The sequence below is a fragment of the Hylobates moloch genome, unplaced genomic scaffold (genome assembly GCF_009828535.3).
Source record: "Hylobates moloch isolate HMO894 unplaced genomic scaffold, HMol_V3 SCAFFOLD_21, whole genome shotgun sequence".
NCBI classification, from domain to species: Eukaryota; Metazoa; Chordata; class Mammalia; order Primates; family Hylobatidae; genus Hylobates; species Hylobates moloch.
Genome location: NW_026652296.1, coordinates 33602441 through 33717513, shown reverse-complemented (window position 1 = coordinate 33717513; position 115073 = coordinate 33602441). Strand labels below are relative to the sequence as shown.

The 115073-nt window shown below is 48.1% G+C and overlaps 1 protein-coding gene and 1 long non-coding RNA gene across 5 annotated transcripts; both read right to left on the bottom strand.

The window, feature by feature from the left end:
- Positions 1-28769: 28769 nt before the first annotated feature.
- Positions 28770-31615, bottom strand: LOC116461441 (uncharacterized). The gene is made up of 3 exons (XR_004246057.1): positions 31462-31615; positions 29345-29441; positions 28770-29197 (listed from the first exon to the last, which is right to left on the bottom strand). It is a non-coding gene; the product is annotated as an uncharacterized LOC116461441 (long non-coding RNA).
- Positions 31616-36965: 5350 nt separating this feature from the next.
- Positions 36966-75199, bottom strand: SMOX (spermine oxidase). Of its 4 annotated transcripts, XM_032143152.2 has the most exons (8): positions 75041-75199; positions 48870-49103; positions 46593-46819; positions 42461-42634; positions 41589-42348; positions 40782-40942; positions 37859-37948; positions 36975-37421 (listed from the first exon to the last, which is right to left on the bottom strand). In XM_032143152.2, exons 2-8 carry the CDS (start codon positions 49075-49077, stop codon positions 37284-37286), a joined length of 1758 nt encoding a protein of 585 aa, XP_031999043.1. In that variant the 5' UTR covers positions 49078-49103; positions 75041-75199; the 3' UTR covers positions 36975-37283. The 4 variants fall into 4 exon arrangements, with proteins under 4 accessions (XP_031999041.1, XP_031999043.1, XP_031999042.1 ...); XM_032143150.2 differs by lacking the exon at positions 37859-37948 and having other exon boundaries at positions 36966-37421; XM_032143151.2 differs by lacking the exons at positions 37859-37948; positions 75041-75199 and adding an exon at positions 55853-55941.
- Positions 75200-115073: the final 39874 nt, after the last annotated feature.

The following is a 115073-nucleotide window of genomic DNA, read 5'->3' as shown; positions in this document are numbered from 1 at the left end:
GCATTTCAGTCTTCAGCTGGATAGTATCAACCACATACTTCCAACCAGCATGGGGGTGATGGCTGTGGTCCAGTGGACCCTTGGGAGGAGAGTGGGTTAGACAATACACTGGGGTGTCTCGGGGTGCTCTGAACTGATGACCCAGCTGCTGGGGCCACATAGACCAGTATTTTGAGCCCGAAGTTTCCATTCTTTCTAGGCAGGTAGTCTATCTAAAAGGTCACCCACAATTTCAGGCATCTCACCCAAGTTTTACAGAGTTAAAAAGGCAGCCAGTAAAAAGGCAGGGCTTGGAGCAGACATTTCACACCGTGAGTCTACAGCAGGTTCTGGGCTTTCAGGCCTGGCCTCCCTGGAGGCACAGGAAGGGAAGTTTATGGCTGAGAGCATGTTGGGTGCTGACAGAATGTTGCATACTCCAAAGAGGGCTCCACTTTGCAGCACATTGGCTGCCTCAAAGCTGGGGACACCAGGGGACAGCCCTCACTGTCTTCTGGCAGAGGTAGGGGCCATCTGTCAAATCAGTGGTCAGTAACGGGGCAGACTGCAGTGTCAAAGAATTGAACATTGGAGTCTGGGACAGGGGTGAGCAAGACCTGTTTCAACAGCAGCCTTGGATTTGCAGAGGGTCTCTAAGCAGAGTGAAAGTTGGTCCCTATCGAGACCCCAAGAGAGGGTTCTTGGGTCTTGCACAAGAAAGAATTCAGGGCAAGTCCATACAGTAAAGTGAAGGCAAGTTTATTAAGAAAGTAAAGGAATAGGCTGGGCACAGTGGCTCATACCTGTAATCCCAGCACTTTGGGAGGCCGAGGCAGGTGAATCACCTGAGGTCAGGAGTTCAAGACCAGCCTAGCCAACATTTTGAAACCCTGTCTCTACTAAAAATATAAAAAATTAGCCAGGTGTGGTGGCAGGCGCCTGTAATCCCAGCTACTCAGGAGGCTGAGGCAGAAGAATCACTTGAACCTGGGAGGCAGAAGCTGCAGTGAGCCAAGATCATGCCATCACACTCCAGCCTGGGCAACTCCATCTCAGAAAAAAAAACAAAAAAAGTAAAGGAATAAAAGTGGCTACTCCATAGGCAGAGCAGCAGCATGGGCTGCTCAGCTGCTCATATTTATTTTTACTTCTTGATTATATGCTAAACAAGTGGTGGACTATTCATGAGTTTTCCAGGAAAGAGGTGGGTAATTCCCAGAACTGACGGTTCCTCCCCTTTATAGACCGTATAGGGTAACTTCCTTGGGTTGCCATGGCATTTATAAACTGTCGTGGTGCTGGTGGGAGTGTATTTTAACCGGCTAATACATTATAATTAGCATGTAATGAGCAGTGAGGACAATCAGAGGTCACTTTCTTCGCCATCGTGGTTTTGGTGAGTTTTGTTCGGATTCTTTCCTGCAAACTGTTTTATCAGCAAGGTCTTTATGACTTGTATTTTGTGTCGACCTCCTGTCTCATCCTGTGACTAAGAATGCCTAATCTCCTGGGAATGCAGCCAGTAGGTCTCAGCCTCATTTTACCCAGCCCCTATTTAAGATGGAGTCACTCTGGTTCCAGCACCTCTGACAGTCCCACATGCCAGGGCAGCTGATCCTACAGAAAGTCAACAGTGGGGGCAAAAGGGGAGGGTGGGAAGGAAGCCTTCATTAGGAGGATTTGTGGGCCTCCCTGCCCCAGTTAACCCAGTGGGAGTGGAGGCAGGAAGGCCAGCGGCTTGTCCTGTACTTGCTCCAGGCATGGTAATCAATCTGGAAAATATGTCTGATGTTTGAGCCTCAGCCTGTCTCTGGGACACAGGGCCCCCTGCACACAGCTACCTCCTCCTTCTGTATCCCTTCACCAGGTTGTGAGCCTACAGGAGGTGCAGGAGGGCTTCAGAGCCCCTAGATAGATCATGCCACAGCAAGGGCATCCAGGTACCTTGTTCTAATCATCAATAAAGCACTGTGCTGCTGACCTTGGTTCTGGGACATGGCAAAGGGTCATAGAGTGGCCAAGAGGGTGGGAGAAAACAGCAACAGACCTTCTGGAGGAGGCAGCCTCTTGCTACTGATTTGGGGACCACCTGAAAGAAGTGCATTCGCTGTACCATTTCCTGGGTCCTCAGGTGCTCAGATCCCCAGCCCGGCCCACACATCTGATTAGAGAGACTATCCCTGAGATGCATGTAAAAAAAAAAAAAAAAAAAAAAAAATGGGCCAATTGTCTCCAGCAAGTAGGAATTTCTTTACATGATCCTCAAGGGATGGGGTGAGGCCTGAGGGAGTTTGTGAATGAGAAAGAGATGGTCCTGTGAGATGTGACAGGGACAGAAGCAAGCCTCCGAGGACACTAGCATTCACCCAAGTGCCCACTCCCCATCCTTAAAGAGCCTCATTCCTGCTTCCCACTCAAGGACGCCATCTCCAGTCTGCCCTCCCTCTCCAGCTGGGCTCTCACTGCCCACCTTGCTTTCTTCCCACACTCTTCCCGGGACCTCTGTCCCCAGCATCCCCAGGGCTGCTTTTGCAAGTCACCTGGGACCTTCCATTTTCCTGGTCTCCTCCCCGCCTTCTCTGCTCCAGTCCACACTGGTGGCCACCCCCTGATTCCTGGAATGTTCCCTCCCTGCCTCTGAGCTGTGCCTCTGGGATCTCTTCTGACCTGCTGACCCTACTCTCTCTCTGCCTCCTCCACAGGCTTCTCTCTCCACTCTTAAATGCTCTCTAGGGTTTTATTCCTTTTTTTCTCAACTCTTCACACAATTTTATCCACTCCATGTCATCTCAATGACCACTTGTACAGAAATGACTCCCAAGAGGCTGTCTCTAGCTCCAGATGTTAGTGTTCACCCTTCCAGATGTTAGTGTTCACACCCCAAATACAAGCCCCAAGGCCACTCGCCTACTGCAGTATCTCCTATCTCCTCTGCTCTCTTTGGGCATGATGACGCCCCTGACCCTGCTGGCCCTCTCCCTTCCCTATCTTCCAGAGTCTTCATCTTCCTTCTGCCATACACAGATCCCCTGCCAAGCCCTGCACTTTTTGCAGCCTCCCTCGTAGCTCACACCCAGTCATCCTCGGTTGCGATAGAATCTGCACCTGCATCCTCCACAGGGGAGAGGGCTCTGTCCCCAGGGCTGCTTAGGGCTGGGCTTAAGTGTTTACTGAATACTGGATCTTGGGAGTTGGCCCACAGACCCTTCTCTGGGACACTGCCCGGTTGCCGTCTGGCGGCTGGCTCACCATCACCAACCTTGCAAGGCCCTCACCCCTGCTGGTCCCACCAGTCCTCTGGGGGCTAGAGGCTGCAAGGAACCAGCTGCGCCCTGGACTTTGGCAGGAACACAGGCTCCATGCGCCCTCCAGGTCACCTAACCCTCCCATCTGGAGCCCCACCCGGCCCCGAAAGGCTCCTGACTGTCATGCTGCAAGCCAGCCCCTTGATCCCTCCTCCAACAGGTGCCAACAGGTCCTGGAGAAAGTTTTGGGACCTCAGTCACCCTCCCTCAGTGACCTGTCAGAGCCTTAACTCCTCAGAGCACCCCTCACCCTGTTTCTATTCCCACCCTACTACACCCCCGGGGATTGCACATTCACCATCCACTTGGAAAAACTTTTTTTTTTTTTTTTTTTTTTTTGTAGCTTCAGGAAAGCGTAAAACCAGATGCTTGTAAAGGGTAAACTAGTCCCGTAGCCTCTGTGCTCAGAATGGCTCTCGGGAGCCCAGTGGACCCGTGCTCCCTTGGCCCAAGTGGTGCTGGGGCCTTTGGGCAGGGGGCATTGCACTGCTGTCAAGGGTCTGGCCAGGACTTTCTTCCCTTCCCCAATCCCCAGCCCTTTTGGGAAGCAGTGAAACAAAGGGAATGCTGAGCAGGACGCCGGCCTACATTCTAAAATTGCCATGGTCTGGGGAGGGACTAAGTGGAACTTGCAAGGTATGCTTGGAATCAAGAAGAAATCCAGGAGCTAGGGCCACAACAGGCTGAGCTTTCAGAGCTGGGAGTTGGAGGTAAGGATGCATCAGAAGCATTTGCAGACACCTCAGCCATGACATTTGTGGATGTTTCTTCCAGGATTCACCACTCACATGACTCCACCATATTGTTTTGGTCTACCTCCTTCTGACCTGCCAGAACCCGAAAAAGGAATCTCAGTTCCTTTTCCTGAGAGAGGGAATCAGCTTGGTCACATTCATCCACTGAGCCAAGCCACAAAGGTCATTGGTCACTGGCCAACTTATGGATTGGCTAACTTTGGGTCAGGTCTGAACAGTGAGGGCGGGCACATGGGAGTGAGCGAGATGGATCATGTGGGGCAAAACACAGCCATCTGGGCACCAGCATCTGAGGGTGGGGGTGGGGCAGATAATGTTGACATCCCTAGCACACCGGATCAGCTAAAAGCACAGCTGCAGGCAATAAGGAAGTGGATCAATAGCTGCATAAACCTTGGGCATTATTTTTCTCACTTGGCAAGTTATAGGACAGGTGGTTGCTGGTATTGCCAGTCAAGAACCCAAGCTCTTTCTTTTTATTATGTATTTTTTGAGACAAGATTCTCGCTCTGTTGCCCAGGCTGGAGTGCAGTGGTGCCATCTCAGTTCACTGCAACCTCTGCCTCCCCGATTCAAGCGATTCTCTTGCCTCAGCCTTCCAAGTAGCTGGGATTACAGGCATGAACCACCATGCCTGGGTACTTTTTTTTTTTTTTTGAGACAGAGTCTGGCTCTGTTGCCCAGGCTGGAGTGCAGTGGTACTATCTTGGCTCACTGCAAGCTCCACCTCCCGGGTTCATGCCATTCTCCTGCCTCAGCGGCGTCCCAAGTAGCTGGGACGACAGGCGCCCGCCACCATGCCCGGCTAATTTTTTGTATTTTTAGTAGAGACGGGGTTTCACCGTCTTAGCTAGGATGGTCTCAATCTCCTGACTTTGTGATCTGCCCTCCTCAGCCTCCCAAAGTGCTGGGATTACAGGCATGAGCCACTGCGCCCAGCCAATTTTGTATTTTTAGTAGAGATGGGGTTTCACCAGGTTGGCCAGGCTGGTCTCAAACTCCTGACCTCAAGTGATCCACCCACCTTGGCCTCCCAAAGTTCTGGGATCACAGGCGTAAGCCACTGCGCCTGGCCTGAATTTTACATTTTTAAATGATTGGAGGGGAAAGTCAAAAGAATAATATTTCATGACACACAAAAATTATATGAACATTGCTACATAATATTCTCAAATTTGCCTCTTGGCTCACAAAGCCTAAATTTTACTCTCTTGCCCTTTACAGAAAACGTTTGTCAACCCTCACTTTAGGATGGTTGAGGATCATTGCCAAAATCAGGATTCTGGCAGCAAGAAGAAACAGAATAGATTTCAGGTGGGCATTCCTGGTGTCTGCTACACATGCCATCAACACATTTCAAGCCTGTATCCAGTTATCTAATTTGCAAGCAACATAAGCTAAGAGGTCCCCCTCTCACCAAGAACCTAGCAAAAACAAGTTATCCCAGAAGCTGTCTGCTTCAAGGATATCTTCCCAGATTGACCAAATGTTTAGGTTTTTGGGTTTGGGTTTTTATTTTCTTTTTTTGAGACGGAGTCTCACTCTGTCTCCCAGACTGAAGTGCAGTGGCCCAATCTCGGCTCACTGCAACCTCCCCCTCTAGGGTTCAAGCAATTCTTCTGCCTCAGCCTCCCAAGTAGCTGGGACTATAGGCACATGCCACCAAACCTGGCTAATTTTGTATTTTTAATAGAGACAGGGTTTCACCATGTTGGCCAGGCTGGTCTCGAACTCCTGACCTCAGGTGATCCACCTGCCTCATCCTCCCAAAGTGCTGAGATTACAGGCATGAGCCACGGCCCTGGCCAAATGTTTAGGATTTTGAAAGACAGCTAGCCAGTCACGGTGGCTCACGCCTGTAATCTCAGCACTTTGGGAGGCCGAGGCAGGCAGATCACAAGGTCAGGAGATCAAGAGCATCCTGGCTAACATGGTGAAACCTCATCTCCACTTAAAAAAAATCAGCCGGGTGTGGTGGCACGTGCTTGTAGTCCTAGCTACTTGGGAGGGCGAGACAAGAGAATCGCTTGAAGCCAGGAGGTGGAGGTTGCAGTGAGCCGAGATCGCGCTGCTGCACTCTAGCTTGGGCAACAGAGCGAGACTCGGTCTCAAAAAAAAAAAAAAAAGAAAGAAAGAAAGAAAAAGACAGCTGTGAAAAGGAAAGTGGGACACCAGGAAATCCCTGGCTAGCTGCATCCCAAAAGACTCTGTGCAGTATTATTTGCTCAGTGAACTTGCCCCCAGCCAGTCATTTATCTATTCTTCAGTATTATAGGTCCAGAAAGTGGATCTGGTGACCAGTCTCATATAAGCTGACATGGACTTCCTAACTCATTAGGAAGTAAAATTTGTAAGCCCAAGGCCAATGTGGTAATTTTTAGCGGGATATATAACTTAACCATCCACAGGCCAATGTATTTATGACAACAAATGAGCTTGATGGGAAGCCAGTCCATGGTCTGAAAGCTGCTTTGTGAGCTCACAGGCAAAGCTGAGGAGTTAGTGAACAGTTATTTATTTAGTGTACCAAGCACAGGACTTGATCCCTGGGCCAGGGTTCCACCTCCTGGTGCCTCCTGCCTCTGTTTCCAATACATCCCTCTCCATCCTCCCATCTGACTCACGCTTCATTCATAGCCTTCAATTTTGCTCTGTGCCTTTAAGTTCACATTGCTTGTCTCTAATCCCCTCCATTGTGGGTCCATTTCAGAGTAGAACTCTCAGAAGACAATCTTAACAACTTTTCTTTCCAAGCTCTTAGGGGGCATCTTACCGTCACCCTAGTGGACAAGCCTACGATGCCTACTGCATGGACTTCATACAGGTTAGGTATTCGGTGTCCCCCTGACTCCAGCTATGAACTGCACCTTCACAGGTGGGGCACAGGGGCCCTCTGACACCCTTCAACCAGCCAGTACTCTCCAACCATCAACAAATGGCCAGGTGAGGTCATCAAATGCATGCATTTGGTAGTATTTACTGAACACCTACTATCTGCGCAGTAGATGGGGATACATCAGTGTGCAAAAGAAAAAAAGAAAAGAAAAGAAACCTGCCACCATGGAGTTCTTGTTCTAGGACAGAGTGATAGGTAATAAACAACATATACGGTAGGTTAGATGGTGATAAGCAAAAGAAATATAACAGGAAATGTTGGGGATGGGGAAATTGTGCTTTTAGATCCAACACTCAGGGAAGTTCTCAGCTAGGTGATGTGTGAAGATGGTAAGGGAGTGAGCCACGCAGATCCCTGAGGAGAGCATCCAAGGCAGAGGAGACAGCAAGTGCAAAAGTCCTGCCATAAGAGAATAACCGGCATAGTCAAAAATTAGCAAGGATGCCATTTACTGTGGCAACTGCAACAGTCCAGGCAAGAGATGATGGTGGCTTTGTCAGAGGAATGGGGGTGGGAGTGAAGAGAACAGGTAGAGAGATTCTGGAAATGAAGATTTTGGAGCTAAGCTAGCATTCCCATGCGCTCAACCCATACTTAGCACACCCTTCCCAAGCTACCCTCTAGAACTGCCTGCCTTATTAGGAACCCTCAGGAAAGATTTTTTTTTTTTTTTTTCTGAGATGAAGTTTCACTCTTGTTACCCAGGCTGGAGTGCAATGGCATGATCTCACCACAACCTCCACCTCCTGGGTTCAAGCAATTCTCCTGCCTCAGCTTCCCAGGTAGCTGGGATTACAAGTGCCTGCCACCATGCCCAGTTAATTTTTTTGTATTTTTAGTAGAAACGGGGTTTCTACATGTTGGTCAGGCTGGTCTCAAACTCCCAACCTCAGGTGATCTACCCACCTTGGCCTCCCAAAGTACTGGGATTACGGGCGTGAGGCACTGCACCCAGCCAATTTTTTTTTAATCAAAGACAGACACTACCAACTCAACTTGGTATTTAAGTCCTTTATAAGATCCCTCCCCTTAAAATACCAATGAAGAGCTAAAAAGAGGACAAAAATTCAAAACAGGTCTTTAAAAATGAGGATATCAGCCAGCCATCTGCAAACAGTTGGGACTCCAGAGCTAAGGAAGCTGAATTAAAAGACTCAGAGCCCTTGCCAGAGTGTTACCCTGTGCATCAAAGGCACCCCTGGCCAGAGGTGGGGAAGGAAAAGGCTCAGCCCTCTCCACTGTATATACCCCACCCTTAACTCCAAGAAGAGTCCATCCAATCATCAAACCTCCAGCCACTGTCCTGCTGCCCACGCATTGCTTTCTGAGTAGCTGAGGACTGAGTCGTGATCCTCCATTCTCCTGATCCCCTTCAGGAACTTTCTTTTTTGTTGTTTATTTTTTTGTGGGAGATAGGGTCTTGCTCTCTTGCCCAAGCTAGAGTGCAGTGGTGTGATCATAGCTCACAGCAGCCTTGAACTCCTGGGCTCAAGCAATTCTCTCACTTCAGGCTCCCGAGTAGCTGGGACTACAGGTGCATGCCACCATGCCCTGCTCATTTTTAAATTTTTGTAGAGACAGGGCCTCACTATGTTTCCCAGGCTGGTCTCGAACTCCTGGCCTCAAGTGATCCTCTCATGTCAGCCTCCCAAAGTGCTGGGATTGCAGGTGCGAGCCACCAAACCGAGCCCCTTTCAGGAACTTTCTACATCCACTGAAGACTTCATGCCCACTGGACTGTACCAGTTTGTGGGTTAGGAATCAGAAGGGATCTTGAGAGCAGGGCAAGACACCACAGTTTTTCAGGTCTTCATCTGATGGAAGAGAAGTAGCTAGCAGCTCTGAATTATTTTTAATTTTTTTATTTATCTATTTTTTAGAGACGGTGTCTATGTTGCCAGGCTGGACTCCTGGGTTCAAGCAATCCTCTTGCTTCAGCCTCCTGAGTAGCTGGGACTACAGGTGTGTGCTACTGCACCCAGCTAGCTCTGAATATTTAGAATAAAGTTCTTCCTCATCAGCCAATAATTGGGCAGTGGGGACAGAAGATCTTTCCTCAATCTCATAGATTAGAACTAAAAGAATGCCCACTGGCTTCTATTCCCTACAGCCCCTTGGGCTAGAATCAAGCCATGAAATGCATCCTCCCCAGGTCCCTGAAGCCCTTGACCTACTCCTGCCAGGCCCCTTTGCTAGACCTGAGTCACAATAAGGGTAGCTTCCCATTCTGTGGATCCATGTCTCACTCCATCACCAGTGCCCAAAAAGCTCCCTCTTGGCCTGGATGACTCCCTCAAAGAAAGGTGTATTAGTCAGCTATAGCCACAGTAATGCTACAAAACAAGCCACCCCTTAATTCACATGTTACAATAGCAAGCATTTATTTTTCTTGCTTAGGTGTCTGTCTACAGATTCTAGGTTTGGTTCTCGGCTTTTATGGCTCAAATCCATTCCCCTTTTCTCTGTATTCTCCTTGAACCATCCACTGTCTGGGGCACATTCTTCCCATGACTAATGACAAATACGTGAAGCTTTAAAGCTTCTGTTCCTAACACATCATATCTATCCACATTTCACTGGCCAAAGCAAGTCATATGGCCAAGCCCAGAGCCAATGGGGCAGGAAAATATACTCTGCTCCAAGGAGAGAAAAGTGACTGAATATTTGCTAAAAATTTTTCCAATGTATCACAAGAGGACTAGCTCTTCTGGCAGAATTGCCTTCTACCCTTCTCTAGCCACCAACCAGGAGACCCCAGGGTGCAACTTATGACCAGCCCAGGAATATCCTAAGGGACCTGGACTCTACAACTGATGAGTGTTGGCCTCCTTTCAGCAAGCAAGGGTTCCTAAATTAAGGTGGACCACAGGCAGGGACAGTTGCTATAATATCTGGGATAATTTCCCCATGTAGACAAGCAAGGTATAACTGGGAGGGCGGGATTCTTATTCTAAGGGTGGATACACTTCTGGCAGGCAGTCTGGACATCACATTTCTGAGTCTCTGAACCTCTTTTTTTTTTTTTTTTTTTTTTTTTTTGACACGGAGTCTCGTTCTGTCGCCCAGGCTGGAGTGCAGAGGCACGATCTCGGCTCACTGCAACCTCCACCTCCCCGGTTCAAGCAATTCTCCTGCCTCAGTCTCCCGAGTAGCTGGGACTACAGGTGCACGCCACCACACCCAGCTATTTTGTTGTATTTTTAGTAGTGATGGTGTTTCACCATGTTGGCCAGGCTGGTCTCAAATTCCTGACCTCAGGTGACCCACCTGCCTCAGCCTCCCAAAGGGCTGGGATTACAGGCATAAGCCACCGCACCCGGCCCTGAACCTCTTCTCTTCAGTCTATATACTTCTCTGGGCCTGGGCCCCTTGGCTTTCACTCTAGGCTCCACCTTCTTCAACTACTCCTTCGACTCAACCGTTTAGGCAGCAACTGGGTCCCTGCAACCTCAGCCCAGGCCCCAGTACCCGTTTCACATCATCTGAGGCTGGCCAGGCAGGCACAGGGAAGTGCAACTCCATTCTGTTACCACAATGATGCTGCATAACCACCAACCACAAAATCTCAGTGTCCAGCAAAAATAACATATACTGCTCACATATCTAGGGTCATCTGGGCTTGGTTAGGCAGCTCTGCTGGTCTCGGCTGGGCTCACCTACACATCTAAAGGCTGGCTGGCTGCTTGCTGATCTAGACTGGGCTTGGATAGGAAGCCTGGTATGACTGGAGTGAATCAGCTCAGCTCCACATGCCTCTCATGCTCCAGCAGCCTAACCCAAGCGTGTTGTCATGGTGATGACAGAAGTGCAAGCGCACAGTTGAACAGGCAAGGCCTACAGGCACACACATTGCTTCTGCTTGCTTCTTGACTGGAGCAAGTCACATGGCCAAGCCCAGATTCAAGAAGTGGGGGAATAGACTCCAGCTCTGGGTTAGTTTGCTAGGGCTGCCATAACACAGTATCACAGACTGGGTGGTTAAACAACAGATTTATTTTTTCACAATTCTAGAGGCAGGAAGTCCAAGATCAAAGAGTCGGCAGGGTTGGTTTCTCCTGAGGTCTCTTTCCTTGGCTTGTAAGTATCCATCTTCTCCCTGTGTCTCACATGGCTTTCCCTCTGTATGTGTCTGTGTCTTAATCTCCTCTTCTTATAAAGGCACCAGTCACACTGAATTAGGGCCCACCCTAATGACCTCATTTTCACTTAACTCCCTCTTTAAAGACCCTGTCTCCAATACAGTCACATTCTGAGGTACTGGGAGTTAGGACTTCAGTGAATTGGGCAGGGGTTGTAGGGGATGCAGTCCAGTCTACAGCAATCTTACAATCTCTTTAGCGGGAGCAGATACAAAGTCACATGGAGAAGCAGGCAGACACAGGGAGGAGAGAGACATGAGGTCACTTTTGCCATCTACCTTCCACAAGTGACAATAGCAATCTAGCTCTATCTCCGAGCTAAGACAGTGCAGATTTGGCCACCCTCTCCCATGGCCTGGATCAGGACCCTGCCCTGCCAAGTCCTGGGTTTTCACCTTTTTTTGTGAGAAACGAATGAGATGCTGTTGTACACATGCTTTGCAAAGCAGAGAAGGCTATAAGGAAAGACCGTGATTTTCCTAACTAAACTAAATACGGTAATTCAGGAAGAAAGGCAAGACACAGATATTCTCAAACGTGAATGAATCTTTCTTCTAAAAAAGTACCCTAGAGCAAACAGCATACTTATTAGAAGCATTCCCGGCCAGACACGGTGGCTCACGCCTATAATCCCAGCACTTTGGGAGTCCGAGTGGGTGGATCACAAGGTCAGGAGATCAAGACCGGCCTGGCCAACATGGTGAAACCCTGTCTCTACTACAAAATACAAAAATTAGCCGGGCATGGTGGCGGGTGCCTGTAGTCCCAGCTACTCGTGAGGCTGAGGCAGGAGAATCGCTTGAACCTGGGAGGCGGAGGTTGCAGTGAGCTGAGATCACGCCACTGCACTCCAGCCTGGGTGACAGAGTGAGACTCCGTCTCAAAAAAAAAAAAAAGCATTCCCATGAAAGTCAGGAATGGGCTATGATCTCATTTCACTCTTACTCAACACTGTACCAGTAGCCATAGTTAATGAAATAAGAAATGGGGTAAAGAAACAATAGGTTTATTGAAAGTAAAGAAATATGACCATCAAAATGTGCAGATAATATGTATAAAATAAAGCTGTAAGAACTATTTAAAAATGTAGAATAATATCTTTATTACCTGGTATATAAATGCATATTCTTAAACAGGAAACAATAAGCACAAACCATTAAAGGAAAAGATTGGTTAATTTGTTAATTTCAGAATTTAAAACTTCTATATATCAAAAGACCCCATAAACAAAGCAGCTGACTGGGGGAAACTTTGCAATTCATATAACATACAAAAAGATCACTATCCTTAATTTTTTTTTTTAATGCCTACAAATCACTAAGAAAACGACAGCACAAAAATATGGGCCAAAGGAGAAAACAGACAATCCACAAGGGAAGAAAAAAAAACCAAACGGCTAATAATCATCAGAAAAAAATACTAGTTGGGAAATGCAAATTAAAACAAAAATGAGACATCCTGTTCCACCTAGCTGGTGACCAAAGAAACGATTTTTTTTTTTTTTTTTTTTGAGACAGAGTATCACTCCATCACCCAGGCTGGAGTGCAGTGGCGCAATCTCGGCTCACTGCAACCTCTGCCTTCTAGGTTCAAGTGATTCTCCTGTCTCAGCCTCCCAAGTAGCTGGAATTATAGGCGCATGCCACCACGCCTGGCTAATTTTTGTATTTTTAGTAGAGATGGGGTTTCACTGTGTTGGTCAGGCTGGTCTCGAACTCTTGACCTCAGGTGATCCACCTGCCTTGGCCTCCCAAAGTACTGGGATTACAGGTGTGAGCCACCATGCCCAGCCAGAAACAACGATTTTCTTTTTTTTTTTTTTAGACGGAGTCTTACTCTGTTGCCCAGGCTGGAGTGCAGTGGTGTGATCTCGGCTCACTGCAACCTCTGCCTCCTGGGTTCAAGCGATTCTCCTGCCTCAGCCTCCTGAGTAGCTGGGATTACAGGCACTCGCCACCACGCCCAGCTAATTTTTGTATTTTTAGTAGAGACAGGGTTTCACCATGTTGGCCAGGCTGGTCTCGAACTCCTGATCTCGTGATCCGCCCGCCTTGGCCTCCCAAAGTGCTGGGATTTCAGGTGTGAGCCACGGCACCTGGCCAAAAAAACAACGATTTTTTTATTACACTGAGGAATGGCAAAGTTGTACAGATGCCAGTGCTCTCATATCCTAACGGTGGGCATGTAAATAGGTAAACCTCTTCCCAAGGTAATTTGAGTGTCACCACGTGTCTTAGGTGGCTCACACTGATTTTAGGTTGTGTCTTATATCCCTGAGGAGTTTACAGATATAATAGGGGGACAAAAAAATGTTTATTAAATGAAAGACAATAGTATAATTGCTGGAAAATGCAAGTTTTTTAAAATTAATATTTACTGACACAAATAGGCTTAAAAACATTCCTTGGGGGAAAAACAGAAAGTTTAAGGCCGGGCATGGTGGCTCACGCCTGTAATCCCAGCACTTTCAGAGGACGAGGCACGCGGATCACTTGAGGTCAGCAGTTTGAGACCAGCCTGGCCAACATGGCGAAACCTTATCTCTACTAAAAATACAAAAATTAGCCAGGTGCAGAACACACCTGTAATCCCAGCTACTCGGGAGGCAGAAGCAGGAGAATCGCTTGAACCTGGGAGGCAGAGGTTTGTTGTGTGACCATACTTCATATAAGTAACCACTGAGTATAGTATGGAAAGGAAGGAAAAAAGAATAACTTTACAGGGGAAAAACTTGATAAACACTACTTTAGCCAGTTGACCAAGTTCAACATCAACAGTCATGAATCACATCAACAGTATGTACCCTTGATATAAGATGAAAATGGCACTTTACCTCTGTGACTTTCCTTCCAAAAAACCTCATTACCCAAGTCTAATTATGAGAAAAACACAGAAAAGGCGGGGTGCAGTGGCTCACACCTGTAATCCCAGCACTTTGAGAGGCCAAGGTGAATGGATCACCTGAGGTCAAGAGTTCAAGACCAGCCTGGCCAACATGGTGAAACCTCATCTCTACTAAAAATACAAAATTAGCCAGGCATGGTGGCGCATGCCTCTAATCCCAGCTATTTGGGAGGCTGAGGCAGGAGAATTGCTTGAACCTGGGAGGCAGAGGTTGCTATGAGCCGAGATCATGCCATTGCACTCCAGCCTGGGCAAGAAGAGTGAAACTTCGTCTCAAAAAAAAAAAAAATTCAGTAGCAGGAGATCCTATAGTATACCTGACTACCACTCCTCAAAAATTTCAAGGTCATCAAAAACAAGGAAAGCCTAAGAAAAGTCATAGCCAAGAGAAACAAAAACTGTTTCTGTGATCAGATATGGTGGGCTTCCCTCCACATCAAGCAATTCTTCAGCAGACACCAACTGGTGTCTGTAATTCAGTTCCACTCTGGCACTACCTACCTGAGATGGTGTCACATCCTACAGGTCAAGGGCTCAGTCCTGCAAGATGCCTCCACTTCAGACGCCAATTGCAAGTCCCAGGCTGAAACCCATGTTTCTGGCTGACCAGCTATAAATCAAGGTTCCCACAACCTCGCGCCTCAGGTTCAATACTTTTATTTATTTATTTATTTATTTTGAGATGGAATCTTGCTCTGTTGCCCTGGCGAGAATGCAGTGGTGCAATCTCAACTCACTGCAACCTCTACCTCCCAGGTTCAAGTGATTCTCCTGACTCAGCCTTCAGAGTAGCTGAGACTACAGGCATGTGCCTCCACACCCAGCAAATTTTTGTATTTTTAGTAGAGACAGGGTTTCACCATGTTGACCAGGCTGGTCTTGAACTCCTGACCTCAGGTGATCCGCCCACCTCAGCCTCCCAATGTGCTGGGATTACAAGTGTGAGCCACCGCAACTGGCCTCAATAATTTCTTAAAATGGCACACAGGACTCAGGGAAACACTTTACTTAAGTTTACCAGTTTATTATAAACGATACAGATGAACAGACAGATAAAGAGATGGATGGACAGGGCAAGGTGTGGGTGGACGCAGAGCTTCCACGCCTCCTCTGGGTGTGCCACCCTCCCAGCACCTCCACATGTTCAGCAACCCAGAAGCTCATGAGAGCTTGTTGTTCAAGAGGGGGTTTTCTGGTTTTTGTTTTGAGACCATGGTCTAACTCCGTCACCCAGGTTGGAGTATAATGGCACGAACATGGCTCAGTGCATCCTCGACCTCCCAGGCTCAGGTGATCCTCCCACCTCAGCTTCAGCCTCCTGGGTAGCAGGGACTGCAGGCACACACCACTATGCCCAGCTAATTTTTTCTATTTTTTGTAAACATGAAAGTCTTGCTATATTGCCCAGGCTGGTCTCAAACTCGTAGATTCAAGCAGTCCTCCAACCTGAGCCTGCCAAAGTGCTGGGATCACAGATGCAAGCCACCATGCCCAACCCAAGAGTTGTAATAGAGCTTAATCTCTAGCCTCCCTGCTTCCCAAAAATTGGTGGGTGGGGATAAAAATTTCAACCCTCGAATCCTCTAATTATTTGGTCTTTCTGGTGACTGTCCCCATTCTGAGGTTATCTAGGGGACCAACCCTAAGTCACCTCATTAGCCTTAACTCAGGTATGATCAAAAGGGGCTCATTATGAATAACACAGGACACTGCAATCATTCAGGAAATTCCAAGGGTTTTAGGAGCTCTGTGACAGGAACCAGGGACAAAGACAAAATACTGTGTATATTTCCTATTATACCACAGAACCTAAGGAGACAAGACAATTGAATATAATGTGGTATTCTAGAAGAGAAAAAGGACATTAGGGAAAATATAAGGAAAGCGACATAAATGATGGAGTTTAGTTAATAATAAGGTATCAATATTGGTTCCTTAATTATGACAAATGTATTATACTACTGTAAAGTGTTCATAATAAGGGAAACTGGGGGGATGGGAGACTATGTTCTCGCTTCTTCAAGTCTAAAACTGTTCTAAAAATAAAGTTTATTAATATAAGAAACAGAACTGAAAGACAAAAATAAACAAATACACAGTTATAGCTGGAGACTTCAACACTATTCTCTCAACAACTAAGAGAACTAAACTGAAAATCAGCAAGGATATAGAAGAATTCAACACCATCATCAGTCAACAGTATCTAATCAACATCTATAAAACACTCCACCCAGCAAAAACAGAAGACATATTATTCTTTTCAAGCACCTATGGCTTGTGTACCAAGATCATGTAAACCAAAAAGTTTCTGAGACAGGCATCGATCAATTTAGAAGTTTATTTTGCCAAGGTTAAGGACATGCCCAGAAGAAGTAAACTCAGAATCACAGAAACAGTCTGTGGTCTGTGCCTTTCTCTAAAGATGAATTTAAGGGCGTCAGTATTTAAAGGGGAAAAGTGGGCTGGAGAGAAACAGTCATCCACATGTCGCAAGAGAAAAGGAGCAAGTAGAGAAAGAGTCAATTACATATTCGTCTCATGCTCAGCAAATCGTTAAGATAAGGGGAACACGGAGTAGCTACCTTTGGAGATAATTTAACCTGTTATCTGTAACTGTCTGCTTAGGAACAAAATGAAAGGCAGCTTCTTTCATGATTCGGCTCTCAGCTTAATTTTTTTCTTTTGGCCTGGTGAATTGGGGTCCTGAGTTTTTATTTTCCTTTGATAATCATATACCATATCCTGGGCCATAAAACAAACCTGAACGAATTTAAAGGAATTGAAATCATGTCAAGTGTGTTCCCCAACCCCAGTGGAATCGAACTAGAAATCAGTCAGAAAGATCACAAGAAAATCTCCAAAAACTAGGAAACTAAAAAACACACTTCTAAATAATCCTTGAATCACAGAGAAGTCTCAAGAGAAATCAAAACATATATTGAACTGAGTGAAAATGAAAACACATCAAAATTTGTGGGACGCAGCTTAAACAGTGGTGAGAGGGAAATTTAGGACACTAAGTGCTTACATCAGAAAAGAGGAAATGTCCCAAATCAATAATCTGAACTCACATCCGTGAAACTGATATAGGAGTTAAAAAAGGAATTATTTAGCAGATAGTAAAGGTAAGGAAGTCCTCGGTAAGGTTTCCCTTTTAATACAAAGCAGCCCCCAAATCATTCCTTTTTTTTTTTTTTTTGAAACGGAGTTTCACTCTTGTTGCCCAGGCTGGAGTGCAATGGCGTGATCTCGGCTCATTGCAACCTCTGCCTCCCAGGTTCAAGGGATTCTCCTGCCTCACCCTCCCAAGTAGCTGGAATTACAGGCGCCCGCCACCACACCAGGCTAATTTTATGTTTTTAATAGAGACAAAGTTTCGCCATGTTGGTCAGGCTAGTCTCGAACTCCTGACCTCAGGTGATCCACCAGCCTCGGCCTCCCAAAGTGCTGGGATTACAGTTGTGAGCCACCGCGCCCAGTCAATCATTTTCTTTTCTAACAAATGACAGCCTGTAAAATCGAGCTGCAGACATAAAAAGGTGCACGAGTGAATGCTGGCAGCTGTGCCAATAGGAAAGGGGCTACCTGAGGGCTAGGCATGTTCAACATGGTGGCTCCATCTTCCTTTTCTTTGCCAACCACGTGTATAGTGAGGAGAAGACAACATGGCGCCGGCCAGGTAACGACTCTATTTGCATAATAGAAGATTAGGATGGGATCACCAGCTTCCTCGCATGCTATGTAGATGTCAAACCCGGTCCAACCAATCTTTGGGTCCTATAAATCAGACAGCGCCTCCTCAAGCCAGTCTATAAAATCCAGAGCACTTTGCTGCAGGCTGGAAGTCCCACTCAGGAGCCCCTCTCTCTGGCAGGAGAGAGTGCTATTCTAGTCTCCCTTCTCTTTCTTTTGCCCGTTAAACCTCAACTCCTAAACCCACTTCTTGTGTGTCCACATACTCAATTTTCCTTGTTGTGAGACAACAAACCTCAGGTATTTACCCCAGACAACAACACTGCTTCAAAACTAGAAAATAGAAGAGCAAATTAAACTCAAAGCAAACAGAAGGCAGGAAATACTAAAGATAATAGTAGAAATCAATGAAAAACTGGAGAAAAATAAGTGAAACATAAAGCTGGTTCTTTGAAAAAAAAATCATAAAAGTAATGAACCTCTAGTAAGGTGAACAAAAGGAAAGAGAAGGCCCAAATTACCAATATCAAGACTGAAACAGGACATCACTACAGATTCTGGAGACACTAAAATTTATGGGAGGGAGTCAAGGCCATGATTAAAGGAAAATTCATAGCTTTAAAGGCACCTGTTAGAAAGGAGGAAAGCCAAAATTAATAAGCACCCGCCTCAGAAAAAGAACAGTACGTTAAGCCTAAACAAAGTAGAAAAAAAGAAAGTAATAAAGATAAGAACAGAAGTTAATAAAATTAAGAATATACTTACAAACGAGAGGATCGTGAAGCCAAAAGTTGTTTCTTTTAAGACAATATACAATTATTTCCTGGTGAGCTTGAACAAGAAGAAAAGAGAAAGCATCAATAGTCAATAGCAAGATTTAAAAGACAGAAGTCCAGGGAGGGAGGGGAGCAAGGGTTGAAAAACTGACTATTGGGTACTATGCTCAGTACCTCAGCACTTGTGTGCCAGGATTATTCATATCCCAAACCTCAGCATCACACAATATACCACGAACCCCCAGTATCTGAGACAGCTCTCAGTCAATTTTGGAAGTTTATTTTGACAAAGTTAAGGACACGCACCCATGACACAGCTTCAGGATGTCCTGAGGACATGTGCCTAAGGTAGCCGGGGCACAGCTTGGTTTTATACATTTTAGGGAGACATGAGACATCAATCAACATATGTAAGATGTACATTGGCTCCATCTGGAAAGGCAGGACAACTCAAATTGGGGAGGGGGATTCCAGGTCATAGGTAGGTAAGAGACAGTTGCATTCTTTTGAGTTTCTGATGAGCTTCTCCAAAGGAGGCAATCAGATATGCATTTATCTCAGTGAGCTGAGGGATGACTTTGACATCTGTCTGTTCTTTGTCCACAAGGAAATTCCTTGTGGGGAAGTAGCTTTATTATCTAAGTAGTTATCTTTCTTAGGAAGAGAATGGGAGGCAGTTTTGCCCTAAGCAGTTTCCAGCTTGACTTTTCCCTTTGGCTTAGTCATTTGGGAGTCCCAAGCTTTATTTTCCTTTTACAATACCCAGGTAACAAACCTGCACAGGTACCCCCCAAATCTAAAATAAAACTTGAGGCCAAGTGTGGTGGCTCAAGCCTGTAATCCCAGCACTTTGGGAGGCTGAAGCGGGCGGATCACTTGAGGTCAGGAGTTCGAGACCAGCTTGGCCAACATGGTGGAACCCCCATCTCTACTAAAAATACAAAAATTAGCTGGGCATGGTGGCAGGCGCTGGTAATCCCAACTACTCAGGAGGCTGAGGCAGGAGAATTGCTTGAACCCGGGAGGCAACAGTTGCAGTGAGCCAAGACTGTGCCGCTGCACTCCATCCTGGAGGACAGGGCGAGACTCCATCTCAAAAAATAAATAAAGAAAATAAAATAAAAGATGGAAAAAAAAAAGAAAAGAATGGGTTATATAAAAAAATGTAAAGATTTGGCACTCAGCTTGGAGAAAGGAAGTTAAAGACATGATAATGATTTCAAAGCATCTGTTGACATTAAGACCTAAAGAAGACTGAACAAAATAATATGAATTAAGATGCAACTGGCCAGGCACAGTGGCTCACGCCTGTAATTCCAGCACTCTGGGAGGCTGAGGCAGGTGGATCACCTGAGGTTAGGAGTTCGAGACCAGCCTGGCCAACATGGTGAAACCCTGTCTTTACTAAAAATATAAAAATTAGCTGGGTGTGGCAGTGGGTGCCCCTAATCCCAGCTACTTGAGAGGCTGAGGCAGGAGAATTGCTTGAACCCAGGAGACGGAGGTTGCAGTGAGCCAACACAGTGCCACTGCACTCCTGCCTGGGTGACAGAGTAAGACTCTGTCTCAAAAAAAAAAAAAAAGATGCATCACAGACTTTTTGATTTTATATGAAATAACATAATTTGGAGAACTGCTTATGATGGAAGAAAATAAAAGAAAAGGATTTTACTATGAATTGAACTTTAAAATTTTAAGTGATTAATCAAGTTATGTTTATAATGAATAATTTACATAATATTTTGTTTGACTCAAATCTGTGGCTGAGGCAAACACAGTTTATTATAGAGAATAGTTAGAAGACAGGAGAAACAATTTCACTGACACTAGATAGATCTAGCTCACATTTTACAGATATACAGTAAACTGCAACTGCAAAATTCTTCTAATTTAAGTCAGAGTGGTGATTAATTACACTGGGAATTTGTCTGTATAGAAGATTACCTTGGACTGAAATAATGGAGCTCCTATTCTAAGAAATATTCTCCCTAAAGCAATCTTACTCTTGCTAGAACTAGATAAGAAAATTTTGATGGTATTCCCTTTGGATTCTCAAAGAATCATGAACTCATATGAAAATCAAGAAATTTCAGTTTTAAACTATTAAATACGGAAGAGATGAGACCGAAGGGCTAAAGATAAAATCCAAACCCATCAACTGCACCTTAGATTTTATTTTACTAAAGTGAGCAGAAAGATTTATCACCTATGTCTTAATAAGAGAATTAAGCAAATTGAATCAATTGTTTAAGTCATATTTACTTATAAGCCCATTTTTAGGTCACAGTTTAGCTTAATTGCCATTTGGCAGATTATCTGCTTTTCTTTTTAAAATTTTATTTCTCTGTGTAATTAAAAATTAGATATAGTGAAAATAGTCATTTGTTTAAAAAATAAAAATAAAAAATAGAAATCATTCATGAACATAAAACAATAATAAATGGATATGATGAAGTTAAGCCAATAAATTTGAAAACCTAGTGAAATAAACAAATTCCTTTAAAAACACAATGTACAAAATCTCTCCTAAAAAAGATAATATAGGCCAGGCGCGGTGGCTCACGCCTATAAACCCAGCACTTTGGGAGGTGGAGGCAGGTGGATCACCTGAGGTCAGGAGTTCCAGACCAACCTGACCAACATGGAGAAACCCCGCCTCTACTAAAAATACAAAATTAGCCGGGCATAGTGGCACATGCCTATAATCCCAGCTACTCGGGAGGCTGAGGCAGGACAATCGCTTGAACCTGGGAGGCGGATGTTGCAGTGAGCCAAGATTTTGCCATTGCACTCCAGCCTGGGCAACAAGAGCGAAACTCTGCCTCAGGAAAAAAAAAAAAAAAAAGGAATAATCCTATAATAAAGAAATAAATCAAATCTGCAACTTAAAAAACTTTCCAAGACTAAATGGCTTCACCTGTGAATGCCATCCACACATCTAAGGATGCAAGAACACCGATTTTATTTTATTTTATTTTATTTTTATTTTTATTTTATTTTTTATTTTTATTTATTTGAGATGGAGTTTTGCTCTTCTCACCCAGGCTGGAGTGCAATGGCGTGATCTCAGCTCACTGCAACCTCTGCCTCCCGGGAGGAACACCAATTTTAAACAAACTCTTTCAAAGACTAAGAAAAGAGCAAACACTTCCAAATTCATTTTATGAGGCCAGAAAAATTTTGATACTAAAATCAGACAAGGATATTCCAAGAAAGGATGGGGAACAACTGGAAGTCTCATACCTGCTCCATTTGCCCCAGGCAGCTTTCCTGAGCCTTGGATGACCGACTCACAATTCTCATACCCCAGGTAAGTTTTATATTGCAGAGCCACGTGACTCACTGGACTAATGTATTGAAGGACATCCTGTTTCTGGGTCCTGAGAGTCCAGACAGTTTTATACCTGCTGGAGGGTATGTCCATTGGTACAACCACTTTGGGAAGCTGGTTCATATTATCACCTGAAGTTGATGTGACTTTATGAGCCATCAGTTCCACCTCCAGGCACATACCAATCGAAATGTGTTCACATGTGCACCATGTGACAAGCATGCTCATTGCAATATTTATTCATAATAGCCATAAACTAGAAACAACCCAAATGTCACCGTGGCTCACGCCTGTAATCCCAGCACTTTGGGAGGCCGAGGCGGGCGGATCACTTGAGGCCAGGAGCTCGAGACCAGCCTGGCCAACATGGGGAAACTCTGTCTCTACTCAAAATACAAAAAAATTAGCTGGGCATGGTGGCAGGTGCCCGTATTCCCAGCTACTCGGGAGGCTGAGGCAGGAGAATCGCATGAAACCAGGAGGCGGAGGTTGCAGTAAGCCAAGATCGGGCCGTTGCAATCCAGCCTTGGCAACAAGAGCAAAACTCCGTCTCAAAAAAAAAAAAAATTAAAATTAAAATTTAAAAAAAATCAGATAAGAAAAATGTATTATATATAAAAATGCATGAGCTACTACTGCACCCAACAACATAATGCATCTTATGAATATAATGCTTCACAAAAGAAGCCAAGCTTCAAAGAACACATTCTGTGAGATTCCAAATATGGAAAGTTCATGATAGGCAAATAAATTAAAAATGATAGTGTTAGAAATCAAGTCCTTTTGAAAGTGGGAGGAACTTATGTTTCCTGAAAGGGGCTTTGATAGTGCTGGCCATGTCTCATTTCTTTACCTGCCTCATGGCACAAAACTGTTCACTCTGATAATTCATCACACATTTATATTTTGAGCAATTATCTCTGTGAAGCAGGTTCACTGCACTTAGTTACCAACTTGTCTGAGTCCAGTGAGACAAAACACCCACATATGCAACAAGTTACATAAAGGGGATCTATTACTTACAGATAGGCACCAAGGGATAACAGAAGCCTAGGGTTCATTGTGAGCTGGTCACCTAAAGCTCAGGAAAGCAGCCTGGGGCAGATGGAGTCTCAACTGTGCATGCCCCACTTGCACTGCAACTGAGGGCCCCCAAGAAGCAGCCCACCTGGGCTTTATACCCCGGGAATACATGATTCACTGGACTAAAGTGTTGAAGGACATCCTGTTTCTTTTTTTTTTTCTTGAGACGGAGTCTCGTTCTGTCATCAAGACTGGAGTGCAGTGGCACGATCTCGGCTCACTGCAACCTCCGCCTCCCAGGTTCAAGCAGTTTCCCTGCCTGGCCTCCCAAGTAGCTGGGATTACACGCATCCAACATCACGCCAGGCTAATTTTTTGTATTTTAGTAGAGACGGGGTTTCACCATGTTGACCAGGTTGGTCTTGAACTCCTGACCTCAGGTGATCCACCCACCTCGGCCTCCCAAAGTGCTGGGATTACAGGTGTGAGCCACCGAGCCCGGCCAGGACATCCTGTTTCTAACGAGGACTGGAACAGAGCACAGGTAGTTGCAGCCAATCCCTCCTTATCACAGGATGTTGCATTCCCAGCACATTCTACAGTTATTTGGAGAGCTACATGCAAGAAAGGGGGAAGAGCTGGGTTGGTCCAAGGCCACCAGGAGAACGGTCCTGCACTCTGTATGCTATGTTTCAGTATACAAAGTTGAAGAAAGGCCAGGGGCAGTGTCTCATGCCTGTAATCCTAACACTTTGGGAGGCCAAGTCAGGAGGACTGCTTGAGCCCAGGAGTTCAAAGTGGAAGCCTGGGCAACATAGTGAGACCTTCACTCTAGAAATAATTTTAAAAATTAGCTAGGTGTGGTGGTGCCTGCCTGTGGCCCCAGCTACTCAGGAGGCTGAGGTGGGAGGATGGCTTGAGCCCAGAAGATTGAGGCTGCAGTGAGCCATGATCACGCCACTGCACTCCAGACTGGGGGACAAAGCAAGAGCCTGTCTGAAAAAAAAAAAAAAAAGTTGACGTAAAAAGGAGAAAGAATCATAGACCAAAGAGACTTAGGATATAGCAATGGTTCCTAATCAAATCTCTCTATGACGATTCAGGCTGAGCACGGTGGCTCACATCTATAATCCCATCACTTTGGGAGGCAGAGGGGGGTGGACAACTTGAGGTCAGGAGTTCGAGACCAGCCTGGCCAACATGATGAAACCCTATCCCTACTAAAAATACAAAAAAAAAAAAAAAAAAAAAGCCAGGCGTAGTGCCGCATGCCTGTAATCCCAGCTGCTCCTGAGGCTAAGGCAGGAGAATCACTTGAACCCAGGAGGCGGAGGTTGCAGTGAGCCAAAATAGGCCACTGCACTCCAGCCTGGGTGACAGAGTGAGACTCCATCTCAAAAAAAAAAAAAAAGAAAGAAAAAAAAATCTCTCTTTGACGATTCAGAAGGTAATCTTCATGCCTCACAGGCATTGCTAAGCCTTTTTATTGAATCCTGGCAGTGTGAAAATTTGATAGTGTAGAATATATTGTAACATAATAACTGTGCAAGGACATAAAATGGCAAGTTTAAGGAAATAGACATGCGGACAAATTGTCCAAAAAGTTATTCCTAGAATATGGCATACCCCGTGAAATTGATTAATCTGGGTAAGTTCACTGTCCCAGAACCTCTTGAATAAAAGGAAGCCTGGGTACACTTGCCCCACATGCTTTGTTTTGTAAACATCTTTGTTCTACAAAAGTATCTGTGTGTTTGTTCACTAGGTGGGAAAAAAAAACCTTTCAGAGATTAAAAAACACTGATCACAGTGGGGGCCATGTAGGTAGTAAGTTAATGGAGCTTTGACCGAATTCTGTCTTGCAGTAGCCCGAGAAATCTGAACCCCTGCAGGGTTAGTTCCCCAGTTCCTGCCTGAAGAGCAAAGGCAGATATCCTTGGCAACAGTCAAGCTCATCTCTTTGGCCCCCTGACTTGTGAAATGAAAGCCATTATGGAAGGAAAAGGTGGCCCCTGATGGAATTAGAGGCAGCAGTTGCTGCCTACATTGAAGAACACAGGGGAAAGACCAATTCAAACCAGTTCTAGGGGTGGCCCTGGGCGTCCATGGCTTTTCTTTTTTGAGATGGAGTTTCTCACTTGTTGCCCAGGCTGGAGTGCAATGGCGCAACCTCGGCTCACTGCAACCTCCACCCCACGGGTTCAAGCAATTATCCTCCCTCAGTCTCCTGAGTAGCTGGGATTACAGGCTCCCACTGCCACGCCCAGCTAATTTTTTGTATTTTTGTAGTAGAGACGGGGTTTCACCATGTTGGCCAGGCTGGTCTTGAACCCCAAACCTCAGGAGATCCACCCACTTGGGCCTCCCAAAGTACTGGGATTACAGGCGTGAGCCACTGCACCTGGCCTAATTTTTACATTTTTAGTAGAGACGGGGTTTCACCATGTTGGCCAGGCTAGTCTTGAACTCCTGACCTCAGGTGGTTTGTCCGCCTCAGCCTCCCAAAGTGCTGGGATTACAGGCGTGAGCCACCATGCCTGGTCACCCATGGCTTTTAAAGCTCCCAGGTGATTCAATGTGCAGTCAAGGGCAGGAACCACAATTCTAAGTTAAGCCAGGAACACTGAGTTGTTGGTTTTTTAAATCTCCCCAAATGATCCTTATGCCAAGATGAGGAACCAGTGGTGTAAACAGCACATCTCAGACTTTACTGTGCAATCAACTCACCTGGAGCTCGTGTTGGAAAAACTCAGGCTCTGATTGAGGTAGGAGGTGGGACTTGACTCCAGAGGTGGGACTAGGACACCACACCAAACTGAGAACTAGCTGAAACAGGAAGAGACAAAAGCATCCCTCCATAAGACATGTCCATCAGTGTGCCATGTCAGTTTACCATTGCCATGGCAACACCTGAACGTTACCACCCCTTTCCATGGCAACCACCCAACGATCCAGAAGTTACCACCTTTTTCCTAAAAATGTCTGCAAAATCCACCCCCTTAATTTGTATGTAGTTAAAAGTAGGTATAAATATGACTGCAGGCCGGGCGTGGTGGCTCACGCTTGTAATCCCAGCACTTTGGGAGGCCGAGGCAGGTGGATCAGGAGGTCAGGAGATTGAGACCATCCTGGCTAACATCGTGAAACCCCGTCTCTACTAAAAATACAAAAAATTAGCTGAGCGTGGTGGCAGGCGCCTGTAGTCCCAGCGCCACTGCACTCCAGCCCGGGCGACAGAGCGAGACTCCATCTCAAAACAAAACAAAACAAAAATATATGACTGCAGAACTGCCTCTGAGCTGCTCCTCTGGGCACACTGCCTGTGGGGTAGCCCTGCCCCACAAGGAACTGTGCCTTTGCTGCTGCTGTGCACTGCCACTTCAGTAAAAGTCGCTGTCTAACACCACCAGCTCACCCTTGAATTCTTTCCTGGGCAAAGCCAAAAACTCATAATGCAGGGCAGCTAAGCCCCGGTTTGGGGGCTCACCTGCCCTGCTTTATGATCCAGCAGGTCTGAGGATGGAGCCTGGGATTCTGACACTCTAAAAAGCTCCCAGGTGAGGCCAATGCTGCTGATCCGTTGAACACACTTAAAAGAGCAAGGCTCTAGACAGGCAAAAGAAATGGAAGGCCACCGCAGCACTGGAAGACTCACAGGCCGTGGGGAAGCCCTAACACCTGCCTGCAAAATAACTTAAAGATGGGCAAACTCTCCCTGGGAGGTGAGCTCTAGAAATGTATGACAAGGGGCATGAGGGAGGGAGGGATGTAAGGAGATTATTAACCCCTGCTGTCTGAAAAGCATGAGGCACAGCTGAGCCTCACTATTAGTGCGGTATTATAATTAGCACAAATTGACCCAAATGTGCACACAAATCACCTGGAGACCTTGTTAAAATGCAGATTCTGATTCAGGTCAGAAGAGGGGCCTGATATTCTGCATTTCTACTGAGTTCCCGGGAGATGCTGATGCTGCTGGTCAGGGGACCACACTTGGAAAAACAACAGTGTAGACAAAAAGCAAGGAGGACCAGACTGGAGGACAGAAAGTCAACTTAACCCAACTGGGAATGGACAGGGTCTGGCAGCCAGCCCTGGAATAGCCCAGGTCCTCTGCTCACTGAGCCTTGGCAACTGAGACTTGTGCTGGCTGCCCTGGTGTCTGTGGTGGCCCCAAGAACCTTCCAAAGATGCTTTGATAGAAATGAGGGCTGCAGAACCCCCAGACACCAGCTGTGGTGAGATTAACTAGAAGGAGGCTCAGGTGAATTTTCTCAGGGAGAAGAGAACTAAGATGCATAATAACTCAGTGTCAACATCCTTGGAGGAGAACCAGGGAGAAATCTACACTTCCTGCTAGTGTGGAATGTGGGAGCTTGGAGCCATTATACCTTGAACTTGAACTCCCAAAGCTAAACCACTCCTACTCTGTGACCAGTCTGTTCTTCTCCTAGGTATAGATCCAATAGAAATGTATATATAGGCCGATATATACCTATTGGTATATATATAGGCCGATATATACCTATTGGATCTAGGTATAGATCCAATAGAAATGTATATATAGATATAGTGTCTCACGCCTGTAATCCCAGCACTTTGAGAGGCCGAGGCAGGCAGATCACTTGAGGTCAGGAGTTCGAGACCAGCCTGGCCATCATGGTGAAACCCAGTCTCTACTAAAAATACAAAAATTAGCTGGGCATGGTGGTGGGCACCCATAATCCCAGCTACTCGGGAGGCTGTGGCAGGAGAATCGCTTGAACCCGGGAGGCAGAGGTTGCAGTGAGCCAAGATTGCACCACTGCAGTCCAGCCTGGGCGACAGAGCAAGACTCCATCTCAAAAAAAGAAAAGAAAAAAAAAAAGAAATGCACATATATACACACATATACGTATTTTCACCAGAAGACTAATACTAGAATGTCGGTAGCTGCACTGTTTTTTGTTTTGTTTTGTTTTTTGTTTTTTTAGACAGAGTCTCCCTCTGTCACCCAGGCTGGAGTGCAGTGGCGTGATCTCTGCTTACTGCAATCTCCACCTCCAGGGTTCAATCAATTATTCTGCCTCAGCCTCCTGAGTAGCTGGGACTACAGGCACATGCCACCACACCCAGCTAATTTTTGTATTTTTAGTAGAGATGGGGTTTCACCATATTGGCCAGGCTGGTCTTGAACTCCTGACCTCGTGATCGGCCCACCTCAGCCTCCCAAAGTGCTGGGATTACAGGCATGAGCCACTGCACTCAGCTAGCTACACTGCTTTTAATAGCCAAAAACTTGAAACAATTCCAATGCCCATCACCAAGAGAAAGGATACACAAATCATGGCATATCACACAATGGAATATGATCCAGCAGTAAGCATGAACAAATGCTTGATACATGAAACAATATGAATGGACCTCACAGACACAAGCTAAAGAAACCAAATAAAGAAACCAAGTAAGATAAAGAAACCAAATGGGTCATGTTTACATGAAGTACAAAAATGGGCACAAGTTAAACTAAAGCATTAGAAGTCAACATAATGGTAGCCTTTGGGAGGAGAGGGCTTGTGGCTGGAGGAACAAAGGGATACTTCTGTTTCCTGATCTGGGTGCCAGTTACATAGGTAGGTTCAAAATTTATAAAGTTGTACACTCATGATCTGTGTATTTTTATTTATTTATCTATTTGACACGGAATGGCACAATCTCGGCTCACTGCAACCTCTGCCTCTCGGATTCAATCCATTCTCCTGCCTCAGCCTCCCAAGTAGCTGGGATTACAGGCATGCGCCACCATGCCTGGCTAATTTTGTATTTTTAGTAGAGACGAGGTTTCTCCATCTTGGTTAGGCTGGCCTCGAGCTCCCGACCTCAGGTGATCTGCCTGCCTCAGCCTCCCAAAGCGCTGGGATTACAGGCGTAAGCCACTGCACCCAGCCAACAAGCCCTCTTTATAATGTTAAGAATGAAAAATAAATGATACTGTAGAATATTATAATCTTATTTTATTCACTTACTCAACATTAATTAAAGGCACTCCCATGATTTTATGTTGTTTGTTTTAATTCAGAAAAGCTCACGGAGAATCCAGGACACACATTTTCTCGGTGGAGCAAGAGGGCTGTGTCCCCATCTGGGCAGCAGATGGCGCCAGAGGATGTGGATCAGCCCTTGAGGTTGTCCTTGTTTCCCGAGATCCTGGAAGCCAGGGTACCCCCTACCCTGCGCAGCCACAGTGAGAAGGGGAGCCAGTCCAGCCCTTCCTATGTCTCCATCTGCAACCTGAAGAACCTCACCAACAGCTGGTAGTGCAGGATAGTGAGGACGCAGCCAGAGCAAGTGTAGAAAATGCTGCTGTGCAACTTGACTAAAGGAGAGGCCCAGGAAGGTTGTTCCAGAGGAAGGTGGCTGATGGGAAAGACGTGAGCATACTGAAATGTGGGTAGAAAGGATGAAGTAGAGAGATAGGGGACAGAAAGGACGAGGCGACATCCCTGCACTTGAGGCATGGGAAGCACAGGTGGAGGGTCAGCCTAGGAGAGGCAGAAGCCTTACCTGCCACTGTCTGCAGGGAAGCTCCGAAGGACAGGCATGAAGGCTGGTGAGCTTGTCGATGGGTGAGGAAGTTGCCTCCAGGTGGCTTCTATTTTGTCTATGAAGCAAGAGACCAAGTTGCCTATTGACAAATGATGGTGGAGAGGAGTGTCCTCCAGATTTCCACCATTTATCTTGGCTTCCTCAATCCCTTGCTTATTCATTCTGCAAATATTTATTGATAACCTATTATGCTAGGCACTATTTTGGACTCATTGGACATGCAGAAGTGAACATAGAACTTACATTCAGGGGTTGAGGGAAAATGGATAAACACATAAACATCAAAACCAAAAACATCGGGGAAAGAGAAGGACTATGAAGAAACAGGCAGGATGAGAGAGCAGAGAGTGCGGGAGGCTGTGGAAACAAGGTGCTCAAGGAAGTCTTTTGCTCAGGAAGTCTTCCCAAAGAAGTGACATCTGAGTAGAGATCTGAAGGCAGCAGCAAAGAGCCTTGCAAATATCTGGGGGACGGGGAGCATTTCAGTTAAAGAGGACAGCCAGGGTAAAGGGAAGGAGAGGGTGGAGAGGAGGTGCAACCCAGGGAGACAGATCACATAGGATGTTGGAAATCACCTTTGATCGTTAGCATGATGGTTGTTACTAAGAACCAGGGAAGTGGCGTGGCTGGATTCATATTTTGAAAGGATCACGCTGCTGCTGTGTAGAGGACAGGCTAAAAGGGGCAGGCGTGGAAAAAGGAACCCCACTTAGGAGGCTGTTGCAGCCATACACAGCAGAGATGTGAGGAGCAGTGAAGGAGGCTCAAAGTCGTCAGACTCAGAATGTGTTTTGTAGGGAGAGCCAACAAGATTTGCTGATGGCAAATCTGATGATCAGATGTGGAATATGAAAGAAAAAGGAGTTGATGATGACCCAGGTGTTTGCCCTGGGCCGAATGGTGGTACCACTTACTCAAATGCAGAAGACCAAGGGTAGATTAGATTTAGGAAGAAGCAGAATTTCTGCTTTAAATATGTTAAGTCCCTGGAAAGATTCTGCAGGCAGTGTTATTATTTGCTTTGCTTTGGCCAGCAGGTGTGGCTCTGTTTTTTTCCAGCAGCAACTGATTGTGGCCCAGCCATAGCTGTAGACTGATCCCTGATTGGAATTATGTCAATTGACTTTAACAAACAAGGAGTAAAAGAGTTGAGGGTATTAGAAAGAGACCCAGTGAAATGATAGACCAAATGTAAAACTCCAGTCCTGGAACCAATTTTAATTAGTTTGAACTGATCACAAGTGACAGAAGCCTAACCCAAACTAATTTAAGCAAAAGAGGAGGAACCAATGGCTCAAGTAACAGAAAGCACACCCAAGTAGCTCATAAAAGAGAAGAAAGAGCTTCAAGGCGTAATAAAGTGGCCACATGACCTTGAACTGGGTATGAAAGACAGCTGTGTAACCCCATGTGCCCCCCCCACGTATGGGAGTGGGAGGGTAGCAGATCTAAGACAAAAGGGAGTGGCTGGGACTACAGTGAATTGGAGAGGGAATACCCAATCCAACACATTGAAATTGCACAAACACAGAGTTTGCAGAAATAAAATATGCCTAACACTTTGCATTCCCTGAGAGAGATCCAGGCTTTGAACGTTCTGGCAAAATCAGTGTTAAACAACCACCGCTAGAATCATGTACGTATCAGTCTCAGGCTGAACAATATGAAACAGGGCAGTGAACGACCCCCTTTTTTAATATTAAATACATAACACAAGATTAGATGTCCTGGCTGCCACCTTAGTAGAGCAACAACTCTGCCTGCGTGTTGATGGCTTGATTGTCCTACACGAATAAGGAGTCTCAACAAACAGCCCAGCCAGTCATTATAAAGAATACAGCCGTCTGTAACTCTACCATTAAGTTTGGCAGACCACTAATTAGACAGGCAATTCTCAAGAACTGAACCAGCAGCCTAACTCACTCTGCACCTTGGAGTTACCCTTGAGCTCACCCCAACAGGACCTAGTAAGTTCAGGTGACTCAAACTAGAGGTGCTTCACTCCTACATTTGTTTGCAGGAGGGGCAGACACTCCAGGCAGCTCCCAAGAAATAGGATATAACATATTACTCACCTGTCATACAGCAGCAAAGGCAGCAAGAGACAGTGCCTGCCAAATACCCCAGGCCCTTGGAGGACACAGTTCTGAGGTTTGCTCAAAGCCACAACTAAACACCTTGACCCTGAAGTCCCTGATGCCCACAGCACGAGAATGCAACCAATTCTCCATAGAACCTGGTGCAGGAAAGAGCTTTCCTCTCCTGTGAACTTCTACCAGGCAATGGGAATTTTATAGGAATCATTGGCATAGGTGCTGGCCTGAGCATGCCACATTTGCCACTCCTGATAGGGCCCTTTGGGTTTCAATCTATGCCAAGTCTATTTTGAAACTTCATCACAACATGAAACATATCCTGTGTTCCTTGTATGTCATACCTCCTCACTTCTGAATGGCTCTTGCTCTTCCTTGCTCATCTGTAGTGAGTGAGTTTGGTTTTTGGAACTGTCAATCATAAATGGTATCCACATTATGCAATTATTGATGTGGAGGCAGCGCACTGGACGAGGTGCCCCCTCTGGCGCCTGTCCCTGCCTGTGTGTGCGAAGGCTCCCCTTCAGCTTCCTCCCAGGGTTGCTCCCTTCCCCACGAGGTCATGTCCTCTCCAAGCCAAGTAGCCTTGGCGTGGCCTCCCCAAGGTCCTTCCGAGAACCTCCATTTCCTCTGCTGTGGAACAATCCCAACCCCCCTTTCGTGGTTGCAGATGCAGAGAGGATAAGGGGATACAGGCAATGGAGCTGGTAAACAGTGACATCCTATATGAATTTCAGGTCACTCCTTATCACCAGGCAGCCAGTGGGGCCTAAGAGGGCCCCTCCTCCCTTTATCTGCTCTCAGATGTGTCATCTCTGCTGCAAGGAGGAAATTAGCTAGGCCAATATGACCATGTTTTGGAATGGGAGAATGGAGGGAGGGCATTCTCAGACTCTTGAAACTTTCTTCCATGTATAACTTGATGCATTTTTACCAATGTGTATGCCCACGCAACCACCACCCACATCAAGATGTGGAACACTTCCGTAACCCAAGGAAGTGCCCCCATCCCACTCCTGCCCAGTCACCACCCCCAGACCCTCATTTCCAACTCAGTAGATTAGTTTTGCAAGTTCTTGAACATCACGTAAAAGAAATCATACAGTACATAGCCTTTTGTCTGGCTTCTTTAACTCAACATAATGTTTTGGGGGTTTTTGTTGTGTTGTTGTTGTTGCTGTTTTGAGATGGAATCTTGCTCTGTTGCTCAGGCTGGAGTGCAGTGGCATGATCACAGCTCACTGCGGACTCAACCTTCGGGGTTCAAGCATTCCTCCCACCTCAGCCTCCCCAGTAGCTGAGACTATAGGCACGCACCACCATGCCCAGCTAATTTCTGTATTTTTTGTGGAGACGGGGTTTCACCATGTTGCCCAGGCTGGTCTTGAACTCCTGAGCTCAAGCAATCCACCTGCCTTGGCCTCTCAAAGTGCTGGGGGTACATGAGCCATCATACCCTGCCAACATAACATTTCTGAGATTAATCCATGTTGTTGCAAATATCCATTCCTTTTATTTATTGCTATATAGTATTCCATTGTATGAGTGCAAAGCAGTTTATCCATTCTACTGTTGCTGGACATCTGGGCAGTTTCCAGGTTTTAGCTATTAGGAACCACAATGCTGTGGACACGTTGGTATCTATGTTTGGTGAGCATCTGCATGCCTTTCTCTTGGGTGTATACCCAGGGTGGGAATGCTGGCAAGCACATGGCCAGTTTTAGCTGACTCTGCCACAGTCCCCCAGTGCGGTCGTACCACACCCACTCTCTCCAGCAATGGCCTTAAGCTTTTTTGGTGGCACCAGCCTCTTCTTTTCATCATACAATAGAACGAGCCTGCACCACACAGTCAGACAGACTTCAGCTCATGTCTCGGCACCTCTGAGCAACCCTGGGCAAGTAACTTAACTTCTCTGAGGTTTCATTTGCCCACAGGAATAAATAAAGCCTGAGTTGGCATCACTGTCAAATCAGTATCACATTCACATGGCATAGTGCTAGGCAACTGGCACTAAGTGAATATTCTCTCCCTTCCTCTTACCCACCCATGAAGCTCCCCGAAGTGCAGTCACCAAGTAAACATTTCCAGACCTTTCACCCCCACATGGGGTCCTTTAAAATTCCTCTGCCTGTACACTGAGAACCTATTTATCACTTTCTTCCCCGATACTTATGTGATGGGGCTGCTTGTCTCCATCCCACTGCAGTGGATGGGGAAATCAACAACTGAGGAGTCAGAAGCAGACAGCAGACTGTGAGTCATGGAAGGTAACAGGTAATAGAAGGTGGCTTCCCATAAAGTGACCCTGGGCCAGCGAGGAGACAGACATGCTTTGACCAAAGTAAGGTCCAAATTTACATTGTCTGTTTATGTACTGTTGCGGAAAGATGTCCAAGACATATTGTGGGGTTTTTTGGTTTTTTATTTGTCTGTTTTTGAGACAGAGTTTCGCTCTTGTTGCCCAGGCTGGAGTGCAATGGCGCGATCTCGGCTCACTGCAACCTCCGCCTCCTGGGTTCAAGCAATTCTCCTGCCTCAGCCTCCCAAGTAGCTGGGATTACAGATATGCACCACCACACCTGGCTAATTTTTTGTACTTTTAGTAGAGACAGAGTTTCACCATGTTGGCCAGGCTTGTCTTGAACTCCTGACCTCAGGTGATCCACCTGCCTTGGGCTCCCAAAGTGCTGGGACTACAGGCGTGAGCCACCGCGCCCAGCCTACAGGACATATTGTTAACTAAAACAAGCAAAATCAGGACAAGATGAATACTTTGGTGCTTTTGTATAAAAAGGAGGGAGAAGAGTGTTTTTATATTGACTTACACATAGGAATGGATACCCATAGGGCTGTGGGAGAGGCAACAGTGACTGGGGACACTGTGAGAGGGAACATTTCAGTGTATTGTATCCACATGGACAGCTTTTGGGCTTAAACTACATGAACAGATCCTCTATTCAGACAATTTTTCATATATAGGCCGGGCACAGTGGCTACGCCTGTAATCCCAACACCTTGGGAGTCTGAGGCGGGTGGATCACCTGAGGTCAGGAGTTTGAGACCAGTCTGGCCAATATAGCAAAACCCCAACTCTATTTAAAATAGAAAAATTAGCTGGGCATGGTGGTTCGTGCCTTAATCCCAGCTACTCGGGAAGCTGAGGCAGGAGAATCGCTTGAGCCTGGGAGGTGGAGGTTGCAGTGAGCCAGCATCGTGTCACTGCACTCCAGCCTAAGCAACTGAGTGAAACTCCGTAAAAAAAAAAAAAAAAAAAAAAAAAAAAAACCATATATATATTTAGAATATTTAGACATTTTTCAGCTATGCCAGCAGGTGGGTATGAATCCCTTGATATAAGCTCCACGAAGATTTCTGGCAGATCAACCCTGGCAAAGCAAAATGTCTGTGAGGTTTGTGCACGTAGGCGTGTGCACGTAAGTGGATGCAGGTAAGTATATGTGTACGTGTGTCTGTGTGTTAGACATCTCCATCACAACCTACCAGCCTGGGCAATATAATGAGACACTCTCTCTACAAAAAAAATAAAAATAAAAATTAGCCAGGCATGGTGGCACATGCCTGTAGTCCCAGCTACTCCTCAGGAAGGAGGATCATTTAAGCCCAGGAGTCTGAGGCTGCAGTGAGCCATGATCGCACCACTGTACTCCAGCCTGGGCAACAGAATGAGATGCTATCTCAGTCAATCAATCAAACACCTGGGAGGAGGAAGGGGCTGTCATGTCCTGCCAAGGGCAGGGCCCTAAATGTCCATGAAGGGGACCTGAGCTAAGCTCTTCATAACTTCTCCCCATCACCCCACCCCTTCAACTCTATAGAATTCAAATTTCATCACTAGGATAACAAAATGACTAACTGTTCTTTAAGATGACTGGGGACAGTGTGAATGGGGACATTTTAGTGTATTCTTATATAGCTTTTGGGCTTAAACCACATGGACAGATCCATGTGGATCTGAATTCAAATTTCATCATTAGAAATGTGGAGTAACAAAATGACTGTTCTTTAAGGTTCTGTGTGTGTGTGTGTATGTAGGTAGGTATATGTGTAGGGTGTAGAGGTGAGTGTATGTAGGTGTGTGTACCTGTATATGTCATGTGGGTTATGTGTAAGGTGTAGTGGTGAGTATATGTAGGTATGTGTTCCTATATATGTGGGTGAGTATACATAAGGGGGTAGGTGTGTCTTTTTACTCAGCAAAAAGAGAAGAAGTTTTTCTTTTTTTTAGAGACAACTGTAGAGATGGGGTCTCACTGTGTTGCCCAGGCTGGTTTCAAGCTCCCAGGCTCAAGCAATCCTCCTGCCTCAGCCTCCCAAAGTGGTGGGATCACAGGCATGAGCCACCATGTCCAGCCTAGGACCCTTTTCTAGATGCCTAGTATGTGAAGGAAAGTATTGATTGCTTTATATTTGGTGTGTGAACTATTCCTTAATACTGAGACGCTTGACAGCTTACATGTAAAGGATTACAAATAACACCTTCTTTTATTTTTCTGAGACAGGGTCTCACTCTGTCACCCAAGCTGGAGTGCAGTGGTGCAATCATGGCTCACTGCAGCCTCAGACTCCTGGGCTCAAGCGATCCTCCCACCTTGGCCTCCCAAAGTGTTGGGAGCACTGAACCCAGCTGAAGAGAAGAAAAATCTATCCCCCAATAAATGGCAGGCCTTAGGATATTCCCCCTGCCAAAAAATAAAGCCCAGAATGACCATCTGCCCAGAGGTTCAAAAGGAGGCCACCCCAGGGGCCAGACCCACAGCCCAGTGGCCAGGTGACACTAATTAACCATGAACAGGCTAGGCACGGTGGCTCATGCCTGTAATCCCAGCACTTTGGGAGGCCAAGGAGGGTGGATCACCTGAGGTCAGGAGTTCAAGACCAGCCTGGCCAAGATGGTGAAACTACAAAAATACTAAAAATACAAAAATTATCCAGGCGTGGTGGTGGGCACCTGTAATCGCAGCTACTCAGGAGGCTGAGGCAGAGAATTGCTTGAACCCAGGAGGCAGAGGTTGCAGTGAGCCGAGATTGTGCCATTGCACTCCAGCCTGGGCGACAGAGCGAGACTCCGTCTCAAAAAAAAAAAAACAATGAACATACCTAGGCTTGGCATGGAGCCACCACCACTGGGGTCCCCCCCACAGAACTCCTTTACTCCAGGCAGCATGTCACTCAGTTAAACTCAGAGAAGTCCAGCAAAAAAAAGGGCCAGCAGGCAGACTCAGGCCAGACCTGAAGGAGCAGGTGTACAGTGAGAGGCCCGTATTCCTGAGTGGCCTCACTGGCAGGAAGGTAAACACCCCAACAGATGGGGGGAGGGGACACCCCTTCCAGTAAAAGCAGCACCTTCCCTCTGGGGACACAGCCAGGCCAGGGCTCCCCAACCTTCTCCCTCTCACTCAAAGGCGGTGTGACAGAAATAAACACACACACATACACAGAGGCTGAGAAAACCAGAGAGAAGCTGAGGGGCAGGGGAGGGAGCCTTTTTTATTATCCCAAAATGCAAAGTATTGAAGGCACTTACAATAACAAGGTGGGACAGAGGGTAGGCAAGGGGGGCGTGGGATCCAGCACAGAGTAACTCAACGGCCCACCTGCTCACCGCCCAGCCTGGAGAAAAAGAAAAGCTACAGGGCCAGGTCCGAAGGCAGTCAGGGCGGCTAGCTCTACAGAAGATAAAAATCCTTTCTACAGAGGATCAGGAAGGCAGGAGCACACGGCAGCAAGGGGCAGGCTGGAGGTCACGAGTTAGTGGCTCTTCTCAGCAGCGAGGACAGCTCTCAGGTCCCCTGCTGGAAGAGGTCTCGGTACATCTCGATGAGGCGGGCAGCCTCACGCTGGCCGGAGAGCAGAGCACCGTGGGTGGTGGAATAGTACTTGCGGTGGGTGGCCTCACCAGAAAACAGCACCTGCATGGGCTGGGGGACAGGGATGGGGAGGTCAGGGTGGAGGAGCAGCAAAGGCCAGAAGGCCACAAGGCCACCCCTCTCCACCAGAACCTCCCATCCCAATGACAAATTAGAGAGGCTCTGAGACACAGGTGCTGTTGCTTCCACAGGATGAAGAGCTGCCCATCCTATCTGGCCACTTTCCTCTGCTTCTTCCCTCAGCTCTTTCTGTCTTGAGGCCATTAGGAGTCCCGGCTCTGTGGTCTCAAAGGCTCTTTGTGCCTCTTACTTGTGAACTTGAGGCACGTGGTTTAACCTCCCTAAGCCTTGCTTTTCTCATCTTCCAAATGGGTTTACATCACCTACTTCGGAGGGTGGTTGTAAGGATTAAGGGAAATCATGTATCTAAAGCACTTAGAACCTGGAAGAACAAAGCACTCAATAAAGTCGGTGGTAATTTGACAAACCTTTACGGCGCCCCTGTTAGCATCCAGGGGCTGTTCTGGGCACTTGGAAGAGAAAAGGTGACCAGGCTGCTGCTTTGTGGAGCTTCCATGCTGGTGAGGAAGCCAGACATGAAACCCAATTACTAAACAGCGTCATAGGTGATGGAATGGGTGTTTGCACAAGGCACCAAAAGCCCAGAAAAGAGGCCCAGTGTCGGGGGATCCCACAAAGCTTCCCAGAGGACAGGACCTTTGAACTGGTTCTCGGAAGATGCTGAGTGAACGGACAGGCAAAGGACATTTCAGACAGAGGGAAAGGTGGGGGCAAAAATGTACCAAAGCAGGCCTTGCTCGGGGGACAGTGAGAATTTTGGTACAGCCAGGGCTCGGCCTTGAGAAAGCAGGCTGTCTAGGTGAGGTCTAGGCAAGGTACAAATTCTTGCACCCCAAATTTGCATTTGGACTTTATCCTAGTTCCTCTCAAATTCAATGTGCAAGGCACCAGCTGTGGATCCTGATAAAATGCAGTTTTTATTTATTATTTTTGAGACAGTGTCTCACTCTACTGCCCCAGTTGGAGTGCAGTAACACGATCACAGCTCCACTGCAGCCTCAACCTCCTGGGCTCAAGCAATCCTCCCATCTAAGCCTCCTAAGTAGTTGGGACTACAGGCACACACCACCGCACCTGGCTAATTTTTTTTTAATTTTTTGTTGAGATGGGGGGGTCTTACTTTGTTGCCCAGGCTAGTCTTGAACTCCTGAGCTCAAGTTCAGAGTTTGGCCTCCCATAGTGCTGGGATTATGGGCAGGAGCCTGCATCCCTGGCCAGAATGCAGAGTTTTTAATCCAGCAGGTCTCGGGTGGGCCGAGAGTCTGCATTTCTTTTTATTTATTTATTTATTTGTGTGTGTGTGTGTGTGTGTGTGTGTGTGTGTGTGTTTAGGGCTGGAGGGGTTGTTGCTTTTTGGTTTTTGTTTTGAGACAGGGTCTCGCTCTGTCACCCAGGCTGGAGTGCAATGGCATGATCTCAGCTCACTGCAACCTCCGCCTCCCGGGTTCAAGCAATTCTCATGCCTCAGCCTCCCAAGTAGCTAGAACTACAGGTGTGCACCACCATGCCTGACTAATTTTGTAGTTTTAGTAGAGACAGGTTTTCACCATGTTGGCCAGGCTGAGAATCTGCATTTCTGATTAGCTCCCAGGTGAGGCTGGTACTGATCTACCTACCCTGAGTAGTGAGGCTGTATCCCACCACCAAGGAGCCCACAGAGGCTGTTACACTGAAAGGGGTGTTGTATACTGTGTCAGCCTTGACCTCCTGGGCTCAAGTGATCCTCCCACCTCAGCCTCCCAAGTAGCTGGGACCACTCCCACATCCACCCATTCTCCTCTTTCTCCTCAATAACGAAGTCCTGATTTTTAACTACGTCCATTGCCATCCAGAATAAAAATGATACTGCCCAGCCTCTCTAGCAGCTAGGTGCAGTCATCTGTCTATGTTCTGGCCAATAAGCATTAAAGTGCACTGCTACTTAGAGACACAGCTGACTCAGCTCCAAGGGTTCCCTTCTTGCGATCTGCCTTTCCTCTTCCTTCCAGCTTAAGATGCAGATGTGAGAACTGGAGCTTCTGCAGCGCTCTTGGACCACAAGATGGTCTTGAAGATGAGAGCCAGGTGCTAATGATACAGGATCCTGCTGCCTGCCTCCAGATTTCCTTTTGATTTTCCTTGTTTAAGTCACAGTTGTGTTTGCTTTGCTTTGCTTTGCTTTTTGTTACATGCACTAGTCCTAACTGATGCAAGTGAAAAGAGAAGATTTGCTTTTTAGGAGGATGGCTGTGGCAGCAGAAAGGGCCTTTCTGAGGACCTCTCTCTCTCTTTAAACACCAGCCCTTTTCTCTCTCCTCTGAGCACAGTGGGGCAGGCACAGTAGATGCTGGTTGACTGAACTCTTCTTCACCAATTATACCAAATAATTGTTTTAAATACAACTCTGTTGAGTTTTAACATTTACTGTGTGTGTCTACTTGATGGGGGAAACTCAAAATCCACTTTATGGGAGCAAAAATATATATTTCAGATTTTTTTTTTTTTTAGCATACGGTTGGCATAATTGTGGAGCATCAGTAATCTAAACTTTATTTTCTAAAATATATTGGGAAAACATTTCCATTGAATCAGTGCTGTCCAATAAGACATTCCTATCACTATATAATTTACTATGGTAACCTCTAGCCACATGTGGCTATTGAACTTGAAATGTGACTAGCGCAACCAAGGAACAAAAACTTTACTATATTGGCCAAGTTTGGTGGCTCATTCCTATAATCCTAGCACTTCAGGAGGTTGAGGCGGGAGGATAGCTTGAGCCCAGGAGTTCAAGACCAGCCTAGCAGTATGATGAAACCCCATCTCTACCAAAAAAAATAAATAAATACAAAAATTAGCTGGACATGGTGGCATGCCGGCATGCCCGTGGTCCCGCTACTTGGGAGGCTGAGGTGGGAGGATCACTTGCGCCCAGGAGGTCAAGGCTGCAGTGAGCTGTGATCGCACCACTACACCCCAGCCTGAAGTGTAGACAGAGCAAGACTCTGTCTCAAAAAAGAAAAAAAAAATACTGTATTAATTTAAATTTTTAATAAATTAATTTAAATTGAAAGCGGCTGATAGCTAGCATATTGGCCAGCCCAGCACGGAATAGCTCAGTTTTCATAACATCAAGAAAACATTTTAAGTTTCAATTTGATTCCATTTTTTCTTCCAGATATTAAGTGCACACTTTTCTCCTTGTGTTCTCTCTCATTACAGAAGCTACTCCAACCCTGCCTCACCTGATCACCCCTTAGTGAACACTACCCTAGCCCTCCTCACCCTGGACCAGACACACATACAAAATACACCCACAACTCCCCTCCTCACCCCAAACGCCCCGCTTACCGCTGTCTTTGAGCTCTCCGTGTACGGCAGGGGCTTGGCCAGCTTCTCCACATCTGCCCCGCTGGAGCCCACCTGCGTGTATGAATAGGAGCCACGGAAGTAGGGGTTGCTGCCCCAGGCCGAGCGCAAGATTCGCCGAGGCTTTGGAATGTTGGGGTTCCCTGATGGGGGAGTCAGAAAAGCCAAGAGGAGGGAGGATAAGAAATGGCTGCATATGGAAGATGACCCCAAAGGGACAACCCCCCACCCCACCTCCAGGGCTCCGGGAGGACCAGACTGCCAGGGGTAGGCACGGAGGATAGAAGAGGAAGGAGGGAGGCTGGGGCTCGAGCTGTGTACCCACTCAGCACCTTCTGTGACCCCCAGCAAAACACTCCACCTTACTTTTCCTATCTATCTGAAAACACATGACACATAATCATGTTTCCCCGCCTAATGCTGGGGGTTCTTGTGAGGCCCTCCTGGAATAGTGGGTGAAAAATGTTGAGCTGAAAGACTCAGAGAGTAAAATGCAAATCCAGCTCTTAGCAACAGAGCACAATGGGCGGTGATCTCTGAGTGTTTTACCATCAGCCCTTAGAAAGAGGGAAGAGACACAGCGCCCATAATTCTGAGTGTTTCAAATTCTAAACTGTCAGCAATTGAAGAGCCTTTGGCTGAATGTGGCACCCTGTAGTGGCTCTCTCATGGGGCACAGCATCCGAGCTTCACAGTCTGGGGAGGAGAGAGCTGCCATGGGTCCACCAGAGGAGGGCAGGTGAGGAAGAAGCAGGGTGGGGGAAGCGGGTCGTGGGGCACGTGGTGCACCTGTGAACTGACGCAGCATCTCCGTGCAGATCTCGGCCACTGCCTCGTCATCACACTTCTCCATGACGAGGGCCTCCTCCCCGCAGATCCAGCCGCTCAGCACATGGCCGTAGCGCTCAGGCGGGTAGAGGACATCAAAGCCGCAGATCTTGCGGTACCAGAGCTCAGGTGGGTAGGTGAGGGTGTGGCTCTCCGCTTCGTCCTCCCACACAAACTGTAGGCTGTTGCACTCAGGGCCCCAGAAGGGCTCCTCGAATTCCAGAAAGATCTTGTCGGTGGTGCCAATGCCCAGGCGGTGGATGGCAGCCACCTTCTCTGTGGGCAGGCCTGGCCGGAAGAAACTGGTGTACTGCCTCTTCAGCACACCCAGCGACACGGTCACAATCACATGGTCCGCCGGGATCAGCTCACAGTCCTCGCACTCCACCACCACCGGCCACTGCTCATCCTCATCCCACCTGCCCCCCCGGGGATCCTCTCCACCCTGGCCACCCTCCCCAGTGTCGTGATTGTGGTCGCCCTCACCCCGGGGCTCAATCTCAGGGCCTCTGGGGCGGGCTGAGGCCTGGTCCCAGTGAATGCAGCGGACAGGTTTCCCTAGCTGGATGACGTGGGCAGGGATGCCCTCCGCCAGCAGCTCCACAACCCGCATGAAGCCCGAGGGGATGATGTGGTGAGCGCCGGGGATCTCGGTCCACTCCCCGAAGGCGCTCAGGGACACCTCGTCCATGCTGTGTGAGCTGCTCTCACAGCTCTCCACCTGCGGGAAGACCCAAGGAGAAGCCAGGTGACCGCCAGGGTTGGGCAGGGGTAGGAGCAGCGCAGCCCTCCTCAGACCCAGACGCACCCAGAATCCGTCTTCCTCAAGATACCTTCAGGTACTGCTGGATCATGGCGAGCTTCAGGCGCTTGGTAGCCTCTGGGTCGTCAGGGTCATTCCTGATGCGGTTACGCACCTCCTCTCGGGTGAACACCCCCACGCTATTTTGACTTTCAGCATTGACTGGTTTATCATGCCGGAAGAACTCCTGGGTCAAGTTATAGACCTGCCAGAGAGACCCCATGAGACTGAAAACACCTCATCACACCTCCATCACACCTCCATCTCAAACAGAAGCCCCCAACTCAGACCCACCAGTTCCCAGGTGTCCCCTGGATGCACTGAGCCCCTGGTCTCTGTCCCTTAGGGATCCGATGTTGCACTCAACGCTGCACCAACAGCCAAGGCCCTGGGCAGCCACCTCCTCGCCTCCGGCCTGTCAGGGAGGTGGGACGGGCCCCAGAGGCTTTCTTGCTGGGCCCTCGCTTAGGACAATGTGAAGCACTTCAGGCAGAATGAACAGCAACCTCAAAGACGGAGAAGCAGTCAGGAATCCTGAAGGGGTTTGGTTTTGCTGGAGGGGGCAGCAAGGAGAGAGGATCTGAGAGCCAACTTTGGAAAGGCAGGCAGGGTCCAGGGCATAAAGGACTGAGAGTTATTCCAAGGACTCTGGACTTGATCCAAGGCCCTGGCATCGCTGGAGGGCTGTGAGCAAAAAGGCGGCAGGATCACATGCCCACAGCTGTCATTCCCAGGACACCAGCTAATGGAGGCTCCTTGGCCGAGCCCTCTGTGGCTGAGCTGATGAATGGTTTGTTTCCCTTCCTAAAGTAAGTGTGGTCAGCACACATGTCTGAGAATTGTGTCTGCCCTGTTCCCCAGTCCTGGGCTAGGCCCTGAGGCCACAGGGTGAAGGAAGATGGCAAAGCACAGTGATGTCCACCACCCGCCGCCACCACCACCTCACTCGAGGGGAAGGCCTCCACCTGAGACACAAACATGAATTAAACTTATCTCTGGAGACTAAATTATAAAGAAGAAAGTGAGGGAAATTGTTTTGTCTTGCCTCCCTGCAATCAGGAGATGCTGAGTGGTGAGCCTTAGCTGGAGTCCTCAGCAAATTCTTTACCCAGGACCACTGCCAAGGGTCAGGCTTTCAATTTGCCTCCTCCCTGGGTTTTTCCCTTGGGTGATAACCAACGTGGTAGCCAGTCCTTAGCTTATGTTAACCAGAGGCCAAAATGCCCAGCCGAGGAGTAACAAATTTAGTCCATCGACATGACTCTTTGTATCAGCCACCAACTAGGGCAGCCTTCACCGAACACGGGTGTATCATATGGCACAGTCTCCTCTCCTGGGTTATTCGACACCTTCTCAATGTGACCCAAGGAAAATGGGACAGGTCTGTGACAGCTAATAATACTCACCCCAATTCTCATTAAGCACTTATCATTGGCTCTCATTCAATCCTCATAATACTATGAGGTAGGTACAACCATGACCATTTTACAGAAGAGGAAAGTAAGGCTCAGAGAGGCTCAATAACCTGCTCAAGATTCCACAGCTAATAAATGGTAGAACTGGTATTTGGTCAAGGCAGTCTTATTCCAGAAACTAAGCTCTAGATGATACTATTGCACAAACTCATTTATTTGTTAATAAATAAAATACATTCAAATGAATGGCTCTTCAAAGTCATCATCTTTGGGGGCTGCATATTTATTAGGAAGCCACACTGAGGCAAGGTTTCACATGCGTAGAGCACACCTCCGCAGAATGGCCTCTAGGATTGGTTAAAAGCCACACAGAGAAATCTTGACATCATGGTTATGCCTTATCCTTTTGACTCAAAACATCACCACCCAGATAATCCACCATATCCACTCCATATCCACAATGCACACTCTTGACTTTCAAAAATTAAACCCCCTAGCAGAATTTGATGATGATCTACTTTTAAAGACATTTAAAAGAACAAACCATGGGTCCTGAAAGTCATTTTCAAGAGGCATCTATGTTTGAATCACTCACAATAACCTGGGAATCAGGCTGGGGCTGATTTCCGGCAGAACAGAAAGGTCTACTTTGAAGAATACTAGTTCTTATTTGACCCATTAACAATTCAGTCTCTTTGCACATGAGTGAGAATGCACAATACAATGGACTGCACACAACGTACCTTGTTGGTGCACACACACCACACCGAGTGTGCCTGTCCTCCATAGGGCAGGGACCACCCCAAAGCAAGGGTCATGTCTCCTTTCTCATGCCCAAGAGATTAGAAAATGCACAATAGGCTGGGCGCGGTGGCTCATGGTTGTAATCCCAGCACTTTGGGAGGCCAAGGTGGGCAGATCACCTGAGGTCAGGAGTTCGAGACCAGCCTGACCAACATGGAGAAACCCCGTTTCTACTAAAAATACAAAATTAGCTGGGCATGGTGGTACATGCCTGTAATCCCAGCTACTCAGGAGGCTGAGGCAGGAGAATCGCTTGACCCCGGGAGGCGGAGGTTGCAGTGAGCTGAGATTGTGCCATTGTACTCTAGCCTGGACAACAAGAGTGAAACTCCGTCTCAAAAAAAAAAGAAAGAAAAGAAAATGCACAATAGATGTTTGCTGGCCAAATTACTGAGCTGGAGTGAAGGATCATTACACCATAAATGACAAGCTATCAGATGACAGGGCCTACACATTACTTTGCTTGTTCAGTGCAGTTCACACAGCTAAAGAATGCTAACAATATTAATAATTTTTTAAAAATCTGAATAAAACAAGGATGTGTGCCATTGCCACTTCTATCCAACACTGCACTGAGATACTAACCAGTGCAATAAGGCAAGAAAAAAATAAAACTGTCTACAGCTGTGCTATCCAACACAGTAGCTACTAGACACCTGTAGCAATTTAAAATTAAGAAATTAGGCCAGGCGCGGTAGCTCACACCTGTAATCCCAGCACTTTGGCAGGCCAAGGTGGGCTGATCATGAAGTCAGGAGTTTGAGACCAACCTGAACAACATGGTGAAACCCCATCTCTACTAAAAATACAAAAATTAGCTAGGCATGTCGCATGCCTGTAATCACAGCTACTCAGGAGGCTGAGGCAGAGAATCGCTTGAACCAGAGAGGTAAAGCTTGCAGTGAGCTGAGATCACACCACTGCACTCCAGCCTGGACGACAGAGCGAGACTCCATCTCAAAAACAAACAACAACAACAAAAAATTAAATATTCAGTTCCTCGGTTTTACTTGCATCATTTCAAGTGCTCAAGAGCCAAATGTGGCTAGTGACTACCACACTGCAGAGCACAGGTCTCAAACATCACCATCACTGTGGAAAGTTCTATTGGATAAATGCTGGTCTAATGACTAGAAAGGAAAAAAAGACAAAATTCTCATCTTTTCTGTAGAGTTATATACATAAATTCCAAAATATTATTAGAATATAAATTAATATAATTAACATAATAGATATATTATTAGAATTAAAAATAATTTAGCAAGGTAAATCAATATATAAAAATCAATTCTATTTCTATATATCAGAAACAATTAGAAAATAAAGTTTTTAAAAATTACTATTTATGGCCAGGTGTGGTGGCTCACACCTGTAATCCCAGCACTTTAGGAGGCCGAGGCAGGCAGATCACGAGGTCAGGAGTTCAAAACCAGTCTGGCCAACACAGTGAAACCCTGTCTCTATTAAAAATACAAAAATTAACCAGGCGTGGTGGCGCGTGCCTGTAATCTCAGCTACTTGCTTGGGAGGTGGAGGCAGGAGAATTGCTTGAACCCAGGAGGCGGAGGTTGCAGTGCGCTGAGATCGCACCACTGCACTCCAGCCTGGGTGACAGATCTAGACTCCGTCTCAAAAAAAAAAAAAAACAAAAACTACTACTTATAAGAGTATCCAAAAACAACAGCAACAACCATCACCACCACCCCCACATACCTAGTAATAAATCTAACAAAAGATGTTTAAGGACTTTTTAAAGGAATATTTAATCACATGTATCAATAATCTCTGGCCTAGTACTTTCCCACTGAGTATCTTCATTTTACCCTCACATTATCCTGGTTTTCCAAATGCAGGGCCCAGGGAGTGTGCAGAGACACAACCAGAATCACAGACCTCCCAGGTCTCCCCATGCCCTTATGCCCAGCTACTCTGCTCACACCTCACCTCGTTGTATAAATCGCTGAATTCCTCAACCACGTCCTTGGGGATCCTGCGGCCGTGGTTGGTAAGGTAGCAGGCCACGCCATTCTTGGAATAGAGGCTGATGCGGCCCACACTGCGTTCCCCATCGGTTGTCTCTTCCAGGAGGCCGTTGGCTTCTGCTAGATGATAGATAGGGTTCCCATGGGAGCCATGGATCCAGGTGGCTCCCAGCTCAAAGGTGGCGTGTCCTGAGGGTGACAACAGCAGGCCCTTAGAGGCTTAGGGACTTCTCCAGAGAGGGCCAGCACTGCTTCCCCCTCCTTCCTCCAAGAGGGTCTTTCTACCCCTACAAGAGGGCAGGGAAGAGCTTGAACTTCCACCGCTGGCAACCAACGAAGGTCCTCAGTGAAAAGTTCCCACTGAAAACCACCTTATAGCTAAGATAACTGCCACCTTGGATGACTCTGTGATTTGTCCCAGAGTCACCTTACTGGACCAGTTAGAAGGCTCTTCTTTTTCAGTCCCACCTTTTTCTCAGGTAACACCAGATATCAGACCCCACTTCCTCACTGGTGCCTCCTCACCTGGGAGAAGCACTGTGGGTACCTGAGGGTCCCCACCTGGCCTTTTTTCAATTCTTCAACATCCCCAGTGGCTCCAAGATCTAAAGCATTTCCCAGACAGAAAATGGCTCCCTCCAAATTCAGCATAGGGCAGGAGAGAAGTGCGAACATCCCAGTTTGCAAGATTCCCCCAAAAAGCAATCTAAAGCACACTTCCAGGGAAAGTGAAGCCTTCTACATCCTTGGACACAGTACAAAAAACCCTGAGAGCCAGACTGGGGCAGGGGGCATCTCGTGGGTCCAAGTTGGGATGGCCTGGGAACTAGGTCTACTACCCCATCCCCAGCCAAGGTATCATATGCTCTGAGGCAAGTTGCCTCTGTGCCTGGGCCTCAGTTCCTTCTTCTAATGCTGCAGAAACTGTCTCCTTCTCCCATTCCTCTCCATCCCTACCTAGCTCCCAGGGAAGCTGAAACAATGAAAGGAAAATAGAAATTTTGGGGGGTGTTTTGTTTTGTTTTTGCAGGCCTGCTTCAAGATATATGTGGTACATTTTTTGCCAAGATAGTCACAGTGATTCCTCCTATCTTTGTACACACACCCCTTTGCAACGTGACTTTGCCATTCCTCCCATGAGAAGGTGGAGTCTGTTTCCCTGCAGACACTCTTGTGTGTGCCAGGGGAAAAGGGACAACTTTAGGTATGCCTTGCAGGAAATGCTGTAGGGGAAGACACTTAAGGCGATCAAAGTTTCTACAAGAGGCCCAGGCAGGCGGATCACCTGAGGTCAGGAGTTCAAGACCAGCCTGGCCAACGTGGTGAAACGCTCATCTCTACTAAAAATACAAAAATTAGCCAGGCGTGGTGGCACACACCTGTAATCCCAGCTACTTGGGAAGCTGAGGCAGGAGAATCTCTTGAATCCCAGAAGCGGAGGTTGCAGTGAACCAAGATCATGTCACTGCACTCCAGCCTGGGTGACAGAGCGAGACTCTGTCTCAAAAAAAAAAAAAAAATTCCTCTAGAGGATCAATGTAGCCACACATTCCAGGCCATGTGTGGTCTTACTGGGTCATTTTCATGGTTTCTACCCACCCAACCCCTCAATGGTCAGACCCCGCACCCCCACCCCAGTTGGGAAGCCCTCACCTAGGGATTTCGGGCAATTTCCCCACTCTCTGAGATCCCTGGCAAAGTCTGCCCACCCCTAGGGCAAGTCTCTTACCTGGCTGCTTTCTCCAGGGTCCTCGTTGCTCTGCAACCTAGACAGATCCACTTCCCAGATAATCCCAAGACCTGCCCATCACACACGGAGGCCCAAAATCCCCTTTCATCTCTGCTAACCCAGGGTCCTACTGCTCCAGGGCTAGCTCTTAGTCATGTTATACTAATTCACAATCAAAAGTTAACAACTACTAGGACCTTGCAGAAGAATTTCACTTCTTGTGAAATAGAAACTTGCCCACTCAGTACCAAGAGAGCTTGGGTGTCCACTCACTCCTAAACACTGTGAACACTAGGTCAGAAGCAAGCCAGCATTCTCCACAAGTGAAAGTCAGCCCACCTCAGAGGGCTGCCACGAGGAGCAAAGGAAGCTTCTGGAAAACGCCCAGGCAGGATGCATGATGGAACATTTATCCCAGAAGCTAAAATAATGAGATTTCAGGCAGAGCCGAGAATTAGGAGACTAAAGGTGACCTGGGGAGGTGGCTGGGCTGGATTGGGTGGCACTTACCAAGTTTCACACTCTGCACACGGCCTCCGATGTGGCTGGAAGCCTCAAGCACAGTGACATCCGTGAAGCCCTGCTCAAGAAGTGCTTTGGCTGCAGCCAGGCCAGCCAAGCCAGCACCGATCACCACCACACGAGGCTGTCCCCTTCTCCGTAGGCCACGACTGAGAGGGTCATCCGCACTGTCGCCACTGGATTCACAACTTTGCATACCGTCCGCGCTCACCTTCTAGGAACCTGCAGGGGGAGGAGGTATCACAGCTTAGTGGCTCTGCTTTCACTTCCCACCTGCCCCAAGGGACACTCAGGGTTTCATCACACTCTGCCCTCTGTTGTGGGTGGGGAGCCCTGGAGTCCTCTCCCTCCCTCTCTGAGGACCTGGACAAGAAGAGCCACCTTCAAAGGGGCAGGGAGGGAGGGAAGAATAAATAAGGGAAGGTGGCAGAAAGGGAGGAAAAAAGGAAGAAAGGGAGGGAAGGAGAAAGAAAGGGAGGGATGCATTTTGGGTCCCCACCAGCAGGCAGGAGACCTGGGAGCCCATCTTAAGCCCCTGAAATTCTCAATCCCACCCCCAAACTTGTTAGGCACTGCTTCTTCCCTGACCACAGGCCCCAAAGTGGAGATGAGAGGCAGCCAGTGAGAAGATGACCAAGAAGGCCACAGTCAGGAGAGACTGGGGCTTGGGGCTGCTGATTCTGGACCAGCTCAGCATGGCATAGCTGCTGTGGTCCACCTGGTGCCAATACCAGGATGCTCACACAGACCCCAGATACTTGCCTGGACCCCAAGATACTCACACAGACCCCCCCCAGGATACTCACACAGACCCCAGGATACTTGCCTGGACCCCAAGATACTTGCATGGAACCCAGATACTTGCCTGGACCTGAAGATACTTGCATGGACCCCAAGATACTCACACAAACCTCAGGATACTCACACAGATCCCAGGATACTTGCACACACAACTCTGGACCCTCTGCTCTCCCTCCTTTGCCTAGCTTTTCCCTGGCACTCTTTCTCTCTTTCCCTTGCCCCTTCTCTTGTCTCTGGCTTTCTGTTGGTCTTTCACAGCCTCAACGAAGTGGCAATTTGGTGGGCAGGACATAGTCCCGCCCTCCCCCAAGAAAGTGCCACGAGGCCTGCATCCAACAAGCCTGCTATTCCGGGTAGGTTGTTTTCCCAGCCACCCAGTCCCTCAGCCACCACAAAGCAGCAAGGCGCCCAGGAAACAGTGGACCAAGAGGACCCGTGGCACCAGAGGCCAGACATGAAATTGACAGTTACACTAAGCCAGTTTGCTCAGAGACGCCAGACTAGGGGAGCTGATGGCTGGGAGGCCAAGGGGTTCCCCAAATCTGGCCCCAGGGCTAGGAGAGGCTGCTTTTCTTTTCCCAGAATGACCTGGAGGGTTTGGAGGTATCTGGGGGCCACCCTGAGGAACCACTCAGATGAGATGCTGTCCCTGTTCCTTCCCTGATTCAAGCAATGTAGATTCCAGTTGTCTTTGCTGAGGTTTAAGTGGCAGAAGTTGCAGAATCTAATAGTATCCAGGATCTAACAGGGAACAAATGTGGGTGGAAGGTGGCTGCCGGACAGCAAACAAGGGGCACTGTCACCCATACCTAATAAAGCTGCGCATAACTGTTCCCATGACATAGCAATCCCACTCTTAAGAATACACCCAACAGAAAGAGGGCACATTCCACCAAAGACACATGTTAAAGAGTGTGCACAGCAGCTATACTCATAACAGCCTGAAAATAAAAACACCCCACAGGTCTATCAGCAGGAGAACAGAGACATACGGTGCTGTATGTAGCATATCCATACCACGGACTATTCTTCAGCAATAGATAGAACCCAACTACTGATACTCCCAACCACACAGATGCACCTCAATCACACACTGAGCAAAAGAAGCCAGAGACAAGGGCACGGACTGTATGACTTCATTCACACGAAGCTCAGGAAGAGGCAAACTCAATCTGTGAAGCCAGAAGTCAGAAGAGAGGTTAGGAGGCAGGGAGATGACTGAAGGGGGCAGGAGGGGCCTTTCTGGGGTAGAGGGAATAAATATCTTAATCTGAAGGGTGGGTACCCAGTGCACGTATGAAGATTCGCTGAGCTGCACGGTTGAGATATGTGTAATTCACTGTATGTTATCTACATAGACCTCACTAACAAGAGTCATTCCTGCCCTCCAATCAGTCCGTCAAAGGCTGCCACACTGACTTTCTTCTCCATGCATTCCAGGGTCTGACCACTGAGGTTTCTATCCCGCTTGGAACCGCAGCGTCCTTAACATCACTTAAGTGACATGGGTGAGCAAAGGAGGCTTTTTTCGAAATACTCTTAGGCTGAGAAGCTGCTCTTTGTGCCTCCCCCGCCCATTCCACCTGCCCCCGCGACGCCTGGGTCTGGACGGGAATCCTCCCTCCACCCCCCCACCCACCGTCCAGCCCCTAAAAGCCCTCCAAGTCTCCCTGAGACCCAGGCCGCCAACTCCGTGCAGAATCGGTTCCCAAAAAGGCCGGTAGGTGGCGCCCGAGACCCGGAGCCCCATCCGGGCAGCCTCCTCTTCGGAGGCAAGGGCTCCGGCTCCCCTTCCCAGACAGTGGGTGTCGCGCTTTCACTGGTGATGAGGCGACGCCGGGAGCAGGGCGGCTCCGGCCCTTTCCTCCTCCCCGCCTCTGTCCTCTGACTCCCGTCCCTCTCCTCCCTCGCCCCAGAGATGCTAGGTCCTGCCTCCCTCCCGGGAGGACAGGGATCAGGGCTGGCTCCAGTCCTCCCCCACCCTACCCCAGGTTCTCCTTCCTGCAAACTAAATTTAGAGGTGAGGATGTGGCCGCCTGCATGGGGCGGGCGGGGAGGGTCAGCGGTGATGCCGCCGGATGTCTGCCAGCCGGGCCGGGACGCTGCGTCAGGTCGGTAAACACGCGGCGTGCTCCGGAGGGGCCGCGCCAGCTGCGACGGGGACGCCGCCACCCTGGGCACCCTGGACTGACGTGGCGCCACAACCCGCCCGGCGGGTCTGCCCCAGGCCACCCCACACACAGTCTCCTATCCACTACGGAAAGGGATGGCTGCAGTGGCTCTCACGCCTTACTGGTGGAACCCCTTCTTAAAAAGCTGCTATGGGGGTCAGGGTGTAGCAGGTATTAAACTAGGGGTCCCCCTCACCCCAGGCTCCCTGGAGCACCACCTCTGAAAACCAGGGGACCAGATAATCTCCAGCGTTGGGAAGCCAGGATAGGGGAACAGCGCTCGGTGCCAGCAGGGCCGTCCCAGCCAGCTACCTGCCTTCCCTGCTCCCAGAACCATGCATGGCCCGCTTGTCCTCACCACTTCGTTGTGACCGTCAAATAAGGCCCTCCATGGATGTCACAAGACTGTCAACATTTTCAAGGGCCTCATGCATGAAAACAATTTGTCAAGTGCGGAAGCTACATCATGAGCAGACTGTCTTTGGAACAAGCTGTGGAATGGACCGTGGAATGAATGCAGGCAGCCACTCTGCCTCCAAGATCAGCACAGAAAGAACCCCCAGCTCCCTGCACCTGGTCTCAGAGACTTTGAATTCAAACAGAGATCGCACATGGAATGCCATGCAAGTAAGCAGGGGCCACGTGAGTCACCTGCATCCTGACCCTCACAGCTAATCCCACAGTCCTGTCCCTCCTCAGGCCCTGTCCCAGATAAGCCTGTCAATCCCCGATGCCTCCAGGAAGCCAGAGGAGCCCCCTACACAGCCCACAGAGGGCAGAGAAATGAGTCTGTCCTGTGGCCCTGATGTCATCCCATGGAGCTGGCACACCCTGGCCAGCAGCGTCCTTAACATCACTTAATCATCCCATGGAGCCAGCACACCCAGGGGTCCAACTGAAAGGGAGAGAGAGAACATAGCCAGGACACCTACTGTGTGCTAAATGCCTGGTGGGGTGTGGGGGCAGTAAGGGGCAACTTGTTCTCTGTTGGTGTGTGTCATCGTTTCCTTTCCCTTCTGGGTTTTGTTTTGTTTTGTTTTAATGTATGAGAAACTGCCTTATTGAGGAAGGAGAATCGCTTAAATGGTCCTCGGTGCCTGCCCTGTCCTTCTCTCGCCTTGGGGAAAGAAAGAAAGAAATAACATCCGCTCCTTGATCTGTATGCACAGGAGAAACAGAACACCCTGTACTTTTTGAGCAGATAAAGGAGAGAAGAAAAAAGTGCTGGCTCAGCCAGGCAGGGAAGAGGAGGAGGGCGGGCAACAGACACTTGCCTTCTTGCTCCTGCTTCCATGGCAAAGTGGGGGTGTGAGCCTCTTGCCCAGCGCCTGCACCCATGCCTTGAGTTTATTCTCCATGTCCCCAAGCAGGCAATGCCTGGGAGTGCCAAGAAATCAGGCCAGCCAGGGCATGAGTGCACCCCCCAGTCCCCTGGCAATTTCATCCAAGATACCACGCAGCCAGTTCTCCAGCCTGCAGGCCACCGCCTCCCCCAGCTGTCCAGAGCTGCCACCACCCTGACTGAAGTGTCCCAAGAAGCCACACTGGACACAGGAAGGCAGCAGGGTATGGAGAGAGGAAAAGAGGGAGGAAAAACCCCGTCCTGTGGCACGGTTGCCAAAGACGGATGAATAGAATAAAGACTCAGAAGTCAGGTGACCAGAGTGGGCAGGAGCCACCAAAGTTTGTGTGAACTGCCACTTCTTCATCCCATCCCTGGAACATCCTCCCCAATTCATTTTGACACCCTCAGAAATTTACACTCTAGTTGCAGTGAGCTGAGATGGCACCACAGTGCTCCAGCCTGGGCAACAGAGTGAGACCCTGTCTCAGAAAAAAAAAAAAAAAGTGAAGAAATTTACACTCCAGCAAGTACCTTCTAATGGCCAAATACTAGAGACATGTGTTAGTCCTGGTCTCCAACGTTTGACCCTGCCAAGCCCCACTTGGAAATGCCCAGAACTAAACTGGGGGCACTGCCCAACTCCTGGCACTTTCCTCATTGAGGTCAAATTACAGGACCACCAAGCAGTCCCTAGGCTCAAATCTGGAGTCACCCTTAGGGGGAGACCCTCCTCATTCATCGGGTTAATCCATGGCAACCCCACAGCCTGAATCATGTCACCTCCACCCCCAACTGCACCAGAAGCACCCTCCACCCCGCCTCCTCTATGTGAGCCTCACCCATGCGGGTCTCAATCTCCCAGCCCCATCCTCCAAGGACAAGCACAGCTGGGCATCTCGCTGGCCAGGGAATATAATTTAGCAATTCACTGAGCACCTACTATGTAGTAGGCCTGGGGAAGATCTCTGCACATCAGCCTTGCCCTCTGGACCCAGCTGGCCTTTCTAGCTTCAGTTCTCACTCACAACTCCCCCCAAAACACACACACAGACTCCCAACTTCACCAAAAGTGTGGAGCCTCCCCAGCCCAGCCCACCTGAAGGCCTGCAGGAAACAGCCTCCCTCATACACATCAGAGAAGCTGGTTCTGGGTTCTCTTAACATATGCACAGCCTTGTGTGATTTCAGGGCTGGGTGTTGCTCGAACCACCAGCAAGGCCTGCTCCATTACTGCTTCCTGAAGCAACAGACACCCTTGAAATGTGAGTCCCTCGTACTGGTTCTGCACTGTCAGCTGCCCCCCAGCCTACCCCCAAAGCACAGGCATCTCACCCCAGGAAATTCTGTTGTCTGTTATCTCAAGAATGACGCTGAAGCCCCACAGCCACAGAGCAGGGCTGAGGTCCCAGGCTAGACTGATGAGCCCCTGCCCAAGGTGAGCGCGGCCAAACCCTGTGAGTGAACCACAGTGGAATCAATCACCCAGCTGGGTGTGCAGTGCCCTTACTTTAACATTGAAGCCCACCTCAGAATCACCCAAAAATCAGCACATCACTTCCTCTCCAAGAGTGGCTACTGAAACAAAACAGTGCCAGGAAAGGCCAGCCTCCCGTACCCCACACCCTTCCAAGACGCCCCTCACAAGAGATAAAAATCTGGCCAGGTGTAGTCAGAGCCATTACAGGTGGTTCATGCGTGTAATCCCGGCACTTTGGGAGGCCAAGGTGGGAGGATCACTTGAGCCCAGGAGTTAAGAGACCAGCCTGGACAACATAGTGAGACCTAGTTTCTACTAAAAATTAAAAATTGCAAACATATTCAGACTGTCTGAAACATAAACAAAAAAATAAAAATTAAAAAATCAGCCAGTTGTGGTGAAATGTACCTGTAGTCCCAGCTACACCAGAGACCAAGGAGGAAGGATGGCTTGAGCCTGGGAGTTCAAGGTTGCAATGAGCTATGATAGCGCCACAGCACTCTAGTCTGGGCGACAGAGCAAGGCCCTGTCTCTAAAATAAAATAACATAAAATAAAATAAAATAAAATGGAGCATTAATTTTAAAAAGAGAGACAGAGCCGGGCATGGTGGCTCATGCCTGTAATCCTAGCACTTGGGGAGGCCGAGGCACGCAGATCACTTGAAGTCAGGAGTTTGAGACCAGCCTGGCCAACATGGTGAAACCCTGTCTCTACTAAAAATACAAAAATTAGCCAGATGTGGTGGCAGGTTCCTGTAATCCCAGCTACTCGGGAGGCTGAGGCAGGAGAATCACTTGAACCCAGGAGGTAGAGGGTGCAGTGAGTCAAGATCGCGCCACTGCATTCCAGCCTGGGTGACAGAGCGAGACTCCGTCTCAAAAAAAAAAGAGAGAGAGAGAGAGAGACAAAACTCCTACCTATCTCTGGCCCCCTCTGAACACAGGCTATTCCCAAGTGTGCCTGGGCCCTGCCTTTTTCTCAAGGTCACCCCGGGATGAATTTCCTAATCCGTTTCCCAGAGAAGAAGAGTGAGGCTCCCAGGAAATTGGCCCACCTGGCTCACTTTGCCTGGCTCCCCTTGGGGCCCAGGACTCCGCCAGCTGAAGTGCCCCAAAATAGACCCAGCCCTTCCACCAGCCTCCTCCCTCCTCCAACCCCACATCTGCTCAAGAGACCTGTGCAGGGCTGTGGTGCCCTCGGCAGCAGGGGACAGCTCACTTGCCCCCTTCCTGACCAGCCTTGGGGACTTTAAACATCTCTGCCCAATGGAGACTTCTGGGCCCTGAGGGCAGCAGCCCCACCTCAGTTTTCCCATGACCCCCCCACCCCGCCCCGCTCTTTCTCAGGTTTCTAACAGGAGGAGAGAGAGTGGGAGGGAGCTGGGGAGCTGCTCCAGGGGCACATCTTTGGACTGCCTGGAAGTCTGGGGAGGGATTTGGATTCTTGAGGCCCCCCAGACAATGCAATTATTCTTCAAATGTAAAAACGCCCAGAAATCCCAGACCAGCTGCTTTGCACAACGGCCCAGACAAAGGGGCTCTGTGTCTGCGGTGAGGCTCCTCCCACCCCTCAACCAGGGAGGGGCTGGGCCCCAACTCCTCCCAGCCAGACCCTCCCCAGCCTCCTCACTCAGGCCGGCCAGGAAGTAAAAGGACTGCTGGGCCAGGCTGGGCTGCCACGGAGGCAGAAGGGGGGTGCAGGTGTGGGGAACAGAGCAGGGGCAGCCCATGAGCCCAGGAGACAGAAGAGGAGGGAGAGAACATTGGCTCAGACCTGGGAATCAGGCCCCAGCTCAAGCTCTACCTTGCCAGGTGACCCCTGAGCCAGTGTCTTCCCTTCTCCAGGCCCCACTTGGCCAACACCTCTGAACTCACTCCAAGGATGCACCCTCTGCACCTCACCACCCGGGCACACTTGTCTAAGCCCTATCTGATATTTAAAGGCTTCCTTTGGTCTTCAAGCTTTCCCATCCGTAAAATGGGGATAGGTACAGCTGACATGTAGGAAGATTAAATTAGCACAGGTAAAAGGTGTGGCCACTGCAAGGGTCATCTCGGAGAGGGCAGGAGAGGGAGGAGGATCCCCAAAGAGACCCGTACAGAAGTCACCTTTCCTAGGGCCCAGAGCTCTGTCTCACTTATGGAAGAACCCCAATCTTCATCTGAGCTCAGAACCCAGCCTTCGCCTTGGCCCCAACCCTACTATCAGGCTGGACCTTGGCACTGACATCATGCGGGCACCCCACATCTGTATCTGACTGACCCCAACCCAATACTGACTCGGCCTGAGCCCCTCAATCCTGACTCAGCCTGACCATCCTCCCCACTGTTGAGGGGAAGGCGGCCTCAGAGGTGGTGGCCATTAGCCAGCTCCAAGCTCATGAAAGGGAAAAGCTGTGGGAGCCCCTTTCAGCAGAGCCCCCGCCCCCGGCAATGTCCCCTGGCCCTCACGGGCCAAAAACAGGGAAGGGCTCCATCATCCTGCCTGGCACCCAGACTTCTTTCTAATTACATTGTCATTGCTACCCACATTTCTTCCCTAAAATCATAAAGTCCCTAAAAGCACAACTTTAAAAAGGCTTTGTAAGCGAATTTCAGATGAGAAGAAGGGAGCCAGGGGGCCTTGGCAGGCATGTGTTGCAAGGAGAGGCAGCCATTGATTCAGTGCATGGAGGGACAGAGCCAAAGACACGGCCCCCACAGGCACTGGGAGGCAAGAGCGGGAGGCCCCCGGGAGAGGTGAGCACTCTGGGGCCGTCTCTGTTTCCCTTGGTGTCCTGCATACCACCGAGGTTCATTGTTTCAGGACCCTTTTGCCTGGGAGGCATAAGGTGATTTTATAGCTCCCTGTAGGGGCAGACCCAGGAGACTACTCAGCTAGAAGCCTAACTGGGGGTGGAGGAGGGGAAGAAAGCTCAGAAAGAAGCCAGAGAGGCTGGGAGGGCACAGTGGCTCACACCTGTAATTCCAGCACTTTGGGAGGCCAAGGCAGGAGGATTGCGTCAGTCTAGGAAGTCGAGGCTACAGTGAACCATGATCACACCACTGCACTCCAGCCTGGGAGACAGAGCAAGACCTTGTCTCAAAAAAAAGAAGCCAGACAAAGGGCAGGGTCTTTCTGAAAGCTCACTGAGGGCCTTGATGACAGTGTCAGTCAGAGAGAGAAATAGGTAGAGATGGGCCAGAACAGAGCCTGGTACTGCAATTACTTCCCCAGGCCACACTCTTGCAGCTTTATCCCAAACTCCACCCTATAGGTCCCACCTTCAGCAAAAATTAGCAACTTGATCACACTCTTGACAATAGATTAGATCAGGCGCCAGGCACAATTGCTCTGAACACCTCCTGTGAACCTTTCAAGCTCTGGGCCAGCCCCACCAGCTAAGTTTCTACTTTCAGGCTCCTCACACCCCATGCCTTGCTTCCCATCTTTGTGTATGTCTATCAGCAGATGTCCCTGTATTGCCAGATAGATAGTCACCTCTCAGCAGGCAGAACCCACATTCTTCCCCTCAGATTCCAGATCTTCCAGAGGTAGGCAAGCTCCATACCCTCTCAGCAACCAGAGATCTGCTGGGAGGACTATGCCACTCCAGATGCTCCTAGAGAAGATGAACTGCCCAGCCTCTGCCACTAACCAGTGTGACATTGGGAGAGTCTGTTAGCACTTGAACCTCATTTTCCCCATTTGTCAAATGGGGAAAATCACCCCTACCCTGAGAGAGGCCAGCCCTGACTCCCGAACCTATTCACTAGCCTCCTGTATCCCCAGCAAAGTCTACTGCAGCTCCCTTTAGTGGCTCTCAGGATAATACCCCATGGTCTGGATTCCCTCCCTGTGAGCAGGACCTAACATCCCAACTCTGAATTCCCCTCCAGGAAGTCGTCAACCACAAAGGTGTAAGAAAGACCAGGCCCAGAACGGTGGCTCATGCCTGTAATTCCAGTGCTTTAGGAAGCTGAGGTGGGAGGATTGCTTGAGGTCAGGAGGTTGAGACCAGCCTGGGCAACATAGCAAGACCCTGTCTCTACAAAAATAAAAATTTAAAAGTTAGCTAGGGCCGGGCGCGGTGGCTCAGGCCTGTAATCCCAGCACTTTGGGAGGCCCAGGCAGGCGGATCACGAGGTCAGGAGTTCGAGGCCAGCCTGGCCAACATGGTGAAACCCCATCTCTACTAAAAATACAAAAATTAGCCGGGTGTGGTGGCACGTGCCTGTTAATCCCAGCTACTTAGGAGGCTGAGGCAGGAGAATCACTTGAACCTGGGAGGTGGAGGTTGCAGTGAGCCAAGATCACCCCACTGTACTCTAGCCTGGGCGACAGAGCAAGACTCTGTCTCAAAAAAAAAAAAAAAACTTAGCTAGGGCATGGTGATGCACAACTGGAGTCCCAGCTACTCCAAAGACTAAGGTGGGATGATCACCTGAGCCCAGGTGTGTAAGGCTGCAATGAGCTATGATCATGCCACTGTACTCCACTATGGGCGACCTTGTCTCTAAAGAAAAAAAAGACCACAGAGCCAGTCACTGCCCTGGTGAATACATTGGTGCAGGACTGCCCTTGGTAACAGCAGACCAGGCCACTGGCAGGGGAGGGCCAATAGGCGATGGTGCTCACAGCTGCTCGCTTCCTTAGAAAAAAAGTCTCCTGACACAGCCGAAACCCAGAGAGGGAATACTAGCCTCAAGACCAAGGTATCAGCACTGTTTTGAGGCACCCAAGTCACCACAGCCTTCGGCGAACCCCAGGAAGAGACACTTCTCTTACACACACACACAAATCATGAAAGCGTATTTCCTTATGTTTCATTTGACGACCCAACTTAATAAATAGTCCTATCCTTTGGGAACACCTTATAGTACCACAGTTTTCACACAGGTCCTGGGGTCTGATACTGGCTTTGAATAACAGTCATTTGAATCCCCACCACTTATTAGATGAGTGATCTAAGCCTCAGTTTCCTCATCAGTAAAATGGGGATAAAGTGTGCCTACCCCACAGGGGTGTGTGACAATGCATGCAGAGGGCTTATCCCAGAGCAGGTGTGTAGCAGCAATAGTCCTTATGTTTTCCTATAGGCCCCAGTCTGCACACTAGTGTAGTCACTGCAGGGAAGATTGGGTTAGGTGACAGGCAGGGGTGGGGATGAAGGAAGCCCAGCCAGTAGAGAGATCACAGATTCCCCTGCAGAATGATTCCAGAGCAGGGCCCCAGGCCTCAGAGAGAGCCACCCTACCCCACGGAGACACTGTTATGGACTGACAATGGGAAGAACAGGGGATCAGGATAGAAGGGTCACCCCACTATCCTACTTGGTAGGGGTGCTTGGAGCTCCCAGGCTAGGGTTGTGAGGCTGCAGGTGCAACAACAGGACAATCTGTGTGGCCCGCAGCCTCTAAGATGCCCCTCAATGATCCCCGCCTCCTGGGATTCATGCCTTGGTGTAGTTCTCTCCAAAGCCGACCATTGCAGCTAATAGGATATTGCAGAAATGATGGAATGTTACTTCTGAAACTAGACATAAAAGAAACTGTGGATTCCACCTTGCTCCCTTGGGCAGCTTACTCTGGGAGAAGCCAGTCACCACGTGGGGAGGACACTCAAGCAACCCTGGGGCAGCCCACAGGGCACGGAACTGAGCCCTCCCATCAACAGCCAAACCATCCTGCTAAGCATGTGAGCACACCATCTTGGAAGCAAATCCTCCTGCCCCCTTCAGATGACTGCAGCGCTGGCTGACACTGTGACTGCAACCTCATTAGAGAGCCAGAACCACCCAACTAAATGCTACCAAATTCCTGACCTACAGAAACTGTGAGCATAATAAATGCTTACTGCCATTTTAAGCTACCGGTTTTGGGGTCATTGGTTAGCCAACAATAGGGAACTAAGACTCAGCATCTCTCTCTCCCCAAAGACTCCCTAAAGTGGAAGTCCCCAGGTAAACACTCTCCCAACCAACCCCACTCAGGGCCTCAGACCCCGCTGTTCTGAAATGCAGAGCTAGGATGAAGCGGGCAGGGAGCCTGGCCCAGGCCCTACAGCTTACAAGGCCCAAGAGACAGGAACTTCTCCCAACCAGTACATTAGACTCACCTGGAGATTTTTACAACTAACCCCTACCTATACCAGGTCATCTAAATTAGAGTCTCTGGGGTGGGGCCCAACCATGGATTTTTTTTTTTTTTTTTTTTTTTTTTTAGGGACCTACATGATGCCAAGGCTCAGGTTCCAATTGCAGCCTCCTGACCAGCCCAGAGCCACTGGGGTCTGACAGTGCAGGAGAGGAGGAGGCAGAGAGAGCCACAAGGCCAGGTGGTGCCCAAGCTCCCTCCACCTGGGCTTAGGCTTGGGTCTCCCTCTACCCCGCTGCTGCCCAGCTGCCAAAGCCCTCTGCTCTCCAGGCATACAAAGCACCTCAGGCCACACAGATGTCCTTGCCCAACCTTGCTCACACACCGCCACACACAGCCGCATCCCCATCTTTCTCTCTGCATCTCAACACCCTCTTCAGGTCCAACCTCTGCGCTGGGACTGCTCCGTTGGAGGACAGGAGCCAGGAAGCAGGAATGGGGTCTAGCTCTGAGTGATCTTGGAAAGACTGTTTCCTCATCCGCAAAATGGGAATAACCATCACATCTGTTCTGCTCTCTGCTGGGTCCAAGCCTCCTCATCAGAAGTCCTTAGAGAGACCTATATTTGTATGTTTTGTCTCCCCCAAGATGCACCCTTGCCTGGCCCTGCATCAGCCCCTGGAGATTCCGCAGCAATGGATTAAAGAGACAGGGCCCTGCCCTGAGGCTCACAGCCAGTGAACTCAAAGGTACAGAAATAAGGATCATGAAGAATTCAAGAGACGATGGAAAGGAAGACCTAATGGAGGGTGGAAGAGGGGGTGGAAATTCCCAGGAGAGAGAAGTGAGCTCCACGCAGAGAAACTGCACGTGCAGAGGCTCAGAGGCACTGCTAACAGTATCATCTCTCAACGTGTGATTCCAACGCTGTCCCTTTTCTCTCTCTCCGGGAACTCACCTGGACTGGCTTGGAATCCCCTGGTCCCACACTGTGCACTCTCCTGAGCTTCCTCCATGACTGCAGCAGCCGCCTCACCCCGCCCTGGGAGTGGGGAGTGGAGAGTGGGGAAGCCTTCCAGCGTCAGGTGGGGAGAACACACCTCCCGCCTCCACTCAGGGCCTGCCCCAGCCCCACCTGTGCCGCCCTGTGCTTCCTGGGCAAGTCAGCCATGCAGGTTGGCTCCCTGAGGCACCCTGGGGAAGGGCAGGAGGCACACCTGCCAGGAGGCACACGACTTGCCGCCCAAGGCACCAGGAAGGGGGCGGGGCAGGCACAGGCACTGGAGACACACAGGCCCTGCCACCTGGTGGCCGCCGCCGTGAGTGGGAGTCTCGATGGGCGGGGGGCACATTCCCGGCCTAGGGTGGGACCAGTGCTAAGGAGACTGGAGAAATGCACAGACAGGGTTCGTGAGTGAGGCCTAAGGCAGGGAGAGGAGTAGCAGGGGACAGATTTTTCATTCATTCAAAAAGGTTTCTGGAGGGCTACCTGTGCCAGGCACTGTCCGAGGCACTAGGGATACTGCAACACCCAGATGCCTCCCCTTAAGGATCTGTCAGGTCAGGGAAAAGCAGGGCATGGAGACAGGAAACTAACTGCTTGCACAGGGGTGTCAGGGAAGGCCTCCTGCCAAGGCAACTCTGCAGCAGAGGAGGTGCAGTGCTATGTCAACCTCCTGGGGACTTGCTTAATGGCAGGATGTGGGGTGAGGGCAAGGGCCACATCAGCATGACCTGGGTGACCAGGCATGACACCGCTGGGACAAACCCAGACCAGTTCTAACTGTGTCAACTGGTCATCATCTTTGCCCTTCACAACACGCTGGTAGGGTCAGAAAAATGACAGAAGCCAAATACCTCGGTGCAGGACTGCAGTGGGGAGGTCAGCCCAGGGGTCTGATTACTAAGCCCAGTTCTCTCCTCCAGGCTATCAGCAGGGTTGGGAGAGCTTCTCCAAGCCACCTGCCATCACAGGGCCAAGCACACCCCCAAACGCAGCCCTCTGCATCAGGCATCACCTGCAGGCACAGCCCCGATGTGAGTCAGTGTCCCCAGCGCCACCCAGCACAGAGATCTGCCCATTCTGCAGCCTGGGCACTTGACGCCTGGGAGGTGTGAGCTGGCAGCTGAGGGGGTGGCTTCCCGGTGGGGCTTCTCCCCTATCCCTGCCAGGAGCCGCAGCCTCACAATTCTGGGGTGAAGGAGAACAGCTCAGTCAGCACTTTCCGCTGACTCTTTCAAAACCACTTACAAGAACTGAGGCCTGTGAGCTCAGCCCGGGCGCAGTTCCCCCTCAGCGGCCCCTCGTGACTCTGCACAAAGCCCAACTGTGCTTCAGCTCCAGTCCCGGGGAGGGGGTGGGGTCTCTGGCAAGCCCATCCTGTCTCCTGAGCCACAGGGTCCCACTCTGCCCAGCCTGGGACCTGTGCTTTCTGCCCACAAAGAGACGAGACAGCCCCAGTGTCAGAGCTGCCTGTGCTGTGCTGGATCCAGGCAGCCTTCCTCCCAGAAGGTGGGGACGGGCCTTCCTCCGCTGTAAACCCTTTTCCAGCACAAATACCTCTCTTATGGTGTCCACACAATATAATTTATCATAGAGCAAAGGTGGCATGCATAATCACAAAATGAAAAAAGGAAAATATCCAAAGAAAAATCTAATTACCAGATGAACCTCACAGCAAACCTCTATTTTGCCCCTCCTGTGCCAGGCCCTTTGCTGGGCACTTTCCATTCACTGCATCCTTTAATACTCATAAACTCTCTGCTGCCCATTTTACAGATGAGGAAATAGGCCCCAAGAGGTTCAGAGGCATGACAGAGGCCACCTGGATGGAGTGAGGGGCAGGGCAGGGCAACACTGCTCAATCCTTGCTCCAACCTCAGGCCCCTCACTCAGCCTCCCCAGGGGTGCAGCAGGCCCGAGGACTGCCCTGGCTCGACAATTCTCCCATCTTACTCCTCCCCACATACTGATATGCACACACTGTGCCAGGCACTTGGGGCTGGCAGGAGTCATCTCAAGGCCTGATGGTTCACTCCAGCTTCACTGCCAAAGCCTGGGGCTGCCACCGGGAAGCTACCTGCTTTCTGGCCTGGGTGCTTAGTGGGGTCCCTGCAAGCCACCCTGGTCTCCCTGCCCCATGCAGCTGGATTAGGCTTGCCAGGCACTAAACTAGCCAGGCCCCAGTCCTTCACCCTTGATCTCCTCCTCCATAAATAGGGCCAGGGACAAGTTCTAATTGCTTTGGCCGGCACAAAAGAAAATTCAAAAAGCAAGTAACTCATAATTGCCTCTAGACGGTCCTCGATCACTGGCCCGAGACTTTCCCCTCCTGGTGACTTCAGGGTACATTAACTGTGCTCTCCTAAGAAGTCCACAGGATTAACCAATAAAGTACTTTCTATAGAATTCAACCATGAAGCACAGTCCCCCACCCAACCAAGAGCTGGAACCAGGTTTCAAAAGCTACTGGGGTTCATTTCAAAATGCACACATGGGCCATGCACCCATGATTTAATCCATAAAACTCTATGGAGTTGAGACGCTGAGCTTGGACGTAAACATATTCTTTACGCCCTTTTGTGGAGTTCAAAGAGAGAATAACTCACTAGCTTTTGAAGCATCAAGGAAGGTCTGTTCTTAAAATCCTGTCATCATTGTTATCACTCTATTTTTAGCTGAATACATCTGAGATACAGAGTGCAGTGCCAAGCATTTTGTGTGGAATATCTCAGTCCTCACATCAATACCCCCATACTACAGAGGAGGCAACTGAGATTCAGAGAGGTTCCACAGCCTGCTATTAGCCTGCCTTTAAATTTTACTTAGTAATATATTGAGCCTCAGGCCTTGCTCTTTTTAAAATCTAATGAAGAAGCAGCTGGGCGCAGTGGCTCACACCTGTAATCTCAGCACTTTGGGAGGCCAAATTGGGCGGATCACTTGAAGTCAGGAGTTTGAGACCAGCCTGGCCAACATGGTGAAACCCCGTCTCCTCTAAAAATACCAAAATTAGCCGGGCATGGTGGCAGGCACCTGTAATCCTAGCTACTCGGGAGGTTAAGGCAGGAGAATCGCTTGAACCCAGGGGGCAGAGGTTGCAGTGAGCCAAGATCGCGCCATTGCACTCCAAGAGTGAAACTCTGTCTCAAAAAAAAAAAAAAAATCTAATGAAGAAGTCAAGTTCATTGTCTTTCCTTGAGTTACTTTTTAAACTCCAAACCTTTTCAGATTAACTCTCAAGGTTTTGCATTGTGTATGATTTTTTCTTAATTTTCCAAAATAAGAGAGAGTAAAAGGTCCCTGTGTGTTTAACATTTAAAGGCATCATTTAAAAATATTTCCTAAGAATATATGCCCCTTGGTGGTCCTGGGTGTCTCCTGCTTGAGTCATCCTAAAATCTAGCCAAGTCAGCCTGCAAGGAGTATCACCACCACCCACCAGGATCAGAGGTGCGGTGGCCGAGCTGGGCTGCCCCGGAGGTCTGGTGATGGGTGGGGAGCAGTTGAAGGTATGAGGACAGGCTCTGAGAAAGCCATGAGGTTGAGGAAAGGGCAGCGAACCAGATGTCCCAGAACCTGAGTGAGACCCATCATGCCTCACTCAGGACCCATGGGGCTGTATGGGGAAGACAGGACCCATGTGTCTGCCAGGGCCTGGCACAGAGTTGGCAGGGATGGCTAGATTCTTTGTTCTGTTTTCTAATAAATTGCAACTCATTTCCAAGTTCTTGTTCTTCTGGCTTTAAGTCACACCTTCCTTAATGCCATCCCTCAAGAAGCAGGTGGAGAAGAAGGGAATCTGGACTAAGGGGTGCTGCAATGGCCCCCAGCTAGGCCACCATGCTCCACCTGAACCCAGATGCTTTTCCTCATCCTCCAACCTCCCAGCCCCAGATTTAGAGAGCACTGGGCTCCTACATGCTTGAGGAAGAAAGACAAGGGGGCAAAGGAGGACAAGGGAGTGGAGCTAGGGCTGGGTAGGAAAATCCAATGAGCATGCCCCATAAGGGCCTCCGGGTCAGGTCGGAGGGCCAACGTTGCGCCATGCACCATCATAGCTCCTCCTGGGTACTATTTAAAATACCACACCCTGGCCGGGCGCGGTGGCTCACGCCTGTAATCCCAGCACTTTGGGAGGCCAAGGCAGGCAGATCACGAGGTCAGGAGATTGAGACCATCCTGGCTAACATGGTGAAACCCCGTCTCTACTAAAAATACAAAAAATTAGCTGGGCGTGGTGGTGGGCACCTGTAGTCCCAGCTACTCGGGAGGCTGAGGCAGGAGAATGGCGTGAACCTGGGAGGCGGAGCTTGCAGTTAGCCGAGATGTTTCCACTGCACTCCAGCCTGGGCGACAGAGCGAGAGTCCTTCTAAAAAAAAAATAAAAAATAAAAAATACCACACCCCATCTCCCCAGCCTGAGCTGCTGAACAAAGAGCCTCCCACCGCAGAGGAAAGGAGGTGTGGCAGAGGCAAGGCAGCCCTGAGAGTCTGAGAATGAGGATCCCATCCGCAACCTGGCCCCTCCCCCAGCTTCATATCCATGAAGGGGCACAGCACCGCCCCCTCCCACAGCCCACCATCACTCACACTCTGCCTCATTTCTCACCAATGCACTGCTCTGATCACATCACTGCCCTGCTCAAAACCTTCTGTGGGCTGCCACAGCCCAGTGAACGAAGGCAGTCCCTGATGCCTCCTCCCTGCCCGCAGGCCACTTGTCTCCTACACACACCCATCAGGATCCTCTGACTCTCAGACTCAAACCTGTGACTTCTCATTCTGTCCAGATCTGCCCACCCAACTGGCCATTCCTCCAGGAAGCCAGTCCTGCTAGCTACTCGCACCCTCATTCTTCTCCTCTGCAAGCTACTCTGGTCTAACCAGGACCCCAACCTAAGCCTTGTGCTGCTTTCTGCTGGCTCTTGCTTTCTTCCCTCATGTCCACAATGACAGGGCTCTCCCCAGAGTCCCTCCTCCAGCCATGTCAATCTAGTAGTAAGAGCAGCCAACCGGTATTAGAGTGTCACAACAACCCAGCCACCCTAGGAGGGAGGTAATATTACCCTTATGGTACAAATGAGGGAACGGAGGCACAGAAAGGCTTGGCTTATTGTCCAGAGTTCACAACCCTGCTGTGTTAACCTCTGAGATGAAAGGCTGGGGAAAACTTGCAAAGCGAGGAAATGCCCGGGAGGTATAAGGAAAAGGCCCTCTCAGAATCCAGAAGACGGCTGGGCACAGCGGCTCACATCTGTAATCCTAGCACTTTGGGAGGCCAAGGTGAGCAGATCGCCTGAGGCCAGGAGTTCCAGACCAGCCTGGGCAACATGGTGAAACTCTGCCTCTACTAAAAACACAAAAAGTAGCAGGGCATGGTGGTGAGCGCCTGTAATCCCAGCTACTCGGGAGGCTGAGGCAAGAGAATTGCTTGAACCCAGGAGGTGGAGGTTGCAGTGAGCTGAGATTGCACCACTACACTCCAGCCTGGGCGACAGAGTGAGGCTCCATCTCAAAAAAAAGAAAAAGAATCCAGAAGACCCAGGCCCAGCTACCTGGGGATCCCAGGCACCAGAGAGGTCCTTCCAGATCCTTCCTCACTCACCCAGTGAGGCAGAGCCATTGCCACAAGAACCCAGGGCTGGCTCTCAGCCCAGAAATACCAGGGAGAAAAGGAAGGATGGCAGGGAGCTTCCTGGTAGAGGTGGGATGGGTGCATCTGAGGGCCCTGGTCAGTTGAGGTCCCCCCAGGCACTGGCAGGGGGGTGGCAGTCGCTACACCCAAAGGAAGGTGGGGAGGCAGACATGGGGGGCAAAGATTTACAGATGAAGAAACTGAGGCCTCAGAGGGGAGCCTGGCATCTCTCTCTCTGCAGTGCCCTTTTCTTCTACTGATTGTCCAAATGTGCCCATCCCACCAAGTCTACCTCTACCAGGAAGTCCACCTGTGCTACCATGTTCGTGGCCTTCCAGTGAGCAGCATCTTTCCACATCAGCTTTTCCCAGCAGGTGTTTTCCTGGTGGGTGGGACATTATTGCCAGTCGTTTAAAAAAAGATTTCTATGGTCAGATCAGGCTGGGAAACACGAAACAGTTTCTTTTCTACAGGACTTGTCAGGACCTTTAATTCTCTTAAATGTATTCTGAATCTCCCATAGGGTAGTGGAGTGAATTTGCCAGTTTCTACCGTTATTTGTCCCCTGAACCCTTGAGATTGCGCAGAACAGTCTTTGAGAAATGTTACCCCCTCCCATCCCGCAGGATGGCCTGGCGCAGGGGCAGGGATCAAAGTGGGGTGTGATTGGCTTGGCCTTGCCCTCCTTTGAGGAGGTGTGTGTGGGATATCTGGGGAGCTCAGACTGAGAGCCAGTCAACCCCTACCCTACCAGCCCCTCATGGCACTGCCCAGGGCAGCGGAACCTTTGCCCTTTGTGTCTGCCCACTGTACCTTCCTTTGGGTGTGGTGACTGCTACCCCCCTTCCAGCATCTGGGGGGACTCAACCGACCAGTGTCCTCAGATACCCACCCCAGGCCATGTACAGCCTGAGGTGCAAGGGGCCTTGGGAGACCCCCAAAGCAACCTGGATGGTTTTTTCCAAGCAAATTGCTAATTCGACCCCATCATTAGCATGTAAGTTTTAATATTAACTTTAATATTTAATATTTAATATTAAACTAAAATGTGTTAAGCTGACTCTCTCGGAAGAGGCAATGCCCCACCCAACAAACCCTGTGATAACCCCCACTGGAGGGACCTGAGCCCCTCAGTTTACAGATGAGGAGACTGACACCTCAGAGAGGAGGAGACACTTGCCTGTAGTGGCCCAGCCAGGGCAGAGCAGAGAGAAGCATCCAGGCCCCCCCAACTCCCACGTATGCCGCAGAGGTGGCCAGAGTGGGATAAGACCCCCAACAGCAGCTCATGTAACCATCAGTGACAACAGCTCACGTAACCATCAGCGGCAGCAACAAGGACTTGGGCCGGGGTGACGGGCACTGCACACACTGGGGTGATGGCCTGGCAGCTGGGGAGACTACGGTCTTTTATGAGGACACGTCACAGCTAGAGCTAGAGGGCTGGATCAGCTGTTTCCCCAATCTCTTGGCCCCGCCCTGGCTGGAGGAAGGGTGCTCACCCCAGATTGGTTGCCCACAGTGCCAGGCTCGGCTGTGGACAGAGATAAGGTGCCCTCCGTGCTGTCTGCATGTCACCCTGCCCCAGGATACAGTCACCCAAGACACCCCCTCGTGGTCTTGGGAGCTCCTTACAGTCAGAGGCCCTGGAAATCAGACCTATGTTCCTGGCCTATGACCCAAGCACCCAGAGGCCTTCACACAGCCCCAGCTCCCAGCAGAGTGGCCCCTGCATCTCACGTCTTCTACACTCCCCTCTGTCCTGCCCCCAGCCCACCTACACCACCCCCACCCCCTACCCCAGCAGCTCCCTACACATCCCGCAACACAGGAGCTGCAGGAGCCAAGGTGGTGCCCTGTTCCACCCACCTGAACTGCACTCGTCCCTCAAGACTCCAGTCTAAATCCTTGCTATACAAAGCGTGCTCCATGGAGCAGCAGCATTGCACTGCCAAGGAGCTTATTAGAAATGCAGTCTCAGGCCAGGCGCAGTGGTTCACGCCTGTAATCCCAACACTTTGGGAGGCTGAGGCAGGTGGGTCACTGGAAGCCAGGAGTTCGAGACCAGCCTGACCAACATGGTGAAACCCTGTCTCTACTAAAAATGGTGGTGGGCACCTGTAATCCCAGCTACTCAGAAGGCTGAGGCAGGAGAATTGTTTAAATCCAGGAGGCGAAGGTTGCAGTGAGCCGAGATCCTGTCACTGCACTCCAGCTTGGACAACAGAGCAAGACTCCATCTCAAAAAAAAGAAAGAAAGAAATGCGGAGTCACAGGCCTCACCACAGACCTGCTGAATCAGACAGGACAGACCTGCATTTTAACAAGCCGCCTAGGTGATCTATGTGCATTCGACTTTGAAAAGCACTTTTATAGACCACTGCTCTAATCAAGTAATTGCCCCCATGCCCTATAACCTTCAAAGGCTCCCCAGGGCCTACTGAATCAAGGCCAGACTCAGCAGCTTGGCAGCCAAGGCCTTTCCCAACCTGGCTTCAACCCACTCCAGGCCTGGCTTCAACCCACTTCTCCTCCTCCACCTTAGGAATGCCATCCCCTCCTCTGTCGGCCAAAGCCACCCAAGATTTCAGAACCCTCTCAAAGCACCACCTCCTCTGGGAGGAGGACCTCATTGTCTCACACCTGGCATGGCTCACGTTTATTTCCTGGAGAGCAGGAACCATGTCCTGTGTTCCCAAAGGCTCTGAACACCAGGCTGGGGCACAGGAGATGCCAGGTGCTGACCACAGCTAACAAGGCCCAGTGTCTACTTGTCAGGAAGTCCACCTCAGCTCTAGCCTACCCGCCTTAGGCTTGGCCACAGCCTTCACTTCAACTCAGCAGACAAGGACTTGGGCACCATGCACAGGCCTCCTCCATGCTCCCCTGCCAGAGAAGGGAGCCCTTCCTGACAACCATGAAGGCTGGTGAGCTTCCAACAGCAATGTTTTCCCTGTGCCTCAGTTTCCACTAACCCTGCCTCCCTCTCTTCCTAGGAGGCTGGCAGGATCTGTCTAGATAGATGAGCAGATCCCCTCAACTCTGGGGCTCAGAATTCAGAGAAAACAGACCCCATCCCTGTGTGGTCAGCAAACCGTTCCTCAGCCAGCCAGCCAGGTCCCTGGGAGGCCAGGTCACCTGCCTAGAGTCATCCTCATGCCAAACAGGAAGGCCTCCCAGGGCAGAGCTGTCACACCCTCCTCCCTCCTTCCTGGCCCAGTTCCTCAGCCTGGCATCCCAGGGGAAGCCTTTCCTCCTTTCAGAGTCTACAAGGAGAAGGCACTCAAGCATGTGACCTCCAGGGAGCAAAGGAAAAAAGTCCCTCTAATCCCATTTTACAGGCAGATGACGAGGGCAATGCTAAACCCAGAATGGTGACATTCTAATGATGGCATCTCAGGCAGAAAGCGGTAGCTGAACCAGAAGCAGTAGACCTTCCCAGCACCCCAAAATCACAGTGTACGTGATGCCCAACCCATTGGCCTGGGTCCGGAGCCCCTCCTGGAAGAAAAAGTGGGGCATGAGGCAGAAAAATTCGGTCACCCACTCCAAGCGAGGACCCCTTCTGCCTTCTTTCCCACCTCCCCAGCCCCCAAGGCCAGGCACCTCTGGGAGGCAGGAAAAGCCTCTTCTCAGGAAGCCCTCGGCTGACACATAACTGAGAGGCATGAGAGAAGTGGCAGAGTGGACTGATTTCAAGCATGGATTCTGGAGCCAAGTTGCTTGGATTCAATCCTTACTCTGTTATTATTCAGTTGTATGACTATGACTCAGTCTTCCCATCCGTAAAATGTTTGGATTCAATCCTCATTCTGTCACTATTTAGCTGTATGACTGTGCCTCAGTCTTCCCATCAGTAAAATGGGAATAAGACCTACCTTATAGAGCCGTTAAGAGCATTAAGGGAGTTAACATTTGCAAAGTGCTTAGAACAATGCAGGGCATGCAGTGAATATGCCAGGGCCCTGCCCTGCCTCTTGGCCTCCGCTTGATTCCTCCTACCCAGGATGCCCTCCTCATCCCCACCTATCCCAGCTCAAGGCCTTTCCTAGGCATGCCAGCCCGATCCCAGATCTGGACCACTGCCCCTAGTTCTAGCACCCACGTCGTGGTGTTACCTCGGTCCACCCCTGTCCCCCTGTCCAGGGCTCAGCTCCCCTCCCTCCCAGATCTGAGGTCCCCTGGCTCTCAGCCTTCCATTCTGAGAGTACCAGCCACACAATTTAACACTCAAGTGGCTCCTCTGTGCAAACAGGAGAGCTGTGAGTAGAAAGGCAAGAATCTAGAGAGAGAGACCACCCCGGGGCTGAGCACCCAGCAGTCACCCAAGACGGTGGGCTGAAATCAATCCCTGGCTGCCCAGGCTGCCCACATCTTGTGAGCTAGAGAATCTCCCTCCCACCCAACATGCACACATATCCCTCTGCTGACCCAGCTTGGATTTCTACCAAAGAAAGCAAAGGAAATCATTTACCCCAACCACAGTGACACACACACAGACTCACATCCCACCGGCTGCCCTCAGCATACAGGCCTGCCCTTGAGCCACCCGTACCTTCTCCACTTCCCTTTTTCACATCCCATTGGCACCCTTAGATTCTTGCAGCAATCTGCACAATTGCTTTTGTGGAAAGAAAATAAAAATCCTCAGGGTCACTTGAAGTTTAAAGGGGGCTCCTGGACCCACCTCTCTGCCTAACCCAGCCCCAACCTGCCCACCTGGATAAAGATTTCCTGGGCATCAGCTACATGCCAGGCACTGTGCTAGATGCTCCAGATACAGCACTGGTCCATTCATTCAAGGTTCCAGCCCTTAAGAAGCCAGAATAAGTCAAGTATACAAACAACTGTAACAAATGGTTGTGAACTGTGATAAATATAATATAGAAAGTAAGTCAGGTGCTATGATTAATTACGGAGGACTTCCTAAGACTGGAAAGGCATTTGAGGAAGGTATAATTAAGTGAAGAACTTCAAAATAAGAAGGAGAAAAGCCAGGCCAGTAAAGGGCACTGGAAAAACACTCCTGGCAGAAAAGATAGCACAAGCAAAGGCCCTGGGGCAGGAGAAAGCTTAGGTTGTCCAAAGGGCAGAAATGATTCGGATGTGTCTGTCAGGGAGAATGCAAAGGGGACAGTGGTCCAGATAAGGCTGGGGAGGTCAGCTGTGGCCAGAATGGGAAGGGTCTGGTAGGCTGAGGGAAAGCTTTGAGATTGTAATCAAGTGTGATAGGGAGCTATCAAGAATTTTAGAGAAATGAGATGGTCCCATCAAAAGTTTCTATATCATTCTTGCTGCTCTACTAAAATAGATCAGAGAAGGGCAAGTGCAGACCTGGGGAGAGGGTTATGTGGCTTGGCTTGGCTTGGGGCAGGTAGCCTGGGGCCGAGAAACAGTGGAGTCAGAGCACAGAGGGCAGGCTTGAGATCAATTTTGTGAAAAGAACCAAACGGACTTGCTCTTGGTGGAGTTGTGCTCCTGCTTTCTCATCTTTAAAAGTGAGTAGATGGGCCTGGTGCAGTGGCTCACGCCTGTAATCCCAGCACTTTGGGAGGCCAAGATGGGTGGATCACCTGAGGTCAGGAGTTCGAGACCAGCCTGGGCAACATGATGAAACCCCATCTCTACTAAAAATACAAAAATTAGCCGGGCGTGGTGGCGCATGCCTGTAATCTCAGCTACTTGGGAGGCTGAGGCAGGAGAATCACTTGAACGCAGGAGGTGGAGGTTGCAGTGAGCTGAGATCACGTCATTGCACTCCAGCCTGGGCGAAAAGAGCAAAACTCTGTCTCAAAAAAAAAAAAAAGTGAGTAGATGATGGGCCATTCACTGCGATGGGAAGGCCTGGGGAGTGCCATCAGGGTTCTGTTTCATCCATATTAAGTTTTTTGTCATCCAGGACATCATAAATCATCAGATAGGGGGTTAGGTAGAGAGGCTGGGGCTGGAGATAAAATCTGCTATTTAAAACCATGAGAATGATGTACATTTAAGATCTGTGTGTTTGCAAATTGATGCTTGAGTTTTAAAATCATAAGAAAGAATGAAACGGGGAAGGGGTTGTAAATAGACCGGGGAGAGAAGCAGCTACGGACAGAGCCCTGGGGCCCTCCAATATTTGGAGCTGAGTGAAGGAGTTGTCTAAAAAGAAGTCTAAGAAAAAGGGCAGCCAAGGAAGGAAGAAAACCAGAAGCCAAGGGAGGATACTGGTTCTCGAAGGAGAGTGTTCAAGGAGACCTGGAGAGGTGGAAGAAGACTTGCTTTGGGGGGCGTGGAGCTCACTGGAGAGCTTGGCTGAGGCTGTTTCACTGAAGGGGTGGGACCCAAGTCAGGGCAAACCAGCAAAAGAACGGAAGAGCTGTGCTCTGAAGGAGAGAGTGCAGAAGGCTCTCCAGAGAAGTTTTGCTATGAAGGGAAGAAGGTCTGAAGCTGGAGGGAATGAGGGATTAAGGCAAAAACGGGGCTACAAAATTGGAGAGACAGGATGCCAAAGCATATTTCTTATAATGCTGTGGACGATCCAGGGGGATAGAAGTCACTTCTAACACTGGAGAGAGGGGAGGTAACTGCAGAAAGGGGGACAGGGAGAGGACCAAGCGGAGGCAGGGCCAGCGGCAGGAATTGGGATGCTTTCTCCGCCTAACAAGAGGCCAGGGGGCAGTGGTGGCCGAATGCAAATGTGGGGGCTTCACTGCACACACTTTCGGATGCATGGCACCTCGGCCCGCGCCGCTCCCGGTAACCCCAGGGCACCTACGGCTGGCTCCAATCACGGCCAAGTTGCCCCCACAGACTGGGACGTGATGTGCCACCAACAGCAGGTTCTGCAAACAACCTGTGGGCACCTCTCACTATACGTGCCGGGCACCGAGCGTATCTCATCGGGCCAAGCCCCCCTGGCGCAAGCTCCGCGGGCCCCTCAACTGCTCTAAAGGAGCCCTCGCCCCTACCCCAGGGCAGTGGCTTCCCTCAGCCCCTCCCACAAAGTGAGCCCTCCAACACACCCGAACCCTTTGCGAGCCCGGCTCCCGCCAAGCCCGGGGCAACCCGTGAGCCCCTAGTTGGCCCTTAAGAGAAAGCTGCTCCTCACTCTGCCCTGGACACCAAGGGGACCACCCGGACGCCCGGAGCCCAGAGCGGGAAGTCAGCACAGCCTCTCCTGGCGTTCGGGCCATCACCCGGGAGCCTTCTGTCCTCTCCCCGGTGCCCACCCTCCCGGCAGCCCGAGTCGTCGCGGGGCGTCCGCGCCCGGCTTTGTCTGCGCCCATGGAGCGCGCCTGCAGGGCGCCCGGGACGCTCCCCTTCCGCACGCAGCCCGGGGGTCCGTCCGACCCTCTACCCCCGGCGCCCGGCCCGGGCCACGCAGCCCTGGCGCCGGGATCGCCGCCACCCCGGCCCACACCACTACTTACCCTGTCGGGAGCTAGGGGGGCGCGGCGCCCCCTGCTCCCCGCGAGCCTCCCGGAACGCCCCGCACCCCTGCCTGAGCGCCCGAGCGCCGCGCTGGCCGCCCGAGCCCCGGGCCGGCCAAGCCCTCGGGGACCGCTCCGGGCCCCTCACCCTCTCGCGGCGGCCGCAGCCCCTGCCTGCGCCCGGGGAAAGCTGAGAGCCGGAGCCCGGGGCCCGGGGCCGGAGAGCGGGCGCACCGTACCTTTCCCTGCTGAGCCGGGGAAGTAAGTCTGCGGCGAGCGGCGCTCCGGTCTCGGCCTCCTCCGTCTCTCCTCCTCCGCCAGCCGCCTGGCTTCCTCCTCCAGCCGCCGCCGGGACCGTAGGGGCCCGAGCCAGCCGCCGCGGCCTGTGTGGGGCCGCGCTCCGCCTCGCGTCCCCTACCCACCCCGCTCCGGCCCAGCCCTCCGCTCCGCCTCTGGGAGGGAACGCGCCGAGCTCCTCCCCGGGCCCGCCCCGCCGGGAGCCGGGCAGCTAGAAGCCCCTGAAGCCGGAGACTGCTGGATTCCTGCCTCGGAAACCCGGGTCCCGCGCCCACATCTGGGCCCGTACCCCCTCCCTCCCTAACAGGGGCCCCCCCTCCCGCAGGGGACCCACCGCGGGACAGGCCCCGGCGTGTAGCACAGGGCGGCGGCAGAGGTCCAGAAGCCAGGAGGGTAGAGGTGGCCCTGGAGAAATGGGGTTTGATGCTCCCCTCCAAGAGGGAACCGCTTGGGGACAGGCTTCAGGACTGGGGCAAGTGAATTTCAGGTGAGGTTTCCTCTCAGCAGAAAAGGCCTTGCTTGTCATTGCCCAAGCTATTCCATCCCCTGGAAGCCTCTTCTCCACCCCTCCCCACAAATCCCTATGCCCTCTTGGGGTTAAATGTCAGTCTACATGTCACAACCTCCTCTGTGAATCCTCCTGGGTCACCAAGGAGAGAAGAATATTTGTTAGCTCTCACAATTATATCTCCTGGATTTGAATTCTGCCCCTAAGTAGCCTTAGGTAAGCTTAATCTCTTTGCTTCACTTTCTTAATTTGTAAAACAGGGTTAATAAATAGTACCTACTCCAAAGAGTTTATTAAATAAGGCCGGGCGCGGTGGCTCACGCCTGTAGCCCTCACACTTTGGGAGGCCGAGGCGGGTGGATCACCTGAGGTCAGGAGTTCAAGACCAGCCTGATCAATATGGTGAAACCCCGTTTCTACTAAAAATACAGAAATTAGCCAGCCGTGGTGGCAGGCGCCTGTAGCCCCAGCTACTCGGGAGGCTGAAATAGGAGAATCGCTTGAACCCGGGAGGCAGAGATTGCAGTGAGCCAAGATCACACCACTGCACTCTAGCCTGGGTGACAGAGCAAGACACCCTCTCAAAAAATAAAAAAAAAGAGTTTATTAAATAAAAGTATTAATATGGACTTGATGGATTACAAATGATGGGAAACTATGCAAATTGGCTTAGTGTAAGCAGACAGGTAATTTATATGCTCACATAAAAGGTGGTCTGACTGATTCAGGTACCAAGAGTCACAAAATACATCAGGATTTGGTCTTCCTTCTCCTATCTTTCATCTCTGTTCTTTGCAGTAGGAAGTTGGCTTCCAGCAGCTCTAGGCTCCACCCTCACAGCCCAAGTCCTCATTTATTTCAGCAAAAAGCCAAGGTGACACCTAGTTGCCTTGGACTGGTTCACATATCATTCCAAACTAATCGCTGAGGTTCTGATATTCAGATTAGTTGGGTCTGAGTCACACACCCATCCCTAGAGTCAATTCATCCTAATTCATGTGGATGGAGAGTGAGGAAAGGTGATTTCAGGGCTCTGTTTACCTTTAGAAGGTGAACGGACCCAGAGTTGTGTGCCAAGAACACATTAAGTTCCCAAAAAGTATTGGCCATGGTTGAAGACCTTCGTTACATTTCAGGGGTGCCAATACCTTTTGAACATCCTTCTATGTTAGGGGACCTTTCCACATCATGAATCCCCAACCCCTCCCCACATGCCAAAGCCAGAAACATTCTTTCCCAGTCTCCTTTGCAGCTGAAGCGCTGGCAGCATCCAGGCCCTGCCAACAAGATGCACCACTGAAAATTAGCGTATAGAAGTGAGCAATGCTGGGAACATCAAACAGAATGTATCTTTAAAAAATAAAAAAGAAGAGAAGCAAGCAATGTGAGGAGGCAGGAGTCACCCAGAATCCACCAGGAGGAGGGTGGCAAGGATGGCACTGGAGGCTTTAAGGGCAACAGTGGCAGAGATGCTGGAGTACTTGCCCCACTGAACTGAAGATGCACATCTCAGTTGCCCATTGCTACATAACAAGCTGCCCTAAATGTAGTGGTTTTTAAAACAACGATTTTGTTTTTTTGAGTCAGAATCTTGCTCTGTTGCCCAGGCTGGAATGCAGTGACACGATCTCGGCTCACTGCAACCTCCGCCTCCTGGGTTCAAGTGATCCTCCTGCCTCAGCCTCCCAAGTAGCTGAGATTAAACCCAGCTAATTTTTTTGTATTTTTAGTAGAGACGGGGTTTCACCATGTTGGTCAGGCTGGTCTTGAACCCCTGACCTCAGGTGATCCGCCTGCCTCGACCTCCCAGGCACGAACCACCGTGCCTAGCTGAATGATTTCTTATTTCTCACAATTTTGGGGGTTGCTGGACTCAGCTGGACAGTTCTGCTGCATGTGATGTTGACTGGGGACATTAGCTGGAAGCTTGGCTGAAGCTGGAACAATCAAAATGGCCTCTTTCTCCATGGGACCTCTCCAGCAGGATAGCCTAGACTTCCTTAGCATGTGGTGGCTTGGCTTCCCAGAGGGTGAATATGGAAGCAACCAAACATCTTAAGACCTAGACTCAGAACTGCCAAGCCATGATTTCTACCACATTCTATGGCTGAAGAAAGTCATAAGTCCAGCCCATATTCAAGGGAAGGATAAATCAACTCCACCTCTTGACGGAAAGAGTGGAGTGTTGTACTCATTTGCTAGGGCTGCCATTACAAAATGCCACAGACTAGGGGACTTAAACAACTGAAATTTAGTTTCTCACAGTTCTAGAGGCATTAATCCAGATCAAAGTGTAGGTGGGTTCCCTCTAGAAGGGAGAATCTGTTCCAGCCTCTCTCCTATCTTCTGGTAGTTTTCTGGCACTCTGGTGTTCACTGGCTTCATCACCTTCCCATGAGCTATCTCTCAAATCTCCTCTTGTTTTGTTTCGTTTTGTTTTGTTTTGGGGTTTGTGTGTGTGTGTGTTATTGTTGTTGTTGTTGTTGTTGTTGTTGAGACGGAGTCTCACTCAGTCACCCAGGCTGGAGTGCAGTGGTGTGATCTCGGCTCACTGCAAGCTCCGCCTTGCGGGTTCATGCCATTCTCCTGCCTCAGCCTCCCAAGCAGCTGGGACTACAGGTGCCCACCATCATGCCCGGCTAATTTTTTGTATTTTTAGTAGAGACGGGGTTTCGCCGTGTTATCCAGAATGGTCTGGATCTCCTGACCTTGTGATCCGCCCGCCTTGGCCTCCCAAAGTGCTGGGATTACAGGCGTGAGCCACTGCGCCCAGCCTGTTTTGGGTGTTTTGTTTCGTTTTGTTTTGTTTTGTTTTGTTTTTGAGACGGAGTCTTGCTCTGTTGCCCAGGCTGGAGTGCAGTGGCAGGATCTCAGCTCACTCCAACCTCCACCTCCCAGGTTCAAGTGATTCTTCTGCCTCAGCCTCCCAAGTAGCTGGGATTACAGGTGTGTGCCACCATGCCTGGCTAATTTTTGCATTTTTAGTAGAGATGGAGTTTCACCATATTGGCCAGGCTGGTCTCAAACTCATGACCTTGTGTCTCAGCCTCCCAAAGTGCTGGGATTACAGGCGTGAGCTACCACGCCCAGCTCAAATCTCCTCTTCTTATAAGGACACCAGTCACATTGTATTAGGGCCCACCCTAATGACCTCATTTAACTTGATTAACTCTGTAAAAACCCCAGGGGCTGAAAAACAAACTGTTTATCCTCTGCTGTCACACCCCAACAATCAAAACAGAACACTTCTGTGACCAAACATGGGAGATTGCTCCCCAATAAGTAAGCAAGCAAAGCAATTCTGCAGTGGGCAATTTCTTTTTTTGTTTTTTGTTTGTTTGTTTGTTTGTTTGTGATGGAATTTCACTCTTGTTGCCCAGGTTGGAGTGCAGTGGTGCAATCTCGGCTCACCGCAACCTCTGCCTCCCGAGTTCAAGCAATTCTCCTGCCTCAGCCTTCCAAGTAGCTGAGATTACAGGCATGTGCCACCACACCTGGCTAATTTTGTGTTTTTAGTAGAGGTGGGGGTTTCTCCATGTTGGTCAGGCTGGTCTCAAACTCCCGACCTCAGGTAATCTGCTAGCCACGGCCTCCCAAAGTGCTGGGATTACAGGCGTGAGCCACCATGCCCAGCCAGCTGGGCATCTTCTAATGCAACTCAATTCCGATGCTATCTATCTAGAGATAGTGGCAGATCCCCCAGGTTGAGGGCTTGGTCCCACAGGACTGCCCCAGCTTCAGATGCCTGTTGCAAGCCGAGGCCTCTGGAACTTCTGACCAACCAGCTTCAAGTTAGTGTTCCCAAGATCCCTTCTTTGGGCTTGATTAATTTGCTAGAGTGGCTCACAAAACTCCAGGAAACATGTTTACCAGTTTATTAGAAAGGATACTTTAGGTCAGGTGTGGTGGCTCACACCTGTAATCCCAGCACTTTGGGAGGCCAAGGCAGGTGGATCACCTGACATCAGGAGTTCAAGACCAGTCTGGCCAACATGGTGAAACCCTGTCTCTACTACTAATAAAAAATTGGCCAGGCATGGTGGCGCATGCCTGAAATACCAGCTACCTGGGAGGCTGACCAGGAGAATCGCTGGAACTTGGGAGGCAGAGGCTGCAGTGAGCCAAGATGGTATCACTGCACTCTAGCCTGGGCGACAGAGTGACTATCTCAAAAAAAAAAAAAAGGATATTTTAAAGAATACAAATATTTCTGTCAGTGGAAGAAAAAAATAAATACATCAGTTAAGTAATTAATTAATTTAATACCTGTATTTAAATAATACAAATAAATAGCCAGATGAAGGGATTATATAGGGCAAGGTCTGGAAGGATCCTGAGAACAGGAGCTTCCATTCTTATGGACTTGGGATACAACACCCTCTGGGCATGTGGATGAGTTCTTATTCACCTTCCTATGAGTTCAGCTGTCCAGAAACTCCCCAAACCCTCCTCTTGGGCCTTTTATGGAGACTTCATTGGATAGACATGATTGGTATAAGGACAACTGTGTAGAAATGTGATTAGACAAAAAGGGTATAATTTAATACTCATAGACGGAGTGGGGAAACCCAGCAAGGCCTGTCTGTTCAGATTCTTCTTAGCCTCCCCGTGCAGCAGTCCTTCCTCCAGGGAATGGGGCAAGACCCCTCCGAAATGAGGATTTTATGACCTGCAATTAGATAAGTCAGAGAATTTCCTTATGGCTAGCTCCAAGACAGAAAGATGGGGGGAAATTAGAATGTATCTTTAATTTCTACGGCCTGCCTTGGGGAGAAAAAGAAGCAGGTGAAAGGTGGATGAAGAAGGTCAGAGAGAGCAATTCTCTCTTCTGAGGCCTAAAGTCCCCCAACATTATAACAAAAGACTGCCTTTCACCTTCATGACTCTGAAGCTGTTCTGAAGCTACTTCAGAAACCAAAGACAAAAGGACAAATAATTTTAACAAAAGATATGTTTTGGTCATTTAGGAAATAATAAGGGCTTATGGGAGTTATGAACTAAGAACCATGGACAAAAACATGTGTGTGTGTGTGTGTGTGTGTGTACACATACACAATATAATCGTGTGTGTGTGTATATATACGCAGTATATTGTGTGTGTAATATACACACACACAATATATAGTGTGTATACACACACACACACACACACAAACAATATATCATGCCTTATCTTCAACTAAGGTCATATCCTGTAGAACTCAGGGTTACGACTCCAGCATATTTGGGGGAACGCAATTCAACCCATAACCACTGTGCATCGGGAATTGAAGGACTCCTTCGCAGCCATCTTTGCAAGTAATCTACCACCAAGCAGAAGCCCCCAGGAATACCTTGCTGTTGTCTTCAAGAACAGATTCCTAGGACAGGCAGGTTCAACTAAAGCCTGGGAACTGCAAATTCTCCTTACAAGTCACACCAGCAGCACCAGCAGCCTTGGGTAGAATCTGTTTTTCTACCTCACCAAGGAGGCCTTTGGAGCCTGACTGGTGTAAAATGGAGTGGAGCTGAGAAGTCTCCTCATCGTTTCCTCACAGGACAACGAGAGGAAGGAGGTCGGGTGCGGGTATCTAATGACCAGCTGTGAAGCCTTCAGCAAGTTTGGAAAACTCCATTTTGTCTTCTGTAAAATGGAGGTAATGATAAAAGTCTGCCTCTTGGGGATGTAGTGAGGATTAAAAAGAATAAAGGGTGTGAAAAGTGATGTCCAAGCCATCAGGTCCTCTCCAAATGTCAGTAATTATTAGCACCAGTCTCTGTCACATTAGTGCAGCTGACTTAGATCCATTTTGTGTTGGAACATTAGTAAAACATTGATCACAGTCAGATTTCACATGTGCGGAGCACTTCACACCCACCATCACAGGGCACTGGGTTACCATGTATGATGAAAGCTGAGTAACAAAGAAGGGCTTTAAGAAATATGTTAGTTACAGTAATGCTGGCTAGTGGAACAGAGACACAAGAATATAATGACTCAAACGTAATAGAAGTTTAGATCTTATGGACACAATAAAGGAATATTCCTGTTTCATAATGGCCTTCCTCCACACAGTGATTCAGGGATCTAGGCTCATTCCATCTTGTGCCTCCAGCTACCGTTAGGGTCTTGTAGTAATCGGCATAAAACCAGCAGCAAAGTCTTAGCTTGAAAAATGATATACTTCCACTCACATGCCATTGACCAAAACCAGTCACATCGTCACATCTAAGTACGAAGAAGGCTGGGAAATGTGTCCTAGCTGTATATTCAGGAAGGGTAGGAAAGTGATATTTGGTGAACAGCCAGCATTCTTTGCCAAGAAGAATTTTATAAAGGAATGGGTCATGTATATCCACAGAAACGTAGTTTCCTGTTGGAAGATATAGTGGACTGATGTATTGGCCACGTTCTTCACTTCCTTACATAGTATTTTGCATCCACATTCTTGCCATGGACTCGGAAAAGAGGATTATATTTTCCTAACTACCGATATTGGGCTTGACAATGTGGCTTTCCCTGGCCAATGAAATAGGGAAGAAGTGGTAGTGTGTCCCTATTGAGCCTCAGCTTTAAGAGTTCCTGCATGTTTCCACTTCCTTGTGCTTTTATCATCTCTATTAAAAGTCTTTTCCTAGACAGCCACTGCCCTTCAGCCTAGGGCCACAGAATGAACACAGGAGCAGACCAGAACTCAATCCAGCGCCCAGAAGCAAACTCACCCAAAGAGTAACTTGAGGCAGAGCCGCCTATCTGATCCAAGCTTAGCTCAGCTTGTAACACTCAGCTAACTTATAGATACAGGAGATCAGTAGAGTCATCCCAGACACCCTACACACGAGAAATAAATAGGAATTGTTGTGTGCCAATTTCATGGTTGTTTCACAGCACTGTCATGGTGATAACTGGCTGACACAGAGGACAAATAAAGAACATCCCTCACTTGCCCAGTCTTTTCATAGCTTGTGTCAGTGTTGTATGATTGAAAAAAGGATTAGAAAACAAGAAGGTGCATAGCTTAAAACCAGGCCTGTATGGTCATGCAGTAAATGAATGTTGCATCCGAAGTCAAGGCCAAACTGTATGCCTTATCATCTCCTCTACACATATTCTCACTGGTTATCCTCAGGTTTTTCCTCCAAGACAGAAGTCCCTGATCTTCAGCCAACATTTTTGGTTACTGTATGGTTGTCCCAGTGGAACAATGATGCATTGATGAAAAGACACTAATAGACCCAGGCAAAGGATGAATCCAAGTTCCATTCCTGTGGATAAAAGCTCCAATTTTGTACACCCATGGGTAGGAGATACTGCAGCAAGTTCTGATGGGAAAGCAAGCCTTCGTGGCCTTCAGGTCCCCATTGAAGAAGGCCAACTACTGCTGAGACCACCCATCAAGATGAAACTCCTGACAGGTCACTAAGGCAGACTGCATACAAATCACCTGGGGACCTTGTTAAAATGCAGGTTCAGATTCAGCAGGTCTGGGATGGGGCCTGAGGTTCTGTATTTCTTTCTTGTTTTTTTTTGAGATGGAGTCTCACTCTGTCACCCAGGCTGGAGTGCAGTGGCGCGATCTCAGCTCACTGCAACCTCTGCCTCCCAGGTTGAAGCAATTATCTTGCCTCAGCCTCCTGAATAGCTGGTACTGCAGTCATGTGCCACCACACCTGGCTAATTTTTTGTATTTTTTAGTAGAGATGGGGTTTCACCATATTGGCCAGAGTGGTCTCAAACTACATCTCAAAAAAAAAAAAGTGACCCTTTAATTTAATTTTATTTTAGCATCTGACCAACTTGTTACCCAGGCTAGAGTACAATGGTGAGATCTCAGCTCACTGCAACCTCCACCTCCCGGACTGAAGCGATTCTCCTGCCCCAGCCTCCCAAGTAGCTGGGATTACAGGCACTCACCACCATGCCCAGCTAATTTTATATTTTTAGTAGAGACAGGGTTTCACCATGTTGGCCAGGCTGGTCTCAAACTCCTGACCTCAGGTGATCCACCCACCTCGGCCTCCCAAAGTGCTGGGATTACAGGCATGAGACACGGCGCCCGGCCGAAACACCTGCTTTTTAACCAGGACGATTTAATACCTGTTTTATATCAAAACAAGGATAGAAACATGGAGATGAGCTTGAAATTTATGTGAGTTTTTGAGGTGAAATCCCAGTCTTCAAAGTAATTCCAGGTTTGCTGCTGATGGCCTCAAGTTGGGGCTAGGATCTGTCCTTTGGAGGGTTCGGAGAGGTTGTCAGATTTGCAAGTGAAAATACAGGTTACCACCCTCAGAAATAATACCACACATCTACAACCATCTGATCTTTGACAAACCTGACAAAAACAAGAAATGGGGAAAGAATTCCCTATTTAATAAGTGGTGCTGGGAAAACTGGCTAGCCATATGTAGAAAGCTGAAACTGGATCCCTCCCTTACACCTTATACAAAAATTAATTCAAAATGGATTAAAGACTTAAATGTTAGACCTAAAACCATAAAAAACCCTAGAAGAAAACCTAGGCAACACCATTCAGGACATAGGCATGGGCAAGGACTTCATGTCTAAAACATCAAAGGCAATGGCAACAAAAGCCAAAATTGACAAATGGGATCTCATTAAACTAAAGAGCTTCTGCACAGCAAAAGAAACCACCATCAGAGTGAACAGGCAACTTACAGAATGGGAGAAAATTTTTGCAACCTACTCATCTGACAAAGGGCTAATATCCAGGATCTACAAAGAACTCAAACAAATTTACAAGAAAAAAACAACCCCATCAACAAGTGGGCAAAGTATATAAACAGACACTTCTCAAAAGAAGACATTTATGCAGCCAACAGACACATGAAAAAATGCTCATCATCACTGGCCATCAGAGAAATGCAAATCAAAACCACAATGAGATACCATCTCACACCAGTTAGAATGGCGATCACTAAAAAGTCAGGAAACAACAGGTGCTGCAGAGGGTGTGGAGAAATAGGAACACTTTTACACTGTTGGTGGGACTGTAAACTAGTTCAGCCACTGTGAGAGATAGTGTGGCGATTCCTCAAGGATCTAGAACTAGAAATACCATTTGACCCAGCCATCCCATTACTGGGTATATACCCAAAGGATTATAAATCATGCTGCTATAAAGACACATGCACACGTATGTTTATTGTGGCACTATTCACAATAGCAAAGACTTGGAACCAGCCCAAATGTCCAACAATGATAGACTGGATTAAGAAAATGTGGCACATATACACCATGGAATACTATGCAGCCATAAAAAAGGATGAGTTCATGTCCTTTGCAGGGACATAGATGAATCTGGAAACCATCATTCTCAGCAAACTATCACAAGGACAAAAAACCAAACACTGCATGTTCTCACTCATAGGTGGGAATTGAAAAATGAGAACACTTGGACACAGGAAGGGGAACATCACACACCGGGGCCTGTCGTGGGGTGGGGGGAGGGAGGAGAGATAGCATTAGGAGATATACCTAATGTAAATGACGAGTTAATGGGTGCAGCACACCAACATGGCACATGTATACATATGTAACAAACCTGCACGTTGTGCACATGTACCCTAGAACTTAAAGTATAATAAAAAATAAATAAATAAATAAATAAAATACAGGTTACCCAGTTACGTCTGAATTTCAGGCAGACAATGAATAATTTTTCAGTAGAAGCACTGGCCCAGCCACACAGCAGTGAGTGGCAGATCTGGGTCGGACTATCTGGATTTCCACCATCATTCTTGGTGTGTAATCAGCCCAGGAGGCCAGATTCCTGGAGAGTTTCAGGTAACCTCAGTGATTCCACAAATCCCTTTAGAGCAGCCCAGGCCACACCTCTAGAGTCGGCTTGTGTGAGTTTTGTTTATTCCTTGATTTTTTTCTTTGATAATCTTTGTATGCTTAGGCCCTTATCTCAGAGTTTAGGAGTCAGGTCATAGGCAAGTATCTTAAAATCAGAGCACCCCTCTTTTTTTTCCTTTTTATTTTATTATCATTTTATTTACATATTTATTTATTTTTTGAGACAGAGTTTTGCTCTTGTCTCCCAGGCTGGAGTGCAATGGTACTCTGCCTCTTGGGTTCAAGCAATTCTCCTGCAACCTCTCTGCCTCTTGGGTTCAAGTGATTCTCCTGCCTCAGCCTCCTGAGTAGCTGGGATTACAGGCACTCGCTACCACACCTGACTAATTTTTGTATTTTTGATAAAGACAGGATTTCACCATGTTGGCTAGGTTGGTCTTGAACTCCTGATCTTAGGTGATCCACCCACCTCAGCCTTCCAAAGTGCTGGGATTACAGGTGTGAGCCACCACACCTGGCCTATTATTATTTTTTTAATCAGCTTCTTCAGATTTATTATTATTATTATTATTATTATTATTATTACTACTTTGAGACAGAGTTTCATTCTTGTTGCCTAGGCCAGAGTGCAATGGCGCAATCTCGGCTCAGCACAACCTCCACCTCCCGGGTTCAAGCGATTCTTCTGCCTCGGCCTCCTGAGTAGCTGGGATTACAAGCATGCGCCACCACACTCAGCTAATTTTTTTGTATTTTTAGTAGAGACAGGGTTTCTCCATGTTGGTCAAGCTGGTCTCAAACTCCTGACCTCAGGTGATCCTACTGCCTCGGCCTCCCCAAATGCTGGGATTACAGGCGTGAGTCACCACGCGCGGCCAATTTTTTTATTTTTATAGAGACAGGGTCTTGCAATGTTGCTCAGGCTGGTCTCGAACTCCTGGCCTCAAGCTATCTTCCCACCTTGGTCTCCCAAAGTGCTGGGGTTACAGGTGTGAGGCACCACGCCCAGCCTTTCAAGCACTTTTTTTTTTTTGCCTCAGTTTCCTCCAACTTTCTACTTAAATGCCATCGCCTCCACCATCTGTCCTCTCACAGGCCTGCCCCCTTCCCCAGCCCATACCACCAGCCCCTGGAAACCTTTGTCAGTTTCCAGCGTCACCCTGAACAGTAGCCACTGCACAGCATTTAGAGAAATCGAGAAAAACAAAGGAGTGCTTCTCAAATCACATGAATTAAGGAAGGGCCCGGTCAGGGGAGGCGGAACAGGGAGTGGGTGTGGTGAAGGGCACCCATCCTGCAAGCCCTTTATCTTGTCTGGCTCTAACTCCTTCATGAGGAATCAGAGCACCACCGGACAAGGTGCCTACTAAGGTCGCCCCTCCGGCATCTCCCTTTCTGCTTCTTACTCCTCCCCTGACCCTGTGAGCAGCTGCAGGCCACGTGCTCAGCCTCAGTCAGATCTTTTCCAAGCCCTGAGCCATGCCAGGCAGGCTGGGGCATCTGTGACAACAGCACAGGAGATGACCTCGGCCCAGATGCCGATCCCACAGCATCCCAAACATCAACTCCAGTGGGGCAGCCTGACCTGGTCGTGGCTATGCGTATGCCTGTGTATGTGTCAGCGTCCTGGTTCCCACCCCACCCTGTGGGGGTCCTGGTGGATGGCCTCGCTGGCCACAACCCACTGGGTCAGCAACAAGTAAACAGGATGGACCGATGGCTGCTCCAAAAGCAGATGCCACTCACTATCTAAACAGGAAGGAAACGCTCAACCCATGGGAGGGCTGCCTCCATGCTCTCAGTGATGCAAGAGAGAGGGAAGGAGGAGAGAAAAGAGAAGGGGGAGGAGAGGAATGGAGAAGAGCAAAGGCAAAGAAGTAGTGAAGGAGTCAGGGGGAAGAAAGCAGGGCAAAATTGAAGACATCACAAAACCAAGGTCTTGGGCTGCCGTTCCCACCAGGTGCCCTGCGCCCTCTAGGCCGTGCTCCTCGCCAAGCTTCCCTGCCTCCCACTTATCGCTCCAGCCCTGCCCCTGGCCAGCCCACCCCATATCTGACCTCCTGCCCCTCACCCCACCTTCCTCCACTCTCCTTCTAGGCCCTGCCCCTGCTACAGCTTGTCCTAGAAATCTTCAAGGATAAACCCACCCCCAGGGTTCCCTTCCTTTTGCACAGAAAAGTTCCAGAGGGCTGGGCTTATCTTCTCTCCTTTGGGGCGGCTATGATATCGTAGGATACACAATTTCTCCATTTTCAAATAGGGACACTGAGCCCTGCATTGGTCCACCCAAGGCCGCCAGCAAATGAGGAACAAATCTAGCCTTTCAGCTTCCGTCCTGTTTCTGATCCACTTATTGCTGATCTTTCTTGGCTTGCCTCCCCTGGTCTCGAAGGTAACTGTGCCTTGATGGGAGCATCCCAGGGCTGGTGACTCAGGTAGGGGGAGGCTGGGGCCGCCAACTTCCTGGGAGGAGCTGTTAGTTACCCATTAAATAGACCATCCTCTGAGTCACTGGAAGGCCTGGGAAATCCTGGAGGTTGGGAGAGGCTGAGTCATCTTTGTCTTTATTTCAGCAGAGAAGAAAAAGGCCTCCCACAGAGAATGGCCAAGCCAGTTCACTGCTATTTCCCAACAGAAATGAAAACTGGAATTGAGCCATGTGGAAAGATGGACCAGGCCCCAAGAAGGTCTTCGGGACAACCCTGAAAGAGGTGACCCAGGGAGCGAGAGTCCAGGGTCCTTTCAAATCACTGTGGGCAGGAGCAAAGATCAAGATAGGTGAAACCTGATATTCAAATACAGGCGCGGAAAAAGAATAGGTACATTGAAGTGTGTTGTTTGCCTTGATAAATAATTTTTCATTAGAAAGATTCAGAGTTCCTCTGAATGGCATTCCATGCTTGGAAATTTCCAGGGTTTACTTATAGTTCTGTCCCTGGCGAAGAGAGAAGACACCCCTGGAGCTCATACCACCAGGAGCTTCTGCCTCCTCGAAGAACTGAAGCCATTCTCACCCAGACGCTGTGGGTCATCTGCATGCCCTGGGCTCCCTTCGCCCTAGTTCAGTGCTTCTCAAACTTTCAGAATCACCTGGAGAGCTTGTAAAAACAGATGGCTGAGCCCCGCCCACGGAGTTTCGGATCCAGTAGGTTTGGGGTGGTGCCCTATGGTTTGCATTTCTTAGTTTCCTGGTGATGCGATGCTGCTTGCCCATCAAGCTCACTTTGAGAATCACTGATGGAGTTAGACCCACCTACTACGCTCTCTGCACACACTCCAGAGAGCTCTCAGAGAGAGAGCGCTGCTGGGGAAATCAACCCTGTCCTAGGGGCTGTCTGTCCCACCCTGCTGTCCCTTCTGAGACACGAGAGGCATCCTGCTCCTAGCAAAAGCCATTCACCCCACTGTGCCCCTCCTCCTTCAGTTCTCCCTCCTCTCCCCTCTCCTGTTTCTTCCATCTCTCCCTCTCTCATGGACTGTTCCCATAAACATACACACATTTTCCAGCCGCTCTCATCTAAACAAAACAAGGTTACCCTAACCTCCTTATCTGCCTCCAGCGACCACGCCCCTCCTCAGTGATATTCACAGCAAACCTTCTTCAAGGGTTGTTGGTCCTTCCCATCCCCAGCTCCTTTCTTCCCAGCCCACTGCAGGCCAGCTTCCTTTTCCAGCACCTCCCACGTGGCCAAATCCGATGGTCCCCACCTCGCTCAATCTCTCAGAAATATCCAGTCCACTGACCGCTGCCTCCCTCTGGGAAGGCTTTCTGCTCTAGACGTCTCAGACCCTACACTCTCCTGGTTTTCCTCCTGCCTTACTGGACAATGCTCCTCCGAATGTGGGAGGGCCCATCTTGGTCCTGACCGCCTCCCCTTCCGCACACTCTCGCTAGCCCCATGGCTTCAACGTGGTGTCTGCTGAATCTACATCTAGAGCCCTGGTCACTCGCTAGAGCTTGGATTTTTATCAAAGTACCTCCTAAGCACCTCAAACTTAATATGGCCAAAATAAAATTCTTGATTTCTTCTGCCCAACGTGTGTGTGTGCGTGTAGTAAAAGATACAAAGCACAACATTTATCATTTTAATCTTTTGTGAGACAGGGTCTCGCTCTGTTGCCCAGGCTGGGGTGCACTGGCGCAATCATAGCCATCCTCCTGCCTGGACTCAAGCCATCCTCCTGTCTCAGCCTCCTGAATAGCTGGGACTACAGATGTGTGCCACCATATCTGGCTTTATTTATTTGTTTGTTTGTTCATTTATTTATTTATTTTTGTAGAGATGGGGTCTCCCTATATTGCCCAGGCTGGTCTCAAACTCTTGGCCTCAAGCTCCCTCCCAAAACATTGGGATTACAGGCGTAATCCACTGTGCCCAGCTCATTTTAACCATTTTTAAGTGTGTAGTTCAGTGGCTTTTAGTATATTCACAATTTGTGTGACCATTACCACTATCCATTTCCAGAACTCTTTCAGTAACCCAAGCTAAAATTCTGTGCTCTTTACACAATAACACCCCTCTGCCCCACCTCCAGCCCCTGGTGACCACTGTTCTGCTTTCTGTCTCTATGAATCTATGGTGGGCACCTCACATACACAGAATCACACGATATTTGTCCTTTGTGTCTGCCTGCCCGACTTTTCCTCCCTCAAGTTCTATCATTCTCCAATTGCCTAAGAATACTCCCCAGCAAATAGAATTGGTGATTGGCAGGCTGCTACAAGAAGGTTTCTGAGCTGTTGTTCTTCAGTATTATTATTATTTTTTCCTTTTTTAATGAGACAGGGTCTTGCTATGTTGCCCACACTGGTCTTGAACTCCTGGGCTCAGACGATCCTCCTGCCTCCCAAAGTGCTAGAATTACAGGTGTGAGCCACCACACTCGGTCTCTTCAGTATTATTTTTTCAGGCATTTCTCTTTTGTTCCTTAAAACTTGTAAATACAGAAAATAAAATAAAAATAACCAAGAAAGACAAACACCATGCTCCTGCTTCTCAGATATGATTATTGTGAACATATGTCATTTGCCCCGTCATTCTTTTTTTGTAGACAGGCACAGTGGTTCATACCTGTAATCTCAGAGCTTTGGGAGGCCGAGGCAGGAGGACCGTTTGAGGCCAAGATTTCAAGGCTACAGTGAGCTATGATTGCACCACTGCACTCCAGCCTGGGTGACAGAGCAAGACTCAGTCTCAAAAAAAAAAAAAAATCAATAAAATCAAAAAAGCAAATAAATACAAGTAATGAAATACTACAAGTCAAATTGTAGTCTCCTTTGGATCCCTACTGCCAGAGGCAACAACAGATAAATTAAATATGTATCCATTTAATCGGCTTCTTTGGCTTAAACTTATATTTCATCTAATTTGATCAATTCATCAATTGTAAGATGCACTTTTTTTTTTTTTTTTTAGATGGAGTCTTGCACTGTCGCCCGGCCTGGAGTGCAATGGTGCTATCTCAGCTCACTGCAACTTCCGCCTCCCGGGTTCAAGCGATTCTCCTGCCTCCACCTCCTGAGTAGCTGGGATTATAGGCGCCCACCACTACACCTGACTAACTTTTTGTATTCTTAGTAGAGACGGGGTTTCACTATGTTGGCCAGGCTGGTCTTGAACTCCTGACCTCGTGATCCATCCACCTTGGCCTCCCAAAGTGCTAGGATTACAGATGTGAGCCACTGCGCCTAAGATGCACTGTTATTTTAACCCCCACTTAAAAGGAAAAATATTGCCAATTAAATTCTGACACAATCCTTTATCATTCTGACACAATACTTTATAATCTTAGATTTTTATTTTATACTTATTGAAAGAAATCTTAAACATATATATTTTATCATACTTTTTTATCATACCATATTTTATCAAATCTAAAATTCCATCTATTTTAAGATGCAGTCTGATTTCAGAAAGATTTTTGGCCAGGTGCAGTGGCTCATACCTGTAATCCCAGCACTGTGGGAGACCGAGGCAGGCAGATACTTGAGCCAGGGAGTTCCAGACTAGCTTGGGCAACATGACAAAACCCCGTCTCTACAAAAAATAGAAAAATTAGCTGGGTGTGGTGGTGTGTGCCTGTAATCCCAACTACTCAAGAGACTGAGGTGGGAAGATGGCCTGAGCTCAGAGAGGTTGAGGTTACAGTGAGCTGTGATTGCGTCATTGCACTCCAGCTTGGGCAAAAAAGTGATACCCTGTCTCAGAAAAAAAAGGAAGAAAGAATTTTTTTAATGTGTGTCTTAGAATCAATGAATTATGGCTTATCACTCTTGTGCATACATAAGAAGGAAATAAGCAAAATAAAATGGGTTAAGTATTCCTAAAACTTCACGTCCAAAGTTCAACCCTTCTACATCACTTTTTTTTAATTAGTAAATTTTTGTTTTAGCAGTTTTAGGTTTACAGAAAAAATTGAGTAAAAAGTACAGAGAGATGTCATATACTCCTTCACCTTCCTCCCAATCTTCCCTATTTTTAACATCTTGCATTAGTGTGGTACATTTGTTACAGTTAATGAGCCCATACTGATGTATTATTATTAACTAAAGTCTCTATTGACATTAAGATTCACTCTTGGCATACATTGTATGAGTTTTTGACAAATGTATAATGATATGTATCCAACATTACGATATCGTACATATCATACAATTACATATCATATCATACAATTACATATCATATCATAATTACATATCGTAATTTCACTGCCCTAAAAAGCTCCTATGCTCTACATATTCGTCCCTCCCTCCTCCAGAGCCCCTGGCAACCACTGATCTTTTTACTGTCTTCATAGAATATCCTAGGGTTGCAATCGTACAATATGTAGCCTTTTCACATTGGCTTCTTCCACTTAACTGTAAATGGTTAAAGAGTCCTCAAATGGTCCTGAAACGTCAAGGTGTGCCAGCGTCTGGTCACACTACCAAGTCACTATACTTTTTGGTGAGTTTATAGTACTTTTTAATAATTTTTAAAATTATTTTCCATACTAGAATGCAAACGTTTGGAGGTTCTTAGAGGTCATCGTGTATTTTCACATGAATAAGGAGAGGAAATTTGAGACGGAGGAGAGAAAGGTCAGATGTGTTCATCTGATCCAGTTCTTGGTAAAGTAGGTGGAAAAGTCATCTGTTAAAAAGTCAGAGAGGGTTAGAGGAAGTGGTTCTGGAAATCTGACTCAACAACAAACAGCGTTTTTGGTGTGGGGAGGGGGCGTGGGTATGTGTTTGCAGGAGTGTATAATAAACAGCATTTACTTCCATGTTGAAGAGAGTGAAGTTATAAAATACCCTGAGGATGCCTCAATTTTTTTCTTCTTTTTTTAAAGGTCTAATTTACATAGGGTAATGTTCACTCTTTTTAGTGTACATTTCTGCAAGTTTTGACACATTCATGCAGTATGTTATCAACACCAGAATCAATATATAAAACAGTTGCATCACCCCCAAAATATTCCTCCATGCCCCTGTGTAATCACCTCTTCCCTTCCCCCAGCCTCTGAAAACAACTGACCTATTTTCCCTCCCTGTAGTTTTGCCTCTTCCAAAATATACAGTATGTGTAGCCTTTTGAGTCTGGCTTCTTTCACTTAGCTTAATGTATTTGAGATTCATTCACGCCAATGTGTATATTAGTTGTTCATATTTTATTGCTGAGTAGTATTCCTTTATATGGTTATACCACAGTTTATCCATTCGCTAATTGAAAGACATTTAACGTTGTTTCCTCTTTGGAGAGATTATGACTGAAGCTGCCATACACATTTACATACAGATTTTTGTGTGAACATAAGTTTTGTTGTTGTTTGTTTTTACAGATAAGGTCTCGCTGTTGCCCAGGTTAGAGTGCAGTGGCTATTCACAGATACAATCATAGTGCATTACAGCGTTGAACTCCTGGGCTCAAGCGATCCTCCTGCCTCAGCCTCCCAAGTAGCTAGAACTACAGGCATGCACCACTGCACCTGGCTCAGAACATAAGTTTTTATTTCACTTGGATAAATACTAGAATTTGGATTGCTGGGTCATATAGTAGGTGTATAGTGACATTTCATTGTAATTTTAATTTATATTTCCATAAAAATTAATGATGTTGGACATTCTCTTTTTTGAAACAGAATCTGGCTCTGTCGCCCAGGCTGGAGTGCAGTGGCACTATCTCAGCTCACTGCAACCTCTGCCTCCCGGGTTCAAGCAATTCTCCTGCCTCAGCCTCCCAAGTAGCTGGGATTATAGGTGTGCACCACCATGCCCAGCTAATTTTTGTATTTTTTTTTTTAGTAGAGACAAGGTTTCACCATGTTGGCCAGGCTGGTCTCGAACTCTTGATCTTAAGTGATCCACTGGCCTCAGCCTCCCAAAGTGCTGGGATTACAGGCAGGAGCCACCGCGCCCAGCCCAGCATTCTTTCATGTGCTTTATTGTCATCTGCATCTTTTTCAGTGAAATGTCTGTTAAATCCTTTGCCCATTTTTATTGGGTTATTTGTCTCCTTATCAGTGAATTTTGAGAGTTATTCTTATATTCCAGAGTTTTTAAAGTAGAAGAACCTCAAAATGATTCTATCATGTGTTTCCTTTAAACCATATTTCTCTCTTAGGTTTGCATCACATATTTCAAAATAAAGGTAGTCATAGTCTTTCTGATGGCAGCAAATGTTCTAGCTTGAAATTACTATTTTCTCAACCCCCCAAAGCATTTGGTGACAGTGGTTTTGTTTCCACTTCAGATGCTCCTTTCTGAAAGTTGGGCAAGAGGCAGAGCCGTTAGAAAAGGCCGTGTCTATGTCAGGCACTGTGACTCATCCCTGTAATCCAGCACTTTGGGAGGCCAAGGCGGGCGGATCACCTGAGGTCAGGAGTTCGAGACCCACCTGACCAACATGGAGAAACCCCGTCTCTACTAAAAATACAAAATTAGCCGGGCATGGTGGTGCATGCCTGTAATCCCAGCTACTCGGGAGGCTGAGGCAAGAGAATCACTTGAACCTGGGAGGCGGAGGTTGCAGTGAGCTGAGAACGCACCATTGCACTCCAGCCTGGGCAACAAGAGCAAAACTCCATCTCAAAAAAAAAAAAAAAAAAAAGAAGAGGTCATGTCTGGTGCTATGAAGTAAATATGACGGAAAAATATATTTGCCTTTATTTTTTCTCTTTATCTCTTGTTTGCATCTGAGACTTTCCGTCTGAGTTTATTTTATTTCTATCTAAAGTACCTGCTGAACAATCTTTTGTAACATTCTGCTGGGGGTAAAGCCATATTTTAGATGTTTTGTTTTATGAAAATGCCTTTTTTCACCTCTTTCTTAAAAGATGTTTTAGCTGAGCATAAAATTCTATGAATTTTTTTCCCAACACATTGAAAATGTTATTCCCAGTTTCTCCTCATTTCCACTGCCATCTAACTAAAAGTAATCTGACATTTCTTTCCTAGGGACTACTAAGAATTGATGAAATATAGGTCAAACAAAATTTCATAAAATTATAAGCAGAAACTGACAAATCCATGATCTTGGTGTAAATTTTTAGCAAACTTCTTTCAATAATTGAGAACTAAGTAGATTAAATATTTTTAAGAAATACAGGTGATTTGAACAATTGTGTTAGTAAGCTTGATCTAAAAGGCATATATAGAACCTTGCACCCAGCAAAACAAACAAACAAAAAGCATTATTCTTCTCAAGTGCATACACATATTTCCAAAAATTGACCACATAATAGACCATAGAGTAATCAATAGCAAACCAATAGCAAAGAATGAGTATCATAAATGTTCTCTTGGCCAGGCACGGTGGCTCATGCCTATAATCTCAGCACTTTGGAAGGCAGAGGTGGACGGATCATGAGGTCAGGAGATTGAGACCATCCTGGCTAACACAGTGAAACCCCGTCTCTACTAAAAATACAAAAAAATTAGCCGGATGTGATGGCACGTGCCTGTAACCCCAGCTACTCGGGAGGCTGAGGCAGGAGAATTGCTTGAACCCAGGAGGTGGAGGTTGCAGTGAGCCAAAAATGCGCCATTGCACTCCAGCCCAGGTGAAAGAGCAAGACTCCATCTCAAAAAATAAATAAATATAAATAAATAAATAAATAAATAAATAAATAAATAAATAAAAGTTATCTTGATGCAAATAAATTGATTTATAAATCTCACAAAAGATAACTAAAGAAACACACATTTATAAATTATTTTAAACACATCTCTAGGTGTTACAGATAAAATAATAAATTTATAATAAATAATGAAGTATTACAAATATGAAATTATAAAAATACTATATCTTTTTTCTTTGAGACATTATAGTATTATATAAATACCATATCTTTTTTCTTTCTTTTTTCTTTGTTGCCAAGGCTGGTCTCAAACTCCTGGGCTCGAGCAATTCTTCTGCCTCGACCTCCCAAAGTGCTCGGATTACAGTAGCTGTGAGCCACTGTGCTCTGCCAAAATACTATATCTTATTGGATGTAATAGCTGCTATTGGTGCCCCAACCATATCCCCTATAACAGGTCAATGTGCCCATCCTCTGGCTGCTGTGAGTGTTGCCTGCCAGTAGCTCCATGACTGCTCTGTTTCCATAGAATTGCCCTCAGTTGATGACAGCGACTTCACCTAGACTTTATGTGCCAGCCACCACTTCCACAGTGGTCTGCAGCCAATCACTGACTCAAATAGGAATACAAAAGTCCAGCCCACTTGCCTCAAGGAAGGACCAATTCCACGGCCATTCATACTCCAGAATCATGGGCTCAAGCCAAGGCTAGACTCCAGCTGAACACACATCCTTGCTTAACTCCTTTCTCTTCTTCATCCATCTCCCCTCTGCTCCCTCATTCTGAGTGCCCTCCCTGAATAAATCACACATACAAGAATACCTATAGCAGGTGCTGCCTCTAGGAAGGAAGACATAAGACTGATGTATAACCATACATGGTAACGTTAAAAAAAAAGAAAGGCTGAAAATTATTGAGTGATGTAGCCAACATTAAACATGAAAGAATGAATAATAGAACAAATCCAAAGAAAGTAGAAAAAATAAAACAATAAGATTTAGATATTAAATACCTAAATTATTAAATAAAATGGCTGGGTGAGGTGGCTCGCACCTGTAATCTCATCATTTTAGGAGGCCAAGGCGGGAGGATCACTTGAGGTTCAAGACCAGCCTTGGCAACATAGAGAAACCTTGTCTCTACTAAAAATACAAATATTAGCCGGGTGTGGTGCACGCATCTATAATCCCAGCTACTTGGGAGGCTGAGGCGGGAGAATCACTTGAACCCAGGAGGCCGAGGTTGCTGTGAGCTGAGATTGGGCCACTGCACTCCAGACTGAGCGACAGAGCAACATCTCGAAAATAAATAAATATCTCCAAAACATATAAGAAAGAAGGTACAACTTAACAATATGAAAAATGAAAAAGCAATGCATAATGGTAAAAAAAAAAAAAAAAAAACAGAAATTTAAACTATAAACCATTATAAATTACAAATAAATTTTTACCACTAAACTTAAAAACTTAGATGAGCCACGTGCGGTGGCTCACGCTTGTAATCCTAGCACTTTGGGAGGCCGAGGCAGGCGGATCACGAGGTCAGGAGATCGAGACCATGGTGAAACCCCGTCTCTACCAAAAATACAAAAAAAAAAATTAGCCAGGCGTGATGGCGGGTGCCTGTAGTCCCAGCTACTCCGAGGGGCTGCGGCAGGAGAATGGCATGAACCCGGGAGGCGGAGCTTGCAGTGAGCCGAGATTGCGCCACTGCACTTCAGCCTGGGCGACAGAGCGAGACTCCGTCTCAAAATAAATAAATAAATAAAAAATAAAAATAAATTTAAAAAAACTTAGACGAAAATGGGTAACTTCCTGGAAAATATATCTATGCAAAACTGACTCAAGAAGAAATAGAAAAGCTAAATAATTTTATAATCATTTGGGAAATGTAATCAAGAGTTTAAAAATCTACCTTGTAAAAAAAAAAAATAGGCTCTGATGGTTTCACAGGCAGTTTCTTCAAAGTATTTAAGAAACAGATCATTCCCATCTCATAAAACTCTTCCAGAATATGAGAAGAGAACATGCCTCAATGCACTTAATGGGGTTAGAAAAACCTTGATACCCAAACCAAACAGGAACAAAATGAGAAAGAAAAATCTGACCTATATCATTCATAAATATAAAAATTCAAAATGAAATTCTGCAAGCTGTATTCAGTAATGTATTCAAAGCAATAATGCATTATGTCCTAGTTAGATTTACCTCCAGAATTCAGAAATGGTCTAACATTTAAATGTATTAACTAGTCACCTAATTATTAAAATTTGAAACTATACAAGACTATCTCAAATGAAGAAAAAATAAATTAAATTCACACCAATTAAGGATAAAAAATCCTAGATACCTACAAAAGAATGAAACTCCCCCAATCTGGTGAAAGATATCCACCAAAATCCTTCGTAAAAAAGCCATACTTAATGGAGAAACATTATATTTTGACCCTCCAAATTCTGGAATAAGGCAAAGATACCCACTATTACTTGCTGTCTCCATCTTTACTAGAAGTCCTGGTCAGGCTTCTTCTAAAAGTTGAGGAAAACTAACTTCACATAGAAATAAACAATAGAGTCCCAGCATGGTGGGTCATGCCCAGCACTTCGGGAGGCCAAGGCGGGCAGATCACAAGGTCGGGAGATCAAGACTATCCTGGCCAACATGGTGAAACCCCGTCTCTACCAAAAATACAAAAATTAGCTGCACCTGGTGGCATGTACCCGTAATCCCAGCTACTCGGGAGGCTGAGGCAGGAGAATTGCTTGAACCCTAGAGACGGTGGTTGCAATGAGCCAAGATCACGCCATTGCTCTCCAGCCTGGGCAGCTGAGCGAGACTCTACCTCAAAAAATAAATAAATAAATAAATAAACAAACAATAGAGCCGGGCACAGGGGCTCACACCTGTAATCCCAGCACTTTGGAAGGCCAAGGAAGGAGGACTTGAGCCTAGTTGTTCAATAATAGCCTGGGCAACATAGTGAGACCCCGTCTTTACAACAAATCAAAAAGTTAGCTGGATGTGGTTGCACACACCTGTGGTTCTAGCTGCACAAGTGACTGAGGCAGGAGGATCACTTGAGCCCAGAAGGTCAAGGCTGCAGTGAGCCCTGTTTACACCACTGCACTCCAGTCTGGGTGACAGAGTGAGGCCCAAGAAAGAAAGAGAGAAAGAGAGAGAGAGGAAGGAACGGAGGGAGGTAGGGAGGGAGGGAGGGAGGGAGGAAGGAAGGAAGGAAGGAAGGAAGGAAGGAAGGAAGGAAGGAAGGGAGAAAGAAAGAAGGGAGAGGGAAAGGGAAAGGGAAGGGAAATAAGCAATAGAAAATCATCAAGGCAAAAACCCATACAGGCCAGGATCACGCCTGTAATCGCAGCACTTTGGGACGCCAAGGTGGGTGGATCACTTGAGGTCAGGAGTTTGAGACGAGCCTGGCCAACATGGTGAAACCCCGTCTCTACTAAAAATACAAAAAAAAAAAAAAAAAATTAGCTGGGGGTGGTGGCACATGCCTGTAATCTCCACTACTCGGGAGGCTGAGGCAGGAGAATCACTTGAACCCAGGAGTGTGAGGCAGAGGTTGCCGTAAGCCGAGATTTTTCCACTGCACTCCAGCCTGGGCAACAGAGCAAGACTCCATCTCAGAAAACAAAACAAAACAACAACAACAAAAAACCCCACCCATACAATGTTATTATAAGAAAAAAGAGAGGGGGGCGGGGAAAGCTGGGCACAGTGTCTCACACCTTCAATCCCAGCACTTTGGGAGGCCAAAGCAGGAGGACCACTTGAGGCCAGGAGTTGGAGATCAGCCTTGGCAACAAAGTGAGACCCCCTCTCTACAGAAAAATAAAGAAAAGAAAAAAGAGAATACGTAGCAAAATAACATTCCTACAGACAATGAACACACCAGAAAGATATGCCCACAAAACAGATTTTAAAAAGTAATCTACTATATCAAAATGAGCTGGACAATATTGAGAAATTATATAAGATATGAGATAGCAATACATATCAGAATAGAAAAATTTAGAAATAAGGTGATAGCACTCAAGAAAATTTGAAATAAAATAACTTACTGCAGAAATGAAGAATAAACTAGAATGAATAAAAATTAACTTCCTTTTAATGATAAAACCAGGGAATTGTACATATCGCTTCCACTCACACCCCACTGACCTGGCTACATGGCCAAATCTAGCTGCCAGAGAAGCCAGGAAACAGGATTATAGCTGAACAAACACCTAGTAAAAGTTTCTATTTGTTACTGTAGAATAAAAGTCAAATGGAGAAGACAGGGTACAATTTAGTAATCTTTCTATAAGTCCACCACTTTGGCTATACAAACACTTCTGTTCATCCATAGAAAAATCCATGCTCCCTCCTCAAGGTAGATGATCCTAAAGTTTTATCCAATTAATGATTCCAGCTCAAAGTCAAGGATTTTTTTTTTTAGATTGTGACAGGGTCTTGCTCTGTTGCCCAGGCTAAAGTGCAGTGGCACAATCACAGCTCACTGCAGGCTCAGTCTCCCCAGGCTCAGATAATCCTCCCACCTCAGCCTCCCTAAGTAGCTGGGACCACAAGCACATGCCAAGACCTCCGGCTAATTTTTTGCATGTTTTTTGTTTTGTTTTGTTTTTTGTTTTGTTTTGTTTTTTGTTTTTATAGTCTGGGTTTTGCCATGATGCCCAGCTGGTGTCAAACTCCTAGGCTCTAACAATCCACCCACCTCGGTCTCCCAAAGTGCTGGGATTACAGGCATGAGCCACTGCGCCTAGCCAAGTCCAGGATTTATAGGAGATGTGAAGCTCTCTCCGTCAGGGCTGGATAAACTTCTCTGTGTTCAATGGTCTATAAAATAAAGGACAAGTTATCTGGTCCCCACCACATGTGGGATGTGTACAATGCTGGAGTGAAAACATAACTACAACAAAAAAGCTCTAATTTGGAAAAATGGGGGAAGGGAAATCTGCGCAGCAGCCAGTGGTCCACAACTATTGTTAAGTCCCACTAGATGGGCAAGAATCATGAAACTCCCTCCCTGACCATGGAGTGAATCCTTGGCTGGTCCATTTAACTCTGCTCATTTCCTCTTTGACCTTGGCATTGACTACTTGGAGATTAATTATTCTCAATTTCAAGCGGGCTTTGGAATGTATGCACTTCCTACATTCTGCAGAGCCTTCACAGCTGGCTTCCTATGGTGCAGGTCTGGGGGACCAGGGGTTACTTTCAGGGTTGCAGGCCAGGCTTGGAGTTTCTTTAGCAATCCAGCCTTCTCAAATACTTAGAAGGTTACAGGTTTATTTGTTCATCTTCAATTTGATGTTTAAGTAACTCCACCCAAAGAATGTCTTTTTTTTTTTTTTAACATTTGAAAACTCTTGACTTTTCATCATTGGCCTTTGTACTGTGATATCTTTCTTTCTTTTCTTTATTTTTTTGAGATGGAGTCTTGCTCTGTCGCCAGGCTGGAGTGCAGTGGCACGATCTCAGCTCACTGCAACCCCCACCTTCCGGGCTCAAGCGATTCCCCTGCCTCAGCCTCCCGAGTAGCTGGGACTACAGGCACACGCCACCACACCCAACTAATTTTTTGTATTTTAGTAGAGACAGGGTTTCACCATGTTGGCCAGGATAGTCTTGATCTCCTGACCTCATGATCTGCCTGCCTCAGCCTCCCAAAGTGCTGGGATTACAGGCATGAGCCACTGCACCCAGCCTGTGACATCTGTTTTTATTCAACTTAATGATAACTCCCTTGAGGGCATATAAAATAATAGGCATAGAGATGAAGGCAACAGCTGTATTCTAATCATTGCATAGCCAAGAACGCTTCCTGTAAGTCTTGAGGTCCAGTCTATCTCTTGCTTAGAATGTCTTTACAAAGCCATCTCATTTTCTTTTCTTTTTCTTTTTTTTTTTTTTTTTTTTTTTTGAGACAGTGTCTCGCCATATTGCCCAAGCTGGTCTCAAATTCCTGGACGATCCTCCTACCTTGGATTCCCAAAGTGCTGGGATTAGAGGCATGAACCACTGCACCTGGCTGGTTTTTTATTTTTAATTTTTTTTATTTTCAGAGACAGGGTCTCTCTCTGTTGCTCAGGCTGGAGTGCAGTGGTGTGATCATAGATCACTGCAGACTTGAACTCCTGGGCTCAAGGGATCCTCCTGCCTCAGCCTCCCAAGTAGCTGGGGCTACAGGTGCTTACCACCAAGTCCAGCCTTAAAGCCACCTCTTGTCTAGAATAAGCCACCTCTGCCCAGGTATTAGGGATGGTTCACCTCAAGGCTCCTTGTGCTGGGATCACCACCTTACACCAGGTAGCCTTTTTGGGAGGGATCTAAACAATCCTCTTTATCTGTTGTGTATGGCCACATATGCTACGAGATTAGCCCCTTTGACCCACCACCCCAGAGGCTGCAGTTACTTCCCAAACACAGTCATACTTCTTTTTAGGCCCCTGGCCATCAGTTCTATTCATAGCCTATCACAAATCAAATTTCTTGAGTGAATCAGATACCAGTCTGCTATGTCTTGCAAGCTACAAACTCTCACATCAAGCTTTCTGAGTGGTGCTATAGATGCCCCTCTCATTTGACCCCAAATGTGGGGGAAGCACCCTCTCTATCTCACCCCAAGGGAGACAGACCCATAGCACAAGTGCCTAGGAAATTATCTAAAGAAATTGTCTCTGATTTTCAACTCGCTCTCTTTGCCTGAAGGGCCAGGGTGGGGGTCCTCCAAGGCTCCCAAAGCTGGCTTTCAACGCCTCTTTCCATATCCGCCATAGGTGGTCTAAAAGGACTTCCTCTTGGCACTGGGGTTGGGATGGTGCTCCTTGGCTGAAATCAAGACACAGAGAGGTCTGGTTTTCACATCCTGCCATGTTGAAGGGTGACAACCCAGCAGAAGCCTTCAGACCTCAGGGATATTTTCTAACTGGGAACATAAGGCTAAATTAAGCGCTTCCTCTGTGGGAGGGAGTGTTTCAGGGCAGGGGGGGTCACTTCATTCCAACTCTCTCTTCATGAATGAAAAAATAAATAAATAAAAAAGCATTCGCCACGAACATCCTCCAAGCTCGGAAATTCCACGGTCAACTCAGCTTCCAACTCCACTTCCTGCTGCAAAAGGAAGATGGGTTCCATTCCAGATATTCTGGGCCCAGCCTTGGCCGTCTTCCCTGGTTGGTGTGTTTATTTGGCAGTTGCCACGTTTCTCCTCCACTCCTGCACCCCATCACAGCTTTCCTCCTCGCTAGCTGGACCCTGAGGGACAATGGAGAATGGGAGACTCCGTTTCAAAGGGTGCTTCCAGCCAGGCACAGTGGCTCACCCCTGTAATCCCAGCACTTTGGGAGGCCGAGGTGCAAGGATCATCTGAGGTCAGGAATTCGAGTCCAGCCTGATCAACATAGGGAAACTCCATCTCTACTAAAAATACAAAAATTAACTGGGCATGGTGGCGGATGCCTGTAGTCCCAGCTACTCAGGAGGCCGAGGGAGGAGAATCGCTGGAATTCAGGAGGCAGAGGTTGCAGTGAGCCGAGATTGCACCATTGCACTCCAGCCTGTGCGACAGAGAGAGATTCGTCTCAAAAAAAAAATAAATAATTAAATTAGAAATTAAAAAAACAAAGGATGCTTCTTTCCTCCATCCATCCATCTCCCATTCTCAACTCCTTCTATGGCTTATGGAGCAAACCCTTCTTGGTGTCTCTCTGCCTCGTGCTCTACTTATCACCCACGCCCCTGGAATCTGGCTGGCTTCTGCTCTCCTCACTCCACGGAAACTGTTGTTTTTTTGTTTTGTTTTGTTTTGTTTTGTTTTAAACGGAGTCTCGCTCTGTCACCAGGCTGGAGTGCAGTGGCTTGATCTCAGCTCACTGCAACCTCCGCCTCCCGCTCTCGGGTTAAAGCGAGTCTCCTGCCTCAGCCTCCTGAGTAGCTGGGATTACAGGTGCCCACCACCATGCCCGGCTAATTTTTGTATTTTTAGTAGAGACGGGGTTTCACTATGTTGGCCAGGATGGTCTCGGTCTCTTGACCTCGTGATCCGCCCGCCTCAGCCTCCCAAAATGCTGGGATTACAGGCGGGAGCCACCGCGCCCGGCCGGAAACTGTTCTTTAATAGCTTCCTCGGTGGACCTTTGTACGGTCTCATCTCACGTACCCTCTTGGGAATATTTTGACTCACTGACCATTTCCTCCTTCCTTAGAAGTGTACTCGCTTTCTTTGGCACCTGCTCTTGGCTTTCACCTCTCTGGACACTCCTTCTCTGTCTCTTTCTTCCAGTTAACTCATAAATGTGACCATTCCTCCGGGTTTGGAGCTCAGACTACTACTCTCAAGCCACACTCTCTTCCTAGATGTGGCCTCATCTGCCATCCATATGTTAATCACCCACAGATTTCTATCTTCAGACTAGATGAGTCCCCTGACCTTTCATAAAAACTCCCGACTATTGTCTCTGCTTGGGTGAACCTCAAGCACGTCAAACAAAAACGTGTGTAAAAGGAAGCCCATTTCCCCACCCATAAAATCCTATATTTCTTTTTTAAAATTATCTGACTCACTGAAGGCACTCACGTCAATCCAGTTGCTCCAGTCAGAAGTTGGATGTTTTACCGGGTTTTATCTCCCTGCTCACACTCCCATATCTGGTCAAAAGCCAAACCCTCAAATTCATCTACTCAAATTTCAGCTGCAGTAGCCGAGCGAGTTGGCTCACGCCTGTAATCCCAGCACTTTGAAAGGCTGAGGCGGGTGGATCACCTGAGGTCAGGACTTCGAGACCAGCCTGGCCAACATGGTGAAACCCCATCTCTACTGATAATACAAAAATTAGCCAGGTGTGGAGGCACATGCCTGTAATCCCAGCTACTCGGTAGGCTGAGGCAGGAGAATCCCTTGAACCCAGGGGGCAGAGGTTGCATGAAGCCAAGATCGTGCCACTGCACTCCAGCCTGGGCGACAAGAGCAAAACTCCGTCTCCAAAAAATAAAAATAAAAATAAAAAATGTAAGCTGCAGTGATCTCCTAGGTGACTGCAATAGCTTCTACGTGGTCCTTGGACCTTCAGTTCTGCCCTTCTCCAACCCATTCTCCATTCAGTGCTTCATTCATTTAAACAATATTTATGAGCACAAGGGCAGAGAAATGTGTCTAATATGAAAATCTAATTCTGGCCAGCTGTGGTCGCTCTGCCTGTAATCCCAGCACTTTGGGAGGCTGAGGCGGGTGGATCACCTGAGGTCAGGAGTTCAATACCAGCCTGGCCAACATGGTGAAACCCCATCTCTACTAAAAATACAAAAATTAGCTGGGTGTGGCAGGTGCCTGTAATCCCAGCTACTAGAGAGGCTAAGGCAGGAGAATCGCTTGAACCCGGGAGGCAGAGGTTGCAAATCACGCCATTGCACTCTAGCCTAGGAAATAAGAGCAAGACTCCGTCTCAAAAAAGGAAAAAAAAAAAAAAGAAGAAGAAGAAGAGGAAGAAGAAGAAGAAGAAACCTAATTCTGAGGCATCTTCCACCAACCCTGATCTGCCCTTGCTCTGCACTCCCCCATGTAGGCTTCAGGTCTCAGCTCACACACTATCTGCCTCTCTGAAATGACCCCCACAGCCTTGGGAAGGACCCCTCCTCTTCTTCCATGAGCACCACATCCTTGTGCCTCCTGCAGCGCTCACCACAGTGTAGGCTCCTGGAGAGCAGCAATGGGTCGTGGTCTCTGAGTTGTTCTACTCAGGAAATGTTGAATGAAACATTAAATAACAAAACAGAATATTATTTGATAATTTTAGGGAAGGCTCCATGAAGGAGATGAGCCTTGCAATTGACTCAGAATCTGAATGATCTGGACGGGTGAAGCAGTCCAGAGGAACATCGCACAGAGGGAAATAGCCTTGTTAGACAGGGGTGACTGTGCACATTCGCTTCAGTGAAGAACACTGCTTGGAGCCAAGGTCAAAGTCAGGCAGGATGGGAGTCTGAGATCATAACTGTGGCCACAGGAAGTCACCATCACAGGATCAGATCAAGGCTTAAAAAGAGCTTTCCTAAGAAGTTACAAATGCTTTTGACCCAGCAATCCCACTTCTTGGAATCTACCCTGAAATTACACCTCCACAAATACAAAACAGTAAGATATTTCACTGTAGAGTTACTTGTAATAACAAATGATCAAAAACAACCCACATGTCTGTCTATAGGGGTGATATGGTTTGGATATTTCTCTCCTTCGAATCTCATGTTGAAATGTAATCCCCAGTGTTGGAGGTGGGGCCTGGTGAGAGGTGTTTGGGTCATAGGGCAGGCCCTTCAGGAATGGCTTGGTGTCTTCCCCATGGTGATGAGTGAGTCCCCGTCCTGAGTTCACCCAAGATCTGATTGTTTATAAGATGTGGCATCTCCCCCCTTGTTGTCTTGCTTATTCTCTTACCATGTGATACACTGCTCCCTCCCCCTTCCCCTTCTGCCATGATGGTAAGCTCCCCAAGGCCCCCACCAGAAGTAGATGCCGGCACCACGCTTCCTGTACAGCCTTCAGAACTGTAAGCCAAAATAAATATCTTTTCTTTATAAATTACCCAGCCTCAGGTATTTCTTTATTGCAATGCGAGAAGGAACTAACACAAGGGGGCTGGTTGAATAGATTCTGTGGCATTTACACAGCTGTACAAATGAAGGAGGATGATCACTATGCACTGACATGGAATGACTTCTAGGATGTATTGCAACGTGAAAAATGCAAAGTGCAAACAGCATTAGTAATACATTTCCCATTATGCAAAAATGAAAAGTACATAAGATATATAGATACGGATACAGATATAGATATAAATATAAAGAGCATGTGCATTATTTTTGCATAAATTAAACACTAGAAGGATAAACTAGAAATAAATAAAAAGTTACCAATGGGTGGCAGGAACTTGAGTGGAGAAGAAAGGGTTGAAAGTAAGACTTGCTGTGTTATAAAGCATTAACTTTTAAAGTACGAAAATATTTTACATATTCAAAAGCTAAATCAAAAAGAAAAAAAGCAAACCCTAAAATTGAATGCAATCCAAAATAAATGGGCTGTGCAGGGTAGCTTACACCTGTAATCCCAGCACTTTAAGAGGCCACAGAGGTGGGAGGATCACATGAGCCAAGGAGTTTGAGACCAGCCTGGGCAACAAAGCGAGAACTCTATCTCTACAAAAAAAATTAATTAATAAATAATTATACCTGACTATGTGTCAGGTTGATAGCAACCACTTAGGGAAAATATCATTATTTCGATTATCTTTGAATGTAGTATTCTGATTATATATTTATGGTAGGATAAAATCCCAAGACAAAATATATATTAAAAAATCTTAACCTTCATTCGGGAGGTTTATTTCTAAACTACTTTACGTATATTGTAAGATATATAATGTTGCTGTTAACCAATATTTCCAGTAAGAGAAATGAGACAAATTTTTAAAGATCAAAGAAGTTTTTTAAAACTCCTATAATATTAAGTCTGAATAAAAAATATCAATAGGAGCTCATAATTTAAAGAAAAATTTCCTAACACTGTCCAAAGGAAGGACCTAAAAGCAATGACAGCACCCCCGCATAGCAATCAGCACACCTAGCACCCAGCTCTTGCTTTCCAATTACCATTTTGCACTAAAAAGAACCACAGCTCTTTGAAGAAATGGCTGATTCCAGGAAAATACAAGGTGAGCCTAGAACATCATGTTCCAGAAAGCAAGGAAACACTCAGAGATTTAATTGGGTCATGACAACAGGACATACGACAAAGCATGAAGGGACTGCGATTGGCTAAATTTAGGATACTTTGAACATCAAAAAGAGTAATGATTGTAATACACTGAATTATAATAATCCATAGGTCCATAATGATATCCCAAAAATCACTGTTTTCAAATCCCCAATGTAATGATTGATTAAGGCCAGTCCCAAATGGTTGACATAAATGAGATATTTATAAGATGCCAAAATAAAATCTCACTTCTTAATTGCAAAGGGGGAAACATGCCTTTCAATTGATACGCTAATGGGCTTCACGAAGCCATCAAAGGCAATGGAAAAATCTGATGCCGTGAGCCTTCTATTTGTGCCAAAGTATTTGTGCCAAAAATGTTCAATCTAATCAATATAGTAATATGTAGGGCTTGAATGTAATCAAACCCTTAAAGATTACCTCCAGGTTACAGAAAAGTCGGGGAATACAGGGACAAGTGAAACAACATCACAAGGAAAGAGACTAATCCAGCAGAGGGATATTCCACAAGAAACTGGCCTGGATTCTTCAAAAAGTTACAGTTATTAGAGAAAAAAGTATTGAGGGGGTGGATGTTCTAGATTGAAAGAGATTAAAGAGGCATAAGAACCAAATACAATATGTGAACCTTAATCGGATCCTGCTTCAAAAAATAGACAACTACAAAAGCCAGTCTTCTTTTTTTTTTTTTAACAATCCTAAATGTGATGATAACTACAAAAGCCACTCTTAGGACAACTGGGGAAATTGAATATGGACTAGACATTAGATGACATAATGCAATCATTATTAATTTCTTAGGTGTGAAATGTTATTGTGGTTACAAAGGAGACTGCCCTTGGCAGCCGGGTGGGGTAGCTCATGCCTGTAACCCCAGCATTTTGGGAGGCTGAGACAGACGGATCACCTGAGGTCAGGAGTTCAAGACCAGTCTGGCCAACATGGTGAAATACCCGTCTTTACTAAAAATACAAAAATTAGCCGGGTATGGTGGCGCATGCCTGTAGTCCCAGCTACCCAGGAGACTGAGGCAGGAGAATTGCTCGAACTGGAGATTTGGAGCTTGCAGTGAGCTAAGATCACACCACTGCACTCCAACCTGGGCAACAGAGCAAGACTCAATCTCAGAAAAGGAGACTGCCCTTTTTCTTAAGTGATGTATTCAAAAGTGTTTAGAGGTGAAATAACATGATATCTGTCTGCAATTTACTTTTAAATGTTTCAGGAAAAAAGTATATACATATATATGTATATATATATATATATATATAAAGCAAATATAAAAAATTATTGCCCATTTTGAATATACGTGGTGGTGGGGTATAGTGTATATAGGTACACAGGTGTTGGTTGTACTGTCTTTCTACTTTTCCCATGCTGGGAAGTTGTAACAACACAAAGTTGAGGAAGTTAAAGATTTCCTGTGGTGTTGGAGGTGGGAGGGAAAGCTGGCACTCAAGGAGTAGGTGTGGGATGTTTATAATTATTCTTCTGGTTTCATTTTTAATTATCGTACACATAATTCGTGTTCGTTGTAGAAAATTTCAAAAATGCAAATAAACACAAAGACATAAATAGAAATCACTCATAATCACAGTCCCCAGGAAAAAAGTTAATGCTGTAAATGTTTTCCTATATTCCCATCTGGTCTTTTTATATTTTTACTTCTCCTTCCTCCCAGACTTCTGAGTACGTTTAGGGCCATAATTACCCAAATAATTGTTTTTGCAGAACCTCAGAGCTCTGAAGTACCAAAGCAGGGAAGTGGCTGGAGCTGACAGTTTATCCCACTGTCCTGTTCAGTGCCACCATCTGTGCCCCCAGCAGGCTCCAAGAGATAGCAGATGAATGCTGTGTCAGCTGTGAGGCCTGGCACTGAGGGAGGGGCTGACACCTTCTGGGGAGTGGTGGGGCTCTGGCCCCATTGCTGTGGCTGTCACAGAACCCAAGCCCCAGGCTCACAAGTGCAAACACACTTCCACATCCATCTGTACACACACACACACTTCCACATCCATCTGCACACACACACACACCACACACACAAACACACTTCCACATCCATCTACACACATACAAACACACAAACACACTTCTACATCCATCTGCACACACACACACAGACACACAAACACATACAAACATGCAAACACACCTCAACACTCAACATACACCCACACACACAAACACACTCGCCAAACTTTCTGTTACCCCTCAGAAATTAATTGGGAAAGTAACTGGCATCTTGCCTTTCTCTTTGATAATTGAGAATAAAAAGTAAATATTTTTCCCTTCTCCCTTCTCAGGAAGGGCGGTCAGGGGAAGAAAGCAGTTGACAAGTTTTTTGTATTTCTTAGGCTACCATGAAACATATCCCTGTGAGGTCTGAGCCAAGGGGTGGAAGTGTTGATTCTTTGATACAAAGAGGAGAATGACCAATCACAGCTGATGGCCACCAGGACCTGCAACCCAGATGACAGTCAGAGGCTCTCTTGGTTGACTTTAAAACCAGCCTGCAGAGGAGGATAATCAAGCAATCAAGCAGGCCTATTTTAATTATGCAAAGCCAAGTGACTTTTTTTTTTCACCAGGGTGTTGTATGGTAACTCATACCTGTGGTCCCAAAAACAGCTAGGTGTTCGGAAGAAGCAGTGACTTAAGCATTTAAAATCTAGCTCTGGCCTAACTCACAGAGGGGCTAGAAAGTAATTCACATTGGAGTGTCCCTCTCTGATCCACTGGACGAAGAGACCAGCCTGGTATACCCCCATGTCCATCAGGCACTGGCCATGGCCCATGGAAGGCAGATGTGTGCATAATCTCTCAGGCATTTCTGGGCATGATCATTTAGTGCAGGGAGAAGGAACAGCTGGAAGCCGTTAGCAGCCAATACTCATTCGCTGCTGCTGGGGAACAGCCCATCTGCAGCTAAAGGAGATCCAGGCAGTGCCAGATCATCCTCTATGTGCATCTTTTGAACCAGCAAAAGCTCCAAGCAGGTGGTTCGCACACCTGAATGAGAATCAGAATCACCTGGTGGACTTCTTAACCCACACATTGCTGGGCCCACCCTGAGGGTCTCTGATTCAGCAGGTATAGAATGCAGCCCGAGAATTTGCATTTCTAACCCGTTCCCAAGTAATTGCTGGTTCTGTTGGTCTGGAGCTCACATTTTGAAAACCACAGCTCTAAGCATTTGGGACCAGTAATTTCCACCAATTAAAGGCTGAGTTATGAGCACGACGGGAATTTCCTGATAAAATCGTTGTTAAAATGATGTGCTGAAGCCTGCTGCACACTGATTTGAGGCAGAGATAGGGCCCAAAGAAAGAAAGAACTGGCTTAAGCAAAAAGGGAATTCATTGGTTCATAAAACTTAAAGGCTCCAAGGCAGCAGCTTCAAGAATGGTTCGGTTGAGGCTCAAACGATGTCTCCCCATCTCCCAGCCTTGCCTCTTTCAGGTTGGCTCCTGTCCCAGATTTCAAAAGGTGGCACAGCTCCAGACCTCACTTCCTCTCTGCAGGTCCAGCAAGAAACAGCCTCTTCTAGGTTAGTCAAGTTCCAGAATCAGCTTTGGGTAAGTCTAACTGGCTGACTGGCTTAGGCGGAGGTCACAGGTGCCTCCTGTGAGCAAGCCAGGAATGGAGAAGAAGGCTTAGCTGCCACAGCATTGGGCTCTGACCCTGGCTGGGAGCCAGAGACTTCCCCAAATGAAGAAGAGGGCAGCAGGAAAGCCCTGGCTACTCACCCTGGAGCAATAAGTTATCAGACTCTGAAAGCCAGATTTGAGTCAGCCATGTTCCTGCCCTCCACAGCACACCAGCAGCTCCCAGGAAATGGTACTAACATTCAGCCCCATTCATGGCTAAAGTGGGGCAGAAAGGCATGGCTATTTGTGAGAAGCCCAAGGTCCTGAGAGCTGAAGGGACATGTCCATTGACACAACTCATTAAAAGCAGTCCCAGATTTGAGCCCAAGCCTCCTGACCAATGCCATGGGTGGTGCTTCAGGAAGGCTATCACAAGCAGGGAGGGGCCTCACTCCTAGCAGCAGGCCAGTGGAGCAAAGTTTCAGGGACTCTCATCCCAGCCAGGGTTCTTCCTTTTGCAAAGGAAGAAACACTGCATGAAGTGGCTTCAGCAAAAAGAGAATTCACTGGTTCATAAAACTTAAAGGCACCAAGGCAGCAGCTTCAGGAATGGTTCAATCAAGAGCCTTGCCTCTTTCAGGTTGGCTCCTGTCCCAGATTTAAAAGGGTGACACAGCTCCAGACCTCACTTCCTCTCTGCAGGTCCAGCAAGAAACAGCCTCTTTTAGGTTAGTCAAGGTCCAGAATCAGCTTTGGGTAAGTCTAACTGGCTGACTGGCTTAGGCAGAGGTCATAGGTGCCTCCCCTGAATAGGGAGGGAGGACAAGCTCCCTAAGGGAAAATCTGCTGCCAGGAAAAGATAGAGTGAAGGTTGACCAGCAGAGCCAGCGGACATCCCCCTCAGAGAATGCTGCCTACTTGTCGGCTTGCCTGGTTGCCTGGTTATCTAGTTGTTTGGTTGCCTGTCGTCTGGTTATCTGGTTGCCTAGTTGTCTAATTGTATACTTGTCTGGTTACCTAGTTTCCTGGTCACCGGGGGCCTGTGTGGGGATGAGCCTCTCTGGCTGAGAGGCTCTCTGGATGACTGTCTTACCTCCATCAAGCCCCGAAGCTGAAGGAGAAAAAGACACAACGTGTAGGCCCCTGGTGCCCAATTCGCTGAGGATGGAGTACCTGGTGGGTGTGTTTGGGGGGCCTGGGGGAGGGTCCCCACTTCTCCTGTGGTGCTCTCCGAGGAGACTGAGAGTGGGCTCTGGCCTGAGTTCCTGGACATCTGGTCCCTGACCTGGCTGTCCTGAGGGATTCAGGGCTACAAAGATAGATCAGGGGTACAACAGAGAGCAAATATCTTTATACCAGTCAGGAACCCAGAAGGAAATAGTTGCAAATTCAAATTAGGATAATTCTGGGAGCGTTTAATAAAGGAACCATTCACAAAGGATGGTCAGGGTATTGGGAGATCTCAAGGGAGGGAACAGTAGTGACAGCTGGAATCTGTGACCACCCGAGGCCTGGCAGTCCAAGGGGAGGGAGCTGCTAGTGGGGAGGGTTAGAACCCAGAGGCAGAGAGGGCTGTGCGAGGAGAGCTGCCTGACAAGCAGCTGGCACCTGGGGCAGGGACACAGCCAGGCTGCAGCAGCCCCGGGAGGGAGCTGGGGGGTAAATGCCCACCTCTCTCACTCCTCCCTCTCTTCCATTGGTCACACCCAACCAGAAGCAAAAGCATAGGGAGCACACAGAGGCAGCCACCCAGCTCAGCCTTGTGGGGCACAGGGCGATGGAGAAGACAGTGGATCTAGAGAGCCTAGAACAGCCCCAAGCACAGGGAGTGTGTCTGGGGGTGCTCCAGGGGCTGCTAGGAGCTAAATCCAAAGATCTGGTGGTTGTTCAGGAAACAGGAAAAGGACCCCTCAGGATCAGGTCCACATGCCAGAGGGACTCCCTAAGCAGGCAAGGCAAACACTGCAATAGAGTAAGGACGAGCTCAGGGCCAGCCAGGCCATAGGCAGAAAACGCCCCATCAACTGCCAGGACTCCAGGGGCCTGGAGAGCCCAGAGGAATTTCAGGAGGCCCTGAAGTTAGGCCAGCTGGACAGAGGGCCCTGAGCTTCACCCATCTCCGAAACAACAATTGTCCTGAGCTGAGTAAAGAGGCTCATTTTGTCTTTGTGTCCTTGATCTGGGCAGCTCCGGGGCCCCTCACTGGTGCAAGGAAAGGAGGTGACCCTGTCTCGCTGAGAGCTCAGGCTGCAGGCAGAGCTGGCTTCGAGAGTGCACAGCCTGTGCAGCAGTGCAGGGCCCCTTGCTTAGTTGAATTCTCTTCTGTTGTTGCCTTGAAATTCTTCCTAACTTTTGGACGAGGAGCCCTCCATTTTCATTTTGCACAGGGCTCTTTGCCAGTCCTGACTGCGGCTTGCCACCTATTTCAATACGAGGAAATGGGAGAGGGCAATGCTGAAGCCAGGGGTTTCGTGCACAGACAGTATGACAGTCTGGCAGGGAGATATTTAGGCTGGTTGGGCGGGGGGCAATTTTGGAGCCCCTTACATCAAGTCACATAGATGAATGCCTACTGTATCCAAGGGCAAGATTAGCCCCACACAGAACATTAAGATAAAGGGCAGAGAAACCCCCAGGAAGCAACCACAAGAAAGAGTGGGGTCCTGATGATGGTGACTTTGGACAAGCTCTATGCCCCCCACCCACCCACCCAGGAAAGTGCAGGTCCCTCTGGCCCTGCAGGCTGCAGGCTGAGGGGCTGAGTTACCTCCAGGTCCCCAGCTTGAGACGGTCCAGGCTCTGAGAGGCTATGAAGAACTCGCTGCTCTGCCAAGGTGCCAGGGTTATCTGGCAGCCCCAGGCTCCTGGTGTCCTCTTACATCCTATGACATCAATTCAGGCGTCTCAGGTGCCGGCCTGGGTGGCAGAGCAGAGAGCCACCATGTGAGCCAGGCCCATGTCCTTCATCTACTGCCCAGTATTCCTGATACAGCCACTCCTGAGAGTAGACAAGTCACAGAGACAGCACCCCAACAGCACCCCATCATCTGAGGCCCCCTTCTATGCAGGGTACTAACAAGGCCTTCCCAACAGTGCCATGAGGTAGGCATTATTATCATCCCCAATTTACAGAGATTTATGGCCCTGGTACCACAGTGGGTACCAGCAGCCAGAGAAAGCCCCAGGCAAAGAGACACAGGTTCTGGCAGCTGGAAGCCACCAAGGCGGAGGATTGGTGAGACTCAGACAGCACCTACTACACCAGGCACGGAGATAGGCCAGTAGGCCTCAACTGTAGGTTGCGCTTGGCAGTGCAGATGGGGAAGCAGAGTTGCTGCATGTCAGGCACCTACTGTTTGCGTGATCCTAGGCTAAAATTTCTTTATAAATGAGGTCTCCAACTCTCATAACCACCCCATGAGAAAAGTCTTATTAACTGCTCCCATTTCATAGATGAGGGGCTCAAAATGATCTTGCCCACATCACACCCAGACGATAAATGGCGGGGCTGAAATTCGAACCCAGGTGGGTCTGACCCCAGGGAAGGTACAGAGACAGAGAGAGAGGAGCTGTGCAAGATGCACCTGGTAGGAGATACTGCTCAGCAAATGAAGGACCTTTCATGTCCTAGGGAGCTCTGCTGGAGAATTCTGAACCAGTGACACCATCAGGTATGAGATTTCCAGAGGTCACGCAGGGTATGTAGGGAGAACTGAAGGGGGGCTTACAGCAAGACTGGAGGCCGGAAGGGCAGTGAGAGGCTTTTGCAATTTGCGGGTGCTTTTCATCAGCCCATGGTTACCTTGCGGTCCTGTGCTGCCCCCAAGCGGTAGTTCGCAGAATTGATTCCCTCACTGAGGGTCTACTTGAGGACACTTGTTCAGCCTGGACTATGCATTAGAATCAGCTGGAGGGTTTATTAACACACAGAGGTCTGGGGTGGGCCCAAGAACGTGCCTTTCTAACAAGTTCCCAGGTGATGCTGATGGTATGGAGACCACAGTTTGAAAATCGCAGGCTTAGTTTCTTTCAGGGGGCCACCCAGTCAGGCTGCCTTGTGGGGAGAAGGCGGTTACAGAGGATTCTGACCTCAGAGCTGTGACCTCAGAAGTGAGGTGCCTGAAGCAAGTAGGGAAGGCTTCTGAGGGCATAGGGTCCGCTCTTTTCGCCCAAGCTGGAGTGCAATGGCATGATCTTGGCTCACTGCAACCTCCACCTCCCGGGTTCA

Coding starts and splice junctions, on each gene's coding strand:
- SMOX (XM_032143152.2), bottom strand. CDS start 49,077: ATGCAAAGTTGTGAATCCAGTGGCGACAGTGCGGATGACCCTCTCAGT. Junction 46,820..48,869: donor TGTGCAGAGTGTGAAACTTG/GTAAGTGCCACC, acceptor TGTCACCCTCAG/GACACGCCACCTTTGAGCTG. Junction 37,949..40,781: donor CGGAGAGCTCAAAGACAGCG/GTAAGCGGGGCG, acceptor CTTCCTCACCAG/CATGGAAGCTCCACAAAGCA.